Source organism: Lampris incognitus, chromosome 8 (assembly GCF_029633865.1).
Source record: "Lampris incognitus isolate fLamInc1 chromosome 8, fLamInc1.hap2, whole genome shotgun sequence".
NCBI lineage: Eukaryota > Metazoa > Chordata > Actinopteri > Lampriformes > Lampridae > Lampris > Lampris incognitus.
In genome coordinates, this window is record NC_079218.1 from 29,599,396 (window position 1) to 29,722,892 (window position 123,497).

Sequence of the window (123,497 nt, forward strand, 5' to 3'; positions counted from 1 at the left end):
TGTATTGGGTATAGCTGAAAAGAAGATCTTGCCTTCTGTGTATAGGTTAAAGAAAATATGAGGAAAGAATGAAAGAGTTTAACTAGACCAAAAATCCCCTAACTTCAAAGAATAAAGTAATGGGCCTAATTCATCAATCGTTCGTACATACAAATCTGTTCTTACACACCCATGGGATTTTTTAGCCCTGAGGTTTGTCTCAGAGACCAGTGTTGAACCTGAGTAACCCCTGAATTTAGACACCAATTGGCTAACACTGATGTCTTTGCAAGGCTGGGTGTTGTAAGAGGTAGATAAGATGTTATGGTAGAAGGAATCACAAATAACCATCAGGCTTTGCTTGCGACTATCAGACAATCGTGAGAGCTAAAAAAAATGTAAAAAATCCACGGGTGTGTAAGAACAAATTTGTACATACAAATGATTGATGAATGAGGCCCATAATGTTCTTGATGGTACCTACCAGCACTCCTCGTCCTGCTCATTGCCCTCGACATCCAGGAGCTCCACCAGGTCCAAAGCAGTCTGATCCTCTCTTGACTCGTTGTCACAATTCGCCTTTTGACAAATAGGTCGGTTTATCCCATTTATGTCACAGCAAGGCGAGTGTGAATAAGAACCGAAGTGGAACTTATTCAGTTCTTCACTGGTATCAAAGACAGAGGACAGCCTGTTCCCACTGTTGACAGTTGCTGGTTCAGAGTCCATCCGCATGTCACAGGATGGACTTGAAATGTCACGTAGTCCAACCGAGTTGCCTTTGGGCTCACAAGCAAAAAGATCGTTTGGGGAATTTACATTAAATTCTGGTGGTTGGTTGGACATACTTCTGCTCTTCTCACTCACCACTATCTTTTAACTTACCCACTTGTTGAAGTTTTAATCTACCCCTAAAACGGATTCCACCATACTGAGTTCATTTCAAAAGGTATTAGCTTGATATTAGCTTTCAGCTCAATCAACAGCTGGCTAACAGTTGAATTTAAAGCCAGCAGTCAATATCATTCTACAAAGTTCTTGCTCAACTATCTTTGCTATTTGTCCACGACAAGTGTGAACCCTCAGCACACGGTCTATTGACCTAGATGTGTTAAGCAAATTAAGGCTGTTTAGCATAAAGACTCGACAGATTGGAGGGGTTTTAAATAGCATCAGGAGCTAATGTGGATTAAAGACTCCACATGCTGCCTCTGAGGGGTGAAAAACCAAAAACACACAACGTCATACAGGTTAACAATGTGGTCAGTGTGCCCATGGTTAAGTTTATGGCTGATAACGTGTGGCCTTATTCTTTGGTCTGACATATTTTGAGTGAAATATAAATTATGTCAGTTTTTGACATTTATTTTTGACAGGGGTAATGACCCTTTTGACTATTACAAGCTGGGTCATCAATCCAGGATTTTTGGACTGTTTTCGTGCCGTGCACAAAAATAGGAATTTCTCTGTTGAATTTTGCATTTCAGTAGTAGAAAGAGGTGGTGGTTTTCCGTCGTTACACTTGGTAGAGTTCACAAGTTTTCTTACTGCTACATTTAGGTAATACATGTTGCTGTTTATGTTTTGTGCTTATGCTCTGTGCTACTGCAATTGCCTGTCCAAAATCGGAGAGGAAGTGGTATTTTCTACTGAGAAGTGTGAGCCGACAGCTACCGCATTTCTTTCTCTCTTTCTAGCTCTCACACACACACACACACACACACACACACACACACACACACACACACACACACACACACACACACACACAGTGCGCAAAATTTAGAGCCAGTCAGTTTTATCTTTAACATTTGGTTAGAAATGCTCTGCAACTGTGGAAAAGTAGTACTTCCAATAAATCTTGACCGAGTGCACTGATGACAGGTTTACAGGTGTTAATTGAGAGATTATGATGAGGGTAAATCCAGCTAGGAAAACACGTTGAAGAGGATACTGGACAGCACTCCATAATCATTAATTAATCATTGATATTGCTTCATTATTTCTGTATGAACGTTCCAAGTGTGATACACTTCATCAATGTAGCAGAAGTGACAACACAGATGTTAACAATCACATAACTCAGCTGTACCAGGTAAAATCACATGACTCATTGGTGACCAGGAAATGAGAGACCTGAATTAAAGGAAACAAATGAGAGAAACGAAAAGGAAATGAGACGAAATGAGAGCAACTCATGCTGTGTTGCTGATTGAATACCCAGATTCATGAAAAACTGTAGCAGGATATTGTCAAACTGAAGTTGCCAATATTATTGTTATTGTTGTATTATCATCCATCCATCCATCCATTGTCTTAACCGCTTATCCTGCTCTCAGGGTCGCAGGGATGGAGCCTATTCCAGCAGTCATTGGACGGCAGGTGGGAAGTGTAATGGAAAAATTTAGACTTACACTTCTTTTGTTGAACTTCTGTTATTAGAAACCACTTTGGGCCACGACCGATATCTAAACACAAACGAAGAACTGGTCTGGACTGACTTTCGATCTGAGGTGTAACCATGAGACATTCCATTTTCCTTTCTCCCTTTCCTCTTTTCTGTGTATAAACGTGACTGCTGGACTACCCCTCTTTGAGCTCCTCTGACAGACTGCATAGCACTCTGTTACGACGTTGCTCCTTCTTGCAAGAATTAAATTCAGATAGACAACTCTGCTTCATTTGTCTGTTATTTCAAGTCTCACCAGAGACCTTGCAAAGACAAAATATGTTTGTTTCCACAACACAGGAGACACCCTGCCGGGCCATCACAGGGCCCACACACACATTCATTCCTAGGGACAATTTAGGAAACCCACGCAGACACAGGGAGAACATTCAAACTCCACACAGAGGACAACCCAGGATGAACCACCAAGGTTGGACTACCCCGGGGCTCGAACCCAGGACCTTCTTGCTGTGAGGTGACCACACTAACTACTGCGCCATTATTATTATTATTATTATTATACAAATTTCCTGTAACTTCATGCCATAATACAACATAATAACCGGGCCCATTCCTTGGGCCTAGGGTTAGAATGAGGTAGAAGTCTATTTGATGGATAGTGCCTTTCTAGGGATATGAGATGTTCCAAGTAGTGCAATCTTCTGTAGTTCTTGTATTCTGATGTTTCTCCATCCCTTTTTTTTTACAAGTCCCAGGGCTCCTATCACTACTGGTATTGTGGTTTTCATTCCCCACATTCATTCAATCTCTATTTCAAGGTCTTTATATTTCGACAGTTTTTCAGTTACTTTTACTGAGGTGTTCCTTTCAGTCAGGATGGACATGTCGATGAGTAGGCAGCTTTTTTCTTTTTTGTTCTTGATGATGATGTCTGGTCTGTGGGCCTTTATGTCGCGATCTGTCTGTATTGGCATGTCCCATAAGATTGTGATGTCGTCTTTTTCTGTTACTGTTTAGGGCTCGAGCTCGTACCATGTGTCTTTTGTGTTGATATTGAATTCTTTGCAGATGTTCCAGTGCAGGTATGTGGTGGCCTTGTTGTGTCTTTGTAGGTATTCAGTTTCGGCCAGCTCAGGGCACCCTGCCACGATATGGTCAATGGTTTCCTGGACTTGACCACATATCCTGCACGGTGGGTCTGTGCCATCTTGAGGATTTTGCTCCGGTAGTAATTGGTCTTGATGGCCTGGTCTTGGGCAGCGATGATAAAGCCCTCTGTTTCGGATTTCAGCCCAGCTGTTTTGAGCCATTGGTTGGTCATATGTTGGTCTACATCTTTCTCACCTACTCTTTTTGTTGTTATTATTATTAGTATTATTATTATATAATTTCTATTAACATCATATTTAACAATTATCGCATTTTTAAGTTTATCAGAACTATCTGTAGCCGGCAATCGCTTGAAGTTATTCCAGCTGTGTCTCCTTTGATTTTACACCACATCTTTATTTGATCAGATACTAGAAGTGTAAATGACCCATATAATTTTGTCATAATATTTTTTATTGTTATTGATTTGTATGGTGCTCATTATTGATTTGTATTTGGTGCCTAAAGTACGGTCCTGATTGATATATTAACAGCGAATTACACTTCCTTTTGTTATGTGACCTTTATTTTGAAAAACTCTGGTCTCCCATGATGCTGTGCGCTGCTGCGAGAAAACGGCAGAACTAAACTGAAAGTTGGAGATGATGGGCATGTTCGCTATGCACAGAACGAATTCACAACGTATAGTTCATTGATCATCATCATTTATTTAGCACCTAGCTGGAAGGCGAACAGCTCTTACGGTGGTTCTATGGTGTGTCTACGGTGTGACTAGTAAATGCTGCAATAAATGGTCTGATACCGCACCATGGACCCATCAGTCGTTATTGGAGTGCATCGTCTGAATAAAGTCCGGCTGGAATGCTACAAGAAGAGATAGACAAAAATATATGGTGAGGAGAAGAAAAGGACATCGAACAAAGCACAAAGATAATCCTATACAACAGGGTTGACCCACCATGTTTTTCTTATTGGTACATCATGCCTGTAAGTGAAATAGCAGATGTATGCATGCTCCATCTATGTGCAGATAGTTGCTCTCTCGCCATGTACATGGAAAGATATGCTCACTTTGAACGTTTTATTCATGTCACGTCGTGTGTTTGAGACAAATTCCTTGTAAGGGCAAACTTACTTGGCTGTCAATAAACGTGAACTTTAACTTGATAAAGTATATCAAAGAAAAATCAAAAACACTGACATTCTGCCCGAATAGAGGTTAAAGTCTGTTGTTTCAGTACATCTCAGTATGTTCAAGTTCCATTTATTTGGCAGTAAACTGCCCTGAAAGTGACCCTGGGAGTGAAGATGCCCCTGGGAGTGACGATTGGGAGTGAAGATGTCCTTCATCTTCACTCCCAATGAAAATCTTAGCATCTTCAACTCTGCCACCTCCAGCTCCACCTCCTGTCTTTTCGTCAGTGCCACTGTCTCCAAACCATATAACATAGCTGGTCTCACAACCATCTTGTAAACCTTCCCTTTAACTCTTGCTGGTACTCTTCTGTCACAAATCACTCCTGACTCTCTTCTCCACCCACTCCACCCTGCCTGCACTCTCTTCTTCACCTCTCTCCTGCACTCCTCGTTACTTTGGACAGTTGACCCCAAGTATTTAAACTCATATGCCTTCGTCACCTCCACTCCTTGCATCCTGACCATTCCACTGTCCTCCCTCTCATTCACGCATAGGTATTCCGTCTTGCTCCTACTGACTTTCATTCCTCTTCTCTCCAGTGCATACCTTCACCCCTCCAGGCTCTCCTCAACCTGCACCCTACTCTCGCTACAGATCACAATGTCATCCGCAAACATCATCGTCCACGGAGACTCCTGGCTGATCTTGTCTGTCAACCTGTCCATCACCATTGCAAACAAGAAAGGGCTCAGAGTCGATCCTTGATGTAATCTCACCTCCACCTTGAACCCGTCTGTCATTCCAACCACACACCTCACCATTGTCAAACTTCCCTCATACATATCCTACACCACTCCTACATACTTCTCTGCAACTCCCGACTTCCTCATACAGTACTGTAACCGGTTATTTTCTTGCCCGGTGCGGGATTCGATACGGGGTGTACTGCACCACAAGGCGACATCACTAACCGCTCAGCTAAAGGGTCAGACCTGTTAGCTAGGGACTAAAGTGTCTTATTAGTAGTTTACAGTACCACATCTCCTCTCTCGGCACCCTGTCCTATGCTTTCTCTAAATCTACAAAGACACAATGTAACTCCTTCTGGCCTTCTCTATACTTATCAATCAAAATTCTCAAAGCAAGCATCACATCTGTGGTGCTTTTTCGTGGCATGAAACCACACTGCTGCTCGCTAATCGTCCCCTCTCCTCTTAACCTAGCTTCTATTACTCTTGCCCATATCTTCATGCTGTGGCTGATCAACTTTATACCTCTGTATACGAAACACGACCATGTAAAATGATGTGAGGTGAACACGGGCAGGAAACGAGCAAATGAAAAAAAGGGCTGACTTGAATAAAACAGACATGTCTGACGATGAGAAACGTGTTTTCTCAGAGTGCTTTCTTTCTTTCTTCTTACATAATAGAAAGAGTGTGTGTATGTGGGGGGGGGGGGGGGAGTGACAAATTGAATGAGGAGGGCGCCGCCCACTAACGATGGCTGCGTAGGATCAGATCAAACTTCTGTAGTACGGCATCCCCTGTCATCAAAATGAGGACATAAAGTGTCATACATGTAAAACACAAAAATTTTCCCCCAAAAAAGAGTGAGTGAGTGAGTGAGTGTGTGTGTGTGTGTGTGTGTGTGTGTGTGTGTGTGTGTGTGTGTGTGTGTGTGTGTGTGTGTGTGTGTGTGTGTGTGTGTGTGTGTGTGTGTGTGTGTGTGTGTGTGTGTGTGTGTGTGTGTCATTAAAGAGTCGTAGATAATAAACATTTTAAAAAAAACTTGTCCTTGGTTCAGTAACGTCAAGCGTTACCCGCCTATAGCGAGAAGGCGGTCAGGTGGTGTCATCCTCTCCTGTTGCACCTGCGCAATGATCATCCAGCCCGCCGCTGACTGCAGCGAGTCGCTTGTTTGCTCATCGTGAACGCCGGAACAGATGCAACCCTATTAACATTAAAAAAAACAAAGAAAACAAAAGCAAAAACAAAAAAAACACTGGTATTTCAGGTAAACTATGTACTTTCAAGAGGACTGAAATGTGAGCATGCGGGCTACCGGGTGAGACAGAAAGCAGAGATTAACCCGAGGTTGAAATGCAGGACGAGAAGCCCAAATCGGCACCTGGGAGGACGACAACACCGCCGCAGGTAGGAACGGAAGACGCGTCTAACTCAATATTATTCAGGCTGTTTGTGTACTATTACCTCGTGCGAACTGTACGACACTTGTTTTTTTGGGGGGGGGCTTAATTCGTGTACGACAAGGTATCGTGGACCCCCTCCTCTCGTCTCGTACGATAGGAAGTCTATCAAAACGGTCCGACCGGTCCGTCCGCTTGTGTACGCTATGCTAGTTCCTTTAGTCAACCTTCCCCCAGATGAGCTCGAACACTGAGCCGGTGTGTTTGGTGACCAAATGTCATAGTTAAAGAAAAAACCCCTACTTTAATGTTTAATCGCCACTGATTTTTTTCTTTTTCCTGTCCAGTGATCATCCCAGTGATGAACAAGCTGCAGAAATGCAGTGTTTAAGAATCCAACCGAGGTTCATCATCACATTACCAACTGATTGGTCGTTTGAGGCATAACGTTCAGTCAAAACTGGTTTGCAAATAATACTCCCTCAAATATTTCAGACCTCATATTGTAGGAAATTATAGGTAACAGATTCTCGTTATCAGTAATTTAGACAACAAAGTTGTGCATGGCAATATGGCAACATCTGATTTTCACCTGATGCGGTGCCATTGAAAGGCAAGCAAATGTAATATAGAACTATTGCCCAGCTCTATTCTCTCAATTCATTTCTTTCTACTTTCACCGTCATTCATGGCCCCTAGATTAAGCTAATACTGCATTGTGAGGTCTTGGCAACTATTTACTATTCTTTCCTTCATAAAAAGCCCACCTGCCCACGACTGGCTTTCCTTACAGCAAATATTTAATGTGCTTTGCTTATTCTGGTCCCTTTCTTTTGGTTGCACATTGCAGTTATACATTTGATTCTAAACTCCCTTCTAAACTTAATTTTCTACCCAGTTTGTTAGATACATTTAGGTAATATTGATGGGACAGACACCACCCCATGCCACTCGAATAACATAAGCTATCAAGGGCAAATCCTTTCTTTGCTTTATCACTCTTTAAATGGTCACAGTGATTATCGTCATAACTTGCAAAGCAGAGGCTCAGCCATTTTAGATTGACGTCCTCCCCGTGAGGTGACTTGTAAAACAAGTTTTTCTTCTATTCAGAAATGAAAAGGGTACCCTGCAGGAAGAAGTGCAAATGATCCAGCGGTTACACTCGCTGCTTTAATAGTGGGCTGGAGAGGAACCTTTCCACATAAGCAATGTCCTGTATGAGAGAGTGTGTGATGTCAAAACCACACCTAGGCATCATTCATTACAATCAATCATTCTGTCATCACTCACAAAGATATTGGTTTGTCAACCACTGTTCTTACTTTACTAACATATTCCCATAATAATTTTTTTTTACAATGGAGCTAAAGGATAGAATATCTGAAAACAAAATTATCTTTTTTTCCAGCACATTTTTATTGGAATTTATACAGAACAGCCACACAACAATATAAAAAAAAAGGTAATGAAGGAAAACGAAAAACATACACAGACATATTAACAAACATGCAGTTGCACAAAGTAAAGGCCCAAGGCTTATTTCATTATGATGGGCTCTACAAAGACAGAAATACATACAAGATAATGAATAAATGTGACTTATTCCATTTGGAGTTACATGCAGGAAGGTGGGGGGTAAAAGCTTAGCTCTAATGTAATCCTTAAATAGTTTCCAAATTCTCTCAAAGTTATCAGAGGAGCCATGCATTGTGAATCTCAATTTCACAAGTTTGAGATGCTGCATCACCTCTCTGGGCCACGGAGTCCAGCTCGGTGGATGAGAAATCTTCCAGTAGAGAAGGATCAATCTCCCTGCTTATTTTGAGTTTAGTTCCAAAAAAATTGTCATTGTTCTCTCCTATTATAACAAAAATAGCTGAATTACCATTTTGAAAACATGTTTTGAAGATTGAACTCCAGTAAGTGGACAGGTTAATACATTGCCAGAATGAGTGTGCTAGAGAAGCAGGTGAGTCTGCATCTGTCACAGGTAAAATCTACAGCTGGGAACATTTTAGAGAGTATGACTTTAGAGTAATGAAGGCAATACAGCACCTTGACTTGAATGAGGCCATGCTGGGTACAGATTGAGGTCGTATGCACCCCTTCTAGTGCTTTTCTCAACCGTCAAAGTCACCCCCAAATCCCCCTCCCATGCAGTCCTTAGAGTCTCCATTGATGGGTTTTGTAAATAAGCCAAGAAATAAATAAACAATATTGCACCCCTTTTTGAAGGCTCAAAGAAAAACTGGAAAACACTAAATAATTTTCATGTAAACAATTGAATTTCCTTTCCACCAGAAAGCAAATGGTCTATTCAAACAGTCTCTGTTCTAGATTGACAGTGATAGAAATATTATTGTTGACATTATCTGATGAAAAATTTCACTGAATTAAAATTATTCGATTATGCTCTTTTCTTTTTTAGAATTCGGTACACCAGAATGGGCATACTCTGACTCATAATGTCACAGACCCCATTTCGTTGCCACAGGGGGAATGCCAAACCCAGACTCCTGCACCCATCCAAGCCCTTAATGTCACAAGGGAGCAGTGGGGAGGGAAATACGAGTTCCTGCTCTCCTGTATCGGATATTGTGTGGGACTGGGGAATGTGTGGCGGTTCCCCTACCTTTGTTACCGCAACGGAGGAGGTGAGCAGCCCACAAGCATGTTCCTTTCCCAGCTGATGCATTGAACACATTGAATACCCAGGGATATTAGTTGTCCTGTGATGGTTTTCTGACACCAGTATGTGGAAGAGTGTAGGAGGATCTACCTAGCCATGTTGACTTACTAAATGAGCTGAATCCTTAGTTGTTGCTTGCTGTTTGCAGAGTTGGAAAGTCGGAAAAAAGGTCATCTGACCATCCTATGGGGAGAGGCAGCCTAGTCTTGCACACTCAAATCTGTTGACCTCTGGAGACCACAGTTGTTGACGATTGTAGCTAGTCGAGTGTGCCTCAATCTCAAGTGCTAAATGTTTGTTTTTAACAAATAGACATTGAAAGTTGGGTAGTGAGCTGAACAGAAATAGCAGGCCTGCAGCTATAGATTATCTTGGTAAGCACAAAACCTGCCTGAATGAAAAATGGATTAGTTCCTGCATTTTTCACAAAAGAGGATGCAAAAATGTAGTGAAATGGCATATCATTTTTTGATTATCCAGACTGACTTAGTTCTTGTGTTCACAGGTGTATTTCTCATCCCCTACTTTATTATGCTCTTCTTCACCGGTGTCCCACTCTTCCTCATGGAGTTGAGTCTAGGACAGTACGGAGCAGCCGGCCCCATCACAGTGTGGAAATGCTGCCCTCTCCTTAAAGGTACTGGCATCTTCCTTTAGTCTGAGTAGTTTGGTTATTACAGACTAACAAATGTGTACGCATTTCAGCAATGCCACTGAGAAAGTTTTGGAGATAGTTGAAGATTTGTCTTAGTTATGAATTAAAGAATATTTGCATCAAGAGCTGGTTGAATACTTAGTTTTTAATTAACTGGAGGGTGCCAAAATGGCAAATGCATTACTCCACTTAACACCAAGAAACTGTTTTATCACAGTTGGAAAATTATCCTCCTTGAGTATTCTACTTCAGCCATACGCTTGCATATAATAACTTGAATAACTCACTTTTACAGTTTGTAATCATGGCCTGACAAAAACTTTAATGCTGAAAAGTTAAGTGTTCAGTGCTGATGTTAACATTATTATGAAACCGGTTCTCTCTTGTTTCTTATTTCTTCCTATTCTTCTCCATGTTAAAGGGTTTTTAGGGAGTTGTTCCTTATCCTATGTAAGGGTCCAAGGACAGGATGTTGTGTTGCTGTAAAGCCCCTTAAGGCAAATTTGTAATTTGTGATATTGGGCAACACAAATAAAATTGACTTGACTCTCTTCATTCAAAGACGGCTAGGCTAATATCAACATGACATGCATGTTAGGGTTAATATTTCTGTCTGTGCCCCCTCAGTCAGGGGCACAGACAGGAATATTAACAGACTCCAGTTCATCTTGTCATGGCAAGATGAACTGGAGTTGGTCCCTATGCACTGCACGTTGGCTGCCCACTGCTCCTAGCTACACCGCTAGGATTTGTTAAATGCAGAGCATAATTTCCCCACAGGGAATAATAACGTATATATATATATTAGAATTTTTTTTTTTAAATCAGCTCTCCTGCTCATAACATTATGTTGCCAACATAAGGATTATTTTAGTCACAGTAAGGTTTTGTCAGTAAAACAAATTGTACATATCGGTATGGTATTTTTGGGGAATAACATATAAGGGTTTTAGTTTATATTCGTTTCTCAGCTGGCAGACTGGCTGATGACTGAACTATCAGATTGCTGGATGCCAAGCACAGAAGATTGAAACAGGTCACTGCAAAGAGTCTTTCTGTTAGCAGTGAGCAAACACAAATTATAATCTAAGACTCAACCTAATTTGACAACCTTATAGCAAGTGGCAGGAATATCAATGGGACAATACATTGTTTCTATGACTGAACTCTACACGGGGGTGGCACAGAGGCCCAGTGGTTAGTGCTATTGCCTCACAGCAAGAAGGTCCTGGGTTCGAACCCCAGGCTGTCCCAGGTCCTTTCTGTTTGGAGTTTGCATGTTCTGTCTATGTCTGCGTGGGTTTCCTCCGGGCACTCCTGTTTCCTCCCACCATCAAAAAAGACATGCATGATAGGGTTAATGCTCCTGCCTGTGCCCCTGACCAAGGCAATAGAAGAAATAACTGGAGTTGGTCCCCGGGTGCAGCACGGCGGCTGCCCACTGCTCCTAGCTACATAGCTAGGATGGGTTAAATGCAGAGAGTACATTTCATTGTGCATGTACAAAATGACTAATAAAAAGAGTATTCTATTCTATTCTATTCTATTCTATTCTTTAACAGCCGCCCCACCCTGCATTACACATTAACATAGTTCAACAGACATATAATGAATGTTATACCTTACACAATATTGCATAGCTCCTGCTCACTGCTGTTCTGAGGTACTTTGGGTTGTTCTTTTTTTTGTCTCCAGGTATTGGCATTGGGATGCTCTGTGTGTCTATTCTGGTGTGCCTCTACTACAATGTCATTATAGCTTGGACCTTTTACTACCTGGGCAGCTCCTTCCAAAGCCCGTTACCTTGGTCCTGTGATGCCTTGGTCAACTCTGCACTCTGTGGAAACTACACCGGAAACAGCACATCCGGCAAAACCCTCAGCCCCACAGAGGTTTTCTGGAAGTACGTGAGACTAAGTCATATGATTGGTCCACCTGTGGGGTGTGTGTGTGTGTGTGTGTGTGGGGGGGGGGGGGTGACTGCGGAAGCGTCTTCAAAATATGCACAGGATATCAGAAAAAAACCTTAAGTATTCTCTTGCCAATAATACTGCATTATGTAGTTTATATTTTTACATACATTATGCATGTTTTTGTTCTTCAGCTGTTAAGCAGTAGAAATGCTGGTAGCAACAACATCTGTAATAGAGGAATTAAGCTCAAAAGATTTGGCTTGTTACAGCAAAAATATTTTTTTCCATTTTGGGCAGTTTACAAAATCATTTTTGCAGTGTAGTGCATACTTAATGTAATCAAACTTGTTTGCCCTTCCACAGCAAACTTAACTATTGTTTCTGTGACTTGGCAAACTAAATTTGTCCCCTATTCAGCTTTCTTGTGGAAGGGTCATTAACTTGCCTTTGAACTAGTCCTCTTTTGAACTGATCTCATTTATTACTATATACTAAGCAATGACTGCGACAAAACAAGTATGAACGAGAATGAACAATATTCAGGAAAACGACGGTCGAACATAAATCTCACCTAGCTGCTATGTCTTATTTGTTTGGTCTGTTGTCCCACGTCAGGGTGTGTCAGTTAATGCCTGTTAGGTGTGGCACTTGTCTGTTCCTGTTGTGGTTATGTAACTTTGTACAATTAGAGGGTCTGACTTAAAGTTCTGTCTGGGATGTGTTTCAGTGAGCGTGTGCTAGGTGTGATAAATAGTGACGGCCTCCATCACCCAGGGCCTGTCAGGTGGCCCCTAGCCCTCTGCCTCTTGGCTGCCTGGATCATCATCTTCCTCTGCATGCTCAAAGGAATTCGCAGCTCTGGGAAGGTGAATCAGCACGATGTTATCATGATACACTTTTCAAAAATACCATTTAAGTGCAAGTAAAACAAAATACACTGACACTTCTTCCCCTTGTCGGCTTTTCTTGAAACAAGTGCCTCTGTTATCTATGTTTTTAGGTGGTTTATGTGACGGCTACATTCCCATACTTTGTGCTCATCGTTTTGATCATCAAGGGTGCCACACTGGAAGGCTCTCTCCAGGGTGTTGCCTTCTACCTTACACCAGACTGGAAGCGGTTAGCCAGTGCACAGGTATTTTTCAGGGCAGACATATTAAGCTGAGATTGGAGACTCTACATGCATTGTACTTTCATATTGGAATAACAGCAGATGTAAAGCAGGTTTATTTATATATCCTACCTAACACATTTTGCCTTTAAAAAACACAGGTGTGGAATGATGCAGCCTCACAGATCTTCTACTCATTAGGTATTGGAGTGGGAGGACTGCTTTCTATGGCCTCCTATAATAAGTTTGACAACAACGTCATCAGGTTTGTACGTGCCTTGCTTTAAGATTATGCTCTGTCGCTACAGTCGTGTTGAGAAAATGAGTCATAATCATGGTGCTGTTGATTCCAGGGACACTATGATTATCACCATAGGGAACTGCAGCACCAGCTTCTTTGCTGGCTTTGCTATATTCTCAATCCTAGGTCACATGGCATGGAAGAAGGGAGTACCTGTCGGGCAGGTGGCAGATACAGGTAGTTACTTTGGCCCCACAACTTAATGATATAATAGTAGAACAGAATACAGTAGAACCTCGTTTATCCATCCAGACATCAGCCATCAGAACTTTCTTGATAATCAAGCTAGCAAAAAGAATAAAATAAAACCCCATAAATTCTCTTGTTGAAATCTTGTTATGACATCCAATCAACACCATTTCGAAATTAACTGTAAAGGGTGTGGGATATGTATGAATGTGTTTTATTTTGAATGTGAATGTAATTTTTTTGTCATGTTCGTCAACTTACCCCCGATTCTGAGGCTTTCCATTCAGTGAAGCTGTGTTGTACAAAACCCTTTTATAACCTAGTGTCTCTGCTTATGAGTTCAAGAATATATATAATTTGTGACTTTTTAATTTTTTTTATATTCTGACTACAGGGCCTGGTTTGGCCTTTGTTGCTTACCCAGAGGCCCTTGCCCTGCTGCCAGGCTCAGTCTTCTGGTCCATCCTCTTCTTTCTCATGCTGTTCATGCTGGGGATCGATACATTGGTAAGGACAGTTGTTCCCAATGTGAGAAACTGGGTTTCTGTGTGTTGCCGATTGTAAACAGGCAAAGACTGTCATCTCTGCACATTTAACTACTCTTGTGGTCTGACAGTTTGGCAACATGGAAGGCATCACTACTGCAGTGCTGGATGAGTTTCCACAGCTGAGGGGGAACATGAAGCAGAAGACACTGTTCTTGGGCATGCTGTGTTTTGGCTTCTACCTGATGGGTCTCCTATTGGTCACTGACGTGAGTGTCTATATGTTCTTAGTGAACTATGATGTGTGTGACTGTTAGTGCTGCCTTTTTGTCTGTTTAGACTCATATACATTAAGCCATCTGTTTCTTTATAGGGAGGGATTTACTGGTTCACTCTCATTGACTCCTTCAGCACTAGTTTTGGCCTCATTATCATCGCCCTCTTCATGTGTCTTGGCATCTCCTTCTTCTATGGTAGACCATCTCGGCACACATTTCACCCTCACTGCACTTCACATTTTAAAGCCATTTAACACCACATAATCTCTCATCTGCTGATTTCTTGAAATTGAATCAATGTGTTGTTGTTTATCAGAACAGTTCACTGGACAACAAAATTTTTCAAATGTTTTGCTCCCTGAAAAAAAAATAGAGATTATGATAGATGATGTCATGCTTAACACGAAAATAATTTCAGATTTGCTGTATCACGTAGAATTTGGAGCAGCATTAAAATAACGTTTATTGAACTTAACATGTTACATCGCATAATGATGCTGACAAATTGTGTTAGTTCAATTGAGTTTAAAATGTTTTGCAACTGATTTTCATTTGTGCTCAGCATCTGGTGCCTCTTATGTCAGTGTCCAAGAATAGTTGGCCAGCATTGATGGATTGCAGTTGCCCTGATATCACTTTTCCATGATCGCAATGTCCTGGTGAAACCTTTCACCATGTTCGTCACTGACTGTACCAAGATTAGCAGGGAAGAAGTCCAAGTCTGAATGCAGAAAATTAATTTTCGACGACATGTTGCACTTCATATTGCGGTCTCTTCCTCTTCTTGATCACCAAAGTCATCCTACAGACCACCATCTGATGCTGCCTAGCTATATTCTCCCCTGTCACCACCTTGCAGTCTCCAATCTCTTTCAGATTGCACCTCCTGCATAAGATATAGTCCACCTGTACGTACTTTCCTCCACTCTTATATGTCTCCCTGTGTTCCCCCCTCTTCTTGATATATTCATCACAGCCGTTTCCATCCTTTTCGCAAAATCCACCGCTATCTGTCCCTCCGCATTCCTCTCCTTGGTACCATACCTGCCTGTCACCTCCTCATCACCTCTGTTCCCTTCACTAACATGCCCATTGAAGTCTGCTCCTATCACCACTCTCTCCTCCTTGGGTACACTCTCCACCACTTCATCCAACTCACTCCAGAATTCTTCTTTCTCTTCCATCTCACACCCAACTTGTGGGGCATATATGCTGATAACATTCATCATCACACCTTCCCTTTACAGCTTCATACTCATCACTCTGTCTGAAACTCTCTTCACCTTCAACACACTCTTGACATAGTCATCCTTCAGAATTACCCCTGCTTCATTTCTCTTCCCATCCACACCATGGTATAAGTTTGAAGCCACCTCCGATGCTCCTGGCCTTATTCCCATTCCACCTGGTCTCTTGCACACACAGTATATCTACCTTCCTTCTCTCCATCATATCAGCCAGCTCTCTCCCTTTACCAGTAATAATGCCAACATTCAAAGTTCTGACTCTCACCAACACACTCCTACCTTTCCTCCTCTCCCACTGCCTCTGGAGATGCCTTCCCCCTCTCCTTCTCCTTCACCCAAAAGTAGCAGTTTCCACTGGCACCTTGCTGGCCAACAGTACCGGTGGTGGTCGTTGGTAACCCGAGCCTCGACCGACCTGGTATGGAAATCTGATTTACAATCCGCATATTTGATTTGGCAAAGGTTTTAAGCCAGATGCCCTTCCTGACGCAGCCCTCCCTATTTATTCGGGCTTGGGACCCAGCACTGAGAATGCACTGGCTTGTGAATCCTTAGTGGCTGGGTTTTATACATACAGTGCATCCGGAAAATATTCACACCCATTCACTTTCCCCACATTTTATGTTACAGCCTTATTCCAAAATGGATTAAATTCCTTTTTTTCTCATCAATCTACACACAATACCCCATAATGACAAAGTGAAAAAGGTTTTGTAGAAATTTTTGCAAATTTATTAAAAATAAAAAACTGAAATATTGCATGTACATAAGTATTCACACCCTTTGCTATGACACTCAAAATTGAGCTCAGGTTCATCCTGTTTCCACTGATCATCCTTGAGATGTTTCTACATCTTGATTGGAGTCCACCTGTAGTAAAGTCAATTGATCAGACATGATTTGGAAAGGCACACACCTGTCTATATAAGGTCCCACTGTTGACAGTGCGTGTCAGAGCAGAAACCAAGCCATGAAGTCAAAGGAATTGTCTGTGGACCTCCGAGACAGGATTGTATCGAGGCACAGATCTGAGGAAGGATACAAAAAAATTTCTACAGCATGAAGGTCCCGAAGAGCACAGTGGTCTCCATCATTCGTAAATGGAAGAAGTTTGGATCCACCAGGACTCTTCCTAGAGCTGGCCGCCCAGCCAAACTGAGCAATCGGGGGAGAAGGGCCTTGGTCAGGGAGGTGACCAAGAACCCGATGGTCACTCTGACAGAGCTCCAGCATTCCTCTGTGGAGATGGGAGAACCTTCCAGAAGGACAACCATCTCTGCAGCACTCCACCAATCAGGCCTTTATGGTAGAGTGGCCAGACGGAAGCCTCTGCTCGGTGAAAGGCACATGACAGCCCGCTTTGAGTTTGCCAGAAAGCACCTAAAGGACTCTCAGCCCATGAGAAACAAGATTCTCTGGTCTGATGAAACCAAGATTGAACTCTTTGGCCTGAATGCCAAACGTCACATCTGGAGGAAACCAGGCACCTCTCATCACCTTGCTAATACCATCCCTACAGTGAAGCATGGTGGTGGCAGCATCAGGAACTGGGAGACTAGTCAGGATCGAGGGAAAGATGAATGAAGCAAAGTACATAGATATCCTTGATGTAAACCTGCTCCAGAGCACTCAGGACCTCAGACTGGGGCGAAGGTTTACCTTTCAACACGACAACGACCCTAAGCACACAGCCAAGACAAGTCTGCGAATGTCCTTGAGTGGCCCAGCCAGAGCCCAGACTTGAACCCCATTGAACATCTCTGGAAAGACCTGAAAATAGTTGTGCAGCGACGCTCCCCATCTAACCTTACAGAGCTCGAGAGGATCTGCAGAGAAGAATGGGAGAAATACCCCAAATATAGGTGTGCCAAGCTTGTAGCTTCGTACCAAAGAAGACTTGAGGCTGTAATCGCTGCCGAGGGTGCCTCAACCAAGTACTGAGTAAAGGGTGTGAATACTTATGTACATGCAATATTTCAGTTTTTTATTTTTAATAAATTTGCAAAAATTTCTACAAAAGCTTTTTCACTTTGTCGTTATGGAGTATTGTATGTACATTGATGAGAGAAAAAAAAGGAATTTAATCCATTTTGGAATAAGGCTGTAACATAACAAAATATGGGGAAAGTGAAGGGGTCTGAATACTTTCCAGATGCACTGTACATATATCAATCAAGTTGCATTTTATATAGCACTTTTCTAGCTGCAACAGCCACTCAAAGCACACTTTATAATTAATTCTCTCTCTCTCACACACACACAGCGGTTTTTTTTCTTTCTTTTTTTTTTCCGGAAGCCCTAAGTGGTGTAGATAAGTGCTCAACAAATGAGGAGCGAAATATTATGATAGATGTAGGGGGAAAAAATGTCATTATATTTTAGATTTTTAGATTTTAGCTGTCTGCCCCTCCAACTGTGCCCCAACAGCACCCCACTATATAATATACGTAAATTACCCCATTTGACGTTATCTTGTTATATTTTAAATGTATACTATTTCAACAGTGCCCTGGCCCTTTAAATCCTTGCTTTTTCCAAAACAAGCCCCAACCCCTACCCCATTGGTTGTAATGTTTTCTATCCCACCATTGGTTGCTGTGCATCATAACTACCTACCCAATTGGTTGTAATATTTAAATGTTTTCTATCATCTCATTGGTTGCTGTCCAACGAAATTAGGGGCGTGACACAGGGTAATGTAATATTTATTTACTGTGTGGTCTTCTTTGTTGTTTTTTTCCTACATCTATCTTTATATATATATATATATATATATATATATATATATATATATATATATATATATATATAGCGGGGTTTTTTTGCAACCGTCAATGGCGTTGATAAAAGCGCTCAATAATGAGGAGCAGAATATCAATATAGATGTAGGGGGAGAAAACCACTATTTTTTTCCTTACATCTATATCGATAGAGATATATATATGTATATGTGTATGTATATATACATATATATATGTGTGTGTGTGTGTGTGTGTGTGTGTGTGTGTGTGTGTATATATATATATATATATATAAAAGCAGCATGGTGGCACAGTGGTTAGCGCGGTCGCCTCACAGTAAGAAGGTCCTGAGTTCGAGCCCCATGTAGTCCAACCTTGGGGGTTGTCCCAGGTCGTCTTCTGTGTGGAGTTTGCATGTTCTTCACGTGTCTGCGTGGGTTTCCTCTGGGTGCTCCAGTTTCCTCCCACAGTCCAAAGACATGTAGGTCAAGTGTATCAGCTGTACTAAATTGTCCCTAGGTGTGTGTGTGTGTGTGTGTGTGTGTGTGTGTGTGTGTGTGTGTGTGTGTGTGTGTGTGTGTGTGTGTGTGTGTGTGTGTGTGTGTGTGTGTGTGTACGTACCCTGTGATGGCCTGGTGGCTGTCCAGGGTCTCTCCCCATCTGCCGCCCAATGACTGCTGGGATAGGCTTCATTATCCCTGCAACCCTGAGAGCAGGATAAGCGGTTTGGATAATGGATGGATGGATGTTGCACTTCATGGTTTTGTATGCTTTAAGCACATTATCAAGCAGTTAAATGTAGTTTGGTGCTCTGTAGTTGCCAAGAAAATTCTTAACAACATCCTTAAATGCCTTCCATGCTATTTTCTCTGGCCCCACTAGCAGATCATCTAACTCCCTGTCATTAATGACCTGCCTGATTTGTGGATCAACAAAAATGCATTCCTTAATCTTGGCATCAGTTATTCTTGGGAATATCTGTCTCAAATAGCGAAATCCATCACCTACTTTGTTCATAGCTTTCACAAAATAAGTTTTATATGAAGAGGATGCAAAAATATCTTTGTTGGGTTGACAAGTGGTTTATTCGCCACACTTTTCTGTCCTGGAACGAAATGCTTACGGAGCGGCCAGTTCTTTTTAATGTAATGTGACTCATTAGCATGGCTGTCCCATTCACAAAGGAAACAACAGTACTTTGTATATCCAAGCTGCATTCCTAGTAGTAGTGCCAGTACTTTTAGATCACCACAGATGTTCCAGTTGTAATTGTTGTACTGTATGTGTTTAAACAACAGTTCCATGTTATTGTAGGTTTCTTTCATGTGTACTGCATAGCCAATGGGTATTCAAGGGTGGACATTGCCATTGTGTAACAGGACAGCTTTCAGACTTAACTTTGAGGAATCTATAAAAAGAAACCATTGTTGTGGGTCATGCATACAACCCAGTCATGAACAATCCATCAATGTCAGTGCAGAAACAGAGGTTGTCAACCTGCGTAAAGAAGTTTGTCAAATCTTCTTGATGGTTCCAAAAGATAGAAATTTTTGTACCTGGTGACAGCAAACCTCATCCCTGCAATCTTGAACCAAGTAGTTCTGCTTTAGCTTTTGACAAATCTAAGTCCCTGACTAGGTCATTTAATTCTGGCTGTTTTGTCAGATGAGGATAACCAGGCATAAAGGTTTCAACATCTGGATCAGTGTCGTTTTCCCCATCTGGTTCATGCGTTGTGACATCTTCATCTGCCTCATCTAGGCTCCATGTGTCTGGTAGCTTCGGTACTGGCAAACTGTCATCATGTGGCACTGGTCTCATGGCTGAAGGCAGATTGGGGTATTCAATAGACCTCTAATTTTTAGTAGAGATGCCAGATACATTGGTCAGACCCATATCATCCATCCATCCATCAATTATCCAAACTGCTTATCCTGCTCTCAGGGTCGCAGAGATGCTGGAGCCTATTCCAGCAGTCATTGGGCGGCAGGTGGGGAGACACCCTGGACAGGCCACCAGGCCATCCTCACAGGGCCAATACATGCATGCACACATTCACACCTAGGAACAGTTTAGGGACAATATCATTGGGACTGCAAGTGGCATTGACTTCCGATTACCTCAGAGCCAAGCTCTCAGGTTCACTGCACATGATGCACAACAAATGTGAGGAGCCCAGGGTTTCTCTTGGTCACCAACTTTACATTCCAAGTAGAGCCCATAGGCTTTCTTAATAAGTGCATACCTGGTGTGTCTTTGGGCTTTAAGCATATACTCGCCACAGATGTAACAGAATGTATCGCAGTTGTTGCTACATCGACGAGACATTTTTGCTGTATTAAATCTCCCTGAAGGTAATAAATCCTACTGTCAAGTATACTCACTATGCTATTGCCTAAAGCAGGGGTTCCTAAACTTTTCCATGCCAAGGACCCCTTAATAGCCGTAGCCTCTGGCTGGGGCCCCCCTATTGTGACATGGCTTAAAAAAAATTAAATTACACTGGCAAATATAAAAAAATGAAACATACAGCTTATTAATATTTCCTTATTTCTATGAATACAATATTAATTTAATTTACATTTCAAATAATTTCTCAGTTGCCTCATATTCACTATTCTTTCTTTTATTAACCAAACATTCATTGTCATTTGTGCTTTACAATATTCATCAACAGTTCTTTCTTTTAGTATTTTTTTCTTTCTTATTATTAATTTAATTTCCCCAAATTACTATTCAATATTTCTTTCTTTTTTATTGTAAACATTGGACACGTCCGTGCTCTCGTCCAGCTGAAGTGCAAAATACTGGCTGGCTCTCACCTGTTCCAAAAGCTGAACGGACCCGTCCTGAGCCATGTCACCTATCCGCCGACTCACGGAATTGTCGGAGAGTGGTACAGTGTTGATTTTGCTGGCGGCATCCTCGCCAAGCAATTCTCTGACAATGTCTTTGGTAGCTGGTAGAATTAACTCTTCTCCAATTGTGTGCGGTTTCTTAGCACGGGCAATGTGGTATGAGGCCAAAAATGACGCCTTCAATGCCCGTTCAGAAACCGTAGCTTGCTGCCCGACAGTAGCCGACTGCCTGGCCAGATGTTGTTCTTTTCGTTTGAGAAATTCTACGATTTGTCGGCCTCTGACGGGTGCTTTTGCTTCAAGTGTCGTTCAAGTTTAGACGGATTCAAACACTCATTCGAGAGGGTCTCGAGGCAGAGAACACATTCAGGAATATCATGTCCATTTTTACTTGTGGATGTAAAGCCATACTTTATGTACGCTTGGTCGTATCTTCGCGTTTTAGTTGGCCAGGAGTTCCGTGTTCATGCATTTTTTGCAGCTGAGCTGCTGCCTCCAGTCTGCTCGTCTGACGTTTTTCTCTTCAAAAACGTCTCCATTATTTTAAGCTAGCCCCAGCTAACTAGCTAAATTCCACGGCCACAGAAAAAAGCTAACGTTAGCTCGCTAGCGCAAGCAGCAGTCATAAGCTAACTTGTGATTTGATTAACATGCTCGGGCAGCAGTAGACCACCGGAACACTTCCGGGTACCTTGACAACAGGACGCCAGGAGAGGGGGATGTTATGTATGCACACATCGACAGTGCTGCATTTGATTTGGTGCTGTTCTATTGTGCTGGGATCGATTGGTGATGCCTGCGGGCTCTGGGTTGTTTGATCGGGTCTGCCTTTGATGCTGTGTCAGTCTAAATAAAGAATGCCACGGAGAGGTTGTGTCGAGCGACAGCGCTGTGTCCTGACGTGATTTAAAAAATACAATATTGGCGACGAGGATGGCTGATATCTCCCTCCCACCACCTGCCCCCTTCCTGGCATTACCTGGCGAGCCTCCGGTACCATGGACTCGCTGGCTACATAGTTTTGAAAATTACATCATCGCCTCAGGGCTCGACGACGTGAGCCAGGCTAGGAAGACGGCTCTGTTGCTACACTGCTTGGGAGCAGAGGGTCATCGTGTGCTCGGGTCTCTGGGGAACGTCACAAGCTTTGCCGAAGCTGTGGGACTTATGAGCACCCATTTCGCTGCTCCACAGAGTGCCCTCCTTCGGCGATTTATATTCCGTCAGCGACACCAACTGCCTGGTGAGTCTGTGCGGCAGTACGTAGCTAATTTGCGAGGGCTAGCTAGCTCATGCAAGTTTGGCGCGCTTCAGGACGAGATGGTTCGCGACCAGCTAATCGAACACACCAACAACGCAAAGGTGCGTGAGACTCTCCTGCTGGAAAAAGACGATCTGCTGCTGTCCAGAGCAATTACCATCGCACTACAGGTTGAGGGAGCAGCTGAGTGTGCTGCTATGCTAAATACACAGCAAGTGGCCACCTCCAGTCAAGCTGCCAACGACTCCTCCCTCTACTCACGGCCCTCGGGACGCAACCCAGCCAGAGCGAGGCGGGCGCCGACTCCACTGGGGACGTCTTGCAACTGCAACGACGGCGTTCTCGGCCCCGCCCTCAACAGTCCTGTGGTAACTGTGGGTCTCGGTCTCATGTTTCAAGGGCTCAGAACTGCCCTGCCCGTGGCCAGACATGCCGTAGCTGCGGTAAGCACAATCACTTTGCCAACGTCTGTCGATCTTCCCCGGCTGGGTCAGAGGGCCACACCCCCCAGTCTTCAACCGCCGTCATTCACAAGGTGAGCTCTGGGCCAGTGTCATTCAAATCATGCACAGTCAACATTAATGATGTGTGCATCCCCCTGCTGTTGGACACCGGTGCAAGTGTGTCTCTCCTGAATGTTGATACCTACAGTCCATTTTTCAGTTCACTGCCACTGTCCGCACCCTCAGCTGTCCTCTGTGGGTATGGTGACTCCAAAATCGATCTGGTTGGCTCTCTCCAAGTGACTGTCCGCTATGGAACCAAGCTGGTGCCCAATGCAGTTTTTCATGTGGCACGCCGTGGGGCCAACCTGATGGGCGTGGACCTGTTCTCCGCTCTGGGGTTCTCCCTTTTAGACACAAGGGGGGCAGCAATCCTGACTGTCGCCACACCTTGGCAGCAGAAGTGGCCATCGCTGTTTATGGGGCTGGGCTGCCTCTCCGCCTTCACCCATCAACCTCTCCTCAACCCTGCTGTGAAATCTGTCATCCAACCACTGCGCCGCATCCCGTTGGCTCTCCGTGATGGGGTCTCCGCCGAGCTGCAACAACTGCTGGAAGCTGGCATCATTGAACCGGTGGACGCGTCACCTTGGGTCTCAAACCTCGTGGTGGCTAAGAAGAAGTCGGGGGGCCTGCGTGTCTGCGTCGATCTACGTGCAGTAAATAAGGCAGTGGTCCCTGATAAGTATCCACTGCCCACCTCAGAAGAACTCACTGCTCAGTTCTATGGCTCTGAGGTGTTCTCCAAGCTCGACCTCAGACAGGGGTACTTACAGGTGCCCCTCCACCCCAGCAGCCGAAACCTCACAGCCTTTGTGACACATGCAGGAGTGTTTCGCTACACCAGGATGCCTTTCGGTCTCAGCTCCGCCCCTAGCTGCTTCCAGAAAATCATGGTCTCCGTGCTGGCTGGCATACTGGGCGTGGCCATTTATCTGGACGATATAGTGGTACACGGGCCCACCAGTGAAATCCACGACAAGCGCCTTAACATGGTCTTCGCAGCCCTGTCCAAGCACAAGCTAACTCTCAATGCTGAGAAATGTGTCCTCTCTGTGCCAGCCATCGACTTTGTGGGGTTCCGGCTGTCAGCGAGCGGTGTAACTCCACTACAATCCAACGTGGACGCCATTCAGGCCATCCCTGAGCCCAGCTCGGCCGCCCAGGTCGCCTCCTTCCTGGGTATGACAAGTTACTACCTGAGGTTTCTTCCCCAGTACTCTGCGACCACAGCCCCCCTGCGCCAGCTGCTGCATAAGGACGAGCCATGGGTGTGGTCAAAGGCATGCAGTGACGCTGTGCGTGATCTCAAGACTCAACTGACTTCACCACCAGTGTTGGCTCACTTCGACATCTCCAGCTCCACCTTTGTGACCTGTGACGCATCAGCCACAGCAATAGGGGCCGTGCTGTCTCAAACCCAGAACGGTGTGGAGAAGCCCATTGCCTTCGCCTCCCGTGCCCTCAACCTGACCGAGCAGCGGTACTCCGTGGGTGAGCGTGAGGCGTTAGCCTGTATCTGGGCTTGTGAAAGGTGGCACCTCTACCTCTATGGCCGCTCCTTCACCCTCAGGACAGATCACCAGGCCCTGACAGCGCTGCTGTCCACATCTGGGACAGGCCACAAACCCCTGAGGCTGCACCGCTGGTCTGACCGCCTCCGCCAGTACAACTTCAGCCTGCAGTTCACCCCAGGCAGAGACAATGTTGTCGCCGACCTGCTCTCTCGCTCTGTCTCCACCCCAGCTCCACAGACGGACACTGACTGTGTGGAAAAGGACATTGTCCAAATGCTACACACACCCCTCCAGGCCACTGTCTCTCTGCAGGAGCTGAGGGCAGCCTCCGAACAGGACCCTGTCCTCTCCCAGCTCTGCACCTACATCCAGAACGGCTGGCCTCACAAGGTCCCAGAGGAGCTGGCTGCGTTCGCCCGAGTCAGACAGGAGCTCTCCTGCTGGAACGACACCTGCGTGGCACGTGGGTTTTGCACAGTGGTCCCAGCTGCTCTCCGTGCACGTGTTTTGAATACGGCGCATGAAGGCCACCTGGGCATTGTGAAACTGAAACAGCGCTGCCGAGACCTGGTGTGGTGGCCGGGGATAGACAGAGATATTGAGGCTCTGGTGAAGGACTGTTCTGCCTGCCTTGTGAGTGGCAAGACTGGCCACCAGGCTCCCCCACCCCTGCAACCTCTCGCCTGGCCCTCTCAGCCCTGGGAACACCTGCAGTTGGACATTTGTGGTGAGATCCATGGAGTTCCCCACCACCAACGCTTCATGGTGGTCGCCTATGATCTACACTCAAAATGGCCTGAACTCACCACTTCCGGCACTGTGACCTCACAGATCATCATCGACTTCCTGGACTCTCTTTTCTCTCGCTGGGGCCTCCCAAAGGCCATCACCACTGACAACGGCCCTCAGCTGGTCTCTGCTGAGTTCACTGCTTATCTCGAAAGCAAGGGCATCCGTCATATACGCACTGCGTACTACCACCCCCAGGCCAATGGCGGCGTTGAACGTTTTCACCAGTCACTGAAGAACGGCCTCAGAGCACACATGGCCCAAGGGTGCTCTTTCACGCAGGCCATCCGTCACACTCTGCTGCACTATTGGGCCACACAGCACTCGACCACAGGCGTCTCCCCAGCCTCTCTCATGCTAGGCCGGGAACTGTGCATGCCCCTTGACAGGCTCCGCCCCTCCACACCTCAGACACCTCCCTCTGGGGTCAGAGCCTCAGTCACTCGTCAGCAGACGCGGATGAAGCAACGGTTTGACCAGTCAAAACGAACCAGGGTGCCAGACATCAATGTGTCAGACTGGGTCAGGGTCCGCAGGCCCCACAGGGACAATAAAATGGCTTCATACTGGTCCTCTCCTCTCCAAGTCACCCGTCAGCTGGGCCCAGCCACTTACCTCCTCAGCGATGGCACTCGGTGGCACTCCAGTCGTCTACGGAAGGTGTCAGCTCCGCCACACACAGCTGATGACACAACCATAGCCATTCCCTCAGCATGGCGAGACGCCCCGAGGCTTCATGCAGCTCCTACACGGGCCCCAGACATTTCTGGGCCTCAGCTTCCCCTGCCATCTCCCTCCCCACCTCGGCCTGCCCAGCCTCAGGCCGCCCCGCGACCTGTTCGTACACGTTTACGCCCTGGCCACCTAGAGGACTTTGTGTCAACCTTTCATGTTTGAAATCCTGCCGGGGGGGGGGGAAATGTTATGTATGCACACATCGACAGTGCTGCATTTGATTTGGTGCTGTTCTATTGTGCTGGGATCGATTGGTGATGCCTGCGGGCTCTGGGTTGTTTGATAGGGTCTGCCTTTGATGCTGTGTCAGTCTAAATAAAGAATGCCACGGAGAGGTTGTGTCGAGCGACAGCGCTGTGTCCTGACGTGATTTAAAAAATACAATAGGGGATAGAAAACCCAAGCCACCAAGCCGCACTGTATTAGATACGCAGCCTAGCCGTAGCTACGATGCCCAAAAGGCCTGCCTTCCTTCCTTTTTGCGCTTTCTGAATAAAATTTGATGTTGCAGATTCTGTCGGCCTCCACCTTTTTAGTCGACACTTATTCCACGCACAGGCTATACTGGTGGGTGCCACACTTGTGTAGCCTAAACGGACTGATGTCTCCAGTTTGAATAGCAATACAGCCACATGAGAGCATGTCTCTCCAAGTCTGAAATGGAAGTGATTTTTTTACTACAGTCATTTCATTCAATATGTTATATTGAGATGTAGAACTCATTACCTTCCTCAAACAATGTAGCTATTATTATTTATAGTAGCGTTGGTATTGTAACGTGCATGGATAAGAAGACACGCTGGCCGCTGGCTGGCGGGTCTGACCCTTTAGTCGAGCGGTTAGCGATGTCCCCTGCGGTGCAGGCGATACGGGTTCGCTTCCCGGCCGCGGCAGTTCCTGTGGCTGCGTTGTCCCCCGAATTCGCTACAGTATTATTAGTCGGGTTACCCTGCCATGCAATCGCAGTGAGCACTCAGAATTGCTCCTGGCAGCAACCCATGTATTGTGGGGTTTCTCTGTGACTCTAGACGATGGCTTCACCCGGGTCCTGAATACGGTAATGTCCTTCGATGGATTATAGTGTTCAACAACAGATACCCACCCACTTGAAAAAAACTTGTGAGCCTCCAGTGATTTGTAATTTTTCATTTTCTTCGCCGTGTAAATACCTGTATGAGACCATGGAAATTCAAATCAGGTTGAGGCACTGTGCTCACATTCATTATATAGCCTACATTACTTATACTGAAAGCTGTCTGATTTTAAGGGGAGTAAAGTTAACTTCCCTCCGCCGGACAAGGTGGTTATTCAAACATGATCAAATCACGTCCATTAGATAGGCCTAGCTAACATCAACCATAGCTAGTGTCCCAGTCAAAAGCATGAGTCAATCGTAGCTACATTACAGGTGCAGCCTAATCTGCATGTCATTTCTGACACGACGACTGACCATTGTTTTGGCTACAACAACCTACAACCGTGTTCAAACTTGCCGACTTCTATCCCCCTCTACCTCCCCCCCGCTCTAACGTTCGAACGCGGAAGTGCAGTGGTCTGTTAGCAGCTAAACGTAATGCTTTGACTGACAGGCAGATGGTTAGTTATTTACTGGCTGCGATTGAAAGAAGGGTGTGGCAAAGACCTCGTTTCGGTATGGAGGATTTATAACAATTGATATTTTATTTTAAACCGGCAAAATAATCTTATGAATTGAATTTGAATTGAATTTTTTTGATATATTTAATTTTATTTTTATTATTCGTTTTTTAACTGCATTTTCCATTTTCCTCTCCCGGACCCCCTAGCGCCTCCTGGCACCTCCACTTTGAAAACCCGGGGCCTAAAGAACATGTGCATCAACATGTGTCCAAACAGCATCCGTAAACATGAGCAGCTTTTATAGCCTGCATGCCAGCATCTAACATGACTAAGCATGCCCAGGCATGCGTAAGACAACAATGTATAGCACCTACACTGAGTGTATGGCCAGGCGTTCTTGGACTGACCAAAACAACTTGCTTTGTGGGCAGTATACTAGTAGACTTTCAATATGATGGGAAATCACAAAAATAGGTTATATCTACAAAACGGTATGTGATAGGAAAATTTTAAGGTGATTTTCGTGATCAGCAGCCTAAAATCCATAAGATACACCCAAAAGTGTTCAGATGGCAAAATCTTTATTGTCTAATAAATCACCTTTCTGCTCCATGGTATCTTTGGATCTGTTGAGGTTTTCAGTGTTCCTTATGTGTCACTGTGTTGTCATGCTTACAGGGGTCAACCAGTTTTGTCAAGACATCATTGATATGATCTGCCACTGCCCCCCCTGGTGCAGTAAAATTCTGCTTTACTTTAAAGCGTGCTGGGTATTCTGCACACCTTTTCTTCTACTGGTGAGTGAAACATAATTTAATGTTTGCTTTGAGAACAAGGGATTATTACTACTCTTTGGTGTGGTCTCAGTATAGCAAGAAATAAATGAAAATATTGAATAATATAGCAATGAATGATGCAAAAGACTTGAAATAATGTCTACAATCAATCATGTTCATTAAATAGAAAGTTTTGATAAAGTCACTTTTCGCTGTAGAATTTTTTTTATAGGATATCTCTGTGCCTCAAAAAGAGGAAAAAGATCCATTATAAACACCTAAGACATTATGGGTTTTGAATCAGGGTGCACAATCCTCATCGTGTGTCTTTCCCTCTCTCCTCTCTGTCACTTCACTGACTGTTGCCTGAAGCAGAAATGCCAAGGATAGTGATTTTTGAATTTCATTTTACATTGTATTCAGCGGCTCCACTTACAGTCAGGGGGTAACTTGATGAGGTGATGAGAAGGCTTTTCCCTCCCTTCTAACAGAAAACATAAAATGTGATAACAGTAAAATAAATGAATAAACATGGAGGACAAAATATAACAACTCGGTTATGTAAATATTGTTTCCGCTGTATCACAAAAGAATCAGAGTGTAATACTGTCAACCTCATTTTGAAACATAACTTCTGACTTTACTGAACTCAAACAATTACTAATTCAAGAGGCGAAATGGAGAAACCTGTACTCTCTACCCTCTGTATTACCCCTCTGCTCCTGCAGCATTTGTCTTGGCGTCCTCATTCTTATTTCTTTAGTTGCCATTGTTATTTTGTTGAAATTAAAATTGATTTAGTTACTGTGTGCCTTTCCCATTGTCATTCCAGTTAATCCTGACCTATATCTTCATTGAGATGTATAACACTTCACTCGAATATGGGTCCTATGTGTTTCCAACCTGGGGCAAGGCACTAGGTGTATGCATGGGTGCCACCTGCTGTCTACAAATCCCAATTTGGGCCATTGTGGCCATCAGCAAGGAAACTGGGACACTGAAGGATGTCAGTACCACTGCAACTGATCTGTACAAAAAGAAGCCTATGTTACAGCCCTGCCACAGTCACACAATGCCAGTCAAACTAAATCAAATTCTTACATCTGTTTGAGATTTACCTGTTGAAATGTATGACATAGTTGAATATCATAGAAATTATATGGCTGAAATGGCATCCTGATTGCAGTTAAGGGTATTTTTGTGGTTCAAACCATATTTCTTTTTTCACTTTTTTTTTCAGCGGTTTCATAAAGCAATTCGACCTCTCAATACCTGGAGGGCAAACAACTTGAACAGCACTGGAAGAGGAGAGGAGCAGGTTGAACCAGACAGAGTGGAGGCTCCATTCACTGTTACTCTTACAGACATGGATTTCACTGCTATGACATGGGAGCAAGGAAGCCAAGCATGACAACTCTGAGTCCAGCTCTGAAACAACTATATTGTCAGGATGGAAGGGATTTGCTATCCTGTTATTTGCCCCAGCATGGATCTGGTGGCTGTTTTTCAACAGACTACATGTCCTGCAGGGCAGTGTGTATTTACTGGTTTATTTATACTTTCCAGATTTGTTATTTCTTTTATTTGTTTTATTCTATTTCATTGTCACAATTTTACACTGTGTATAAAGGTTTAGAAGCAAAGTTTGGATCATCAGACACTAGGTTGATGCTACAGGGCTCAACCACAGTATTTAGATGATAACTTGGAAAGATATCCAATATATCTGCCAATGATTATGTATTATTGTAGTAGCATTTAACAAATAATTTTCACTGATTGCAGGTGATAGTGGTCAAGTGATCAATTTATATGGTCAAAGAAGGGAAATGGGTCAGTACATTACAAAAATAAGTGACACCTACTTGCTAACTTCTGCAATCTTTGGTGATCATGGAAAAACTGACCGCAAATCAGATTGTCGCTCTGTGAGTGACGCAGGGAACAACCCATCAGGAAAATGAAGACCTTTTAAGAGACTTTTTAAATGGACTACTTAACGACTTGCTATTGAAGAATAAATACAATAATTTGAAAACTAATGGAGTTCAAATGATCAATTTTTCAAATTATTAACACATTAGAGTTGCTACATATCTGAGCTTATGCATTTAAATTGCCACACGACTACCATATTTAGATGAAAATTGGAATAATAAATAATAAATGAATAAAGGAATTAGAATAGGAGCTGGTTTCACTGTGTCCGTCCTCTACGCCGCCATATTTAACCCCCGGCTAAATGGTTTTAACTTTTCTGAATAGGAGTACATGTATTGTCCACAAGGAGCAATTAGACAACAAATTTTTTCAAACGTTTTGGTTCCTGAAAGAAAATTAGAGATTATGATAGATGTCAAACTGAACATAAAAATAATTTCAGATTTGCTATATCATCTAGGAATTTGGAGAAACATTAAAATAACTTAGTGAATTTAACATGTTTAATTGCATAATGATACTGACACACTGTGTTAGTTCAGCCATCCATTATCCAAACTGCTTATCCTGCTCAGGGTCGCGGGGATGCTGGAGCCTATCGCAGCAGTCATGGGCGGCAAGCGGGGAGACACCCTGGACAGGCCGCCAGTCCATCACAGGGCCCACATACACACACACACACACACACACACACACCTAGGGATAATTTAGTACGGCCGATTCACCTGACCTACAAGTCTTTGGGGTGTGGGAGGAAACCGGAGCACCCGGAGGAAACCCACGCAGACGCGGAGAGAACATGGAAACTCTACACAGAGGACGACTCGGGATGACCCCCCAAGGTTGGACTACCCCTATTATGTTAGTTCAACTGAGTATAAAATGTTTTGCAGCTGATTTTCGTTTGTATTCAGCGTCTGGTGCCTCTTATGTCAGTGTCCAACAATAGTCAGCCAGCACTGATGGATTCCAGTTGCCCTGATACCTTTTTTTCCATGGCCGCAATGCCCTGGTGAAACCTTTCACCATGTTCATCACTGACTGGACCAAGATCAGCAGGAAAGAAGTGCAAGTGTGAATACAGAAAATGAATTTTCAATGACATGTTGCACTTCAAGGTTTTGTATGCTTTATGCATGTTGTCTGTCAAACAATTCAATGTAGTTTGGTACTACTCTGTATTAGCCAAGAAAATTCTCAACAACATCCTTAAATGCCTTCGATGCTATTTTCTCTGGCCCCACTAGCGGATCAGGAGGCAGAAATATCTTTCAGGAATCAGGAACACTTTATTTGTCATTTCACTTCATGTACTTGCACACATGAAACGAAATGCCGTTTCCATGTGCCGTGCCCACAGCAGTGCAACATACAGACAAAGACACATTTAAGAACTACAAGAACACATATTCAAACTAACCCATATATCTAAAAAAAAAATCACTGTCCAACAAACACCAGCCAAGATAACTGTCAGAACTGCCGGTTTGCATGGGCTAGCAGTTAGCTTAGCCTGCCCCGCTTCCGCGTCTTGTCAGACCGCCCTCGGTGTTGCCTCCTCGGGTGCAGCTCCAGGCAAGGTTGCGGTCCCTGGGCCCACAGCGCAGCAGACCAAGCTCTCCCAGCTGATCCAGCGCCACCTCTCCCAGCCAACAAACGAAGACAAAAACTAAGACGCAGACGTTGACAAAGACCCTGCATCGACGGTACTGGGTCAGGCCGTTGCAAATGTGAATTCGCGCCGCCATCTTCCCATACCAGTACTAGGCGAGGCCGCTGCGAACGTGAACTCGCGCCGCCATCTTCCCACACTGGAAGTTAAAATTTGTTGGGTCGACACGTGGTTTATGCGCCACACTTTTCTGCCCTACAATGAAATGCTTGTGGCGGACACTAGGGGCTATGCTTCTCACCCAGCAGGACTGTGAGCTGGGGGCGTGGTTTACGTTCCCGGGCTCGCCGGGGCAGGGTTGTTCCTGCTGCAGTTGGTTTTTGGAGTTGAGGAATAAACATCAAACTCGCCTTGGTCTCCTGTGTTTTTCCTCATTCCTGCCACATTGGTGACCCCAAATTGAACATGTTTGGAGCAGAAGAGGAGTGTGAATCCACTTCGGCCACGCCGCCCCAACTCTCACAGCCTGCCGTTCTCGCCGCGGCTGTGAAACTCCCAGAGCTCCGGCAGAGCGACCCGGCCTCGTGGTTCCAGCATGTCGAGGCGCTGTTCCACCTGCGTGGAATCTCCGCGGACGACTCCAGATACTATTTGGTCCTCGCTGCGCTGGACCAGCAGTCCACACGCCGGGCCATGCAGCTGTTGCGCGCCCCTCCGCAACACGATAAATACGTCGCCCTCAAACATCTTCTGCTCCGGAGGTACAGTCCATCTGCCGCAGAGAGGGCAGATAGAATCCTTTCCCTATCCGGTTTGGGCGACGGGACGGCTGTGGATCTCATGGACAATATGCTGTCACTGCTAGGCTCAGACGAAGGTGGGTTCCTTTTCCCGCACGTTTTCCTGCGCCAGCTCCCGTCTCCTGTGCGCGCGGCTTTGGCTAACTCCCCGTGTCTGGCCGCTGGTGACTGCCGAGGTTTGGCTGAGGAGGCCGATCGGGTCCTGCTGGCTACCAAACGGTTCTCTGTGCAGAGTGTGGCATCGGAGCCTCTGCAGCCGACGTCGGAGGACGCGGACCCGGCAGTGGTGGCTGAAGTGACTGCCCGGAGACGGGGCGGGAGAGGCCTCTGTTTCTTCCACCAGCGGTTCGGCGGCAAAGCGAGGCGCTGCGTCCCTCCGTGCACGTTTGAGGCGGCGGGAAACTCCAGGGCCAGCGCTCAGTAGCAGCTGTGGGCGCTGGCGGGCGTAGTGAGCTGCTCTTCATTAAGGACACGATGTCAGGAAGACGGTTTCTGGTGGACTCAGGCTCGCAAAAGAGCCTACTCCCTCCTGCTAAGACAGACAGGTCGGCCGAAGGCGGCGGCCCACAGTTAAGTGCAGCTAACGGTTCGTCCATTACGACGTTTGGCACAAGGTTGGTGACGGTTTGCTTCCACGGGCGCCATTTTGAGTGGGACTTTGTAGTGGCCGCCATTACTGTTCCTATTATCGGCGCGGATTTTCTGTGTGCTAATGGTCTGCTGGTTGATGTTGCAAACCGCCGTTTAATTGATGCTGTGTCTTTCGCCACTGTTCCGTGCGAGACAGGGGGAGCCGGGCCGTTAACACACGCTAACTTTTTAGCATTAGGGGATGTTTTTCAGCGTTTGCTGGCGGATTTTCCATCGGTGACTACACCTGCCTTTTCCACCGCGGTTACTAAACACGGGGTAGAACATTTCATTCCCACTCTGGGACCGCCGGTTTTTGCGCGCGCGCGGCGCCTCGACGCGGTAAAATTGGCTACAGCTAAGGAGGAGTTCGCCACCATGGAGCGTCTGGGTATAGTGAGGCGTTCCAACAGCCCGTGGGCCTCGCCGCTTCACATGGTGCCCAAGGCGGATGGGTCGTGGCGGCCTTGCGGCGATTTTCGCCGCCTGAACAACGTCACCGCCAATGACCGCTATCCCATCTTACACATACAGGACTTTTCCATACGCCTGGCCGGTACCACTATTTTCTCTAAGGTGGACCTGGTGCGCGGCTATCATCAGGTTCCCGTGCGCGCAGAGGACGTGCCCAAGACCGCAGTGATCACCCCGTTTGGGCTTTTTGAGTTCATGCGCATGCCTTTTGGTTTGAAGTGGGCAGCGCAAACCTTTCAGAGGCTGATGGACTCGGTGTTGCGTGACCTTGATTTCGTGTTCGTTTATTTCGACGACATATTAGTGGCCAGTCCGTCAGCTGACGAGCACCTGGCGCACCTGAAACAGGTTTTCCGTCGTCTGGACGAACACGGCCTGATAGTCAACCCGGCCAAGTGTCAGTTTGGACTGCCGGTGATTGCCTTCTTGGGTCACCGCATTTCGCCGCAAGGCGCGGTCCCGTTGCCTTCTAAGGTGCAAGCGGTGGAGGAATTTCCCCGCCCGGTCTCTGTTAAGGCATTGCAGGAATTCTTGGGCATGGTGAATTTCTATAACCGTTCCTCCCTCGCGCTGCCCACCTCCTTCAGCCACTTTACGAAGCCCTGCGGCTTAAGAAGGCTAACGACCCTGTCGACTGGACTCCCGAACAGGTCCAGGCCTTTGACGGAGCTAAGTGCGCCCTGGCTAACGCTGCCCTCCTCGCCCATCCCACACCCACGGCGTCCATAGCTTTAACAACCGATGCGTCTGACATCGCCGTGGGGGCTGTGGTTGAACAGCGTGTGGCGAATGCGTGGCAGCCACTCGCATTTTTTAGCCGCAAACTGCGGGATAGCGAGCGCAAGTACAGCGTTTTTGACCGGGAGTTGCTGGCACTGCACCTTGCTACCCGGCATTTCCGCTTCCTGCTGGAGGGTCGCCCATTCACGGCTTATGTGGATCATAAGCCGCTGACTTTTGCCATGTCCAAGGTGACTGAGCCGTGGTCTGCTCGTCAACAGCGCCACCTAGCGGCGATCTCCGAGTTCACAACGGACATTCAGCATGTGGCCGGGAAGTCCAACCCTGTTGCTGATTGTCTATCGCGTGTGCTTGTGTGTCCTGTGCACCTCGGTGTGGATTTCTCCGCTATGGCTGCTGTTGTGACTTCTCTTATGTACACTATTGTAGTGTTACTATTCGTGGGTTACTAACTTAATCACTAATATATATAAGTACACAGAGACGAGGATGCAGCACAAGTCTGATCTTTACTGACGGAGACATCACACTACTAGGCTCGACCAGCGTATTACAGAACTCAGTAGTGGTGAGAGTCCAACACAATCGAGCACCGAGTGCTCGATCCAATACACCACATCCCTCTTTTCCAACTGAGATGTGGCCTACTCATCAGTTGCTTCAACAGTAGACTCTTTACCGAACCATTAACACTATGGCATTAACACTGAACAAGTCTTTTCTACTTGCATACTTCAATGATTAATACAGCATTTTTTTAAATGACAGATGACTCTCATTAAACAACATAAACCACTTCCTTTTCACATTCTGGTGGTTAGCATGTAAACATTTTGAACATTCAGCAATCTTGCAACATTTCAGGTTAAACACACCTTGTACTCTTTGTTTCACCTTCTTTTTTTCTTTTTTCTTTTCTTAATAAACACTTGAATGATCACACAAAAGAACCCTGAGGTTAGTCATTGTATCTGGCAGGGCGCCTAACTGCTCTGCCGCACTTTGTGTAGCATGTGGGTGTACTGCCTGTAGTCACCGGAGGAGGGTCGTGTGGTGGCAGGTCATGTGGTGGTGAGTCGACTGGCACAGGCGCTTGTGAGGGTGAGGGTTGTACCTCTGGGTCAAAATGTTCCTCACTGTCCGTGTCTCTGAATAGGCTCGGATGTATCTTCCTCAGATGTCGCCTGTTCCTTCTTTGCATCCTCCCAGCCTCCCAGAGATGCAACACCATCTGAGGGTAGTCGTGCACCACCAAAAGCAATCAGCACAGTCTTTGTGGGCCGTAACTGAACAGGACCTGGTAGCTGCCGGAATACGCGCATAGGAAGCACATTTGCATCGGCGCCTGTGTCCAACTTGAAGTTAATTGCTACGCCTCTGACCGTGGCTGTTTCACACCATACAGTGCCTTTAGCTTGGTGGGCTGCTTTGTTTTTGTATTTTCCAATCATGCCTATATATAAGGAATCAATTTCACTTTCTAGATTATGCACTGTCTTTGTCTTGTAATTGTCGCTTTTTTCAGTGCTTGATTTACACACCTTGGAAAAATGATTGTTCTTACCACATTTGTGGCACACTGCACCATAAGCTGCGCATTGACGGGGCTCATGTTTATTTCCACACTTGTGGCAGAGAGTTGTTGCTACAGGCCTCTTGCTGCTCGTTTTGTTCTTGTTCCGGCTGCCCGTGCGCGTTTGCCCTGTTGCTTTCTTCAATGCCTCCACTGAGGCGTCTTGGACAACATGTGACGTCTGCATCGCTTGTATTTGTGACTTAGCGAGCTCGGCTGATCTACATATCTCTACGGCCCTGCGCAAAGTAAGCTCATTATCACGTAACAGTCTTTCTTTCAAACGGGCATCATTTATGCTGAACACTAATTTATCCCTTATCATGTCATCTTCATGTCTGCCAAACTCACAGTCTTTGCTCTTCTGGCGCAGCTCTGTGATGAATCTGTCCACCGATATTCCTGCTGACGTCGTGTGCGACCAGAATTGATGGCGTTCGAACACGACGTTCTTCCGAGGGCTGCAGTAGTCCTTGAAGGCTTTCAGAACGTCCTCCATCGATTCGTCGTCTCCTTCTGGGATGACGGTGAGTGTGTTATACACTTCCAGCGCCTCCTCGCCGATGGTGTGAAGCAGAATGGCTATTTTAACCGTCTCTTCCTTATCCAACGCACCTGAAGCGGTCATGTACAGCTGGAAACGCTGCTCCCATCTTCTCCAGTTTTCTGCGACATTCCCGGTAAGTATCAGCGGTGGTGGCGGCTTGAACTGTTCCATATTTGTGCGCAGGCTAGCACGTGTTAGCTAGCTGCCTCAGCTACCAGCGAACTCGTTGAAGTACCGCCCTCGAATTATACCGTAACTCCGTCTTCTGCCACCATGTTGTGACTTCTCTTATGTACACTATTGTAGTGTTACTATTCGTGGGTTACTAACTTAATCACTAATATATATAAGTACACAGAGACGAGGATGCGGCACAAGTCTGATCTTTACTGACGGAGACATCACACACTACTAGGCTCGACCAGTGTATTACAGAACTCAGTAGTGGTGACAGTCCAACACAATCGAGCACCGAGTGCTCGATCCAATACACCACAGCTGCCGACCAGCCCAGCGACCCGGACGTCCTTGCCCTTAGGTCAACGCGTACCGGTCTCAAGCTAGAGGACGCTGTGATGCAGGATGGCAGTCCTGCCCTCCTCTGCGATGTCTCCACCGGCCGTCCCCGCCCCGTTGTTCCAGTGGCCTGGCGCCGTCGAGTTTTCGTTTCGATTCACTCCCTCTCGCACCCTGGAGTTCGGGCGTCGGTGAAATTGGTCGGTTCCAAGTTCGTCTGGCCTGGCCTCCGCAAGGACGTCAAGGGGTGGGCAGCTGCATGTGTAGCGTGCCAGCGCGCTAAGGTCCACCAGCACACTAAATCGCCCCTCGAACCGTTTCCGATCCCGGCCAGACGTTTCGACCACGTGCATGTGGACCTGGTGGGCCCTCTACCTTCTTCACAGGGTTTTACGCACCTGCTCACAATGGTAGATCGGACCACCAGGTGGCCAGAGGCTGTCCCTCTATCCTCCACAACATCCTCGGATGTTGCACGCGCTTTTCTTTCCTCCTGGGTCGCCCGTTTCGGCACTCCGTCAGATATCACCTCAGACAGGGGCCCCCAGTTCGTGTCAGAGCTCTGGTCGGCACTTGCGCGATCCTTGGGTGTGCAGGTACACCGCACTACCGCGTATCACCCTCAGGCTAACGGGTTGTGTGAACGTTTTCACCGGTCGCTCAAGGCAGCGCTGCGCTCTCGGATGGTAACTGGATGGATCGTTTACCTTGGGTTATGCTCGGGTTGCGTTCGGCTCCTAAGGAGGACCTCGACGCGTCACCCGCTGAGCTGGTGCTCGGTCAGCCGCTCCGCGTCCCTGGGGAATTTTTGCCTGGGAGTTCCGCTCCTCGACCCCGTCCGGCCGTTTATCCTTTTTTGTCCGACAGCACTCGGGTTCCAGGCCCCGTTCACCACTGTTTTCCGCGGTCGTTCGTGCCTGCGGAGCTCATGACGGCTCGTTTTGTTTTTGTACGGCATGATGCTCACCGCTCGCCCCTCCAACCCCCATACGATGGCCTATTTCGGGTTCTGGAGACGGGTCCTAAGGGTTTTGTGCTAGATATGGGTGGGCGTAGGGAGCGTGTCACGCTTGATAGGCTTAAACCGGCGCACAGGGTGGCAGGCGAAGTTGTGTTTCCGGCCCAGGTTCCCCGTCGGGGTCGTCCTCCTTCCAGGACCCCGGCAGTGTCTTCACGGGTTCAGCGTTCTGCTTCTCAGCCGGCTTTGGACTGTGTTTCACCTACTGTTTCGGCTGAGGGACGGCGCAGCCGTTATGGCAGGCTGCTTAAGCCTCCAGTGAGACACTGATTTTCTTTCCAGGAGTCCCTTCTGGGTGTTCGGGGGGGGGGCTGTGTGGCGGACACTAGGGGCTATGCCTCTCACCCAGCAGGACTGTGAGCTGGGGGCGTGGTTTACGTTCCCGAGCTCACCGGTGCAGGGTTGTTCCTGCTGCAGTTGGTTTTTGGAGTTGAGGAATAAACATCAAACTCGCCTTGGTCTCCTGTGTTTTTCCTCATTGCTGCCACAATATATTGTTATGTCTATGTTTGACCACTGTGAGGCGTATTTATTGTCCCACTACGGCACCCGTATTGTATTCGTGTCAAACAGGAAGTTTTGGTTGTAAGCCGTTCAGTTGTGAATAAAAGCGCGGCAGAGCAACACGGTTGTTCTACCGTAGGCTGGTATCTAGCCGACTCAACGTGTAAAACCAGTCTCATGCTGTCTTTTATTATGTGGTTATAGAATACAGTACAAGTCTAAGAAAGAAGAATTGCGAAATCTAAAGATAGCCACTACATTAGTAGAACAACCAGCTCACGAGCGAGACGACTGCATCGCCATGACGTCGCAAGAAAACAAACAGGGAAGTAACGTCAGACTCACCTTGTAAAAACGAGACAACAACGAAGAATTGGTCTGAAGGAGATGACATTAAGTAAGAAAGCCAGCTGCGCTTTGTGTCACAGATCAATCTTTCCACGTTGAAAGAGAAGCTGAGTAACGTTACAACTGTAACCGGTTATTTTCTTGCCCGGTGCGGGATTCAATACGGGGTGTACTGCACCACAAGGCGACATCACTAACCGCTCGGCTAAAGGGTCAGACCCGATAGCTAGGGAGTAATGTGTCTTATTAGTAGTTTACAGTCGTCACCCTCCCCGGAAAGCGCGCCCTCGCGCTTTGTCATTCCGCGCTCCGAAGAGACTTCTGAGGATCTGCACACTTCCGGATCCCACCGCTGCCACCAATGTAACCGGTTACTTTTTTGCCCGGTGCGGGATTCGGTACGGGGTGTACTGCACCACAAGGCGACATCGCTAACCGCTCGGCTAAAGGGTCAGACCCGTTAGCTAGGGGCTAACGTGTCTTATTAGTAGTTTACACAACCATCCAACATGGACGACGATGAAAGTGCCACGGCAAGAAAGGCTAACAGCTGCAGTGACCAGACTCACCACAAAAGGGAGCCAAAGTACACCGAAAAGGGTCTGGAAGAACAAGTAAGCAGGAGAATAAAAGCAAGACGATCCAAGCTGTCACAGCTGACTTCAAAAATGATTAAGATCGATGGACTAATTAAAAATAATGAGAGTCCAGACATTGTTGATGAACATTTAAATGAATGCGCTAAACTGCAACAGGAGTTTAGTAATGAGAATGAAAATGTTCTGTTGCTGTTGCCTGAAGATCAACATCAAGCTGATCAAACGGTCTGGTTTAAGCCAAAAATGGACCAAGTCTACAATTTTATGAAAGAAGCTGAAGATTGGATAACTTCTAAAATGTAACAACAGCAGGAAGAGGTGCAGCCAGATGACAGTGTGTCTGTGACTAAAATCCCAAAAAAGAAAAAATCTAAAAGCACAACAATAACAACAAGCAGCAGCTCAACAAGTACCCGCTCATCGAGATCTTCAAAGACCTCATCCATAATGTCTGCACGACAGAAGGAACGAGCAGAACATTCAGCCTTACTAGCACGTGCAGCATCCCTAAAACAGAGAGAGGAATTAGATATGGAAGAGTGAAAGTTAAAGGCAAAAAAGGATAAGCTAGAGCTTGAGACAGCTATTGTTGCTTCCACAGCCAAAATAAAAGTTTTGGAAAGTTTTGAGCAAGAGAACTGTAAAAATGATGTCACTGTTAGTCCTGAGGCAAGCTTTAAGGATTTTCATCTAGGCACTAAGGAGCCTGAAGTTAGTCATAACACTGAAAAACCAAAGGTACAAAAATATCAAATGAAACAAGAAAGTGACATACAGCAAACTGATGTCACTGGTAACCCAGTAAACCTATGTGAAGTGATGCTGAAACAAAATGACATCACTGAGATGTTAGTCAAGCAACAGAGGCTGTCACACCTGCCTCAAAGAGATGTGCCAGTTTTCAGTGGTGATCCACTTGACTTTAAATCATTCTTAAGAGCTTTTGACCATACAATTCATGACAAAACTGATAGTGACAGTGACAGGTTATACTATCTCGAACAGTTTACCAGAGGTGAACCTAGAGACTTAGTCAGAAGTTGTCAGCACATGAATCCACTTCAAGGCTACAATGAGGCAAGGAAGTTGCTGATTTATCATTATGGTAACGAGCTGAAAATAGCAAATGCCTACATGAATAGAGCATTCAACTGGCCAGAAATTAAACCAGACGATGCTAAGGCTCTCCATAGTTATTCCTTGTTTCTCACTGGTTGCAATAATGCAATGCAAGATATTAACCAGCTTCAGGAAATGGAGCATCCCACTAATCTCAGGGTAATTGTCTCCAAGTTCCCATATAAGATTAGAGGAAAGTGGAGAGCGTTTGCTTTTGACATTCAAGATTTGAGGGGAAGTAGAGCTACATTTTCAGATCTAGTCAGATTCATAAACAGACAAGCTAAAATTACTGCAGATCCTGTGTTCGGCGAGATAAAGGATGCTGAAGATAGAGGAAAACCTCAGGCAAATGCGAAAATGATCAGAGCATCTAGGCCAAAGGGGAGTACATTTGTCACAAGTGCAGCACCCACTGCAAATGAAGCCACACCTGAAAAAGGTAAAAACTCCTATCAGAACACCATCAACGCTCACCAGAAGCCATGTGCATATTGTGAAAAACAGCATACATTGGCAGAATGTCACAAAATCAGGAACCAGCCTAATAAGGAAAGGCTAGAGTTTCTCAAAGGAAAAGGTCTGTGTTTTTCATGCTCAAAGAAACATCCAAGTCTGCTTCATTTTGCAAAAGAAGAAGAGAATGTTACAGTTGAGAAACGTTACTGAAAGCAGTACATCCAATGAGTCAACACACGTTTCAGGTGGAACTTGTTGAATGACCGGGGCCAGAAAAGACAATCGTGTTTTGTCTATTGTGCCTGTGTGTGTCAAAGTAAAGAAAAGCAACAAGATAATAGAGACGTATGCGTTCATGGATAATGGAAGCCAATCTACTTTCTGCTCCGAGAAGCTAATAAGACAGCTAAACATTGAAGGCAAGAAAACTCAAATACTGCTTCATACGATGGGCCAGGAAAAGCTGGAGCCAAGCCACTATCTCACAGGATTGGAGATTTGTGGTTTGAAAGAGAATGTCTACACCGATCTACCTGGGATTTACACACACAAAGATATTCCAGTGTTGAATTAAAATATTCCAGTCCAGGAGGACTTGGAAAACTGGCCACACCTTCAACGGATAGAGCTGCCACACATAGATGCAGACATCGGACTTTTATTAGGATGTGACGTTCACAAGGCTAAGGAGCAGTGGGAGGTTATCCACAGTGAGGATGACGGTCCATATGCAGTTCGAACAGTTCTAGGGTGAGTCAACAATGGGCCTCTTAGGAGAGGCTGTTGCATTACTCCGCCTGAAAGTGGGGTTAGTGTTTCTGTGAACCGCATTTCCATTGCCAGTGTGGAAAGTCTGTTGGTGCAACAGTTCAACCACGACTTTCCAGAGAAAGCTAGTGACGAAAAAAAGGAAATGTCGAGAGAAGACATTCAATTCATGGACTATGTCAATGAAACAGTAAAAAAGGTTGATGGACACTATACTATAGGTCTTCCCTTGAAAAAAAAGCTGTTGAAATGCCCAACAACTACAGTGTAACTGTGCAGAGAGCAGAAAACCTGAAAAAGAGACTTGTCAAAAACAAAGACTTCCACAAAGAGTATCAAAGCTTTATGTCTGACCTAGTGGGTAAAGGTTATGCTGTTAAAGTGTCAAATGAAAATGATGTGTCTGAAAATGAGAGAGTGTGGTACATACCTCACCATGGGGTATATCATCCCCAAAAGGGTAAACTTCGTGTAGTTTTCGATTGTGCAGCTTCATATCAGGGAAAGTCACTGAATGGAGAACTTTTGCAAGGTCCAGATTTAACAAACACACTCATAGGTGTGCTAACCAGATTCAGATATGACCATATTGCTTTAATGTCAGATATAGAAGCTATGTATCACCAAGTAAGAGTACCACCAGAGGACAGTGATCTTCTGAGATTCCTCTGGTGGCCAGAGGGAAACTTGAGTGAACCTTTACAAGAATATAAAATGGTAGTGCACTTATTTGGGGTGACTTCCTCCCCCAGCTGTGCTAATTTTGCACTTACAAAGACAGCTGAAGATGCTAGAGACACAATGGCACCCGCTGCAGTTAAAGCGGTCATCAACCATTTTTATGTAGATGATTGCCTTCTATCTGTGTTAGACAAAGCACAAGCAATTGATATGGTCAGGGACTTAACAGCACTGTGTGAGAGTGGAGGGTTCCATCTAACCAAGTGGATGAGTAATAGTAGAGTGGTCCTTGCCACTATTCCTGAAACAGAAAGGGCAAAAGAGGTTAAAGATTTAGATTTAAGTCATGATGCTTTGCCTGATGAGAGAGTTCTAGGAGTGAACTGGTGTACAGAATCGGATGTTTTCAAAGTCAGGATAAATGCAAAACATGTATCACAGACAAGACGGGGCATCCTGTCATATGTAAGTGCTATATATGACCCTCTTGGATTTTTGTCACCTGTTATCTTGCCAGCAAAAATCATTCTGCAGGAGCTGTGTGGCAGGAAAGTGTCCTGGGATGAGGATATCCCAGCTGAGCTGGCTCAAAGAACACAAATGTGGCTCGCTGATCTCCCAAAGCTTCATGGTTTCACAGTGGACAGATGTTTGAAGCCAGCTGGATTTGGAAAAATCACATCTGCGCAACTCCACAACTTCGCTGATGCGAGTGAAAAGGGATATGGTGTTGTTACATATCTTCGCATCACAAATGAAAGAGAAGAAACTCACTGTTCCTTCATCATCGGCAAGTCCAGAGTGCTGCCATTAAAACAGACAACAATTCCGAGACTGGAATTAGCAGCAGCTGCAGCTGCTGTGAAAATGGACAGACTCATGAGAAAAGAGCTACAAATGCCACTGGAAGAGTCTGTGTTTTGGTCTGACAGTACCACCGTTCTAAGGTACATCGCCAGTGAACATGTCAGATTCAAAACGTTTGTGGCTAACAGAGTGTCACTCATCAAAGACGATAGTAAGCCAAACCAATGGAGGTATGTTAACTCTGAGTTGAATCCCGCCGACCATGCCTCCCGAGGGAGGAATGCAGACACATTCACAAAGTGTCAAAACTGGATTAGTGGACCAGAGTTTCTGACAAAGGACAAAAAACACTGGCCAGCCTCACCTGACATGAAGGGCATACTAACGGATGATGTTGAAGTCAAAGCCACAATGAGTGTGAATGCTACAAAACGTGCAAGAGAATCCACTTAACAAGCTCATTTGTCATTATTCAGAGTGGTTTTGTCTGAAAAAAGCAGTATCCTGGATGATGAAGCTCAAACAACTGCTTCAAACACTGAGCTCACATCGGAAGCTTCTGATGTCACAAGCAAATGCAGATTGGAGTCATGAAAAGAAAACTGAGATGGTTACAAAACAAATGCAGAGGCTTAAGTCAACCATAAAGGGGACTTTGCTCACTGCTGAAGATGTTGCAAAAGGAGAAGTTGAGATCATCAAGTTTTGCCAAAGTCAAAGCTTCAGTGATGAACTTATAGCTCTTCAAAAAGATGACAAGCTTAAAAGGAGTAGTCACATTGTGAAGCTTAATCCTGTTGTGCAAAATGGGATTTTAAGGGTCAGAGGAAGGTTGCAGTGGTCTGCATTGCCAGCAGATGTTAAGCCTCCTGTGGCTTAAGGTTTATTTGAATAGCCTAATTCATTACGCCTTAATATCAGTAACCTACTTGGTTTTCACTCACAAGAAGCACACCATTGTGGTAAGCATTTATTTGCACCTTACAATAACATTGTGATTGATACAGCACATTGCACAATGTGTCGGAACATGGTGAAACATCACATGGTGGTGAATTAAGGAAACAATTAGATTCTCTCCAACTAGAATTTATCAGATTATGTGAGGAAGCTGAAAAACAGGTGGATGATGCTGAAAAAAAGAAATCTGAGGTACTCATCAATGAGATATATACTGAAATAGTAACACACCAAACAACACTGAAGGAGCAAGAGGCTTCTAAAATGGAAAGAAGATTTAGCATGCAGTACGAAAAGTGGAAAGAGGGAGTTAGAACTGCACATAATAAACTGAAAGCTGAGTGCTCTGACCCAGAGTTGATCGATATGATGGAAGCCGTTGAAGGGCTAGAGACACAAGTGAAGGATGCATATGATCAAATACGAGTCCAGGCTGCACCTTCCCCTGATATCAGAAGAAAGATGGATACCTGCGGAGCATCAACAATGAGGATGATGGATCTATTGAAGGTACGCATGAGTGAAACAGGACTAGACGAGTTTGATGCTGAAGCAGAAAATGCAAGACTGCATAATGTGCTGAATGTCGAATATGCCCGGTCCATATTTGGGAGCACAGTCTCTAGGCCTGTCCCTAGCCACCACACAGGCTTATCAGCAGGGCAACATAGCCTCACAGTACAAAGAGTAGAGTGCGCCGCTGCACTCGCTGCAAAGAAGGCAGAAATAGAGATGACAGATGTGATTGCAGCACAAACACTAGAGCTTAGAAAGTTAGAAAATCAGAGAACAGATGAGATTGCAGCACAACAACTAGAGCTTAGATGGCTAGAAAACCAGAGAGATCTAAAAGTAATAGCTGCCAAGCTTAAGGCATACTCTGAAGCTGATTTAGGTGAGAAATATGATGAAAATAAATCAATAAGCAGTGAGGTAGATGTCACTCACCCGGTACCTGAAAAGGAAGTTAAGAAAGAGGAAATGTGTAGGCCTCAGAGCAAAGATAATAAACAAACAAACAGTACTACTAACAATGAAACAACATTTGTACAAGCCCTACATGATGCAATGATACTTACCAGACTTCCCACACCCAAGCCCTCCGTCTTCTCAGGAGATGCGCTGAGCTTCCTAGAGTGGAGCACAAGTTTCAAAGCATTGATTGAACGTCGCTGCACAAATCCAGCTGACATGTTATTTTACCTACAGAAATACATCAGTGGAGAGGCATGATCTGTATTGGAAGGAAACTTCTTTAGAAATGATGATGAAGCCTACGACCAAGCATGGGCGGCACTGAACATTCGGTATGGCCACCCCTTTGTGAACCAGTGTGCCTTTAGAGACAAACTAAATAACTGGCCCAAGATAGGTTCGAGGGAGTCCATTAAATTAAGACAGTACAGTGACTTTCTCAAAGCGTGCAGCAATGCTATGCCACACGTGAAAGGGCTAAAAGTGTTAGATGACTGCGAAGAGAATAAAAAGATGCTTCAAAAACTGCCGGACTGGGTGACCTCGCGCTGGAATCGTCAGGTCACAAAGCAACTGCAACAAACAGAGGACTACCCAAGTTTCAAGGAGTTTGCTGATTTTCTTGCACAAGAAGCTGAAGTCGCATGCAATCCTGTGACATCCCTCCACGCGCTGAAGCCTCCTGAAGAAAGGCAATGCAGAGATATTAAGTGCCCAAAGACCAATGCATTCCTAACAAATGCATCACCAGAGAAGTCAACGACAGACAACACAAAGGAGTCTTCTGAACACAAGGAACAATCCTCATCGTCGAACCCAGTAAAATGCATATACTGTGAAGAGAGCCACTCCGTTCACAAATGCCAGAAGCTCCTTGGTCAACCTGTGGAAGAAAAGAAAAAGTTTGTAAGAGACAACAACCTGTGCTTCAGGTGTGTTAGAAAAGGACACGACTCAAAAGACTGTAAGAGAAAGGCTACTTGTGGCACATGCAAGAAACAACATCCAACTCCACTTCATGAGGACAGATCTCCTGCAGACAAAACATCTGCGCATGCCATGCAAGCAGCAGAAGAAACCACATCTTCTCAGTCTTGCTATGTAAACAGAGGCGATGAAGGAAGCACATCCATGATAGTGCCGGTATGGATGTCTTGGGACACCACCAAAACAGAGACCTTAGTATATGCCCTACTAGATACTCAGAGTAGCAACACGTTTGTAGACAGGGATGTATGTGAGAAGATGGGGGCAGTTTTAGAACCAGTCAAGTTGAAACTTTCCACTATGATGGGAAAAGAGTATAGTTCAGAGTGAAAGAGTGAGTGGGCTTAGAGTTAGAGGGTTCACATCACAAATCACTATCAACTTGCCACCCGCATACACCAGGGATTTCATTCCATTAGAACGATCCCACATACCTACGCCAAACACTGCCAAAAAGTGGAAACATCTGAATAACATAGCACAAGAAATACCAGAAAGAATGAATTGCGAAGTTGGACTCCTAATAGGTTACGACTGCTCCAGAGCATTAGCTCCACGACATGTCATCACTGGAGATAACTACGAGCCCTACGCCATCAAGACAGATCCGGGCTGGAGCATCATCGGTGGTTCACCGCGGGTCGTAAGGTCAACCGATGTAACAGGTCTGTGCCAAGGACAATGTTCTGTCAAGATTCGAGAGGTTCTCAAAATGGCAGACAGCACTGAATGTTGTTGCTCGAATCCAACATCTAGCAAAAAGAGACAAAACAGCAGACAGAGCCCATACAAGTGGAAGACAGAAGAAAGGCAAGTCTTGTGCTCGCCAAGTTGGCACAAAAGCATGCCTTCAAAGAAGAAATGAAAGCTCTGAGTCATGGCGAACTATCACAAAACCACCAGTTATACCAGCTCAATCCAATCCTGCAAGTTGGTGTTCTCAGGGTGGGGGGGGCATCTAAAAAAGGCTTCCTTACCTCTCGACTTGAAGCACCCAGTAATCCTGCCGAGGGATGGTGTGATTACACGTCTGATTCTGGACTACTGCCATACAAAAACTCAACACCAAGGCAGAGGAATGACCCTCAATGAACTGAGAGCAAATGGATATTGGATTGTCGGTTGGAGCGGCAGATTAGGACAGTAAGGAGTGTGCTAAACTCGGTCCTCTCACAGAGTGCAGGTAGATTAGATGATGCTTCGTTGAGAACCTTTTTCTATGAAGCCATGTCAATCGTGAATAGCCGCCTACTCACAGTCAACAGTATCAATGACCCCAAAAGCATAGAGCCATTTAAACCAAACCATTTGATCACCATGAAGTCCTCTGTTCCATTGCCTCTGCCGGGGAGGGTTGTACTGGAAGATCTGTATGCCAGGAAAAGGTGGCACAGAGTACAGTATCTAACGGAGCAATTCTGGAGCAGATGGAGGAAGGAATATCTTGCAAATATCACTCTCAGACAGCAGTGGCATTCTCCAAGACGGAATGTGAAGATAGGAGATGTTGTCATTGTCAAAGAAAATGAGACCCACCATAATGAATGGAAACTCGGAAGAGTGCTTAATGTTCACAGAGATGGTGATGGACTCGTACGGAAAGCCACAATCCAAATAGGAGATAGAAATCGAGGGAAAGAAGGTCAAAGGCTCATAAGTCCTTCCACTCTTGAGCATCCCATACACAAGTTAGTGGTACTTGTAGAAACCAACTAAATACTGCCTGTGAATAGAGCTTACCTGTAAAAGAGTAAAGTACAGTTAATATCTTGAGAAGAGTTGTTTAAAACATCAAGTTGGTTCTTGAAATTACCAGATTTGCTCAATACTTACATCCCAAATCGCAGGAATTTGGTGGGATTGTAGCTGTCTCAAAAGTACAGACTTGGTTTGTTATAGTTTCATTATGATTTCATAAATAATTTCATGTGATTAAGAATATAAATACAGGTTAAAAATCTTGGGAGGGTCAGAATTCCAGAAGGAACAGCATCCATGACCGTTGCAAACTCCTTTTGGGTAACAGGAATACCGTAGGCATTAAGGAATTCAGAATACCTTAACAGGAGCCCATTAGCATTAAGTAATTGGTTGACTAACATGAGACCATTGCTAAACCAATTTCGAAAGAATAAAGACCTATTCTTACATTTAATATGTTGATTATTCCAAATGAAACAGTTGTGTGGAGAGAAATTGTGCTTGTAAATTAAAGACCATGACAAAAGCATCTACCTGTGGAATTTAGCTAGCTTTAAGGGAAGTTTCTCTATCTTGTAATCACAAAAAAGTACAAAGTTAAGACCACCAATCTTGGAAGAAATATAATCCGGTATAAAGTTCCAAATAGAAGTGGGGTTGTTCAGAAAATGTATCCAGTTAACCTTAAAGGTATTATTAAGAGTAGTAAAATCAAGAAAAAACCGCCGATTCCCGTTTTGGTAGGCAACGCAATAGACCGCCACGCCAGCCAGACGCCCCTTTCTTTGATTATCTTACCTGGATTATCGAGCATCCATCAAGACATTGTTCAGGATTGGTTTGAGGAACAAAGAGTTAAAGGTTTTACCTTGGCATCCAAATTTCCCAGATCTCAATCCGATTGAACATCTGTGGGATGTGCTGGAAAAACAAATCCGATCCATGAAGATCCCACCTCGTATTTTACAGGATTTAAAGAATCTTCTGCTAACTTCTTGGTGCCAGATACCAGAGGACACCTTCAGAGGTCTTGTGGGGTTCATGCCTCGACGGACCAGAGCTGTTTTGGCAGCCCGAGGGGGACATACACAATATTAGGCAGGTGGTTTTAATGTTTTGGCTGATCAGTGTACATTACTAATACCATGAGGCGCAGTAACAGTTTGTGTTGTTAGTTGTCATTTCACAACCTCACACATGTCGGCACAAAGCTGTTTAGGAGTCTGTTAGTTTTAAGGGAAAGACCTCAGATTTCACCCTGATGAGTCTCAAAATGTGGATTAAGGGGATGTTTTGGAGGATCCATATTGGCTCGGTAGCCCTTGACTAACGCGTCGGACCCTTTAGTCGAGCGGTTAGCAATGTCTCCCGCGGTGCGAGAGATATGGGTTCGCGCTGCGGCAGTTCCTGTGGTTGCCCCCCCCCCCCGAATTCGCTAGATTGGTGTCAGAAGAGGGATGCACGCGGACGCGCTTCCCGAAGGAGGGGGGGTAGTGTAACGTGCATGGATAAATAGACCCTTTAGTCGAGCGGTTAGCGATGTCTCCCGCGGTGCGAGAGGTACGGGCTCGCGTCCCGGTTGCTGCGGTTGCCCCCCGAATTCGCTACATTGGTGTCAGAAGTGGGATGCGCGCGGACGCGCTTCCCGAAGGAAGGGGGTAGTGTAACGTGCATGGGTAAGTAGACACGTTAGCCCTTGGTTAACGGATTGGACCCTTTAGTCGACTGGTTAACGTAGTCGCCCGTGTTGCGGCAGACACGAGTTCGCGCCCCGGCTGTGGCGGTCCGGCCGGGTACGCCCCTCCCGAAGGAAGAGAGCAATGTAACGATCACGGATGAATAGGCTCGGTAGCCGTTGGTTAACGGGTCGGAATCTTTAGTCGAGCGGTTAGCGATGTCTCCCCCGGTGCGGGAGATATGGCTTCGCGTCCCGGCTGTGGCAGTTCCTGTGCTTGCCCCCCGAATTCGCTACAATCTGCTGTATAGCTCCTTAATAGTCGTTTTGCAATATCACCCATCCATCCATTATCCGGACCGTTTATCCTGCTCTCAGGGTCGCGGGGTTGTTGGAGCCTACCCCAGCAGTTATTGGGCGGCAGGCGGGGAGACACCCTGGATAGGCCACCAGGCCATCACACACACACACACACACACACACACACACACACACACACACACACACACACACACTCATTCAAACCTAGGGAAAATTTAGGAATGCTGATTCACCTGACCTTTGGACTGCGGGAGGAAGCTGGAGCACCCGGAGGAAACCCACGCAGACACGGGTAGAACATGCACACAGAGGACGGGGGCCGTCCTCTCATATTAATCCTTATAATTTTTTATTTTTTTACATGATGATGCTGGTCGCGTGGCTTGGTTCTGGACTGTTCCGATGGCGTTTGGACACTGCTTGGCATCCTGCGCATCATATTCTTCATACATTTTATAATTCCATTATAATTGTGTTATCCTTTTTCAGTGTTGTATTGTGTAAATTGCGTAAACACACCCATTGCACGTTGTCCGTCCTGGGAGAGAGATCCGTCCTGTTACTCTCCCTGTTTTTTGGGGTTTTTTTTTAGGGAGTTCTTATCCGATGAGAGGGTCTCAGGACAGGATGTTGTGTTGCTGTTAAACCGCGGCAAATTTGTAATTTGTGATTCTATACAAATAAAATTGATTTGAAAGTCGGACTACCCCGGGGCTCGAACCCAGAACTTTCTTGCTGTGAGGCGACCGCGCCTAACTACTGCGCAATATCACCCTTCTAGTTCAATTTTCCAGATGTTGAAGAAGCCATAACACAGTATTAAACTATAAATTTATTATCGATAAAAAGCTTTATAGTGGATTGAAGTTAAATATGTTTTAACAATTACAATTGGCAGGCGTTGGGTGGAGGTAGGTTACTTATTAAGTTTACTATCTTACTTTGTTGGATTTTGCGGAGTATGTGTGATTCATTTAACTGTTAAAGCTGTCAAGTAAGTGAAAGAAAAAAAGGATTATCATGCACTGACATTACACTGAGAATCCGACGGTAGAGATTTCATATTGTGTCTCCAGATCTTCGGTATGGCGGGATAAAAAGCTTGAGGCGGATGTTGCGTTACGCTTTCCCGCGTTTCCATCTGGTGCATTCGGGTAAGTTCGTTTCATTAACCTGGAGCGTACTCTATCACGTGACTAATTCAAATTACGTGGAACGCAGTTTACGTTCTAGTTTAGCGGTACATGAATGAAAACGGTTGTCTTGCGTTGCTGTTGGATTTGTCAAATTCATATATAGATATCTGAAAACACTTAAGTTAACGACTGGTGTAGTAAAGCCGGGATACGAGAGAAACTTTTATGTTAGCAATGTTGGCGGTACGACCGTCTGACGCGCAGTTCAAGAGAACTAAACGAGCGAGTCTTTACTACGACTTCAGGAAGTCGCGGTCAGTTTTTTGTTGTATTGTTGGACGGGCTCGTTGAGTGGGCTTTAAACTAAATAAACATTGCTTATCAGGTAGGTAGTACCGTATTATAAGCGGTGTAAATTATTTCCGTTTCGATATCGACCTATAACCAGTCGACAAGATGCCACCAAAAAAACGTAACTCCGGGACAACACAGACCAAGGAGCTGAAGCCCAGTGTTAAAAGTGCCTCCCCAGACAAGAAGGAGAGTCCCGAGTTTTCTGTCAGAAAGTAAGATAATCTACCCAGATTGTAGTTATGTCACTAACAAGCAGTACACCAAATGCTTTGTTGAGATTGCAACACACTGAAATGTAGTTCGCCTGCTTGCTATCAAAATAACAAAGGTAGTGGCAATGGCAGATCGCTGTGTATTTGACCAACCGGCAGACGTGACTAGCTAGCAGTTATACATTCGGCCCTTTTATTGAGCATGACCCAAATTGATTTTAAGAGTTTCCTAATGCGGAGTTGGCCACCGACACGTTCATGGATACCCCATAACAAATTTGACATTGAAATGACAACTGGCTAACAGTAAATGGTTTGAATTGAAGGTCATTTGCACAGAATGTTCCGCGGTCTTGTGATGTTTCTTGTGTTGTGGTCTTCTTTTGTGCCCTCAATCCACTAGACACAGAGAAAAGGACGCTGAATTTGTGACCCTGTGCAAAAGCCTCCAGGTGACAGATGCAGTGTGTGATCGTGCCTGGATGTTATGGAAGACTGTCCAAGAAACCATGGAAGATTCTCCTGTATGTGTCCCATCCCATTGCACTTACCCAATATCCAATAGCACACATATAAATGTTGCATACTACAGTCTGCTTTGGGATTGCAGCAAAGTTGTAGCTCAGGTGGTGTGGCCCTCTGCAAAGAGAAGTGGACCTCTGTCCACAAGTACACTGTTAGGGATCCAGATAGTATATGTGAGGTAAAACCTGTATAACTGTACTTAGCCAGGGCGGCACGATGACTTAGTTACTAGCACCACTGCCCCACAGAAAGAGGGTTCAGGGTTTGATTCCAGGTCACATGTGTGACGTTTGCGTGTTCTCCTCGTGTTTGTGTGGGTTCCCTGTGGGTACTGCAGTTTCCTTGCACAGACCAACACATAACATGTTAGGTGAATCGGTGAGAGTGGTGTGTGTGTGTGTGTGTGTGTGTGGGTGCTGAGTTCCCCAGTTTCACCTATAGTGGTTAACTTATATATGAAGGAAGTGGAAAAGAGGGCTCTGATGTCCTAGCCAGGGGCACAGCCAAGCCATTAGTTCAGATTTGTGGACGACACCTGAGTTAAAATTAAATAAGATGTACCACATTTCACCATCCATATTAACCCGACAGACAACCACATCAAGTTCATCAGGGAGGGTGTGAAAAATAACAGGTTAGCCTTCTTAGACTGTGACATTATAATTGCTGATTGGGGACATTTGATTGTTGACGTGTACTGTAAATCAACACATTCTGACTTGCATCATCCACTGGAGCACAAACTACGAGTCATCTGGATGCTGTACCACCGAGCTGACAACGTCCCCACCAACACAGCGACTGGGGAAGGGGAGAAATTCTATATTATACAGGCTCTGGTTAAGTGTGGTTATCCTAACTGGGTGTTTGTCAAAGCCAGTAAGACGCCCAAACAGTGCACCAGCCGATCAAAGAGAGGAGAAGGACAACAGCTACCTAAACGTAAACCAGCGGTGAATTCCATATGTGGCGGGAGTGTTGAACAGTTGAGATGCATATCTTCCAAACACCGAGTCTCAGTTGCTTTCAAACCCCAAAACACGCTGCGCCAGAAATTGGTCCACCCCAAGGATTCGGTCCCATTGGCACAAACAGAGCAATATAGTGTATGATGTTAAGTGCCAGGAGGATTGCCATGAATTGTACATCGGACAAACCAAACAGACGCTGGCCAAGAGGATGGCACAAGACAGAAGAGCTAACATGTTAGGCCAGGACTCCACATCCATCTACAGGCCAGTGGCCACTCTTTCAAGGATGATGATGTGCACATCCTTGATAGGGAGGAATGCTGGTTTGAACGGGGAGTCAAAGAGGCCATCTATCTGAAGAGGGAATGACCAGACCTGAACCGAGGGGGGGCGTAAGGGTACATCTGTCGCCATCTTACAATGTTGTGATTGCAATCATTCCCAAATTCTCTGTAAATAGTACACATAGCCATTGTAGCTCTAGTTTATGGTCGTGGCAATTTGCATATGAAACCGATCCTTGGTTTGGTCATTATGCAACTGTGCTGTTTATAAGGGTGGGAATACCTACAATCAGTTGAGACTGAAGAGGTCACGTAGATGAGTGATGAAACGTTTCCCCCAATAAATGTGACCAAATGAACTGATTCAACTTCCTGGGATTTCCTTACCTGGATTATTGAGCATGAATTAAGACATAACTTGTATTATTTTTTCCCAATAGTAATGTGAAACCTTTGAGAAAGTTGGATGAAGATAATTATAAGATTAAAATCATAAAATCATAACCTCTCATCTACGTTAGTTGAGGTTGTATGATAACACACCACTGTGATAAAGTGGAGTCCAATGTGATTCATTTGTCTCCATTATATATTACTTAAGAGGTGCAAGAATGTAAATGCCCATGTCTGTCTATCTGTAGGCCACATATTGTGATATGGTAACATTGTTCCCACACATTAATGCACACTGTAACAAGATTATGTTTAATTTTTTTTTACTCTCCTCAATTCAGGGCACTAAAAAAAACATCTGGGGTGCTTGTCTGTATGTGACCGTGACGGACCTGGATGATGCCAGTTTTACATTAACTCAGGTTCAGAAAGAAGTGGATATGAAGTAAGTGTACTTTGAGAATGATTCATGTGGAGGAGTGTCGAACATTATTGACTGATTTTCACACTATACTAAAAAATGCGTCTCGTATGTTAATCGATGAAAGCAAACACTGTTGTTTTTTTACATGCTGGGTAATTCAGTGATTACTAAACGTGTAAATACCGAAATGAGAGGCTAATGCTTATGATTTGCTCAAGTTGACTACATCAAGCCACGTTTTTTTCTGATGTCCAACTTGACTTGAATACCTTAATCAGGAGGCTGTTTGAAATATCTTTTCTGCTGAGAAATAATTTTAGCCAACTGAAAAAGTCAATATAGCAAATGTTATTATCATGATATTTTTGTTAATTGTCAATGTTATTTTTATATTTTCTAAACTTTTTCCTATGTTCCTTGTGTGGCCCAACATAAGAGGCCATTCTAGTTCCCTTGTGTATCAAACATTTCATTTGTAGTGTAAAGCAGTTCCTGGCTCTGGTGAGGAGGATGGATGTAAACTTGGACATAATAAGCACTCGCGTTAATTCAGTAATGACACGACTGGAGAAGAAGTATGATGTGTCTTTGGCTCTATACCAGAGATTTGAGAAGTAAGTGAGAGTGAAATGACAACTCAGTGTAATAGCTTTTATGGGCGGCACGGTGGCAGAGTGGTTAGCGCGGTTGCCTCACAGCAAGAAGGTCCTGGGTTTGAGCCCTGGGGTAGTCTGACCTGGGTGGGTTGTCCCAGGTCATCCTCTGTGTGGAGTTTGCATGTTCTCCCCATGTCTGTGTGGGTTTCCTCCAGGGGCTCCGGTTTCCTCCCACAGTCCAAAGACATGTAGGTCAGGTGAATTGGCCGTACTAAATTGTGTGTGTGGGTGTGGGTGTGTGTGTGGGTGTGGGGGTGTGTGGGCCCTGTCCAGGGTGTCTCCCTGCCTGCCGCCCAATGACTGCTGGAATAGGCTCCAGCATCCCTGCAAACCTGAGAGCAGGATATGCGGTTCAGATAATGGATGGATGTAATAGCTTTTATTGTTTTGTTATATGAATACTTGTTCATAATTTTTCTGCTATGCCAGAGCAAGGCACTGGCCCCCAAATTAAACTGGTAACTCTACTGCCAAGTCCCCAGTGGCGTAATACTAATTTCATACAAAGTACTCCCCCGTTTTTTTTAATTGGCCCTTCCTCCAAAATCCTGTTCCAGCTTTTTGCTGCAAAAAAGTCTACATCAGCATAGTTTTTGTTATATAAAGGCTAGCTATAATTTCTTAGAATAGTATGTGCTTTTGAAAAGCCTAAAATATTCTTATTTATTTATAAAATTGTTGAGGAAATATTTGATTTTAGTCACATTTTATTCATAATGCATCTGTTATCTGTTTTCGTTTCAGAATATGCAAGAAAATCTTTTTGGATTCTGGTGCCAAGTAAGTTAAAGGACATCCTACCACATAATGGAATGCATTGTGACTGCTGTTTGGCCATATCTCTGCAGTCTCACTCAGGATTAAATGTTTGTTTGGAGTCAAAGAGGTTGTCTTGGTTTCTGATTGATGGTTCTATGTCTCATGTTCAAGGGAGAAAGAGACCCTGCAGAGCTGTTGGACAATGTTTCTCTTAGCAAAAGGTGAGTCAACATCTATTATAGATGAAAAAAATATATCAACTTACATGAAAAAAAAACCCCATCTGAACAAGGAAGTGGATGAAGTTGTATGTGGAGGAACACACTTCATGGAATCGTTTACATTGGCCTTTATCTTTTCCTTCTTTGCACAATTGCGCATGGTGGCCCAGTGAAATCAAGTACAGTTTTTTTTTACATGGTAGAACCTCCAGTGTAACTGGTAGACAACAATAATATTCTTATGCGCTCCTGTCTCTGCCTGCAGGAAGGGCTTTGCAGATGGAGGATGACCTGGTCATATCGTTCCAGCTGCTGCTGTGTACACTGGAGTTCTTCATCAAGCGCTGTCCTCCCGACCTCCTGCAGCCTCTCTACCGTAATCCTCAGTTCCATCTCTCACTTTTCCTGTTTGCTCTCACTGACCTCATTTAAGTTATCATAAAGAATTTCTAAAATACTCCAGAACATATCAGTGTTTTTGCATAATCTTCAGAAAGAATTCAGTTTCCTCTCGACATTTTTCACATTTTGTTCCTGTTCTCCAAATTTTAATGCATTGAAATAGGGGTTTTCTCCCTTCACTGACACTATAGATTCAACACATTTATGAAGCAAAACATTTTTAAGAACATTTGTTTAAAAAGAAAAAAAAGACCAACTTATCTTTCTCATGTCCAGAAGTATTCACCTCACCAGAGTTGATCCCTAGTTGATTGGCCTTTGGCAGAAGGTATAGCTCTGAAGTTTCATGGGCATGTCCGTTTGAGCTTTGCATTCTAACGTTTTAGAATTTTTGCCTACTCTGTGAAATTTGATCCAACAAAGTTTGTCAATGGGAAGCAATTTCCACATCATACAACATATTTTTAATTGGATTTAAGTCTGGGCTTTGGCTTAGCCATTCCAGAACATTGACCCTCCTTTTTTAAGCAATTCCTATGCAGTTTTTTTTTTTTGCTGTGTGCTTTGAGTTGTTGTCCTGGTATAACATGAATGTAGCCCTAAATGCAGATTGCTTGCCGACTGAAACGGATTTTTCTCAAGGATTTGCCTGTAGTTGGCACCATCCAAATACAGGCAAATAGAGTTTTCCAGTACCTCATGTTGAAAAGGAACCCAATATCATGATGCTGCCACCACCATGTTTAACTGACATTTACTATTTACCAAACTGTTTAACATTAAAGGCATCCTAGGATGTTTTTTTTTTTGTTTTTTTTTTTAACTCTCTCATACAAACTATATCTCACAGAATCGGCTGTCAGCAAAGCTCACAGCCCCCCAACACGAACATCTCGTCGCAACCAGAGCAAAGCTAAACCCAGGCTTCCAGAGTCAGAGGTGGATGTGTTGCTTCTTGAAGCCTTGTGCAAGGAGAATGAATGCAGTATAGAGGAGGTCCATGCTCTCATTTTTCTTACTATAGATGTACTTAAAAAAAAAATCCTACAATACTCCATTTAAGGGAGATGACAGTTTCACATTCCCCCAGTTTTTGAACTCACTGGTCCTCTGGTTAATGGCTTTGCAGGTGAAGAATGTGTACCAGACCACTTTTTCTGCTTTCCTGGAATCTGTGGATGTCTCAAAATCCCCTGATCTTCCCCAGGTAGGGAGGCATATCACAGTGCCTGCTATGCTGTGTGTTTTTAACCAGTGTCACTGGAGTTGCAGTACGAGTATCCATGTCTGCTATTCCCAACTTTTATGAGCTCTCTCCTGACTGTTGCCAGTAAGCTGTTCCTCACTGCCTTAGCCCGTATTGATTCTTTCAGTGTTTGACATCTGTTGGTTGTCCTTTTAGATGTAACTATATGTTTGTTTGCCATACGTAGTGTCAGGAAAATGTGTTCACAAGCACATGGACCCTAACTCCATTGGAGTATGAAAGGGTAGTAAATTACAGAGGCAGTTATAAAAACAAATGAGACGGGATGCTATTGTTTGCTTTAAAACTGACAGTCACCTGAAGGTTGTTAGTGGACATATTTTACAGTTATTGAATAAATCTAGTTTCCAGGTAGCAGGTAGCAGGCAGTAGGCATGTATATTTTTATTTCTCGTTCTAGCAAACCGTGTTGGTGTCTAGAAAGTTTCTATCCATTTCATCGGCCCAATTTAGGCATCCTAACTAGCCTTCACAGTTGTGGTGACTTCAGCTCAGTTGTTACAGATTTTAGTATGACTGGGACTGATAGTTGGCTTAGATGATATTGTTGTGAGGAATTTTTTGAGACCCAGTCCAGTCTTTAGTTTAGGAAGTACTTGCAGGCCAGCGGCAGCCAGAACAATTATCACTGACATGTTTATTTTAAAGGTTTCAGCTTTGGTCAGACAAGTTCTTGTGTGGTGGCAGTGAGCAACTGCATAAGCTTAAAGCGTGGAAATGGCTTTGATCAGTGAGAGGTTATCTCACTTGACAATAACAAATGAGAGCCATGCAACATAGTGCAAGATAAATTTACAAGTGGAGTAACAGCATTGTGGTGGTTACTGTGACATTCAGGTGTTTTCCTATAGCCTACACAGCTAACCTGCTTTTATAAGTAATGCTTTAAGCTGGAATGTCAGATAATCAGAATTAAATTCTGCGATAACATGGCTGATTACTGGAAGCAGAGGCAAGTAATTGTTGTCTACATAGCTTGACTGTTTTAATTGCATAGTAATTGCAGAACTGTCCATTATGATTGTCATTGCTAGCAGAGAAGGATGATGGCCTCGTCCTCATTTCATCTCCTTATTTGAACCACTAAACTACTAAAAAGTGGTCATCTAGTCGACCTATTTTATTGGAGTTCAGACTGTTAAGTCCTTCATAGTTTACTAAGTCTGATTCATGGTCTGTAAAGATAGCCACAGTCATCCAGTATTCAGTGCAAAGCAGAGGAAAGTGGCATTTTTTAGTTTGAGAAGAGATTATGTATTGCAGGTGATTTTGACCTTTTTTTTACCCACAGGCAAATGACCTCAGCAAGCAGTATGAAGAGCACTACCTCAAGAGTAGAGACTTTGATGGACGGTTGTTTTTGGATGGAGACAAGACTCTTCTTCCTCCAAAATTAGAGATGTAATTTCTTCATTATTATCTCCCGTATCTTGGTGTGGTTCTTCTGGAGTTGTCAGTTTATAAGCATTTTCAAGCTAGTGTTTAAAGAGGTACTGTACACTTAAATGTGTTTTTTGAGCTGTAAACTGAATGATATGACTGTACTGTGATGAAATACATCAATGCTGGTGTTAATATTGAAATTTCTTACCAAATGTATAAAAAAAATGGCATTTCATGGGTTGAAAATGCCATCTACTGTTTTAAATCAACCCTGAACCTTGCAAGGCCAATGCTGACATAGAGTCAACCAGTTGGGACTTATCTACGTCATGAACTGTATTTGAAAAAAGAATGTTAAAGCCCTCAAATCAGAGGTGGGCGACCCACTTCCCCCAGCCCCGCCCTTGTGTGTGAGTCTGTGAAACCGCGCTCATTTTCAGATATATGCTGATCGAGACTCATTTTATGCTATTTTTTTTTGCTAGTCCCACAAACCTTGTGCCTTTACTACATTTTCTACCAACCTTTTGAATTCCTGTCAATTTACAGTTAGTACATTTAGTTGTAGTTATATCATCATTTTCAATTTTGGCGTAATGGTTCGGACTTGTTTTTTTGATGGCTGTAGAAGCACCACCGGACTGCTCATACTGATTATTTACAGCGGTCCCTGCCGACAACAGAATTTTTTCATATCTGTTCATCTTGTAATGTTAACGTTGTCATAATTTTACCTGCCAACATTATGCAAGTGAACACTGATTGGAAGTTAGCTGTTATATTGTCCTTATAACATTACCACATGCAAAATGCCGTTACTGTTCCCATTTCCTAAACAGTCTAATAACAACATAAGCTTGTTTCCAGACCCATGTTTTTAGAGAGGTTGCATGTCAGATTGCATGTGAGAGCAACCCTGGAGTAGAAGAAACTGTCAAACCCACTTTGGTATAGGAGCCTTGCGATTCAATGTCGTTCTCCATTTTTCTCTGGCCAGGTCATGTCACTGAGCAACTCCTGCCTCACACATCCACCCCCGACCCCCTCAGCCACTTGCCCATTTTGAGCATTTTGCAAATTTATGCAAATGTGGTTATGTGGTTGGGGTTAGGCTCAGACCTGGGGGAGAAGTTACACTTTAATTAAAGCTCTCTCCACATTCAGAATGCAGGTGGAGAGAACGCCAAAGAAGAACCTACAGGAGGAAGACCCTGTAATGATCCCGCCCCAGACTCCAGTCAGGTTGGCAAGCCTTGTATTCAGTCACTCATCTGACCAGCCATTATTTCATACTAATACATACATTCTTACTTTATTGATAGAGACATGATGCTTTTAAAGCTTTATTTGGTCAAGTGAGAGCGACTGAACATTTTTGTCCTTTTTTTTTAATTTGAACCGGTTTCACTCTGATGTTGCTGCACACATTTTCACCAGCAGACTGCCCAGTATAGCCAGTCTTCTACCTTTGGCCATTTGGGATCTTGACTGGAGTTGTTGGAAATTATAGCACTTCACTAAAACAAGATTTTAGAAATTTCCTCACAATAAAGACAAAAAAAAAAAACACCAATAAGGTTATACAGAGAAGGGCAGAAGTAAAACCTGAGGCATAAATAGCCATAACTGTTTGGGTAGGAATTCCAACACAGGTTAGTATAAGGGTCAAATGCGTGGGCACCAGTGGAGCAGCATATGGTGCCTTTATTTTTCCAAATATTTTAGGGGCATTTTAACTTTTATTACACAAGACAATAATGGAATACAGGAAATACAGGGAGAAGGGAGAGGGAGAAGACACACACCAAAGCTCTTTGGCCATATTTGAACTCAAGATGCTGTGTTCAGGCCTGAGTCTGTATGGTACCCGCTCATCTGTCTGCGCCACGAGGAAATCTGATATAGGTCCTTTAGTGACGAGCTCAAGGGCGTCTTGACAGAAGCTGAATAGAAAAAGAAAAACCCCGCTGGTCTGTGAATTTGATTCTTGGCAAGCCAGCTCCACCCAATTAGTGAAACGCCCAGGTTCTGAACTTGTGTTGCCTTTCTTCTTTTATCTCTGATTCTCTGAATGCAGCCATTTATGTGTATCGACTTTGATCTATATGTATTCACTCACATGACTCAAAAATGTGCCATGTTTTCACATGGCTCTATCATGAGGCATTCATCCTAAATCTAATGGGATTGTAACTCAGAGGAGAAGGAAAGTTGGGCAGTCATGTTGGAGCCAAACATATCTGTCTTTGATTCTGTTAATTTTGTTATTGTACATCAGTGGCTAGAACACAGACAAAACTCCAGTAAGTTACAGTAAAAGCCAAGCACTTTATATTGCTCTTGACTTTTCCAGACTGTATGTTGTGTGTTTGTCTTTCTTAAATGGTAGAGAATTGCTTTTATCACTTCCAAATGTGAACATTACTTAAAAGGTTATACCTGTTCCTTAAGTGAATAGTTTAACATCTGAGTTTGTCTTAATCAGAGCTGCACTGAACTCTATTAAGCAGCTGAGGATTGACTTGACCTCCTGTGGGGACCAGCCATCATCCAACCTGGCCATGTATTTCAAAGTGAGTCTCAACAAGCATTGATCTTTTGCGTAAAGCCCAACACTAATTTGTGTGTCAATTAGTTAGCTGTAGTAATTACTCCATTTGTTGTAGTAACTCTTAATTTCATCCGCTATTTTATTATTTTTCCATGGTCAGAACTGTACTGTGGATCCAACAAACGAGATCATCAAGCGTGTGGAGACATTGGGACAGGTTTTTGGTCAGAGGTTTGCTCAGGCAGTCGGCCCGCGCTCTCTGGTTCTTGGCAAACAGGTACCAACTTATACTCAAAAAGATGGTGTCAATGTTCCAAATGTAATGTTAGCATATACTCTTGCCTCAAGCTTTTTTTTCTTTTCTTTTTTTTTACTTCTTTCACAGAGATATACCCTTGGTGTTCGACTGTACTACAGAGTCATGGAGTCGATCCTCAAATCGGCAAGTTGTCTTTTGATTCCTTCAAAAGAAACATGTATAGCATTTTCTAAATAAAATTTAAAAAATCACTATGATACACTTAGTGGAAGTAGTACTCAAAGTTTCTTAAATATTTAAGGTTTCCTTACATGGATTTCACCTCAGTAGATACATTGTGTTTTTGTAGGAGGAGAAGAGATTGTCAGTTCAAAATTTCAGGTGTGTGTTTTCAAATTTTGTTTTCATTTTTGCTGAACATTACCAGAGTGCTTTTGTTCTTCTGATATTTAGTGAAGCGTTGATTGCCTTGAGGTGAGACATGTGATTTTCTTTCCAGCAAACTTCTCAACGAATCCACATTCCAGACCTCACTTTTGGCCTGCGCATTAGAAGTGGTCATGGCAACCTATGGAGGTTGGTTCCCTAATTGGCTGCTTGCACATATAAAAAGCAGATGCTATTACAAATATTGCTTCTTAAATAGCCAAATTATAAATTAGTCGATGGTTTTGATAATCATGCACATTTCTAGCAGTTGTGTGAAAGGCTATCATTTCTGTCAATTGCTCCACATGAATAGGGAACTCCTTCAAGACTGGAGGATACAACCACGGAAATGGTGGTGACCCAATTGAAACAGACTTTTCCTTCCCCTGGATCCTTGATGTGTTTAACCTAACCGCCTTTGACTTCTACAAAGTCATCGAGAGCTTCATAAAGGCTGAACCTAGCCTTAGCAAAGATATTGTCAAACATTTGGAGAGTTGCGAACACCTCATCATGGAGACCTTTGCATGGAGGACGGTGAGTCTTGTCTCTCAGCACCACCACAACACATTAGTTATGTTACAGCACTTGCAGAAAACATACACATTTACTCACAACTATCAGGGGGACCACCATTTATCCCATTTATTAACCAGTGAATGGAAATTAAGGTACTGAGTGGACATTGGGGCTGGCACATTACTACAATTTGCATCACTACCAGAAAATAAAACAATAGTAGTAATTTCTTCAAATGTAATGAAAACTACTATAGTTAAAGGAAAAATGGGGAAAATGTGGTCTTTGGTTTGACAACATTGGCTTCACAATAGTTGAGTAGCTAGTGTTCTGAGATGGGATCCACACAAATTGTGTCACAGCCTGCAAAGGAAAAGTCTCTGGCAAATTTGTTACCATTTTACAAACTCCTGCACATCCCTTTGATAAAAACTGCAAGGTGCATGCTTCTTTCCTGATGTAGAATTCTTGTCTCAAATCTTTTTCAACCCAGCAAAGTAAGCCTTCAATAAACCAGTGTGCACTAATTCACTACAACAGCAGTAATGATATGACTATGACCATTCACTGTCAAAGACCATCTGTTATATAATATGGAGATAGTCACACTTTAGGCACGCAACTATCAGACTTTGTTAACTGAATAAGCAGGAAGAGGACTACAATGTAAGGCACAAAAACCTTCCCGGTAGAAGTGCCACATGACTAAAAAAAAAGTCTGCTATTATTGCCAGTCAATGACACCGGGAAGACGAAACCAAATTTGCATCTAGCCTTTGCCCCTGTACATTTTTTTAGTGGAGCCAAATTGGCTACTATTACTACTATTACTTGAGGGGATCACCTTCTTTTTGTTACTTCTCAGATTTCTTTTTTTTTTTTTTTTTTTTTACCTTAGCAGTTATTACTGAAAGTTCTCAATGCTACTTTAAGATTTCCTGTATCTACTTCAAACAGACGACAGAAATGGTCGTCACAGTTACATTTTGTATGTCATAGCCAACAAGGCCACTAGAATGCTCCAGAAGTGAAATGTATGATTCAGAAATTGGATGCAATGTTTCTTTGAATGAGGGTTGCTTAGAGCCTGTTCAGTTCTTAAATGTGTAACTTTGATAGAGATTATTACAGTATTAATTCAATAAGCAAAATATTAGGCTGCACATTCTATCAAAAGTTTGTTCATCAGAAAGATGATGAAGACCTTCACTACAGAGCCAGAGACCAGTGGGCAGTCTCAGGGTGGTGGGTGAGCAGAGGAGAAGGAACAATTCTGAGCATGGAAAGTAACCATTCCAATAGCATTTCCTGACATGGTTCGGGGCGGGACTGAGGCACGGACACAAATGAGATTGAGATGAATAGTAAACTGAAAAAGCCTTTACTTGGCAATATTGGTGAGTATGCAAAAATAAGGCAACAAGCTGGAAAAACAAAACAAACTCAGGATGTCTGCCAAAATGGTAGAACTCAAAGGCCTTTAATCAGCAAAATCTGAAGAGAACAAAAAAGGCAGAACAGACAAAAGCAGCAAGGCAACTGTTGCATCGATCAAAGCTCAAGGTTAGGCAAGGTAAATAGTTGTGAGCAGTGCTCGATGTCACAAGAGAGACTTGCTGATACCTGACAAGAGTGACTTGACAACCTGGCAAGGAGATAATGAAAGAGCAAGCTTAAATATGGTGCAGTGATTAATGCTGATAGGGAACAGGTGAGTGATAGTGAGAGGCGCAGGATAAGGATTAGCCAGAGGGGGAAGCACAGATGGCATGAATGTGACATTTCCATTAGCGCACAGCTTGGCATGGAGTAGTTCCAAACTGCTAATTTCTGGATTTTCAGCACCGTTGATTACTATGCTGACTGCAGCCAGATCGTGCCAGTGGGAGGACTTAATGATGTTGTTATTTAATGCTTGATTTTCTATTCATGTCGCATCAACTGACATCACATCTAATACAGTGTTGATATCCTACTGCACCATTATTACATCCCATGTTGATCCTATAATGGGTACCGAAATCGCACCACACAGGTATTTGTCTTTTTCGATCTGAAAACAAAATAAGACAAAAATGTCTGAATCCGTGGCTGTGTTTGTGAGTGTTTTTAGCATGTCCAAAACCATAGTATGCATCAAATAATAGGAGAAAAATACCAGGATGTCATACTACATCCAGATAAATTTCAGGGTATGCAAACACTTGACCAGGCTGGCGTGAATATCTCACAGTGCATTGCGATACTTTACAACAGCAACCTACAATGGCAAATGGTAATACAACAACCAACTGCCAGAATGGTGTAACGGTTTAAGTTGAAGTATTACTTTATGTTATGCTATGCAGAAAGAGGTTAAAATCATAGTTTATTTTTATATTTAAAAAAAAGATAGGACGTTTGTGTGCAGCGTGTCATCATTAACCTGAAGAGAGCTGAAAGGAAGTGGTGTGGCTCTATGATGAAATAGAATGTCTGAACAGTCACTGTACTATTTGCTCACATAATGATAGTACACTAGAAGATGGTACACATATGTAGTAAGTAGTGATTTTGGACGCAAGCCGTGTCATGTTCGATGCAAGGAGACGCGTCGCATGTGCATTGCATAGACAAGCTTCGTTGCATGGGGTCATTTATTGCAGTCAGTAGTAGTTTTTCTGTAGTAAGGAAATTAGGATGGGGTTTATTTTGTTTGATTACCTGGTTTTGCTTTTTTGTTGATATGCTAGTGTTGGCCATCATCACCACCAAAGTGTCCTTTATGAAGGCATTGAACTGAATAGATGTTCCACCCAAAGTGATCCTGCACTTGGACCACAGAAGAAATATATATGCGTAAGGAGTTATCTATGAATGTGTATAGGAAGAAAACGTGAAAAAAATCCTTCCAGTTGTCTTGTGTAAACTGGTCATTGAAGCCAAAATATAAGAAGTCTTTTTTTACTGCTAAAACGTGCACTGTGTTGTGACCTGAAAGTGAGGTTGAATGTCTTACTGGGTCACTGGCTGACTGACTAACACATCCGGTTGTTGAAACCTGCATGCACAACAGGCCAGAATTACACTAGTTGTGGGAACGGTATACACACACATACACGCTTATGGCAAGTCTCAAGGGTGCGAGGGGAAAGACAAGTTCGCGCCTGTACTGCAATCTAGAAATCGAGAAAGAATTGATGTTTGTGAATACGTAACACATAAACAACACACTGCTTGATAACACAATCTATTTGTAACTAAGATTATCTGAAAAAAATAATCATTCTGGTGCATAGATTGCTCGATTTAATCACGACAAGTTTAATTTCCTTGTTGTCGAGACTACAGTGGACTAATGGCCAATAGCGAACATTATAAATATATCACCTTCAAGCACAAAAATATTCAGATGGCACAATATTTAAGTGAATAAGAAATTTGCTGCAAAAAACAAGTATTTAATCTGTAGGTTTATCAACTCAGTCATTTTCAAAAGTAAGGTCACCACAGGTGTGTGCAGGGAGCAGAAGGGGGGGGGGCAAGCAAAGTTGAGTCTACACAGTTCCATCACTGTTCTCATTCAAATCTTACTGGGCAGGAGGATCACACAAGTACATGAGGGGTGCACACTCTGGGAGTTCCCAGGTGCAGCATGTGGCCCTTCTTGTTTTTATAAATCAGGGCTTTGTCTTCTTTTTACAAGATAATGGAAGGGTTTACTCGCCACCTGTTGGACTGATATGTATTGGTGGAGGTTGGATGGGAGCTGAAGATGACCAGTTCTCTGTGCATCAGACAGTTGACAGTCTCATCCAATAGTGGTGTGATGTGTCCTGTCCTGGCTACCACTGCCTCCACTGCTGGTTGTCTCCCTGTGTACCAGACTGCTGGAGAAGTAGTAGATCAATGGGTTGAGGCAGCAGTTGGCACTGGCCAAGGACAACACCACAGGGTGCATGGCCTTTGTCACCTTGGCCAGGCCACAGCTGGGCAGCAGCCCCACATGAGTGAGGGTATAGCACAGTAGGTTGAAGTGGTAGGGGGCAAAACAGAGCAGAAAGACAGCCAGCACCCAGTAGATGACAGTGAGTGTGTGACGGCGGCTGCGGCGCTGGTTGCGGGAGCGGTGCCGCTGTTGGCGGAGCACACTCAGCACACTGCAGTAGCTGAAGAGAAGCAGTGCAGTCGACAACAGGAATGCCCCCAGCACCAGGCCCAGGGCTATCAGGATGAAGGGCCGCTGGGGCTTGGAGGTGGGGTCCAGCAGGCAGGGCAGGTCGTGGTGTGCAGCAGCAGAGCGGAGCAGAGGCAGACCCACACTGAGCCCCAGCACCAAGCACCAAATCCCTCCACTTACCAGTTGCGCGACACGCAACCTGCGGGGGGCCAAGGCCACTGGGTGCACGACAGCAAAGTAACGGTCCACTGCGATGCACACCAGGAAGAAGATGCCCCCATACAGGCTGATGTATTTGAGGATGAAAGTAAGCTGGCAGAATATTTCTCCGGGGATCCAAGGTGATATGTCCCTTGATGCAGAGAAAAAGTCACGAGCCTTGTGGTTGTAGTAGTAGATCCTCAGTGGCAAAGATACCACAAAAAACAAATCGGCGGCCGACAGATTTGCCATGTAGATGATGGTGCTGGTGAGGGTGCGGGGTGAGAGCCACAGCCTGCGTAGAGCCAGGCTGTTGGTGACCAGGCCAAACAGAAATATGACACTGTAGGAAACTTGGTAGAAGGTAAAGCGGTAGCTGGTATCCACAGTGCAGTTGGAGAGAGCGGGGATCATTTTTGCTGGCATGTCAGTGTTATTCCAAGGCTCCATCTCTCAGAGCAGTTTGGTCATTCAGCCCTTATTACTGCCTTTCCTTCATATCTAGACAAAATGAAGTAGGCTGGAGTGAGCAAGAGATGAAATTACTGCATATCCAGTACCTGCTGCTCGAGCAGTTAAGCCTATGTCAAGTACAAACTTAATGAACTCCAAATGCCTTCTGTTTTATGGAGTGTAAATTTGCAGAGGTGCCATGAAAACAGGACCACTGCTGGCACAGCTAAATCGTCTTTGATATGGTGGATGAGGGGCAGTCCAAACAGAAATTTAACTGCGACTTCCCACTCGTAAAATGTCGAAACTCACACACACCTGGCCGCATGGAAATTTCCATCCAATATATAATTCTAGTGGGGAGGAGGACTTGCTAGAGACCTGGTGTTATTATCACAATACTGACGTTAGAAGGATAATGAATAGTGTTTGATATTTTGACTGTTTATGCTATTTGTGATTATTTCTTTCTACAGTAAGGAATGGACAACCCAGTAGGGGTAAATAGCATGCCAGTGAAATTACTTTTTAATGAAAGGCCACTAATCAGCCTTTTAAACTCGGTGCTTTTCAGTTTTAAGCAGTATTTTAGTGTTCCATTTTTTTCCATTATCAAGAATGGGGATCTTTCACAAATAAGTTGGCAGTATTCCTTTGAAATATAAACAAGAAAAAACTGTAACTAGTGTGTCGAAAATATTGTGGGGGAAAGGGGAGTTTTTTTCCCTCATTTTATATAATATTGAGATTTTTTTTTTTTACCAGAAATGGCTGCTTTAGCTCTGAAAGCCATACTAAGATCTGTAAAGTTCATCCATGATTCATGTTGAAGGACTATAAAATTTGGAGCTCCATTTACATAAAGGAACATGTTTTGAATTTGATGTGACCAGGAATTACTGAACTTTTGGGGGGGGGGGGATTTCCCTGCAACTCACTCAGCATTTTGTATCATTTCTAACCTAAAGTGCCAGTTTAATATTTGATAGGGAAAAAAAACATTAATAAGAATCTAACTTTGATTCAGAATTTTTTTTTTTGTTTCTTCTTTTTTATACTGTTTCAGAATTGTTTGGCCAAATAATAACATTTCTGCTGTGTGATGCGGTTTCTAAAAAAATTACGACCAGCTTGGATAAAGTTGGCGTAAATACTGTCTATGGCAAACATAGCGGTCAGCATAATTTCATTACCTCATGCTTTTGAGTAAATTGGGTTTTTTTTCCATACAGTTTTTTTTTTTTCAATCAACCTCATTGTTTGTTCAAGGCAAGCAATTTATATTTAATTCTTAGATTTGATTGGTCCTTAACAAGCCTGTTTTCATTAACCCAGAGACTACTGTTGTACTTCAGTTCAGCGGACGATTAACATCAAACTTACATAAATCATTTAATTGTATCCTGTGTCGGAAATAAACATGATAAATTTTTTTGCATAAATATTTCTGCTGCATACACGATAAACTCAGTGTCCTCAGTATAATTAGGAAAATATGAAAATAATCAAGACAGAAATTATATTTTAGTAGAAAAAGTTCACTCACTGATATTAGGATTTCATAGTTGAATTTCCAGGCTGCTGATGTTGAGTGGGAGGTTGAGTTTGTATGATGCTTTATGTATATATTTGTTCACACCCACATAGTATGCTTACAAACTAGTCATACCCCTTTCTTTCTTTTTCCATCTCTCTCTTTCTCTCTCTCTCTCTCTCTCTCTCTCTCTCTCTCTCTCTCTCTCTCTCTCTCTCTCTCTCTCTCTCTGCCTCTCTGTCTCTCTGTCTCTCTCTCAGTCAAACATAAACACAGGTATAATACACCAATCTACATATTGGCATGCTGTGTGCTCACTATTGAAAAAAAAAGTCTGGAAGCCTTATTTTTAGTCAGTTTTGAAGGGATTGATTGGCACTTTTTAGCCTGCATTGGCAAAACCATTTATTGCATCTTAATGCTTTTAACAGTGTAAAAATGTGGCTTGAGGTATGACTTTGTTCAGATTATGACCCGCTAAAACTGCTCATAACTCTCACACGACTGCTGAAGGCTACATTCATTTTCCACTTTTATTTTGTGTTAATTGGCTGATTTTCCCCTTGAACGAAATTGTGAGATGAACCTTGCAAAATGTCACTGATTAATAACCCACCAAGAGGGAGATTTCTATAAAATGTTGCTTTGGCTGTTCATAACCTGCACCTGGCGACAATCGCTGACCACATGTACCTGCATCTTAATGTAGGAATTTGAATAATTTACTATTTAACATTATTTTATCTCATATACACCACATACTATACTCATGATATTTAATTACAGTTGAATTAGTCTGGTTTCCCTGTCAATGTGTTCATTTTTGAAATCTCAGGTTAATTTTCAGATGGAAATAAGCCTCCAGTTATATTTCATTCACAAGTTAAGCATCTCAGGACAGGTTGGGTTTGCTTTTGTCTTGAATTTCATCTAAACACCACAGAATGTAATAAGATGTGCTAGAATCGATTTGATCTAAGTATTTATTTTTTAGCATTATTTACCCGTGAAGTATTTATTTTTTAGCATTATTTACCCGTGAATGCATTGCTGTTGTCACTGAGCTGTAGTCTGCATACCTTTCCCTCTCAAGGTGTGTGCTTACTTGCCTATTGAGGTTTCATCATTCCTCTCCTCTGAACAGTGATCATGAGGATGGTGCGCTCGTCAAAGAGGACCCTCAGGGTAGTGTCTCAACAAGAATGTAGAAGTGCTAGGTCTTGCTTGCAACACAGTGTACTTATGAGATGGAATAAATTGTACTTGTGTTTCCACTATAATTCACATGCATTATCTGTCAAGATGCTGTGTTCAATTTATGCTGGGGATGCACAAGAAACCCCGGATATGTGACTGCCATTATTCACAGTAAATCCCATTAAGTGTTAGTGTTTACATAGTAAAAATAGTTTCTAATAAGAGTGAGCAAAAAAATCTAACTAGTTGCAAAGTGTTTTGATTAATCTGGAATTTGCTTTTCTCAGAGTACTATTTTGTCAAGAACATATGTATGCTAAAGCGTGTATACATAAATATTCCTCACATGGCTAGCCATTGAGGCCCTTGGTTACTGTTAAGCAGTGCTCTTAACAAGCTACACCTGAAATCCGTCAAACAACCATGCATTAAAAATTGATTGACTTTCTGTTGATACATGGTATCAAACATGAATCAACCCCAATCTCCTGCCTGTTGTTTGCTGTCTAGGTAGTAGTTGTGTAACAAAAACGTGTGAGTCAGACATTTTGGTGGCTCCCATAGGGATTGGCATGTCAGCAACTGACAATCACCTTTGACTGTAAAACATTTTATCCCTATACCTCACTCAAGAAAATGTAACAGGGGTCAACTATATTTCAAAGTAGTCAGTCTTGTTTATTGACTTTTTTGAGTGTGGGTTTGGTGGTAGAAAATGTTCAGTTAAAGTGCATAAAACTACAAGTATCTATAAAATTCATCACACATTGTTGAAAAGCAGAAGCTACAATACATTTTCAGCATCGCCAAAGCATTGGGCTTAAAAGGCTTAAACCACAGTCTCATACTGAACGGTGTTACATTGTTTTGTGATTAGGCATATTCGTTTGCACTCAAGCTATTTTGTCACACCATGCACCAGGATATCATCCACAAGTCATTCCACTCATCCCCATCTCCATCCATTTTAAAGTATGATGCTCAATGGAAGGAGTATAGTATGAGTCTTCCCATAATCCCTGTGTTGTGATTGATTATAAACTAAGTCATGTCACCTTTTTAACAGTTAAATCATTGCCTTTTACTGAGCTAGGTGATGTCTATTGGCTTTCAATTTACAGACATGTAATTAGTGAGTAGGTTCTTAGGCGGTTATCTTTTCACCTTGATGTAAGTGATTTAAGGCAAAGTATTCTTTTTGACTTAGAATATTTTTACTTCCCTTTGTTTATTTTTTCATTTATTTAAGAATGAGTTGCAAAATTAGTCTTAATTCTAAGTCATTAGCCTCTATGAAGAATTCAAATAACAATAAGCCTCTCTCTCTCTCTTTGATACTTCAACAGAAGCGACCTTTTATTCCCAAAAGTTCTTTCTCTGCATACTCAACTTACGTATTTTACTGAATGATGTCACATTACATGCATGTTTGCATCCCACCAAGTGAATTTCCTTGAATTTGCAAACTTGAATGGTTAAAATATAAAATTCTAATTCTAATGTGCCGTCAAAGGGCAAGTGATTCCTCAGCGACTACAGCAATTTTATAAGGTCCTACAGGCCACTCTGCTGCCATTTACCCCCTCACATTAGTTTGAACAGCATTACTCCTTTCATTAGCAATCATATCACTCAATACAGAAGATGTTACAATGTAGACTCATTGTTGAAGACTTTGGCCCTCACAGTCCTCTGCAAGGGGTCTGTCTCTAGTCTGTTACATAGCTTGACTGTGTTGTGCTGTGCCATGGACTTGCGTTTGATGGAGTTCTGTATGGTTTCTGAGGTGAAGTAGTAAATCACAGGATCAAAGCAGCAGTTGGTCACTGCTATGCACAGGGCCACGGGGTAGTTGGTCCTAACCACTGAGTCCGCATGGCAGCCAGTCAGAACTTTGGTGCGAACCAGGGAATAGAAGAGGAGGTTTACATTATAGGGGATGAAACAGAAGCAGAAGATGAGCAGATGCACAATGATCATCCGTAAGATCTTAGTCTTGTTGAGTTGGCCTCCACGGCTGATGGCTTGGGGTTTCCTCAGTGTCTGGAGGACCATTATAGAGCAGAACACATTTATCATCAGTGGGATGAGAAAACCCACTGTCTCCATAAACACCACCACCTTAGACAGCTCGGATTGCCACTGCTGGTTTGAATAGTTCTCAAAGCAGTACATGAAGGAGGAGTTGGCATTTTTAGGGGAAGTGGTATCTAGAAGGAACCCTGTGGGCAGACTACCAGACAAAACTATCAACCACACAGTACAGCAGGCTAGCTTGGCGTTCCTCTTGGTGCGAATTATCTGGGACCGAAACGGATGCACAATAGCCAAGAAACGGTCCACACTGATGCAGGTTAGGAAAAGGATGCTGCCGTACATGTTGGTGTAGAATAGGGAAACCGAGAGCTTGCAGAGCACGCTGCCAAATGGCCAGTCTCGCCTAATGAAGTAGAATATTCGAAAAGGCAACGTGAGAACAAACAGCAAGTCTGAAACTACTAGATTCATCATGTATGTTGTGGTCTCATTGCGCAGCTTTAATGTACATGCAAAAATATATATTGCAACCATGTTGAAGAGAAGTCCAACTATGAAGACCAGGCTGAAGGCTGTGCTGTACAAAGTGTACTTGAAGTCATCACTGTTGTTGCAGTTCATGTGTGCTTGGCTCAAGCCCAATTTAGTGGCGTTAGCCGTGTGTAGGATGCTATTATTCATCTTTAGAGAGGGTTGGTGATTTTGGAATATATAACAAATGAAGCGTTCTGTACAGTTTAATTTATATTTTGAATAATAGCGAGAGTAATTTGCTTGTATCAGTCATAGAAAATCCAGTTCAACAATGGAAAATATTGACTTTGCTTTAGGTCAGGCAAAAAGCTGTCTCCGAAAACGATCAAGAGCACTCTCAGTTAACATGTCTTGTTTAATATATGATATTCTTGAGAAAGATTTGCAACTCCCATTAATACCTGCATTGGTATCTAAGGTCTTCAAGCAATCCATAATGTTGTTCCTCTGATCGTAATTTAAAGTACCCAGCTGTTGTGTGATTTAGAAATCCCATATGTGGTCGTCTGTATTCAGTAATCCTTGTTCAGTGGCAGTTTCTTGAGTTGTGTCCTTTCTTTTCAGGGCTAAAAGCCCCTGTGAAATCATATGTCTCGTCTCAGCCTTGTGTGCCGTCAGATGTTTGTTTTCTTCACATTTCATTTAGTATCTGTTCCTGGAAATGCCCCAGACGTCATGGTTCTCCTCGTGTTCTTTTTTTATTTTTTATGCTAAGACGGGTTTCACTTGGCTGCAGCAGCCTTACCGCAAAGTATAGATCCTCAGCAGACAGCTTGACAGAGGCTGTGAACCAAAGTGCACCGTATCACTGCTGAGATAGTGGGTGGAGTATTTACCAGGAAAAGTCCTCCCATCACTTCCTTGTTTACGTCATCACAAGACATAGGGAGTGGCCTAAATATATACATAGACATAAACTATTCTCAGTGTCCAAGTATATTCCTGTGCCTAGTTAATGACTCATAACCTCACAGAGTGTACAAATTATTTTAAAAAATAGGCTAAGTAGCAGTGAATACAGAATTACATGTCATTATTTTGCTCCATACCCCAGTGTAGAATTGAAAGTTGTTGATGACGGAGCAGCAAGAGTGAGAAAAAGGGGAATGCTCAAATAATGGCACGTCTGTACCTGTAGATTCTCGGTCTGAGTCAGCGAACCCCTCCTACTGCCTTGCCTCATCTCATCTCATCTCATCTCAGGATTTTATTTTTGTCTGTACATGCTCTTATGCATGTGCCCCATTTTGTTGCATGCCTTTGTTCTTACAGAATTATTTTCACGTGTACATGAACAATGCTCTAGTGTTCTGTAAAAGCAGACAACACTTGCATTAAAGTCGTACTAGATAGATTCATATTGTGAAAAAAAACACCGTAGGAGAGTAGACTGAGACTAAACAAGAATAAATTAGTAAAAGAATGAGTGTATGGATTGAGAAATAAATCATGACTTAAGGTTTAGTTAAAAGGTGTTCAAAATCAATCAATCAATCAAGTTGCATTTTATATAGCGCTTTTCTAGCTGCAACAGCCACTCAAATGTCTGTTTGTCACAGCTGGAGCTTTCACTGTTCTTTTATTCTAGTAATTTCTTGTACTTCTCTGCATTTTACAAAACTGACATCAGCATATAAAATAAAGTTAGTCTGTGTTGTCAGATTATACCAATTGCATCACAGCTCCCCAGTGCTTTTAAAGTGCATCTCAGGCACAAACTAGACTCATGATTGTGTTTGTGATTGCATTTGGTCACTGTAGAACAAAGAATGGCTGCCTTCTTTGGGTAAAAAGGAAGTGGTTTGCATTTGCATTGGGCTTCTTACAGGCTTTGCATTCACAGAGTGAAGAACAGGTGGATACAGTAAATGTCAATGGATGACACCCTCAATCATTACAACATCAATTCGGGTGCGGGAAAAAACAAAAAAACCTTTCAATGAAATAGTGGGAGAAACCTCAGGGAAAGCTTCAGAGGAGGGATCCCTCCTCCAGGATAAATAGGCATTGGCATTGAGTGGTCAAGGTAGACAGTGCGGTAACAGATTAAGAAATAAAACAACTAACTAGAGTAATGCACTCATTGCTGATCTCTGCCAGACGCATGTACTCGAACTTGGCAACAGACCACCCCTTTTTTCCACCTGCCGGGAGAAGGGTAATACACTTACTCATGGATAGAATAACCAGTGTTTTTCCTGTTTTCCTGCCATTAGAAAACTTTTGCACAGTGCTCAAGTTGATTGAATGGGAAACGGGGGGGGGGGGGCTAATATTCAGCGTCCATCCATCCATTACCTTAACCGCTTATCCTGCTCTCAGGGTCGCGGAGATGCTGGAGCCTATCCTAGCAGTCATTGGGTGGCAGGCAGGGAGACACCCTGGACAGGCTGCCAGGCCATCACAGGGCCCACACACACACACACACACATTCATTCCAAGGGACAATTTAGTATGGCCAGTTCACCTGATTTACATGTCTTTGGACTGTGGGAGGAAATTGGAGCCCCCGGAGGAAACCCATGCAGACACGGGGAGAACATGCAAACTCCACAGAGGACGACCTGGGATGACCCACCAAGGTTGGACTATCCCGGGGCTATAACCCAGAACCTTTTTGCTGTGAGGCGACCGCGCTAACCACTGCGCCACCGTGCTGCCCTAATATTCAGCACTTAAGCTAAAATAAAAAATGTTTTGCCTGTCTGTCTGTGGATGCACAGACTCCTAGGCAGACACTAGCATGAAAGTGACCAAGTCTGACATGAAATGACAGAGATCAGGCTATCATAATTTCAAAGCCCTTATCGAAAGACTTCAAATGTGCGGGTGTCCGGGTAGCGTAGTGGTCTATTCTATTGCCTACCAATGGGGATCACCGGTTCGAATCCCCGTGTTAACTCTGGCTTGGTCGGGTGTTCCTACAGATGCAATTGGCTGTGTCTATGGGTGGGAGGCCAGATGTGGATGTGTGTCTTTGTTGCTGCACTAGCGCCTTCTCTGGTTGGTCGAGGCGCCTGTTCGGGGGGGAGGGGGAACTGACGGGAATAGCGTGATCCTCCCATGCACTATGTCCCCCTGGTTAAACTCCTCACTGTCAGGTGAAAAGAAGCGGCTGGCGACTCCACATGTATTGGTGGAGTCATGTGGTAGTCTGCAGCCCTCCCCGGCTCGGCAGAGGAGGTGGAGCAGCAACTGAGACGGCTCGGAAGAGTGGGGTGATGTGTTTAACCGTTGCGGATTTCATGATATAAAATGAATCATGGCAAATGGCTGCCTTGCTGATTGACTGTCATAAAACAACAGTAGTAAAACATAGCTCAGCCATGGGAAATGTTCTATTGATTTCCAGCTGTGACTGTAATTAATCCTACTCTTTTGAAAATGTATTTTTATAGCGGAGTTTTAACATTGGAGACTGCAGCACTTCTGCCTGGTGGTGAGGTAAATGCAGTGAATTATTTTTGGTTCATCTAGTGTTCCTTCAGCTCTCCTGTGCTGAGATCAGCAGTGAATGACTTGCTGGCTTGCAAAATGCGACCCAACTTTTCGTTTACTTTAAAGACTCGTGCCTGAGTACATAATGTTTTGGTTTTGACACTGTCGCTGCCCGATATGACTCAACCTTAGATGTGAGTCGCTCATGCGCACCAATTGACTCAGATCGGGCAGCGACAGAAAGCAGCATTGGGCGAATGAGCCAGAGAGCGAATGCGAAAAGGGAATGGTGGTAGAGAGAACAAACATTTTTCAAAGGTTTTGAATCCCCCTAGCCATGAGAGGTTCTTCATCACACAGTCATAACTGTGCACAAAAATGTTTTAGGCAAGTCCAGTAGCTTGCAAAAATATCTGCAGACACACACGCGTGTGCGCGACCAAACTCATAATTTGACGGAGATAATTAAAGGACTTAGTGGTAACACTTGGTGATAATTGATAATGAAACTGTTGTCAGAGTTGAATTGTTCAGCGATTCTGGCGTGCATACCCAGTGCGAGACCAAAATAAATGTTAACTTTATGGAGGAATAAATACACAGTGGGGCGTCAGTTCTTCTCTTACTGGAATCAATGTAGAAAGAGGAACTTTACTGACAGATGCACTGTTATATACGCACAGACCACATGTCAATCTCAGCGCATTTCATTGGCTGTTATTATTGTCCGTCACATAGTACCTGTATGTACTCATGAAGTTTGCCTGTGTTAATACAAAAATAAAGATTAACTTCTACAATTGAGAGCACACATTTCATATATATCGACACCCCCACTTGCTCTCATGTTGTTCATCTTCTTAACTCAAAACATCATAAGGTTTTCTACCTTGCATCATGTAACCTTTCACTTGCATGGTTACTCTCCAAACATAAACTTTGCAAACTTAACCAATTTAAATTTTGTTACGGGTTTCGTCATCACATCTGCTACCATCTGGTCTGTTGGGCAATACTCCAGACTTATTTTTCCATCATTCACAGTTGACCTTACAAAGTGATACTTTATGTCAACGTGCTTGCATCTCTGTCTGCTTACAGGATTCTTTGCTAACGCTATTGCACCTTGGTTATCCTTGTAGACCTTAGGTGGTGCGTACTGACATCCGTCAATACCTTCTAGTAGTTGTTCTAGGTACATACACTCTTGTGTAGTTGCGGCTAACGCCATATACACTGCCTCACAAGTGGACAGTGCAACAGTGGGCTGCTTTTTGGTTTTCCATGAAACCAAAGAGACCATTTTCATTTAGGCTTATACAATAACCAGTTGTGCTGCGTCTGTCAGTTACGTCAGCTGCCCAATCAATCTACACCCATCTTTTGACTATCCCTTAGCTACATACCGTGCCTTGTATTTGTCAGATCTGTCAACATCGTTCTTAATCGCATGCACCCATCGACCCCCCACTGTATTCTTACCCTCAGGTAAGTTGGTCAGGGTAAATGTGTCATTTTCTCTGAGCGATTGCATTTCATCATCCATTGCATTTATCCATTCCTTTGAGTTAGTTGAGGTTACCGCTTCCTTGAATGTTAGGGGTACATTACACATCATTCTGTAACAGTAATTTATGTTCATCAGTACCTGATCATCACTCTCCTCATCAGATACATATTCACTTAAATAACCTGGTTTCTTCCTCACTCTAGAAGGGTATCGTGTAGGCTCATGGCTGGGCTCGCCCATCTGTGTTTGGCTGTTCACCTCAGGCCTAGTTACTGGGATAACGCAATTACTGATAACGCAAACCTATACCCGTCTCTGGATTCTGGGTCTATTGGTCCCGCTAGAGCTGTGTGTACCAACTCTAGAGCTGCTTTGGCTTTCACATCAGGCTCCCTATTCCTAGTTTGGATATATTTTCCCTGAGTGCACACTTTGCAATGTAGTATAGGTTTGTCTACTTTGCCCTTGATTGTCATACCATCAACAACATTTTGTAATTTCTGAACATCATTGTAATTACAGTGCCCTAGAATCTCATGCCATGTCTGTATATGAAAACATGCTTTACATTAGTAATCGCATTCATCATTTACTGTGTGCAAGTAGTATAGTCTGTTATGCTCATGAATGTGGAATTGTGTACTGTCTCTGTCTCGTGGAACATCCTTTCCTTTCCTGAAGATTACGGTCGCTCCACTGGCAGTAGCTGCTTTCACAGAAAAGATGTCCTGCGGGTATGGGGGATGTAGAACGCCCATCTCAGTGTCATGTTGTGGTGTCGCCCTCTGCTGTCGATCAAGCACACCTCCGCGTCTCCTCTGCGCTCTGTGATTTCGTGGCTCCTTGTGCCATCAGCCAACTCCACGCAGTGTGTCTCGGCCTAGAACCTGTCGTCGAATTTCTTGAACTTTGCTATATCCGTGATGATATGTGAAGTTGCTCCCGTGTCCACCATCAGACCTCTCATCTTGACACCACGCCCTGGCTGGATCTCTGCGTCCCCGTCGTTCGTCAAGAATGCATACGCCTTGTTGTTCGCCTCCTCGGACACTTGCCACGCGTCGTCCTGCCGCTGTCTCCGTCTGCAGGTTGTGTCCCGATGTGTGGTGCTTTTGCACCGACTACACCACTGCTTACGTTGACATGCTATTGTTTTGTGTCCTTTCAGGCCAGAGCGGGTCTTGCCCTCGGCTGCACTTGCGCCTTCATGACGTTGTCGTCGGGTGCTATTGCACGCATTTTCTGTGTCCTCGCAGCGCCATAGTTTCGTTTTGAATTCGGCAAAAGGCATTGTCACATCTCTTTGCATGACATGAATAGCGAACGGTTTGAATGATTCTGGTAGTCCCTTCAAAATCATTGCTACTAACAGCCCATCACTCAATGTCTCACCAGTTTCTCAATGCAGTGATGGCTGTCTCTGCACGCATAACGTACTCAGTCACACTCAGTGCTCGACTTTTGAAGTGAAGTCAGTTATGTATACAAGCTAATTATCCGCGGCTTCCCTTTACCTGCATAATAGTCTCTTAGAATTTTCAGCGCTTTCCGCCCATTGTCCGCTGCTTCCCGCATTACCAGCGACAAACTTTTATCATCCAGAAACTGGATTAGCTCCGCATATACCTCGGCATTTTTCGCTCCATCTACTGTTCATTTAAAGGCTCATTTAAAATAGTGTCCTTTAGATGAAGCAACAATAATTGGCAACGCTGTCTTCGAGAGGGGGGTGGAGTCGGCTTGTGTTCGTCACATGAATGCGTCTGTGTGTGGGGGGAAAAGCAGTGGTTCGGCCTGGATTCGCCTTGTCACAAAAGTGACGAGGCGTCTCCTTCGAGACTGCCGGCCAGAGATGCAGTTGGCGAACGCCGGCAGTACGAGGGTGGGTGTTTGAACTAAAATAGGGATCGATTGGCCGCTAAATTGGGAGAAGGGAAAAATCAGAAATACATTTAGAAAAAAAAGTGTCCTTTAGTCCTTGTAACCGAAAATGGCCCAAAAATTTCATCTCCCACAGTTCATAGTTCTTTTCATCTCCATCAAAAACTAGTCGAGACCAACGGTTACTCGATCCTTCCATCCTGGGTCTTTCACCCCTGCTTTTTGACTCGGCAACCCTTCTACTCATGGTGCTAGCATGCTAACCGACACATGCGGTACGTTGCGATATTTCTCTCGGTGGCAAATCGCTTGATAACCATCTCTGGGTAACTTTGGTTGTCAGAGTTGAATTGTTCAGCGATTCTGGCGTGCATACCCAGTGCGAGACCGAAATAAATGTTAACTTTATGGAGGAATAAATGCACAGTGGGGCGTCAGTTCTGTTCTTACCGGAATCAACGTAGAAAGGAACTTTATTGACAGATGCACTGTTATATACGCACAGACCACATGTCAATCTCAGCGCATTTCATTGGCTGTTATCATTGTCCGTCACACTACCCTTATGTACTCATGAAGTTTGCCTGTGTGTTAATACAAAAATAAAGATTTACTTATACAGTTGAGAGCACACATTTTATATATGTCAACAGAAACAAAGCAAAAACGAAAAGCTGATTTGCGATCAGGCTCCACAACCATATGTATCCTGTGCAGAAAAAGCAAAACAGACCTTATAGCAGCATTTTAGCTATTTTTTTTCCTACTGTTCAAATTTTATTTCTTGAATACTTGTCTAACAATTTGTGAGGAGGGGGGGCACACCATCAACAAGTCTCTGAAAGCGTGTTAGATGCCCTTTTGAGAATATGTGGGACTTCTGGTATGAGGCGTGCTGAGTAGACATGTACAGCTTGCTCCCGCTATCATATTTTTTATTTACCTTTTAAACCTCATCGTTTTCAATACAAACTGTGTGCAATAGGTTTATGAGTTGTTACTAACAATAAGGACTACACAACCATGTCCAAAGTAAGGGAGAAGCAGTCGGAAAAAGACAAGGAATCCTCGTCTGCTAGCATAGTTGCTAGCATGGCTGCTCGCATAACTATGAATGAGATTAGCCATAGCTCTCGCGGCTGATTTCAAATCATCTATAGAGTCTGGCATCCAAACTGGACGGATTGCATTCCGTTGTTGCAGACCATGGGCAGCGTATCAACTCTTTGGAAGATGATGCTAATGAGGTCAACCAACGTATGCAACAACTTCGGAACTTATGCACCACTTTGCAGGGAGAGAACGAATAACTCAAAGCTAAATTAGCAGACCTCGAGGGATGCAGTAGACACCAAAACATCCAGATTGCAGGTCTACGTGAATTGATAGAAGGTTCTCACCTTGACGTCTTCGGTACGGAAATCCTCGCTACACCCCGTGAGTTAGAGCAGGTGCACTGGAGCCTTGCACCCAAACCGGGAGGGAGGCCACAACCTGTCATTCTATCCTTCCACCGCTTCCAAGTTAAATACCTACCTGGTGATCCTTGAGGCTCCTAGATGAGGTGATCTGACCTACAACGGCCATAAGATCCGCTTTTATGATGACTACAGCCCGGACGTGTTAAAGCAGAACACTAAGTACAAAAGCTTCATGACTGAGCTGTATAAGCGTGGATATAAGCCGGCTCTTCTCTACCGAACCAAGCTGCGCATTACCCTACCTAACGGGAAGAAGACATGGCTCCTGTTTGCCTCAGAGGCTTAATTTCTTCTTCTCTTATTAATTACCAAATAGCTGACCAAATAACATTCAGGACAAGTTGTGCATTTCTCTTAATCAGTATTCCTTTTAATGATTTAGTCATGTATTTGTCTTTATTAGGTTACGAGAGCAATGGACTTTAACTATTATTTCGACGGGAGTTGAAAGACAGCTGTTAATGCTTCACATAGATCTAACAGTCATCTCCCTTCCAATTTTGTCTTCGCTTTGGTAATTCTATAATCTTTTTTAAAGCACATTATTTGCCTGACTAACTGGAAGTAGAGGGGAAGAACACAACATATAACTACATATTTCCACACTGTTCTGACGCAGTACCGTCTTTAAGCCTTCTTTAAGCTATATGTTCAACATGTTATTATAATAGCAAGGTTACAGCACTTAAAGATCCTGCATATGCTTGTTGGAAATGCTTTTATGTCTCGCTAGAGGTGTTTAAAAAGGTTCAACTCTTGTTTTTTAAAAAGTTTATCAACATAAGGTGGGAGTAAAGCGATAGAATTTAGGAAGTTTAAGGTATGCTGATCAATGTGTCAGAGTGTTGTTTGTTGCTGTTCTCTGCAGCAACTGGGTTAGGGTTGGGGTTAAGGGGAGGGGTTGGGTGGAGGGAGGGTTGTATATTTAACGTTTTGTTAGTTAGGTTTTCTGTTGTGTTTTTTTTTTTATTCATGGTTTCTTTGGTCTTACTTGTGCTGCTACTTTAACTCAGCGGGCTCAACCCGGTCAGGTGCTATACCCTTAGTCTCAATCCTGCTAAACTACAGGTGGTGGTGGGAGTCATGGGGATGGACACATGAAGGAAAGACACTTGACCAAACCTCCAAAGTATCACTTAATGTTAAGCTCTAACACCTTGTCACCACCAAGTGGCACTTAAAGATTTATTAGCTGGAATGTCAAAGGGCTGAATTCTCCTGTGAAACGTATCAAAGTCCTCAACCATTTAAATCATTTAAATGCCAAAACTGCCTTTCTACAGGAAACCCATCTCAAGCCTTCAGATCACCATAAATTTCGCAGAGGGTGGGTAGGTCAGCTTTACCATTCTTTTTCAAGTAAGGGTGCTTTCACACCTGAGCTGTTTGGTCCATTTTAATCGAACCCTGGAGCATTTACCCCCTTGGTGCGATTCGTTTTGAGAGGTGAGAACGCAGCAGTCATACTCGGGTGCGCACCAAACGAACGGACCGAGACCTTTCTGAAAAGGTGGTCTCGGTACGTTTCCAAACGCACTCTGATGCAGTTCGTTTGTGGTGAAAACGTGATCTGACCTCAGACCGATCCAACTGCAGAAAGCGCCGCGCATTTTTGGACGAAACGATCTCCTGTAGCCAGCTACTCTGTGCATTATGGGATGCACATGAAGTGTCTGATATGCACCTTTTATGTCTCCAGTGCATCAGAACGTTATTTGCCAGCCGCAGCCACGACTCATTTTCAAACTGTATCATTTGCCTAAAGTGATAAATGCAAACGATGTAATAACTGATGACCAACGCAAAATTCAACCCACGCAGTCGTCTCCATTGTGAAATCACTGCGAAATTAATTGTAGTGCGTTGTCTGTTATTCTACTTCCTGGAGTTTCTTTCGAGTTTTCCCGCATGAAAATTCGGACCAATTGGAGAGCAGTTTAGGAGCTACGTTATTGCTCCCGCCCCAGACACATCTGACCAATGAGTGAAATTAACGTTCTCACGTGGCTTGCGCGGCTGCATTTTGGTTCGCTTCACCAACTCATCAACTGATTCGGACCAGAGCAAACGAACAGGTGTGAAAGGGAATCGAACCAGCTGAAAAACGAAACGATGTATCATTCTCGGATCTGGTGCGAACCAAGGAAGCAGACTAGAAATGAACTATCAGGTGTGAAACGGCGCTAAGGCCCATGGGGCTGCAATTCTTATTCATAAGTCAGTCCCAAGGTTATATCAGACCCCAACGGGTGCTTTATTATAATTACAGGGAAAATCTGTGGTAACACTCTGACTTTGGCGAATGTGTATGGTCCAAACTGGAACAATGAGGACCTTTTCAAAAACTTCTCTCTTCTTGACTTAAATTCTTGTCAGCTCATCCTCAGGGCAGACTTTAACTGCTGCCTCGATCCTTCACTTGACCGCTCATCTAACAAGCCCTCTGCCCTATCTAAATCATCTAAAGTCATCCAGCTGTTTTTGGAGCAATATGCATCTCATGTTTGGCGCTTTCTTAGTCCTAGCGCCAAGCAGTTCTCTTTCTTCTCTCCCCTGTCCATCGTTCTTTCTCCCGAATAGATTTTTTTCTCATCAACAGCAAATTACTCTCCTCTGTTAGTTCATGCTCTTACAGCCGTATAGTAATACCAGACCATGCAATGGTCATAGTTGACATCTCCCTTCCTGGCAGATCCTTGTCATGAGCCGCTTGGTGCTTTAATTAATTTCTACTAACTGATCCCGATTTTATCAATATTATTAGCAATAGCATTGACACATTCATTGACTAATGTTAGTCCATCCATATCTGCTACAACAGTTTGGGAGACATGCAAAGCCTACCTGCGAGGAGAAATCATATCATGTGTTGCTTACCAGAGAAAGATTACCTCGAAAAGAGTATTAGTCTGTCCAAGGCTATATCAGAATTGCAGACTAGACTCACCTGACTCTGATCTTTTTAAAGAATTACTAATGAAAAAGGCTGAATTTGACATCCTGGCCTCTAATAAGGCAACAGAATCACTACTAAAAACACGCCATAATTATCATGAATTTGGAGATAGACCAAGTAGACTACTTACTCATCAAATTCGGCAATCATCTTCATCAGTGATCTTGCCCGAATTAATACTGCGGATGGAATAACTATTAATCCTCAAATCATCAACAACTAATTCAGGGACTTTTATGCTTCATTAAATACAGCCAAGAGCACATCTGATAAGACCCAATACGAAAACTTTTTTAGGTCTTTAGACATCCCTTCCATAGATCCTAAAATATCTGCTGGGTTGGATGAACCTTTAACAGTTGGTGAACTCAAAAGTGCTCTAATGCTGATGCAGAATGGGAAATACCCAAGCCCCGATGGCTTCCCTGCCGAATTTTTTAAGACATTTTCCGATAAATTATCCCCATTGATGCTAAATATGTTTAATGACTCATTAGAATCTGGCATACTCCCTCCTAAATTGCGTCATGCTGTTATCTCTCATAAACTAAAAAAGGATAAAGCTCCCCTACTTTGCGGTAATTATCGCCCCATCTCTGCTTTGTGCAGATGTCAAGCTTTTAGCTAAGATGCTGCAACACATCTAGAGTCTGTCCTGATGACTATTATTTCGACAGACCAAACGGGGATTGTTAAGGACACTCTTTTCATAACGTCAGACGGTTATTTTATATATTATACTCACCTTCATCCTCAGATTCCCCGGAATTGGTCATTTCAATGATGCCGAGAAGACATTTGACCGTGGGGACTGTCCCTATCTGTTTTATGCACTAAAATGGTTTGGTTTTGGTAATACATTTATTTTATGAACTTTTATATACATCCCCTCTAGGTTGCGTCCGCACAAACAATGATTATTCTGATTATTTTCCCCTCAAATGTGGAACTCGTTAGGGCAGCCCACTTGCGCCGCTACTGTTTGCCATTGCCATGGAACCACTGGTGGTTGCGCTCAGGTCTAGTCAGATGCAGGGCATCTCAAGGGGAGGCTATGAGCATAAACTGGCCTTGTACGCTGATGGCCTTTTACTTTTTATCTCTGATCCAGACAGATCTATCTACCCAATGTTTGCTTTGTTGAAAGAGTTTGGGCAAATTTTGGGTTATAATTTAAATCTTCAAAAAAGTGAACTCATGCCCGTTAATGCTGCAGGTACAGCTTACCCCCTTTCGAAATTGTAATTTAAGACAAATCTGGAAAGCTTTAGATATCTAGGTATCTGTGTAACTTGGAACTATTCAGATTTGTTTAAATGTAATTTTTCCCCTCTACTTTCTTGACTGACTCAAGACTTCCACCGCTGGTCTCTATTACCTCTTTGTCTTGCTGGCTGGATAAATTGTATAAAAATGAATGTGCCCCCCAAATTCCTATATCTCTGTCAATGCATACCTGCTTTTATCCCAAAGTATGTTTTCCACTCACTTGGTAGTTTGATTTCTCAGTTCATCTACTACTATTACTTTTGGCTGCTCCCGTTAGGGGTCGCAACAGCGGATCATCCGTTTCCATTTCTTCCTGTCTTCTGTGTCTTCCTCTGTCACACCAGCCACCTGCATGTCTTCCCTCACCACATCCATAAACCTCCTCTTTGGCCTTCCTCTTCTCCTCTTCCCTGGCAGCTCCATATTCAGCATCCTTCTCCCAATATAACCAGCATCTCTCCTCCGCACATGTCCAAGCCATCTCAATCTTGCCTCTCTTGCTTTGTCTCCAAACCGTCCAACCTGAGCGGTCCCTCTAATATAATCGTTCCTAATCCTGTCCTTCTTCATTACTCCCAGTGAAAATCTTAGCATCTTCAACTCTGCCACCTCCAGCTCCGCCTCCTGTCTTTTCGTCAGTGCCACTGTCTCCAAACCATATAACATAGCTGGTCTCACAACCATCTTGTAAACCTTCCCTTTAACTCTTGCTGGTACCCTTCTGTCGCAAATCACTCTTGACACACTTCTCCACCCACTCCACCCTGCCTGCACTCTCTTCTTCACCTCTCTACTGTACTCCCCGTTACTTTGGACAGTTGACCCCAAGTATTTAAACTCAAATGCCTTTGTCACCTCCACTCTTCCTATGAACTGATTTCTCAGTTCATATGGAACAAAAACAATCCTAGGATTCATAAAGATGTCCTACAAACGGCAAAAGAATTGGGTGGTCTTGCATTACCCAGCTTTTTATTTTACCATTGGGCTGCAAATATTCTCAGTATTTTGAGCTGGTGTCATACTAACAGTCAACCCCCAATGTGGTTGCAGATTGAGGATGCTTAATGCAGTTCCTCCTCCCTTTTGTCCCTCTTGTGCCTCCCCCTGGGATTGCTGTCTCAATCATGCCCTAGTAATATAATAGTTAAAAACTGTCTCAAGATTTGGACTCAATTCAGACGTCATTTCGGATTCTGGGCAATACCTCTTTCATCCCCTGTACACTCAAACCCTCTGTTTGCGCCCTCTGTCACTGATAGGGCTTTTGCAACCTGGGCAGACCATGAGATGCTTCCGTGAGGAATCTTTACATTGATGGCATATTTGCGTCCTTTGATCAGTTAACCAGAGCATTTAACCTGCAGAGGAGCCATTTCTTCAGATACTTGCAAATCCGAGGCTTTATTCGCAATTGCTTCCCTGCTGTCCCTCCTTCCACCATAGTCGACACCATTCTTAATATTAATCCTTACCTCAAAGATACTATTTCAAAGTTATACAACACTCTCCTCACATGGCGACCCTCGTCCTCTGATCATTTACGCAGGACTTGGTCTGAGGATCTTAATATTGAAATAGAGCCTGAGGTCTGGCAGTAAGTTTTGAGGCACGTCCACACATCATCTGTTTGTACCCGTCATGGGGTTTTTACTCTATGAACCACCCTTATAAGGTGGGTCATAGAGTGCACTGGTCTAAAAGCAAACTAGCCCACGTCTACCCTGGAACTGATCCAAACTGTGATAAATGTCCCTCAGGACCAGCTAATCCTTATCCACATGTTCTGGGCTTTTCCCGCACTGTCCTTGTTTTGGAAGCCGGTTTTTGATTCCCTTTCAGCTATCACGTCTATAGCCACCCCTCTCCCGTAGTAGCCCTGTTTGGTGTCCTACCCACTGGCCACTCATTTCCGTCCTATTTTGCAGAACTTATAGCTTTTCTCACATTATTAGTGAGGCGTGTTATTCCGATGCACTGGAAGAGCCCTCATCCCCTCTCTCATACCCATTGGATAAGGATGCCATATCCTTTGTGAAGTTGGAGAAAATTAAACACTCCCTTCATGGCTCGAATGGACAATTTCATAAAATCTGGCAACCCTTCCTGGGACATGTCAGGTCCCTCCAACTGTATTCTGTCCCCACTGACTAGGTACGCCCCCTGCACTGTACCAGCATCTTGCACCTCCTGGCTGAGTCCTGTTTTCCCCATATAAAAAGTACATAGTATGTATAGTATGTTACTGTCACCAAATTGTCTTGTTTTGTCTTGAAAGTTTTTTGTTGCTTTCTTTTAGAAATTATGGATATGTATTTCATGTTATGCCATGTTATGTTGTTGTTTATGTTGAAAATCTTATGAATAAATCATATTTAAAAAAACTAATTCTACAAATGTCATATTGGTATGTCCCCAGGGCTCCCCTCTTTTTGAGCTGCTGAAACAGATGTGTGAGGAGGGCCAAGCGGAGCAGGTGGAGATCCCCTCTAATTTTAACCAGCCACTGCAGCACAACCACACAGCAGCTGACCTGTAAGTCTGGGGGCACACACCATCACACAATAAACCCATCTCTCACCTCTCACACTGTCACTTTCTGCCATGCATATGTGTTTGAATTAGTGAAGTGAATGTAGAGGTTTAAAGCCAGTGTAAAATTGGAGGGGAAGAGTTCTTCCATAGGGTACTTAAATCACTAAATGATAACTAGAGCGTTTCATTCTGTTTTAAGGTGATGGATAATAGGTCTATAAATTTGTTGACTGTATCCAAAGGAATTTAATCAAGTGCAACCTTTGGATAACCATGACCTGGATGAATGAGAACATTCACAGACATGTTGACTGTATATTCAGGTTTTGAAGTATTTTCATGGAAAAGGTGCAGAAAGATTTGCCAAATAATAGACATATAATCTTAAATCCACCAAAGTGACTATCCTTCTCTTTGTTTAACATAATAATACATTCTATTTGTATAGTACTTTTGAAGGTACACAGACACTTTACATAAGATAAAAAAAATCAATGCAACACACCAAAAACATGTAACACATAATAATAATGTCTGAATATTGTTGTGTGTTACATGTTTTTTTAACTGTATAATTATATCTGCTAGTATTACCATTGTAATCAATATAGCTCATTTAATCTTGATCTTCTTTTTCTTTACAGATATCTGTCTCCTATGCGCCCAAACACTCGTGTCCTGCCTCCTTCTGAGCCGTCTGTCATACCTGGCTCTCAATCGGTTTCTCAGGGTCTCATACAGCCTGTTTTGCAAGGTGCCAGCCAGACCCCCAGACCCCCGAAATCCAACTCTCTCAGCCTCTTCTACAAAAAATGTGAGATGTCTTTTTTTTACTCTTGCCTTTTGTTTTCTTCCACATTGGCACACAACAAATAAAACTTAAGCATTTATCTTTTTGCTCAGTTACATTTGCAATGATTGACAAACAGATAATACATTTAGTTTGTGTAGATCAATAATTCGTTAAAAATATATATCTAATACAAACTTGTGATCGAGTAAAGTCATGCCACTGCTGCCTTCATGTCACTGTGGCTATTAATTAGGGGAGCGTGTCAGCACATCAACTCGTATGCCCAATAACTCACCACATACCAAAAACGTGAAGGATTTATTCAGCTGTTTTCTTACAGTGAGATGTGTCAAATCAGTGTCATAAGATTAAAACTTTCATCGACCACCATTATGTCACATTCAACAGCACAGATCCCTATGGTAATATATGAATCTGTCCTGCTAAGGTTGAGGATGTGCCTTTCAGTGGCCAGATGTATGTTGCTGGTACTGAATTTAAATAAAACTTTAGTATTCTACCATTCTAAAAATGACTGGCCCATTCATTTTCAGTGGAAAGGTTTTAAGCTAAGCCGTTAGAAAACGGGCATGAATGTAGTAGCAGCTGCTGTAGCCAGCAAATAAACAAACCCACACACACACACGAAAGCAAAATAAATTTCGTTAACATGTTACAGAAGTATTCATTCATTCATTCATTCATTCATTCATATTATCTTATAATAAATGAATTTCTCAAAACTGGGGAATTTCAAAAATGGATAGCCTACCAGACGGAGAACGCAAGGTAAGGGGCTTATTTTCAGGAGCCTATCCCAGGATATGATCATAGATTACTTGTAGTTAAGGATGTGATGATTATATGAGTCATGACAATGAGGCTGTGTGGAATGGTTCATGGCATGTGATGTATGTTGTGTTTAGTGTTGTGTTTAGTGAGAAGACACTAGCTTTGGCTGGCAGTTACACACACATGCACACGTGTGTGAATTTTCCTAGTAAATGTGTTTATTGCCACTAATCGTCAGTTTGCAAGTGGATGTCTAATTTGTGATATTGGGCTATACAAATGAAATTGACTTGAGTTGACTTGATCTCCTGGTGGAAAAAAAACATGGAAATTAACAGCAAAAAACTACGTTTTAAGTGAGATGTTTGATTTGGTGTAAAGCTGTAAAAGTCAGAAAATTCAAATGAGCAGTTTCAAAGCAAAGCGACAATTCAGTCTTCAGAGTGGTAGAAAGTCACCTACAAATGCTGCAAGATGGAAGTCGCTCTGGAGTGGGTTTTAATGTAGGCTGTATAATTCATTAAGGGTGGCACAATAGTGTCTTTGTACTTGCGACGTTAAATAAGGCAATGTGGCTAAATGTTGTCTGACAGTATTAGCCATAATTAGTGTTGCCGCGCTTCCCTAATGTAAACCATACATGTAATATGAGGGGTTTTTTATTTTTAATTTTTTTATTTTTCCCTTTTTCTCCCCAATTGTACTTGGCCAATTACCCTATTTTTCCGAGCCATCCTGGTCACTGCTCCACCCCCTCTGCGGAGCCGGGGAGGGCTGCAGACTACCACATACCTCCTCCAATACATGTGATGTCGCCAGCCGCTTCTTTTCACCTGAGGAGGAGTTTCACCAGGAGGACGTAGCACATGAGAGGATCACGCTATTCCCCCCCGTTACTCCCCCCCCCCATACAGGCGCCCCAACCGACCAGAGGAGGCGCTAGTGCTGTGACAAGGACACATACCCACATCCACATGCTGGCAACACGTCGAGAGTCTGTCCTGATGACTATTATTTCCACAGACCAAATGGGGATTGTTAAGGACAGACAATCTTTTCATAATGTCAGGCAGCTATTTGATATATTATACTCACATTCATCATCAGATTCCCCGGAATTGGTCATTTCAATGGATGCCGAGAAGGCATTTGACCGTGTGGACTGGCCCTATCTGTTTTATGCACTAAAACGGTTTGGTTTTGGTAATACATTTATTTCACGGATTAAACTTTTATATACATCCCCTCTAGCTTTCGTCCGCACAAACAGTGATTATTCTGATTATTTTCCCCTTAAATGTGGAACTTATTAGGGCTGCCCACTTTCTCCGCTACTGTTCACCATTGCCATGGAACCAACGTCGGTTGCTCTCAGGTCTAGTTAGATGCAGGGCATCTCAAGGGGAAGCTATGAGTATGAACTGGCCTTGTACGCTGATGACCTTTTACTCTTTATCGCTGATCCAGACAGATCTATCTCCCCAGTATTTGCTTTGTTGAAGGAATTTTGACAAATTTTGGGTTATAAGTTAAATCTTCATAAAATTGAACTCATGCCCATTAATGCTGCAGGTACAGCTTACCCCCTTTCGAAATTGTCATTTAAGACATCTCTGGAAAGTTTTGGATATCTGGGTATCTGTGTATCTTGGAACTATTCAGATTTGTTTAAATGTAATTTCTCCCCTCTACTTTCTCGACTGACTCAAGACTGCCACTGCTGGTCTCTTATTTCCTCTGTCTCTTGCTGGCCGGATTAATTGTATAAAAATGAATGTGCTCCCTAAATTCCTATATCTCTGTCAATGCAAACCTGTTTTTATCCCAAAGTATTTTTTCCACTCACTTGATAGTTTGATTTCTCAGTTCATATGGAACAAAAAAAAAAAAAAAAAATCCCAGGATTCGTAATGTCCTACAAACGCCAAAAGAATTGCACTCCCCGTTACTTTGGACAGTTGACCCCAAGTATTTAAACTCAAATGCCTTTGTCACCTCCACTCTTCCTATGAACTGATTTCTCAGTTCATATGGAACAAAAACAATCCTAGGATTCATAAAGATGTCCTACAAACGGCAAAAGAATTGGGTGGTCTTGCATTACCCAGCTTTTTATTTTACCATTGGGCTGCAAATATTCTCAGTATTTTGCACTGATGTCATACTAACAGTTAACCCCCACCGTGGTCGTAGATTGAGGATGCCTAATGCAGTTGTTCCTCCCTGTTGTCCCTCTTGTGCCTCCCCCTGGGATTGCTGTCTCAATCATGCCCTAGTAATATAATAGTTAAAAACTGTCTCAAGATTTGGACTCAATTCAGACGTCATTTCGGATTCTGGGCAATACCTCTTTCATCCCCTGTACACTCAAACCCTCTGTTTCCGCCCTCTGTCACTGATAGGGCTTTTGCAACCTGGGCAGACCATGAGATTGCTTCTGTGAGGAATCTTTACATTGATGGCATATTTGCATCCTTTGATCAGTTAACCACGGCATTTAACCTGCAGAGGACCCATTTCTTCAGATACTTGCAAATACGAGAGTTTATTCGCAGTTGCTTACCTGGCTTCCCTGCTATCCCTCCTTCCACCATAGTCGACACCATTCTTAATATTAATCCTTACCTCAAAGGTACTATTTCAAAGTTATACAACACCCACCTCACATGGCGACCCTCGTCCTCTGATCATTTACGTAGGACTCGGTCTGAGGATCTCGATATTGAAATAGAGCCTGAGGTCTAGCAGTCAGTTTTTTTTTTAAACTTGTATTTTATTACGATTTTCTTTTTGCAGTTACAGTGTCAGGGTATAACATTTATTTTACAATTCTCATTGTATCAGTGTCCTTGCAGTCCAGTGTTGTTGGTGGTGTCATCTTCTTGCGCCCTGAAGTCAGTCCATTTTTCCCACTTTTCGTTGAATTGTGCCTCTTGTAACCTTAATATATGTAAGTCTTTCCATTATGAACACTTCTTCCACAATGCACATCCACAGCTCCATGGTCGGAGGTTCCACTTTGTACCATAATCTTGTTATAGCTTTTTTGCTTGCTGATAGCAGTACTCTGACAAGATACTCATCTTCTTTGTTTACAGTGTCCTGTGTCAGATTTCCTAAATAAAGTATCTTGCCGAATTTGGGTATCTCATAGTCTATTATTTTTTTCAGCCCCAACCATATTTTATCCCAGTATCCTTCCATCTTTTGACAAGACCAAAATATATGTGAATGGTCTACATCCATGTGTCCACAAAGCCTCCAGCATGGTTGCTGGCTAGATACCAATTTCCCTCTGATCTTTGGAGTTATGAAAAATCAAATTATGTTCTTCCAGCAGAATATTCTCCAGATCCTGGAGCTAGTGGTCGTGCACTGTGTTTTACACATATTGTACCATTCCTCGTCAGTTATTTTTTCCCTGAGTTCTCGTTCCCACTTTTCTTTGATATACAAAGAAGAGTTCTTTTTACATGACATCAGACCTTTGTACAGGGCTGAAATTACTCGACATTTTTTTCTTCTATAGGCATTCATAAATACCTCAATAACTTCATTTGTTGTGTCTGTTTTTACCTCCTTCTCGTAATAATCCTTTATTTGTAGATACAGATATTTTTCATATTCATCCAATCCAAATTTATTCCTTAACTTTTCAAAACTCTGCACCCCCCCTTTTCAACCATTGTACATACTGCAGTAATGCCCTTGTTCATCCATTGCTTAAATCCCTTATCATTGATTCCGGGTGTGAACCTTGGATCAAATGCAAACCAACTCAGAATCTTTGTTTCTTTTTCCAGTTTATATTTTTGAACTATCATGTTCCATGTTTCAACTGTAGTTTTGGTGATCGGATCCAATTGTTTTTTTAATTTGCCGTATAGTTCTTTGTGTGCTATTAGATTTTGGACCTTGTAGTCTTTCATCCCTATTTCTATACCCTTCCATTTGGCAATGTACTCTTCATTACAACAGTATATCAAATGTCTAATTTGTGCGGCAAAGAAATATTCCTTAAGGCTTGGTAAAGCCAAACCTCCTCTGTCTTTGGGGAGCTGCAGAGTCTCATATCTAATTCGAGGTTTCTTCCCACACCATATAAACCTCGATATCCACTTATCCCATTCTACAAATGGTTTTTGTGGGATCATAACCGACAAGGATTGATACAAATATAGAAGCCTTGGTAATATATTCATCTTGATTGTCTCTATTCTAGACCTGAAGTCCAGATTAGTAATTGACCATCTCTCCAAGTCTCTTCTAATCTCCTGGTTTAATTTTATGTAATTTGCCTCATATAGCTTATCCACCCCTTTAGTTACATTCACGCCTAAATATTTTATTGAGTTAGCATTCCACTTAAGTTTGAATGTTTCCCTAATCTCCTGTGATGGGGAGTAATTTATTGATAGGATCTGTGTTTTGGTGACATTAATTTTATAACCTGAGTAGTGTCCATAGTTCTCCAGTAATCTAATTAGCTTTGGGAAGCACTCATTAGGTTGTTTTAAATAGATTAATACATCATCTGCAAATAACCCAATCTTATGCTCCTCTCCTCCTATTGTCACCCCTTTAATTTCTTCGTCCTGTTTGATCTTCTGGGCTAATGGCTCTATAAAAATTGCAAAGAGACTCGAAGAGAGGCAACAACCCTGCCTCGTTGACCTTTCAAGTTTGAATCGTTTTGTCAAATTACCATTTATTTTAATCCTTGCCATTGGTTCATGGTATAGTGTTCTAATGCAGTTCACCGATTCCTCATTAAATCCAAATTTTTCTAATACCTTATACAAAAATACCCAATTCACACTATCGAAAGCTTTTTCGGCATCTATACTTACAAGAATTGTACTTTCACCCTCCCTTTGTATGCTCTGTATGACATGTAAGCTCCTTCTTATATTATCTTGGGTTTGCCTTTCCTTAATAAAGCCAGTCTGATCCTCATCAATCAATTCCTGCACGAATTTCTCCATTCTCTTAGCTATAATAGAGGTGTAAAGTTTATAATCCACGTTTAAAATTGATACAGGTCTATAATTATTGCAATATTCTTTATCTTTACCCTCCTTCGGAATAACGGAAATGATAGCCTCTTTCCATGAGGGAGGGATCTTACCTTCCCTAAGAGTATAGTTAAATGAATTAGACAGTAGTGGGATTAACTTTTTTTCCTCCCACAGTCCAAAGACATGTAAGTCAGGTGAATCGGTGTGTGTGTGTGTGTGTGTGTGTGTGTGTGTGTGTGTGTGTGTGTGTGTGTGTGTGTGTGTGTGTGTGTGTGTGTGTGTGTGTGTGTGTGTGTGTGTGTGTGTGTGTGTGTGAGCGAGCGAGCAAGCCCTGTGAGGTGTCTCCCCGCCTGCCGCCCAATGACTGCTGGAATAGGCTTCAGCAACCCTGAGAGCAGGATAAGCGGTTCAGATAATGCATGGATGGATGTCTTGAAAGTTTTTTGCTGCTTTTTAAAAATTATGGATATGTGTTTTATGTTATGCTATTTTATGTTGTATGTGTTGAAAATCCTATAAATAAATTATATTGTTTTTAAAAAGACTATAAATTGTCTTTTTGAGAGTTGGTTTGAAGCAATCTGTCCAGTGATGTGTAGGCCTACATGTTTTTTGAAATACAGTATGCCAACATGTAGCTACAGCTCTGTTATAATAGTCAGATATTAAAAAAAAGAAAAAACAGTATACTGAAAACCAAAACAGTATGGCATGTTAAGGCTCACTGCACTGCATTTGTAGAAAGTCAGGGAAAATATTGGATGCTGACCAAAATGTGCCTGATAAGCTTTAGTTATTACTCCAATTGGCACCCCCTCCCCTCAAAATTAGAAGAAAAAAAAACAGTTGTCCTGAGATCTTGGGGGGGGGGGGGGTTCTTTTTGGATATGAACTTTGCTTCGATATTTTGTCACCACTCCAGTAAGTTGAGTAAGTAAATGGTCAGGGGCCTCTGTTTGATTGCTTTAACAGCAGATGCAGGTGATGATATTATGTAAGTAGTGCTCGGCCTATGTGTGCTGTGTGCAGTTATGTGTGACCTGTCTCTGGTGTGTCCACTACCCACAGTGTACCGACTAGCCTACATGAGGCTGAAGATGCTGTGCTCATACCTGTTGTCTGCTCATCCTGAACTGGAGCCAATCATGTGGACGCTTTTTCAGCACACTCTACAACACGAGTATGAGCTGATGAAAGACCGCCACCTTGACCAGGTACCCTCCACCCCCAACCTGCTAATACACTCCAGCGCTCGCTTCTCTCTCTCTCTCTCTCTCTCTCTCTCTCTCTCTCTCTCTCTCTCTCTCTCTCTCTCTCTCTCTCTCTCTCTCTCGCCCCGTCTTGCTGTCATTCTCTCTGTGCCTGTCTTGTTCTTTATTGTTCTATCGCAAATGCTTGTTCTTTCCTTCGCTCGTGCTCACTCTCTCTTAATTTAGTTTCACAGACGTGACCGTTTGATGCAGTATTGCCAAAGCTCTAAAATAAACATTTAGAAATAAGATTTAAAATGATAACAGAACAGTTAAGGCACTACGGAATTATTGATAATAAAACATTTGACATTAACACAGCATGTGACAGAAGTTTCCACATTGTGTGTGTGTGTGTGTGTGTGTGTGTGTGTGTGTGTGCGCGCGCGCACCCATTCATGCATAACCAAGTGTGTTACAGTGCTTTGTCAGGGAAAGATCTATATTGCTGTGAATTTAGCTCTTATACATCCATCCTCTTTTCCACATTGAGTGTAACAGAGTCACACACATTCTCTCTCTTTCGCCATCCACTCTCAACTACCTCCTGCTTTTCTTTCAGCTGATGATGTCGGCCATGTATGCCATTTGTAAGGTGAAAAATATTGACCTGCGCTTCAAGACCATTGTCACAGCATATAAGAACATGCCCAACACCAATCAGGAGGTAAGATGGCCTTTTGAAATAGCCTGCTGTATAAATCATTCATCTGAGTAGTTGCCACCTTGCACATGCCCATTAGTTTTTTTTTCTTTTTCTGCCGAGTCTTTTTCTCTTTTATTCTACAGAAAAAACATTCAAAATACAACACACATATACCAACAAATAGGGAAATAAAACATTTCAGAAACCCATCGAACTCTAAAGAATCAAAGATTACAACACAGGTCGACAAAACAGAAAATAGTGAGGTAACAACGTCACACTATTTTGTCCTCCATCGTTTCACTGCAGACCTTCAAGCGTGTGTTGATCACTGAGGACCAGTATGACTCCATCATCGTCTTCTACAACCAGGTGTTCATGCAGAAGCTAAAAAGCAACATCTTACAGTATGCATCTCCCAGGGTGAGACACTTTACCACTGAATGATTGCATTGTTATTGTAATGCTTGCCAATAAAATCACACTCTGTAAACACTCCATGTTCTTTTTTCCCCCCCAGCCCCCTACCCTGTCGCCTATCCCACAGATCCCACGCAGCCCCTATAAGTTCCCCAGTTCCCCTCTACGTGTGCCTGGGAGCAATAATGTGTACATCTCCCCTCTGAAAAGCCCACGTGTGTCCCAGGGGAACATGACCCCCCGCTCAAGGTCAGTTGTCCCACATTATGGACTGATTGTTGAGACCCTAGGTACCTAAAATTCTTTTAAAAAGTATAATAAGTGTTTTTATAACCCGTGCTTTTTGCCTTTACAGAATGTTGGTATCTATTGGGGAGTCGTTTGGGGTATGTGCTGTTTTTCTTTAATTGGAAGCATGTTGAAAATAAAATCGACATTCAGCAGCCGCATACAAGTACATTTTACATGTGTTTCAGTCACAGACAGAGATATTATTTCCTGACAGTGTCATTTTGCATTTTGGTTTCACTTGCAGCCTTCCAATAAGTTCCAGAAGATCAACCAGATGGTCAACAGCAGTGACCGCTCCTTTAAAAGGACTCTGGACCTGGGCTCCAATCCCAAGCCTCTAAAGAGGTTAAGGTTTGATGTTGATGGTCAAGATGAATCCGATGGCAGGTTAGTCAATAAAGAGTTGTATTTATATGTCAGCATGACAAGATGTTTTTGATCCGGTTTTCATTGCCATTTATGGAGTAACATGTTATCACACTGCAAGATATTTAGTTTTAGTTCTGTTGCAAGAGTTGCACACCAAAGGTGCAAGAAAAGCTTTTCTGAATAGGTATGGTAAACAAACTACAAGCAGCAAAATGTATACAGATAAATGTAAATGTATTTTGACTGCTAGTTTGCATTTTGACTGCTGTGTTCTGTCTGTCTGTCTGTCTGTCTGTCTGTCTGTCTGTCTGTCTGTCTGTCTGACTGCTGTGTTCTGTCTGTCTGACTGTCATGTGTTCACATGGAGGCTCTGTATTTTGTGCAAATGTTGGGGCAGTGATTATGAAATTTAAATGCTGTACATATATTTAATTATTTTCACATCATATAAATCCTACATGCGTTTGTACAGCATAATTCACTAAGCAATACAATTCACTTCTGTACACATCTTTCTTTTTATTTACTTATAGTAAAACTGGTGGAGATTCTACGCTGATACAGAGGCTTGCAGAGATGAGTAAGTGAACATTGTTCATATGGAGGACTGCTTTTGTATTTCTTCAAGGTGGTTCGGTGGTTAGCATCGTTTCCTGTCAAGAGTGTCTCCTGTGTTTGATCCCAGAGGAGCTATTTTACCATCCTGAAATAAAATATTTTGAGCTTAATACAGGGGAACAACAGTAAAACCAGATGGAAAATAAATGGATTAGAAAGTCTTCCTTTCGCATTTTTAGATTTATTGAGTGGATTGTAGAATGAATTGTGGTGAAAATCATATATGAATGAATGATGATTTATTTTGAACATGTAAATAAGCTGGATATAACATACAGATAAGTCATTGCCAATAATCTGAAGTGATCAGCAAATCCACACATCAAACTCAGTGAACAAATCTCCATATGCATCAGATTATTTGTTACATGTTGGAAAAGGAGTAGGAGGAAGTATACACTTATTTTTCCTACCCCTTCTCACCTACTCTTAAGTTAATTCAGCTACTATGCATTTCAAACTCAATTCTCACTGTACTGTATAGTTCAAATTCAATACAAGTTGTGGTACACAATACAAACTCAACTACTGTGAACAATGAGAGAAAAAATAACGAAAAAAACACATCAAAAACACATGCAAGAAAGGAAAATAAAAACATCCTAATGTCACATACCAAGAATTAACAGATCTCAATGCTACGTACAACCCAAATATCCACTCGGTGTCATAGAAAGAAAAATAAAAAAAATGTAATAAATGTTTAGTGATAAATAAAACTTAAACAGTTAACACAGCTCTTCGTCATCCCTATATCTCTTGCTAATTATTCCTTTGTACTTCTTCTTGAACTATGTAATGTTTGTACTTTTTGAGTTCCATGCTCAAACTTCCACAATTTTACCCCACAGATTGAAATGCCCATGCTCTTCAAAGTTGTACGAACACATAATTTCTTGAAGTTTAATTTCCCTCTCAAATTATATTCCCCTTCTCTATCTGATAATATTTTTTTTTTATATTACTCGGTTGTAGAGTGTTTCTTGCTTTGAAAATTATTTGTGCTGTGTTAAATTCTATGAAATCCCTGAACTTCAAGGCACTTGACTTTAAAAATATCTTGTTGGTGTGTTCAAGATATCCTACATTATTAACTATATCTTCATGGCTCTTTTTTGTCGTATACATAATGGTTGTAGGTTGGTTTTGTAGGCGTTACCCCATACCACCACACAGTAGATCAGATATGGTAAAATTAATGAACAATACAGTGTGTGCAATGATTTATGATCCAGAATGTGACTTGCTTTTGTCATGATTGCAGTGCTCCTTGCCAGCTTTGCTCGCACATATGTTATGTGAGGTTTCCAAGCAGATTTTGTGGTCTAGTATCACACCAAGGAATTTATTTTCATAAACTTTTCCTAGTTTATTTTATCATTTCCAAACAGCATACATTTTGTTTTGGTCCAGATTTAAGTATAATTTGTTTTTGTCAAACTACCGTTTTAGATTTTCCATTTCTATTGTGGTCACCTCCAAAAGCTGCTGTAAATTCTCACCAGAACAAAATATATTCATGTCATCTGCAAATAGAATAAATTTCAATATTTTTGATATCTTGCATATATCATTTAAGTACAGAATGAACAGCTTTAGACTTAAAACCGACCCCTGGGGTACACCACAAGTCGTATCCATGCATGACGATTTATGTTCGCATATCTTTACAAACTGCTGCCTGTTACTTAAATAGTTTCTTAGCCAATTCTGAACCACCCCTCTGGTTCAGCATGAATTTCCAATTTGTCTATTAATCTATTGTGATCAACAGAGTCAAAGGCTTCTTTAGGTCTATAAATATTCCCACAGCAAAATTTTTTGGTCTATGCAGTTAGTTATTTCTAAAAAGTGTTAATTCAATGAGCGCCAGAGATGTCAATGTGTTTGGTTGAAACCCGTACTGGCTTTCAGTCAACAGATTGTGCTTCTCAATGAATTTGTCTAGTCATAAAAGCAACTAGTTTTTCTAGTATTTTGGAGAATTGTGACAATAATGAAATTGGTCTGTAGTTTGTAAATTGGTGTCTATCTCCGGTTTTATATAAGGGTATGACTTTTGCGATCTTCATTTTGCTTGGAACTTTACCAGATTGAAAGGACATGTTATAGATGAGGATTAGTGGTTTTGCAATACCTTCAATTACTTTCTTAACTATTGTCATATCAATATCATTCCAGTCAGTAGATTTTTTTTGTTCTTGCATTTGTTTACAGTGTCCACGATTTCCTTCTCTTCTATCACTCTAAGAAAAATGGAACTTGGATTTCTGTCCCCATAATCACTATCATTCCCTGCCGTGATTGTTTGTGTCATTGATTTTTCCTGCCAGTTTTGGGTTCACATTTACAAAGAATCTGTTGAAGCCATTGACCATGTCTTCCATGTTATTTATAGTCTTATCATTAGCTGTAAAGTACTGAGGGCAGCATGGGCTTCTAGATCCATTTCTAATAATACTATTCAACACATTCCATATACCTTTGGTGTTGTTTGTTAAGTTACAGGTACTAATATTGTGTAATGGTTGCAGTATATCCAGAAGGCCAAATAATGGCCTGTGTGAAAGTATACATGTTATCATGTATTGGGAGTAAGGGGTAACTTTTATTGTGAAGGTGCAGGAAAGGAAGTGTGTTGTTTTGTGCACATGGTGTGTTGTGGTGAACATGGTGGTCGCCAATAAAGAAGTTGTCGAGTAAAACGTTGTCTTCTTTTCGAGTAACATTGGTAGCAGAGGATGGGTAGCTACAGAGTCCCACCAAGCTTTGACAAAGGGAAGCCATACGAAAGCTGGAAGAATGAAGTCACAATTTGGACCAGAGTTACAGACCTCGAGAAAGATAAACAACTGCATGCTGTAGTTTTGGCACTGTCAGGTAGAGCAAGAGAAACGGCAATGGATATACCGGTAGATGACTTGAACAAAGACACTGGTATGAACCCTTTACTTGTGAAACTTGACAATCTGTTTCTCAGAGAAGAAAAAGACAGAACAGTACTCACGCATGCATAAGTACAAGATGGAGCTTCCCAATGCAGTGTTGGCATTCAAACTGCTGGATGCCACATGTTTGGACATGAAAGACCGACCGTTAGCTCTCAAAACATGTACTGATCTGACTTTTGCATCAGTGAAGTCTGCTTTGATGAGGATATTTGGAGGAGAAGCATCTGCTTCCAGCATGGGAATTAAACAAGAAACTGCATATATGACGGAGCAGAAACAACAAGAGGGGCAAATCATGGTCTCAAAAAGATTAACACAAGACACCATTACCTGGCACGAACCTGCTGGACAGATATGGTCGCAGATCAGAGTGCGCTGTTTGTCAGTCCACTTTTCACTGGGCCAAAGGCTGTCCACATAAAGGTGAGCAAGTCAAGCTGACTGAAGATCGTAACACAGAGGGGGTAGGGGAGTGCAACATCACTCTATACACTAAGGAGTCACCAGCTGAGGCAGAAATCTTTATGACAGTGTTTTGGTTCAGCGATTATCGACACCGCATACACAGGGACTGTGTGTGGACAGGAGTGGCTTGATAGCTACACTCACTGGTCACTTTATTAGGTACACCTTGCTAGTACCGGGTTGGACCCCCTTTTGCCTTCAGAACTGCCTTAATCCTTCGTGGCATAGATTCAACAAGGTACTGGAAACATTCCTCAGAGAGTTTGGTCCATATTGACATGATAGCATCACGCAGTTGCTGCAGATTTGTCGGCTGCACATCCATGATGCGAATCTCCCGGTCCACCACATCCCAAAGGTGCTCTATTGGATTGAGATCTGGTGACTGTGGAGGCCATTTGAGTACAGTGAACTCATTGTCATGTTCAAGAAACCAGTCTGAGATGATTCGAGCTTTATGACATGGCGCGTTATCCTGCTGGAAGTAGCCATCAGAAGATGGGAACACTGTGGTCATAAAGGGATGGACATGGTCAGCAACAATACTCAGGTAGGCTGTGGCGTTGACACGATGCTCAATTGGTACTAAGGGGCCCAAAGTGTGCCAAGAAAATATCCCCCACACCATTACACCACCACCATCAGCCTGAACCGTTGATACAAGGCAGGATGGATCCATGCTTTCATGTTGTTGACGCCAAATTCTGACCCTACCACCCGAATGTCGCAGCAGAAATCGAGACTCATCATACCAGGCAACGTTTTTCCAATCTTCTATTGTCCAATTTTGGTGAGCCTGTGCAAATTGTAGCCTCAGTTTCCTGTTCTTAGCTGACAGGAGTGGCACCCAGTGTGGTCTTCTGCTGCTGTAGCCCATCTGCCTCAAGGTTCGACGTGTTGTGCGTTCAGAGATGCTCTTCTGCATACCTCGGTTGTAATGAGTGGTTATTTGAGTTACTGTTGCCTTTCTATCAGCTCGAACCAGTCTGGCCATTCTCCTCTGACCTCTGGCATCAACAAGGCATTTTCACCCACAGAACTCCCGCTCACTGGATATTTTCTCTTTTTCGGACCATTCTCTGTAAACCCTAGAGATGGTTGTGCGTGAAAATCCCAGTAGATCAGCAGTTTCTGAAATACTCAGACCAGCCCGTCTGGCACCAACAACCATGCCACGTTCAAAGTCACTTAAATCACCTTTCTTCCCCATTCTGATGCTCGGTTTGAACTGCAGCAGATCATCCTGACCATGTCTACATGCCTAAATGCATTGAGTTGCTGCCATGTGATTGGCTGATTAGAAATTTGCGTTAACGAGCAGTTGGACAGGTGTGCCTAATAAAGTGGCCGGTGAGTGTACATCACTGGATTAAGCCAGAACGAGTTGAATGACTTGAGGAAAACAGAAACACCCAGTTGTAAACCCTTGAAGTTTGGAGTTGGAAAAGTGGTCTATTCCACTAAAAAGTTGAAAATTCCTGCAAAAACTGGACAGATTTAAGTGTCATATTGAAACTGATATTGGCCCAGCTAACATCCCACTGCTTTTGAGCAAAGCCTCCATAAAAAGGGCAGGGACACTACTGGATATGGAAAATGACAGGGCGGTGATGTTCAACAAACCTGTAAAACTTGACTTTACCAGCTCTGGTCATTACTGTGTGAACATTATGGACAACAAAAATAAGAACATTCAATGGAATGACCTGGTCTTGGCAACTGCAGAAGATGACACTCTAAAAGAAAAAAACGAGCATGAAAAAAGCCAGAGTGAGGATGAAATACTGACAATCTCAGAAGAAATGAACTCGGCAACAAAACAGAAAATCTTATTGAAGCTTCATAAACAATTTGGTCATGCTTCTGCTGACAGACTACAGAGGCTTCTAAAGAGTTCTGGCAGTAAAGATGCTGAATGTAACATCATCCCACAGAAAACTGTGAGTAACTGTGAAACATGTCAAAGTTACAGCAAAACTACGCCAAAGCCTGCTGTTGGCTTACCACTAGCTTCTCAATACAATGAGATGGTGGCTGTAGATCTGCATAAACTTGAACCAGGCGTGTGGTATCTCCACATTATTGATCACTTCACACAGTTAAGTGCTGGCAGCATTCTAACCACAAAGAAATCTTCTGAAATAGTGAAACACTTTGTCTATGCCTGGATAAGTGTGCATGGTCCACCTCAGAAACTGTTCGATGACAATGGATGAGAGTTAAACAATGATGAGGTGAGAGATATGGCAGAAAACTTCAACATAGAAATAAAGACAATGGCTGCCTACAGCCCATGGAGCAATGGACTTCGAGAGAGACACAACCAAACACTTACTGAGATCATAATGAAAGTGAAGACAAGTAATGGTTGTGACTGGAACATGGCAATGACTGGGTGCTTATGACAAAGAACACCATGCAAAATGTCCATGGCTACAGTCCTCATCAGTTGGTTTTTGGGACAGAATCCCAAGCTGCCCTCTGTGCTAATCAATAAGCCCCCAGCTTTAGAGGGTACAACAAAAAGTGAATGGGTAGCAAAACACATCTCTGTTTTACATGCATCGAGAAGGGCTTTTACAGAAGCAGAATGTTCAGAAAGAATATGGAGAGCACTGCAAAAACAAATACGTCATACAGATGAGAAATATGCAACTGGAGACAAAGTGTACTCTACAAGAGAGTAGATTGCCCAGAGTGGAAAGAACCAGGTGTTGTCATCGGTCAGGGTGGTGCAGTGGTGTTTGTCAGACATGGAGGAACCTCCATCAGGGTACATTGTCTCAGGTTGAGAAAAGTGAATATAGAGAATGTGGATCAATGTGTCACAAAGGATGATACCGAAAATGACACAGACCTTGAGCAAGGACAGGAGATTGCTAACTGTAACATAGAAGGCACAGAAGACACTGTAACGGAGGTGCAACAAGGGTTGAGACAAATGGAGCCAACAGGAATGAACACTAAGGATGCAGGATGAAACAGAACATCTCACAAATGACAATATATTGACACATAGTGGTCCACAGCAGGGAACAGATGTCAGTCTAAAAACAAGACAAATTGTGAAACACAGAGATAAAGACAGAGGTATTTTACACACAGCGAAAGTCTTAGGGCATGCAGGCAAAGCCAAGGGTAAATACAGAAACTGGTACAACTTGCTGCATATTGAGCCCACTGATGTTGCAGGCACTAAAGACTCAGCTGACATCTCAAGCATAGAGAACCTCCAGGTTGAAACAAATGTTACTGACACTAACACCATAGATGTATGTGAGGATGTATTTGTAACAAAAGATGTATCACCTGACTTAGCAAAACAGGAGATAAAGAGCTGGAGTGATAACAGTTTGTTTGAGGAAGTTAGGGATGAGGGACAGAAGTGCATTTCTACCAGATGGGTGTGCACCCTCAAAGAGACACTCATTGGGCCAGTACCAAAAGCACAGCTTGTGGCTAGAGGTTTTGATGAGCTAGAAGTGTCAGAGCTGCAAAAGGACTCTCCCACATGTGCTACAGTCTCTTCGGCTACTTGTGGCAGTAATTTGTCAAAGACGGTGGACACTTCATTCTGTGGATACAAAATCTGCATTTCTACAGGGAATGAAATTATCACGTGGCATTTACATAAGGCCCCCTCCGGAGGCTGATTGTAAGCTCATTATGGAAGCTCAAAAAGTGTGTGTATGGTCTGGCAGATGCATCCCTGTACTGGTATAACAGAGTAAAGGAAATAGTACTGACAGCAGGAGGAAAAATGTCTCAAGTTGATCCAGCTGTTTTCTATTGGCAAGCTCAGGACTGTACTGTAACTGGGGTTCTTGCCTGCCATATGGATGGCTTCATATGGGGGGGGCACACAAAGTTTCTCCACAAAAGTAATACCTCAGCTCAGATCTGCATTCCAGGTTGGACATGAGGAACCTGAAAACTTCTGTTATGTGTGAATAGACTTTGTGACTGTTGACGTAAAAGTGCAAATACACCAGGAAAACTACAGCATATGCAACCCATACATATTGATCCTTCACGAGCTGTGGAACAAGACTCACCTCTCTGTGAGAAAGAAAACGATCAACTCAGGTCCAAGATAGGCCAAATTCTCTGGGTTGCAAGACAAAGTAGGCCAGATGTAATGTTTGATGCCAGCAACTTGGCATCAGGCATGAAAAATGCAACTGTGCCGATGATTCATGAAACAAACAGAATAGTGTGTAAACTTAAAGTCCAAGAAGGTAGTCTTGAATTTTCAACACCTTGGCAGAGATAGTGCCTTGAAGATGATTGTGTTCAGTGATGCCTCATTTGGAAATCTTTCTGGCAGGGGCACTGAAGGAGGACACCTTATTGTCTTAATGGGGGAAAATGGAAAGTTTTCATCCCTTTCGTGGCAGTCAAAGGGAGTCAAGAGGATTGTGCGCAGCACACTTGCAGGTGAAACATTGGCAATGTCGGGTGGAATTGATAATGCCACCTTTCTGGCTACACTCTTCTCTGAACTGACTACTGGTGATGCTGAACATGCTGCACCAATAACCTGTGTCACAGACAGTCATTCACTGGCTGATGCACTGAAGTCAACAAAGTCAGTCACTGAGAAAAGACTCCGTCTGGAAGTAAGCAGCATCAAAGAACTTATCCAAACTCAAAAGGTTGAGTGAGTCCTTTGGTACAACACAAAAGAACCACTTGCAGACTGTCTTACCACAAAGGGGGCTTCAGCTCTCCAGTTACTTAAGGCACTCAATGAAGGACAATGGAAACTTGGTTAAGAACAAAATCTCTCTTTGAGTCACATGTTATGACTTGTTAATTGGTTGCAGTATATCCAGAAGGCCAAATAACGGCCTGTGTGAAAGTATACATGTTATTATGTATTGGGAATAAGGGGAAATTTTATTGTGAAGGTGCGGGAAAGGAAGTGTTTTTATGCACAGTCTGTTATGGTGAACATGGCAGTCGCCAATAAAAAAGGTGTTTAGTAAAACGTTTTCTTTTCGAGTAACATTGTTTTTATTGCGCTCTCTGTATTATAGTATTCCTTCTTGCATATCCTCATAATGTTAGTTAGCTTTTTATATTTTTTGTATTTTATTTCTGCTTCAATGGTTCTGTGCTTTATGAATTCTTTATAGAGCTTATATTCTTATGACAAGTGTTGCGTAGTTCCTTTGTGATCCATGGACTATCTTCATATTTCTGTTTATTGTTGAATTGTTCTATTGGGCAGTTTTTGTCATAAGGATTGAAATATGTTTAGGAATGAATCGTAAGCTTTATCAGTGTCTTTTTCTTTGTATACTATATTCCAGTTATGTGTTAGTAATTCATTTTTGAAAGCCTTCAGGGATTCCTCTGTTCTTACTCTTATATATTTAATGTTGTTGGGAACTTTGTTGATGGGAATTTTGTTTTATAGTCATAGACTGTAAAAACTGGTAGATAGTCACTGATGTCATTTATAAAAAGCCCGCTCTCAGTGTTGACTTTCTTTAATGTTTCTGAATATATTGTCTATGAAGGTGGCACAGTGTGGTGTGATTCTGCTAGGTCTAGTGATTAAAATTTAAAAAGTAGGCAGAGCCTCAAACCAAAAAAAAAACGCAGCTGGTAACCGCAACCGGAAGTATATGATATACCTTCTTTGATCGATCATCGACTCTCTGTGATATTGCCAATACTTTGCAGATGTGTGAATGCCTAACATAATCATGTTTCTGAATTCTCATACAGGTTCCACTAGGAGCCGCATGCAGGAGCAGAAGATGAAGGAGGATGCTGAGTTAAGGAAGGAGTAACCTTGGAAAAAAAGCCTGCTGAGTTGACCTGCACTGTTTGTCACAATCTGATCCCTTTTTTCCCTTCAATTTCCTTTTCTGTTATTGCTTAACTGAGTGTTTTAGCTGAGTGAGGTATTTCGTTCATCATTGAATTTCATCTATGAGAGATTATGTTTGGCAAATGTTTTATGAGGGACAGTTGTTTGTGGATGTTATAAGAAATCATCGCTTTAACTTTACCAGGCTATTCTTTTTCTTTTTCTTTTTTGGATGATTCTTTTTTTTAGTGTAAGGTAGCGGGGCTGAGTCAGCCCCATCAGGATTTTTAAACTGCTGACCCACCTCTTTTTGACAGTGAAATAATTCTTAATTCGAATGTTTCAATCATGATGCAACATTCAGAGAATTTTTGAATTGTAATCATGCACACCAAAATAACTATCAGGACCCAAGAGAGATCAAGATGTAACTATTCTTTGTATTAATTTTCTGTCAAGTGATATTTTACTCAGGAATAATATTTTTACTTAAAGACAGCAGGGTTTGGGAGCAGTCGGCCTCTTGATGTTGGATCGGCTGTCTGTCAACATTTTGGCTTTTTCTCACCTCTCAATTTCTTGATTTGTAAATGGATGTCGATCTGATTGTATAGCAGCTGAAAGGATCTTGTTACGCTTTGCTGTTTCTATTTATATTGGAAGTGTTATTACAGACTGGTGTTTCAAAACTTAAGACAACGGGTCTCATAAGCAGCCAATGTTGTTGGCTGACTTCCTTGTGGAGGAACATTTTCCAAAAAGTGAAAATGTTACACTTGAGTGAAGTATCACCTAAAAAGAAGAAGAAAAAAACAAAACACCAAACTGTTTTCCAGAACACACTTTATGCTGTTTGAAAGGGTTTGGTCACGGTTAAAACAATATTTCACTTTGGTAAATTGTTAATAGTTTATAATATATATATTTTTTTGTTTTAATTACAGGTGTCTAAAATTGTATTTCAAATGTGTACACCTCCCCAGGTGATTCAGTGGAAATAATATCTTTCCTGCTCTTGATCTTTCTTTCTTTTTTTTTCTTTTTTTTTTAAAAGAAATGATCTTGGTCTATTTGCAACTGTCTATTGAGACTGTGTGAGGGTCTTGACTGTTAGCAAACGACTAATGTCGCTAGTTAATGGATAACAGTCACACTAGTACCAAGGTGGAATATTGTTTTAAATGTGCATATTTGCTAGCTTTTTTTTTTAATGTTTGTCAATGAAATTTTACTTTATTGAAGTAGTTATAAGGATGTAGTAAACATTTTTGAGGAAAATACTGTTGTCCTGTTTTTTGTATGGCATATAATAGTTTGTGTCAGTGATGGAAGCGCTTAAAGAACGTGGATTTTTTTTTTTAACCCAGACCTCTTGAAATTGTCATTTATAGTATCTTACAGACAAAACAATCCGTCATCTTTTAAGTATTTAGAAATTTACCTCTTTGCTTAATCTACATGCTGAACTTTGACACAGTCTAAGCTAGATTTCAAAAATGGGAAGTTGAGTATTAATGAAGTCTGGGTTAAAAAAAAACACACCCTGTCCTTTAAATAAACTTAGAGCTTGGTTATGAATTACATTGGAGTTGAGAGGGGCAGTGCACATGTACGGTAATGAGACACTGGTAATAATAATGGATTACATTTATATAGTGCTTTATCTAGACACCCAAAGTGCTTCACGGTGAAGAGGGGAAGCTCACCTCAACCACCACCAATGTGTAGCACCCACCTGGGTGATGCACAGCAGCCATTTTGCACCAGAACGCTAACCGCACATCAGCTTGAGGTGGAGAGGGAGGAATCACTGAGCCAATTACATGGGGGGATGATTAGGTGGCCAGATGGAGAGAGCCAGGTCGGGAATTTCGCCAGGACACCGGGGAACCTCCTACTCTTTGCGATAAGTGCAACGGGATCTTTAACGACCGCAGTGCGTCGGGACTTCGGTTTAACGTCTCATCCGAAGGACGGCAACTACAGCAGTGTCCCCGTCACTGCATTGGCATTGGAATGTGTATTTGTTTTTGTTTTTTATTAAGACCAGAGGGAATACTGTCCCCTACTGGCCCAACAACACCACTTCCAGCAGCAACTCAGTTGTCCCGGGAGGGCTTCCATCCAAGTACTAGCTTCTTTACTTTCTTTACTAATGTAACCTATTTTTCTGGACTTATCCTGTTAGTGATTTTAAGTTCGTGTTATAAGCTGTTGCCACAGTATATGCCTTGAGCTCTTATTTTGAAGGCTGAAGAGAGCGGAAGTGCTGTACGCAGTGTTGTTGCTGTGGAGTTCTGTTGGGGGAAGAATCCAAATAAAGTGGTCCTCGTGTGAAAGTGGAACCTCCGTATTTGTTATTTTATAGTTTCATACAGTATAGGCGACATCTACAAACCCTCGGTTACATTGGTGGCAGCGGTGGGATCCGGAAGTGTGCAGATCCTCAGAAGTCTCTTCGGAGCGCGGGAAGAACAAAGTGCGAGGGCACGCTTCCGGGGAGTGTGACGACTGTAAGCTACTAATAAGACACGTTAGTCCCTAGTTAACTGCTCTGACCCTTTAGCCGAGCGGTTAGTGACGTCGCCTTGTGGTGCAGTACACCTCGTATCGAATCCCGCACCGGGCAAGAAAATAACCGGTTACACTAACTACATAGCTTCTGTCATTCGGCAGAGCAGAGCCGATGCTGCCGGTGACCAGTTCGTCCAGCAGAGGGTGTAGAGAAGTACTGTAGAATTACTATTAAGCAGTGTCAGATCAAAGATGTTCATTGTGTCACCCTCGTTGAATCTGAGCATGTAGGAAGTTGTTATGACTGTCTGTCTAATAAAGAATAATGCCAGGTACACTCGTTTGGGAGTTTGATTCTTCGGCTCGTTTAATTTCGTCTTGCTGGTTACACTCGTGGTAGACCACATGGTTCCGTTAGATTAACCACTTCCGCTGCATCCGGTTAGTATTGTAACGTGCATGGATAAGTAGACACGTTGGTCCTTTACTAACGGGTCGGACCCTTCAGTCGACTGGTTAACCTTGTCGCTTGCGGAGTGGGAGATACGGGTTCGCGTCCCGGTTGTGGCGGTTCTCGGACTGCCCCCCCGAATTCGCTGCAGTACATTATGGGTAATGTAGTAGTCGCCCCTTCATCCGGCAATACTAAACATTACGTCTCCCTTCAAAAAAAAAGTGCAAATATACAAAAGGCATACATATACAAAAAGTACATAGTGTGGCGAATTCTACTAGTGTTTCTGCTCCGAGGTTCATTCACATATTACCCACAATGCAACTGAGCTGTCGATGTTTTGGTTATGTTGTGGGATATGGAACATGTTAAAAACGGACGTATATGTTACAAATAGCGGTGATGGGATGGAAGGTAATGGGGACGTTATGAGATAAGTTGTATTAGATAACATGCTACTTCCCACCATGAGGGTAAAGAGTAGGCAAATAGATAGGCTCGCTTCGGTGGCTAAGAAAAGCGTGGCGCTGTTCTGACTTGTTTGACTTGCGGTCATTAAAAGCTTACTTGTCAACTCTGAAAGGGTGTCTAAGAAGTCAATCATTTAATCACGTCACATTGGTGTCAGAAGTGTGATGGACTTCTTTAGACCGCAAACGTTGGCCGAAAAGCGTAACCGAAAGCCGGCTGGTGAGCGTGTGGAAATCGCTGCTCTAGAAAAGGAGATCAGAGGTCTGCTCTGTCTGCCAGATGGGAGTAGCACAGTGCGGGTTTAGGAAGTGGGAGACCCGTTCCCACCCCTGAGTGTGGTAGACGCGCTGGGTAATGTCCGAGGGGCGGAGTCCCAAGGAAGTGGAAAAATTCTTCTCTTTCAGAGCGAGTCCGATGAGGAGTCCCCGCCGCGGCCTGCCCCGACCGTGCGACGAAAGACAGCCGGCGCTTCAAGCCATGGGGAAGCCACCAGAAGCAAGTTGGACATGACCCGTGGAGAGAGAGCCACCAGCGGCGGCCATCAGGAGCAAGTTGGGCACGACTGGAGAGTATGTCACCAGGGGGAAACAACAGCAGCAGCAAGCTGGACACGATTACTGAGAGGGAACTTCAACCCAAGTTACACACTGCCCTATTTGCCACTACTGGAGAGTGGAACACACCTTGCAGATATGGTTCCAGAACAAGACTCACCAACTGTACCGACCCCTGGCCAAGCCCAAACACTCCCTTGGTAAAGTTGGGGCGCTACGACGGGAACTCCAGCTGGGAAGGATTCCTTGCTCAGTTCAACCTGATTGCTAGGGTGATGAGATGGACAGAAAGTCAACAAGTAGTCAACCTAGCCGCAGCCCTGGAGGGAGAAGCAAGGCAGGCACTCCTAGACCTGGCAGCTGGAGAGATATCACTGGGGGCGCTAACCACTGCCCTGGGTCGCCGGTTTGGCAACACCCAATCGCTGATTAGCCTCCAGGATCAACTCCATTCAAGACAGAGACAAGGCCAGGAGAAGTTGGGTAACCTCGTGGCTGACATTCAACACCTGGTGAGCCGTGCATATCCTGATATATCCCAATCTGCCATCCAATGCCTGGCCCTGGATTCCTTCCTACGGGCTTTACAGCCACCTCACCTCAGGCAACAGGTACGGCTGGCAAAGCCACTCACCATTGAAGAGGCGCTGCATAGGGCAGAGGAGGTGGAGGCCATTATGGCGGAAAAAGGAGCGGCCCCAACACTGCACCATCATGTGCGGACACTGCAGGAAAGTGAAGGGGGGCCACACACATCCGTCCAGGCAACACGACAAGCAGAGACATTTCTGTGCTGGGGCTGTGGGAAACTAGGGCACCAAAGAAGGCAGTGTCAGAAGACAAACAGACGCTTTTACCAACGAGTACGGAGGCCTGTCACCTAAGTAGCCGCCTCTTCTGAACCAGGAAACGACCAAGGGTCGGCCTAGAGGGGGACTGGCCGGCCCACACAACCTCCCCCCGGAGAAATAATCCCAGTCGTTGGACGGATTGGCGCTGGCTTCAGCCTCCATGTCTCCTGTCAGCTGAATGGCAATACCTGCATTGCCCTGTTCGACACCGGATCCACCATCAGCTTGGTGAGACCAGGGGTCCTAGGGGAAGAAGTACAGTGGATGCCGACAGAAGTAAAGATGGAGACAGTTACAGGTCAGTGTGCTAGAATGGAGGGTAGAAGTAAACTGACCCTTAAGATGGGAGAAATGGATGTACAGCAAGACTTTTGGCTAGCAGACATACGAGAGAGCTGTATCCTTGGACTGGATGCCTTGAGAGCCATTGGTGCAGTGGTACGGGCGGCCGGTCCACAGCTGGAGGTGGGCAACCAAGTGCTGAATGCCATTACCGTACGCAGCAATCCGGGGGGCAATAAAAGTGGACCACGGATCTTGTGCTTGGCTTCAGGGCCATGGGAAGGTACATCACTAGAAACGGCCTCTGCACTGGAAGAACTGGCACAAAAGTGCATGGAGGTTTTGAGCCAAGAAGAGGGGGAGCAGGTACGGAACCTGCTGATAGAAAACAGGCACCTCTTCGCTTCGAGTGATCTGGAGTGTTGCCGCACCAATCTTGTACAGCGCCACATTGACACTGGTAATGCGGACCCAGTCCGCCAGAGAGCTCGCCGTCTCCCTCTGATAAAATTTCAAGAGGCAGAAGCAAAGATCCAGGAGATGGCAGCTGCAGGGATCATTGAACCCTCTGATAGCCCGTGGGCGACCCCTGCCGTGCTGGTTACCAAGAAGGATGGTTCCCTCCGATTTTGTGTGGACTATCGGCGACTAAACAACCCGACCTGGAAAGACTCGTACCCACTCCCCCGCATCGACGAAGCTCTGGACTGTGTGGCGGGTTCCCAATGGTTCAGCTCCCTGGATTTAAGAAGTGGGTACTGGCAGGTAGAGGTGGCCCAAGAATCCCGGGCAAAGACTGCGTTCACCATTGGCCGAGGACTCTGGCAGTTCACAGTCATGCCATTTGGCTTATGTAATAGCCCGGCCACATTTGAACGCCTCATGGAGCGTGTCCTTGGCCCCATCCCTTGCTCTGCCTACGTGGTGTACCTGGATGACCTCCTGGTGCACGCAGCTACGTTTACTGAGGCCCTCTCCAACCTCCTGACTGGTGCTCGAACGCATCAAGGCAGCCAACCTACGACTCAATCCGAGGAAATGCAATCTACTGCAGCGGGAGACAAGGTTCCTTGGACATGTGGTGGGGCCCGGAGGTGTGTCCACAGACAATGACAAGGTCACTGCAGTCAGAGATTGGCCAATGCCCACCTCAGGAAAGGAGGTGAGGAGTTTTCTGGGACTGGTATCATATTACCGTCGGTTCGTGCGCGCCATCTGCCCCTGGTACTTATGGCATACTGGTCAGCCATTCAGGAGTCCACCCCAGCTGCACTAATGTTTGGTCGGAAGCTACGGACGCCTGTGGAGCTGGTCTTTGGCAAGCTGCCAAACCCACCAGTATGAGGGCCGCCGGGCCAGGACTATGTAGACGCACTACAGGACCGGATGGAGGCTACTCATCAGCTGGCTCGAGAGAGTATGGCCTCTGGAGGAGAAAGGCAGAAGAGAGCCTATGATGTACGTTGCCACCGCAAAAAGTACCAGCAGGGGGACAACGTATGGGTGCATAACCCACGGCGAAAGAAGGGACGGTCCCCAAAGCTGGACAGCAACTGGGAAGGGCCCTGCCTCGTTCTGAAGAGGATCTCAGAGATTACTTATAGAATGAAGCTCCATAGCCGCCCTCGGATAGTCACCCTTTATCAAAACCGCCTCGCACCTCACTTAAGCCGGGATAGCTGGGACTGAAAGTGCGGTGAGAGTCAAGCAAGTCAGAACAAACACAAGTTTGTATAGGTCTTAGCGCCACCCTTTTCTTGGCCACCGAAGCGAGACTATCTATTTGCCTACTCTTTACCCTCATGGTGGGAAATAGCATGTTATCTAATACAACTTATCTCATAACATCCCGATTACCTTCCACCCTATCACCGCTATCTGTAACATATATGTCCGTTTTAACATGTTCCATATCCCACAACATAACCAAAACATCGACAGCTCAGTTGCATTGTGGGTAATATGTGAATGAACCTCGGAAAAGAATGCGCCACAATAGTCTTGTAACATCACATGCGTCCTGAACTTAAGTAAACATTAGCTGATATAATAAACTTTTCACATCGGGATACAGTAATAAACTGAGTAAACCTTACGTAACAGCTAGTTTTTTTCCACACATTTTTCTTTCTTTTTTTTCTCTTTTTTTTAGGGCAGCGATCCGCCTACACCCCTTTCAACCAATTATAAGTCAAGGACTTGCCTTGGCTTAATGACCCGGCCATACCTTGTGTGAAGACGAGGCTCAGAGTAATTTGGTTCGCACACAGAACCATGGTGAGGTTCCTGTTCCCCTTGTCCACAGGGGCTTCAAACCTTGGTTGCCTGGTCAGTGTGAAATAATATTGTAACATGCATGGCTAAGTAGACACGTTGGCCGGTGGCTGACGGGTCTGAGCCTTTAGTCGAGCGGTCACTGACTCAATACTGAGAGTAGCTCTCTCTCTCTCTCTCTCTCTCTCTCTCTCTCTCTCTCTCTCTCTCTCTCTCTCTCTCTCTCTCTCTCTCTCTCTCTCTCTCTCTCTCTCTCTGCGCGTGTCACGTGTGTTGATAACTGACGCGGGCGCCAGAAACAGAGAGGAAGAAGAGCGTGTGTACTGTGTAGCTAGCTAATAACTGTAGCATACGCAATGGATGACTTTGAAATTAAACGAAAAATCTCAAAGGGAGAGCTTCTTAAAATCCCAAAATGAGTCCGGAAATGCTTCGTTATGGAAACAGAATGACCTCGTTGTGACAACAGTAATAGTCTAACTTGTTTTAACTGTTGCTTTGATCAAGTTCAGTTGGCGGAGATGGTTTGTGAACTGTTACTCAGCCGTGTTCATTTGGCAAAGATTGGATTATTGAAGTGTTGCCATGTCAAGATATTCGGTGGGTGACGTTTCACTGCTTTATTGGAATTGCTACGAACAGGTAAGATGAAAAAGTGGTTTATTATTATACTGCTGTGTTGTTCTGTGTTGGCCGCCGTGCCTAGCAGTGTGTAGGCTACTCCTAGCCTGTGTGTTGCTGATTTGGACCACTGTGCGTAAGAAGTAGCCTAATTAGTTGGTTTGGTTTTCTGTGATTTATTTTTATTTCTGTATGCTGGTTGTGGGTGTTATTAGCTAAGCCTGTCTGAAGATGTAAGTGAACTTACATCCGAAATTGTGATAGCATAGATATGGTTTAGTGCACGGCGCCAGATGAAAAAATTGAAAGTATTTCAATACGTGACTGTTGTATGGGTCAAATGTTGTGGTTTTGGTCCATTTAATGGAGCTTATGAGCGCTCTGCAAGTTATAATTCTTCACCGATTTGAATAAATGTGACAAGAAAAAATACAGTGGTATATAACTATAATGCATCGAGTTATATTGCACATATACTTGCATCAGAACTTCTAATATAACCCTAAAATGTAATACTCTTAGAAGCTATAATGTCTGTAATCCCACCTCGGAATTTCGCTCTAGATATCATAACCTGGGTCTATGTTGGAATCATGGGCGTAGTTTGGCTGGGGCAAGTGGGGTCACTGCCCCCTAGCGTCCAGATGCGCAAACTGCAACTCGTCCAAAACTTGTATTCTGTATAAGATTGAACGTTTGTTGACTCTTTCGCAACTAAGTTCTAAAATGCATCAATGCCAAATGTTGACAATTAATGTATTCCTGTGTTTGCTTATACTATGTTATAAACATAAGGTACACAAAATTGTGTTCAAAAAAGCCAGGTGACTGTGGTAAGCCAATTGTATTATGGCTGTTGGTCGTGGCCATATTTGTTGTTAGTGGTTAGTTTACCCTCGGCGAGAAATAAAGTTTTTCGAACCTAACTGACTACTACTACTTTCGGCTGCTCCCGTTAGGGGTCGCCACAGCGGATCATCCGTTTCCATTTCTTCCTGTCTTCTGCGTCTTCCTCTGTCACACCAGCCACCTGCATGTCCTCCCTCACCACATCCATAAACCTCCTCTTTGGCCTTCCTCTTCTCCTCTTCCCTGGCAGCTCCATATTCAGCATCCTTCTCCCAATATACTCAGCATCTCTCCTCCACACATGTCCAAGCCATCTCAATCTTGCCTCTCTTGCTTTGTCTCCAAACCGTCCAACCTGAGCGGTCCCTCTAATATAATCGTTCCTAATCCTGTCCTTCTTCGTTACTCCCAGTGAAAATCTTAGCATCTTCAACTCTGCCACCTCCAGCTCCGCCTCCTGTCTTTTCGTCAGTGCCACTGTCTCCAAACCATATAACATAGCTGGTCTCACAACCATCTTGTAAACTTTCCCTTTAACTCTTGCTGATACCCTTCTGTCGCAAATCACTCTTGACACACTTCTCCACCCACTCCACCCTGCCTGCACTCTCTTTTTCACCTCTCTACTGCACTCCCCGTTACTTTGGACAGTTGACCCCAAGTATTTAAACTCAAATGCCATTGTCACCTCCACTCCTTGCATCCTGACCATTCCTCTGTCCTCTCTCTCATTCACGCATAGGTATTCCGTCTTTTCGAACCTAACTGAATGGACGATTATTCATAGAAGCCAAGCTTCCCCCAAAAGAAGGGACCAGTAAAAAATGAAATGAAATGATGAGGAAGTCTTAATTTTTGTTTCTTTGTGTGTTTTTTAAATTATTTCCAATGCGTGAATCTCTCCTGTCCTGGAAAAAATGAATCGAGCGAGCGAAACTGTGGCTGCCCCCCCTCCCCCCATCTTGCAGCGCCCCTGATTGTAGACCGTATCTGCGTTGTCTTGAAAGTTTTTAAACAGCCAAGAGGAGCCATCATTCTGAAAATTAAAATCTTTAACTTGGTTATTATAATGTGTCAATTATACATATTATTGTGTATTATTGACGTAGCCATTTTAGTTGGTTAAGGAGAATGGGCTTTGCAAATAGCAACATAGCTTTATTACCGTGATTTATTTGAACATTTCTTGTTTGTATTTCTTTATGATTATAGGATCATAGGCCACGGCAGCTCCATATTGATAAGACGCTATGTTTACGACGTTTTAAGAAACTCGCAGAATCCATTAATTGGATAGCTTCAGTAGGCCTTTTGTTTTTCATTTATGGAATTAATGTAGGTTGATAAGTAAAACGTAGCTTATTATTAGCCTTTTAAATGTTACAAGAGAGTGTTCAAGAGGATGCAATAAACTAACATTACACAGTTCTTTCTTTATTTAATGCAAACAATATTGTAGCCTAATTGCGGGTGCAACCGCAAAAGGAAAATAATTCCATAATAATTGCCATTAGCATGCCTTATGTAAACAAAGTGTGGCTAAAATGTTAAAACAATCTGCGTGCGTTATTGGACATCTTAATTGTAACAGAATAGGCGGAGGAGCACAATAGAATGTTCATTCAGGCCATGCATTTTCGCTCACTATATCATCTATTTTTGGTAAGTGCCCCCACCCCATCAGAAAGTCAAACTATGTGGTTGGAATTCCCAGTGGCATAGATTTGTAACCACAGGCCTTATTCCAAAGCAATTTTGAACATTGATAATCTTGGAAAAATAAACTGTTGACTGTGTGGTTTTCTCCAGTGGTGTTTTGTCCATTTACCGGTGACCATTTTTTATTTTTAGTAGCCATCTTTAATTTTGTGAAAAAAGTTTCACTTTGAAAACATGAAAAACAATAATACATACTTGCCATAGCCAAAGCATTACACCTGTGGCGGGGGATACAAATTCCGTTGCGGGCGATCAGGAATGTCTAGGTGAATCAGTCAAGGCTCTGACTGTATTAGGATGACGTGATTGTATAAATGAAATAAATGGTTGTAGCTAACTACCGGCACAGAGCCACATGGTTGAGATGGAATGAGAATTTGACGGACTTGATTTGATGTCACGTGATGTCAGATGTGACGTCATCTGACTTTGCCATACCTTGGCTTCTGGTGAATTGATGCCCCTGCTTGTCCAGTGACCTGATCATCTTCGTTGATCTTAGGCCTGCCTTGTGTTGGGTGTGTGCTTGTCTTGGGTGTCGAGAAGGTGCCGTCAGTTGCGTCTGAGGGTCTGTCCATCACTGGTTTTGATGTGGTTGGTCCGTGGAGTTTCTGCAGCTTGGATGACTGTTGCTGGTTTCCACCTACCTACCATCCTCCTGCTGGAAGCGGATGGGCATTCTGGTGTGCAGCGTCGACAGATGTCTAGCAGACCTGTTGTAGTGCTATTGCTGGCACCGCCGGCATTTCTCTCTCCTTGCTCGCACTGTGTTCTGAGGGGTTACCTGAGGTTGTAGCTGCACTGCTGTTGTTGGTAAGATAGAGTGCAACCTGCGGCTCATCAGGATCTGTGCTGGAGATTTGAGGCCATCGACCATATATCATATATCAAAATGAACAGCGGAAAGCACATTTTCTGTTGTTTCTCTGTGCAATTAAGCATTGTTGAGTAATCCAGTTTGCAATTACAGCACATTTCTACATTGTCTCCAACATAGGGCTGACATTACATCCCACGTTGTATGAAAAATGAACACAAAATAATGTATTTGCTTTTTGTCTTTTAAATTTATTTCTGATTTTTCCCTTTTTTCTCCCAATTTAGTGGCCAATCAATCCCTATTTTAATTCAAACACCCACCCTCTTACCGCTTGCGTTCGCCAACTGCATCTCTCCGGCCGACAGTCTCGATGGAGACGCCTCCCCACTTTCGTGACAAGGCGACTCCAGGCCGAACCACTGCTTTTCCGACACACACAGAGACGCATTCGCGTGACGAACACAAGTCGACTCCGCCCCCCTCCCGAAGACAGCGTTGCCAATGATTGCTTCTTCATCGAGTCCAGCCATAGTCGGATCTGACGAGACCGGGGCACGAACCCCGGTCCTCAGTGGGCAACTGCATCGACACAAAGCCGATGCTTAGACCGCTACACCACCGAGGACCCGGATGTATTTGCTTTTTATTGCAATGATTCAAAATCTGGGTGACACGGTGGCGCTGTGGTTAGCGCGGTCGCCTCACAACAAGAAGGTCCTGGATTCGAACCCCGGGGTCATCCAACCTTGGGGGTCATCCCAGGTCATCCTCTGTGTGAAGTTAACATCTCCCCGTGTCTGCGTGGGTTTCCTCTGGGTGCTCCGGTTTCCTCCCACAGTCCAAAGACATGTAGGTCAGATGAATCGGCCGTACTAAATTGTCCCTAGGTGTGTGTGTGTGTGTGTGTGTGTGTTGGCCCTGTGATGGATGGGTGGCCTGTCCAGGGGGTCTCCCCGCCTGCCAACCAATGACTGCAGGGATAGGCTCCAGCATCCTGCAACCCCAATTGGGATAAGGGGCTTGGATAATGGATGGATGGATTCAAAATCTGTGGTCAAAAGACTTAAGCAGGTCACCTGTGTGCAAGTAGGCTCAAGCGCAAATACCCACATGGCGAACACAGGTCACCTCAAGTTACTTGAGGTCAGTCATGGAGTATCATGCCATCATGGTTCTGATGTTGCCAGACTCCAAACAATCTCCCCTACACAATTATGAAAAGATATATCTACTGCCAACATTTTCTGGTGAGATACATGTTAAAAAAATAACAATTTCATAGACATAATCTTTTTTTTTCTTTGATATAAAGGCTTATATAAAAAATCTTCAAGTATTATTATATCAAATGATGGAAGATCTGGATAGCCTAGACTGTTCTTTAAAAAAAAACAATACCCCCCCCCACACACACACACACACAAACAAGATACAGCATGTATGGCTTGCCCTTATAATGACCAGCGCTCGAAGTGGGGCCAGTACTGGCCCCACTTCTGTATTTTACTCTAAGTGTACCATGACTTTTTTCTTGTGCACCGGGTCTTCTCACAAGCTGCTGGTACTCTTTTTTGCCCTCTCCATATCAGGTTCCCCGGGCAGTTCATAATGGCCCTAAATAAACTACATTACAGGCACACACACACACACACACACACACACACACACACACACACACACACACACACACACACACACACACACACACCTAGGGCCATACAGGCACCATGTGCCTGCTTTTCTCTGTCGTGTTAGGTGCTTAGTTTGTGTGACACAATAAAAGTAGAGAGAAGAGAAAGTATTGAATTTCATCAGGAATACAAGGAACTACAGGCATCCTGGCCTGATGAGAGCATTACACCACACACTAAAGCTAATGTACATAGTCAAATATTTCTTACTCCAGAAATTGAAATGGTTGTCCCCTTAATTCAATAAATTTATGTTGTGAACATCAGCAATATTGCCCAGTATCTTTTATTCACTGCAGAAATTCAGAACATAATAATGATTCGCAGGTACCGGCTGATACACATGCCCACATGTGTGTAGCTGAATGGTTACAGCGCATACCACATGGCTGCAACGTCACCGGTTCGATTCCAGCCAGCGACCTTTGTTGCATGTCATACCCCTCTCTCATCTCATCTCATCTCATCTTCAGCCGCTTTTCCGGGGTCGGGTCACGGTGGCAGCAAGCTAAGTAGGGCACTCCAGACGTCCCTCTCGCCAGCAACACCCTCCAGCTCCTCCTGGGAGATCCCAAGGCACTCCCAGGCCAGACTGGACATGTAGTCCCTCCAGCGAGTTCTGGGTCTACCCCAGGGTCTCCTCCCAGTTGGCCGTGCCCGGTAAACCTCCAAAGGAAGGCGCCCAGGAGGCATCCTAATCAGATGCCCGAACCACCTCAACTGGCTCCTTTTGATGCGAAGGAGCAGCAGCTCTACTCCAAGCTCCCCCCGGATGTCTGAGCTCTTCACCCTATCTCTAAGGCTGAGCCCAGACACCCTATGGAGGAAACTCATTTCAGCCGCTTGTATCCGCGATCTCACCCTTTTGGCCACTACCCAAAGCTCATGACTATAGGTGAGGGTTGGAACGAAGATTGACTGGTAAATGGAAAGCTTTGCCTTCCAGCTCAGCTCCTTCTTCGCCACGACGGTCCGGTACAATGTCTGCATTACTGCTGATGCTGCACCAATCCGCCTGTCAATCTCCGCTCCATCCTACCCTCACTTGTGAACAAGACCCCGAGATACTTGAACTCCTTCACTTGGGGCAGCAACTCATCCCCAACCCGGAGGGATTAATGCACCATTTCCCAGTAGAGAACCAGGGCCTCAGACTTGGAGGCGCTGACTCTCATCCTGGCCTCAATGAAATACCCCTCTCTCTCTCTCTCTCTCTCTCTCTCTCTCTCTCTCTCTCTCTCTCTCTCTCTCTCTCTCTCTCTCTCTCTCTCTCTCTCTCTCTCTCTCTCTCTCTCCCTAATTTCCTGTCTACCTCTCCACTCCCACTGTCTAATAAAAAAGTAAAAATGATAATTAAAAAAAACCCCATGTGATTAAGCGAAGTACTGGCGCTCGTTGTTTTCCACTTCAAGCACTGATAGTGACCAAGATAAGAGCTTAAAAATAAAGGCAGTGAAATTACCCTGAAAGTAGCCTAGGGCTCATACGGTTAATATCCCTGAATGAAAATGAATGATCAGGCATACTTTATTATCAATAAAGCTTTTAATTAACAAATAAAGCACAGTATGAAAACTATAGATGAAAAAAATAAATTACTATATACAAGAACTTTTTAGACAATGAAATTGCACAAATATTAATAAAAGAGAATAACTCAAATCCTTTCAGTATAAATTACAAGAATATTGTAATGTAATATAAAAACGATAAATAACTTTTAACTAGAACGTTGAAGAATATTAACAAATCAACACGTTTACATTAAGGTAAAAAAGAAAATGACAAAATAAATACAAATAAATGTAAACAGAATTAAAAATAATTGAAATGTAAACTGTATGTAAAATGTAAAAATGTAAAAATAATTGAAATGATGTCATGGCCTGGCGGCCTGTCCAGGGTCTCTCCCAGCCTGCCGCCCAGTGACTGCTGGGATAGGCTCCAGCATCCTCGCGACCCCGAGAGCAGGATAAGCAGTTTCGATAATGAATGAATGAATTACTGAAATATAAACTTTTGAACAAGTAACAATAAACAGTTGAAAAACTGCGTCTCAGTTAAGTCAATTCTGTGGGCTTATGTGATAGTGTTTATGTGTTCATGACGTTCTTCAGAATTTCTGTTCCCTAATTTTTTTGAGACAGATTACGTGTGTGTGTGTGTGTGTGTGTGTGTGTGTGTGAATTTATTAATTGTGAAGCGCTTTGAGTGGCTGTTGCAGCTATATAAAATGCAACTTGATTGATTGATTAATTGATTGATGCAAAGTCATCAATGTCATTGTATGACAGCCCCTCTGTCTGTAGAAAAAAATAGCACCCCATGGGGCCCCCTGGTGGTTAGGGGGCCTATTGCAGTCGCTTATAATGCAAATGGGAAAACATGGGCCCACTTTTATTCTACCAAGTTGCCGCCAACCACTTGTATTACCGTGCTGCTTAGCCAGCAAAATACATGGTGTATTTTGATCATGGCACTAATACTTGCAAATCTAGGGGTTCACTTCCCATCCATACTGTTATGTCATTTGTTTCTGTAGTAACTTGTATAATAAACCTTACCAGATCGACTTACCTGTATGTCCACTAGGTGGCAGTAGCAGTCAATTGGTCTACCTAGAACATTCCCCGGATGTGATTCTCGCGCGTAATGAAGGCCTGCCGAGATGGCTTTGCTGTGTTGAGTTCCCGAAGTTTTCATCAATACACAAGTAAACAAAGCCTGTGTGTGTGCTTATTTCATGAAGTCAGGATACTAGTTTCATTGTAAAGTACTTAGTGTTGTAAGACTGGGGAAGGGTCATAGAAATGTAGTTGCTTATATTGGCTGAAACAGGAA

At 43.4% G+C, this 123,497-nt stretch overlaps 3 protein-coding genes across 3 annotated transcripts; 2 read left to right on the forward strand and 1 right to left on the reverse strand.

Annotated features, from left to right (window-relative positions):
* The first annotated feature begins 6,550 nt into the window (after positions 1–6,550).
* On the forward strand, positions 6,551–30,551 carry slc6a7 (solute carrier family 6 member 7). The gene is made up of 14 exons (XM_056284559.1): positions 6,551–6,793; positions 9,218–9,443; positions 9,984–10,115; positions 11,829–12,036; positions 12,774–12,912; positions 13,047–13,181; positions 13,319–13,422; positions 13,511–13,635; positions 14,042–14,154; positions 14,264–14,401; positions 14,506–14,605; positions 28,339–28,457; positions 29,269–29,442; positions 29,677–30,551. The coding sequence occupies exons 1-14, from the start codon at positions 6,740–6,742 to the stop codon at positions 29,845–29,847; spliced, it is 1,938 nt and encodes a 645-aa protein (XP_056140534.1). The 5' UTR covers positions 6,551–6,739; the 3' UTR covers positions 29,848–30,551.
* A 21,145-nt stretch (positions 30,552–51,696) lies between these two features.
* rb1 (retinoblastoma 1) lies at positions 51,697–108,824 on the forward strand. The gene is made up of 27 exons (XM_056284186.1): positions 51,697–51,894; positions 52,298–52,418; positions 54,409–54,512; positions 54,971–55,105; positions 55,892–55,927; positions 56,078–56,127; positions 56,393–56,503; positions 57,380–57,525; positions 57,659–57,736; positions 59,088–59,197; positions 60,344–60,421; positions 61,665–61,752; positions 61,891–62,007; positions 62,116–62,172; positions 62,339–62,370; positions 62,489–62,565; positions 62,732–62,955; positions 88,007–88,122; positions 88,767–88,936; positions 95,794–95,939; positions 96,538–96,642; positions 96,931–97,044; positions 97,142–97,290; positions 97,397–97,427; positions 97,577–97,719; positions 98,235–98,281; positions 107,472–108,824. The coding sequence occupies exons 1-27, from the start codon at positions 51,785–51,787 to the stop codon at positions 107,534–107,536; spliced, it is 2,760 nt and encodes a 919-aa protein (XP_056140161.1). The 5' UTR covers positions 51,697–51,784; the 3' UTR covers positions 107,537–108,824.
* LOC130116273 (lysophosphatidic acid receptor 6-like) lies at positions 71,160–73,199 on the reverse strand. Its single transcript, XM_056284188.1, has one exon. It carries the CDS (start codon positions 73,197–73,199, stop codon positions 72,129–72,131), a length of 1,071 nt encoding a protein of 356 aa, XP_056140163.1. The 3' UTR covers positions 71,160–72,128.
* Positions 108,825–123,497: the final 14,673 nt, after the last annotated feature.

Excerpts from the sequence above, each read along its gene's own strand:
- slc6a7 (XM_056284559.1), top strand. The coding sequence starts at position 6,740 with ATGCAGGACGAGAAGCCCAAATCGGCACCTGGGAGGACGACAACACCG. Across the intron at positions 10,116-11,828 it reads ATGCTGCCCTCTCCTTAAAG|GTATTGGCATTGGGATGCTC; the intron begins GTACTGGCATCT and ends TTTTGTCTCCAG. Across the intron at positions 13,423-13,510 it reads TTTGACAACAACGTCATCAG|GGACACTATGATTATCACCA; the intron begins GTTTGTACGTGC and ends TGTTGATTCCAG.
- LOC130116273 (XM_056284188.1), bottom strand. The coding sequence starts at position 73,199 with ATGAATAATAGCATCCTACACACGGCTAACGCCACTAAATTGGGCTTG.
- rb1 (XM_056284186.1), top strand. The coding sequence starts at position 51,785 with ATGCCACCAAAAAAACGTAACTCCGGGACAACACAGACCAAGGAGCTG. Across the intron at positions 51,895-52,297 it reads CCCGAGTTTTCTGTCAGAAA|ACACAGAGAAAAGGACGCTG; the intron begins GTAAGATAATCT and ends TCAATCCACTAG. Across the intron at positions 57,526-57,658 it reads ATGAATGCAGTATAGAGGAG|GTGAAGAATGTGTACCAGAC; the intron begins GTCCATGCTCTC and ends ATGGCTTTGCAG.